Genomic DNA, 140,399 nt, shown 5'->3' on the forward strand with positions numbered 1-140,399 from the left:
TTTTATTGCACAACAAAATCATGTAAACATATTATGTAAATAACCCAATTTGTGTTCTGTGAAACTAAAAAGGATATAATATATTATTTTGAAGGACAGTTGACAGGAAGTTGTTGCTGTTATGGAAACAACATTACAGAGAAAACGTAATATTTTCTACATATAAAGACGGATAAAGTAAAGAACAAAGTCTGAAGATATCAGTACAGTATCATAGTACTGTAACATAATTGGTTTTGGTACTTTCATTGCAGTTGTATGTCTTAAATGTAATGTAAATGTTGCCTTCGTGTGTGGTTCGGGGCCATCTTCGTGCGAAATTCACAATTCCATATTCGTGTGTCCATCGGGTGTCAATTTCGGGACAGTGTGACAGGGGCTTTAAAGAAAACAACCCACTGACTTTTAAATAGACTTTACTGCTAAAATGCAAGGAACATATCCCCTCTTTTCAAGCAATGGATAAAAGACTTTCTACATCATTTGACATTAAAGAAAATAACTTTTCAACAAGAGGCTGTGCTCAGAAGTGTTATGCTATATGGCTAACAGCGCAGTATTTTGCATCTCTTCCATCTCTGCTCTCAGGGTAATTACATCTGTCTCTATTGCAAAATGGTGATGTATTTGTGTCAGGCCAACATCAAATCAAATCATTCACAGTCTTTGCTTCTTACCTCTATGCGGGACCATTTTCCTTTGTAGCGAGCCAGACATCCTTTCCCACAGAAGGGTCTGGATACCAGGAACTCTGATGTTACCTTGAACATCAAGCAGAAAATAACATTAGATTTGTGTTAAATCTTTTGGAACTCCCTTTTAGATTGATGAGGTGAGTATTTGTGACTGCTGCTTTACGACTTCAATGAGAATAATATTTTAAAAGCTCTCGCAAACATTTCACAGGTCCACCCAATCTACTGCAGGTGTACATTGCAATGACATCAAAGATTAGGACTTTAGATCTGTGCTCACCATCATGGAAAGAGGTTGTCTAGGTTTTAAGAAATTAAAGTGGAATAAATTAAGAAGTAGTTAATCATATCTTCATTTTATATATCCAAAGTTACCAATACATGGGGAGATATCCTAACAAATAAATAATATACATTTTCCCGGCCCAGTACCAAATATATGGTAAAAGATATTAAATTGTGAACGTTATTTTCTGAATTTCCTTCCAACTAGAAAATAACAACAACGTTTTCCACTTCAAAATAATTTGTATGTAACGAAACTGACATACAAAGATGACTTCCCTGCATGCTAAAAATATTTATGAAAAATGTCTAACCTTGTTAAAACACAATACCAGACTTCACACTGTGTTTACCTAAACACTGACGCAAAGCATTACCGAGTTGAACTTAAAGAGTTAGAGGACAACAGTAGCACATCTAGAACAAGCATCAGCTCCACCGTGCTGCTAACAGATTAAGTGGCTTGGCAAGATTATCAACCTAATCTCAATCTGTCCACAACGGAAGGAAGCAACACATCTACAAAATACTTTTAGGATGACCGAATCCTTGTCTCCTTGTCTCCTTGTGTTTACTTCCTGTGGATACGGCACCTTACCAAACATCTTGGAATGAAACATGAACAGTTCGACTTCCTTTTTAACAGACACATGAGCACATATAAAGCTAAATGAGCTAAATATGATAAATGTTATAGTAATTATAGATTGATAAATACATAAGGATTCACATTTCTTTAGACCCACGCAGTTAGGAATCTGAAAATAGTATTCAAACCATCGCTCAGTTTAGTACACATTATTAACATGAACTGCCTTCCTCCATTTTACTTAAAGTTGAGTTCAACTGGAGTTATTGTGCTTTGTATGGGACTACTTTTTGCGGTGTATTACTACATATTAGGTGCTCAAATTAACAGCAAGACAATAAATGTCTCATTAAGTCAAAATAAACAAACCTGCCCATGTTTACTGTATCACTGTAACAACCTACAACTTTTTTTATGCATATACTTTTACTACAGTCCTGTTTACATTTCAGTTAATTCAATGTTGAAACGGTCTTCAAAAATGTGTAGTATTTCATTTATAATAGCCCTGTATTGTAACTTGCACAATTGTATGTTTTACATTCTCATGTTGCTTAAAAAATGGTTTTCTTAGATGTAATGCTAGTGTAGTTATTGCATGCATAATAACAAAGAACTGAAAGCTGAATAGTGTTTTGGTGAACATTGCGAGTCTATGGCACATTTGCAACTGAACAAAGAATAAACATTTCAAACCAGACATTAAATGTTGTTCACCTGTGAGTGGAAGTATGTCTCTATGTTCTCCAGTATCTCATTCAGCTTAGCAAGGCCTCTGGAGGGCAGCTGACAGTAGACGGTCCCATCTGAGCAGACGCTTCTGACAGTCACGTTCATATAAGCGCTGTTCACCTGCGAAGAGCCAGAGATAAGTGTTTATTGCGCTGCACATCACACACTGACCCAACTACGTGCTAAAACAACCCCTCCTGTACCTGTAACGGGCTGGTGAGCGTCTTGTCGTGCAGGGCTTTCATGCAGGCAGCGTTGATGTTGACATCATCATCTTGCGATGTGTCATACAGGACTACAAGAGGAATCTGTCCTCTCTCCAGAATCTCAGCCAATAGGATTTTTCCACTTGCCATCGCCTCAAACTTCTTCAGCACAGAGGGCTCCTGACAGAATGGCTCTAGGCCTGGTCACACACAAACACACCGGATTTAACTAGAGCTCAATAATGAGTGTGAGAGACACGCACGATAAGGAAAAAAAGTGTTTCCAATTCAGACTCACCTGCCAGTTTACATTTGGTCGCCTGAAATGGCAGTTTGAAAAACTTTTCATTCAGCTCAAACACTTTGGTTTTAGTGATCACCTCCGAGAAGCCATGATCCACATAGTGAACCTACAGAGTCAAAGACAAAGACCACAGAAAGACAGTTGACATTTCCTCACAGCCCATCTGAAACCCTTACCGATGTCTTTAAGGAATAGTTAACCCACAAAAGGAACATTTCATTATAAATTAATCACTCAAGTGTAATTGATACCGAAAAATCCTCGACGAAAACTTTGTTTGCATGCCTCCATGGTGAACAGAAAACCAAAGAGCGAAGAAAGGCTAAAAGGTAAAACACATGCTGACGCAAGGTTTGTGTTGTTTTAAGCATACTTCGAAATAAATAAGACTTCACACGGGTTACGGAGAGTTTGGTAACAGATGTATTGATGTAGTAGTTTTGCAGCCAAAATGTACTTCCAGTCATCAAGTCTTTCTTTTCTTTTCTTATTTTTGGTTCAGCTGGGCGGCATGCCAGAAACATTTTTATTTTTATTTAGTTGACTTCTCACCTTGACCTTGTCAGCCATGACATCACAGACTTGCGCTCTCAGAATCTCATCCTCCTCCTCGGCTCTAACAGCAACAAGTTGTCCAGAGGATGGAGACGTCAAAGGAGTCGGACTGCTTTTGGTCAGGCGGTAAAACTCCCTCATTTCATCTTCCATGGACTCCTGGGCTTGGGAGTACCCCTCACCAATGTACCTGAGAGAGGAGGGGATAAAGACAGTGAGATGTATGAACGGTCAGGTCTTACAGGAACTTCATTTATCCTACCTACCTGAGAATGACTCCGTTGGTGTTGGTGGCCTCCACCACTAGTACAGAGGGGTACTCCTCTTTGGGGATGTGCAGAGAAGGCACTGCGTGGTTACTGAGCCTCCTCCCCAACTCCTGCCTCACCCTCAGCTCCTCCTCACTGGCCGAGGAGTTCCTCTTGTTGCAGTTCTCATCCTCTCCTCCTCCACCGCTGCACTCCTTGTACAAGATGGCCCTCTTTGGGTTGTCAGGCATCGGGTAGTCGATGGTGCAGATGTCAGAGAGGAGGTGAAGGTTGTCCAGGACATGTCCGGGCAGTTTGATCTAGTAAAGAAATAGAAAATATATATGTAAACTTAAATAAAATATGTAGGGATACTCAGGTCATGTACTTAAGTAAAAGTAGAAGTACCAGGGTGTAGGAATTAGGGCTGTCAGTCGATTAAAATATGTAATCGCATGATTGTCCATAGTTAATCGCGATTAATCGCAAATTAATCGCACATTTTATATCTGTTCTAAATGTACCTTAGAGGAATATCTTTCAAGTTTTTAATACTCTTATGAACATATGAGTGGACAAATATGCTTTATGCTAATGTTCATTATCATTTGAACAATGACAAATATTCTCATGAATATTAAACACAACAACCTCTGAACATTACAGATATTCGCCTCAATTCAACCTGGAACCTCTCATACAATAATACAATACAAATGGTGTGTGTGTGTGTGTGTGTGTGTGTGTGTGTGTGTGTGTGTGTGTGTGTGTGTGTGTGTGTGTGTGTGTGTGTGTGTGTGTGTGTGTGTGTGTGTGTGTGTGTGTGTGTGTGTGTGTGTGTGTGTGTGTGTGTGTCAGTAAAAATACTCTAAATTCAGAGTGCAGTGATCCGAACACTAGCACCTCAACACAATGTTGTTAAAGCATGACACCACATCTCTGGGAAGTGACATCACCATGTGTTGAGCACAACCCTTAGTCATCTCCACTCCCACGCCCCCTCATCTTTTTCAGTTCTTCCTCCTATTGTCTCTTTACTTTATCTTCATCTGTGTGTGATGGATCGTTGGAGCTATGTGCAACTCAAGGCATATGCTCGAACGGGAGCTGCCTGGACGCTGCAATCATGTTGCGCACTATCCGTGCTGAGTGTGCTGACTTTTCGTACAATGACCCACTGTCTGGCTTCCTGCATAAAGTAAAGTGCTCGGCGCAGTTGTGGCGAAATGTCGCTCCTCTGTTTTCATTGAAACAGCTCCTTATATCCGTTAGCGCAGCTAGCTAGCACCAGATGCTAACAACAACAATGCACCACACGTAAGGTCTCTCTCTCGCTCGCTCGGGCCACACATACACACACCCTCCCGGTCCTCCCGATGGCCAGTCGGTGCCTGCCGGTGAGTGTGGAAGTGTGGTCTGCCACAAGCGGGCGGCAGGAGCGGGGCTCTCAGCATCAGCTTGTGGATGGTATTATAAACTCGATGCGCTCTGAAACTACGGGGCGGCCGAGGAAAAAAAATACACATGCGTTAATCGCGTTAAAATAATTAGTGGCGTTAATCTTTTTTTGCGTTAACGCGTTATTAACTTGACAGCCCGAGTAAGAATACTTTGTTACAAGTAAAAGTCCTGCAGTCAAAATGTTACTCAAGTAAAAGTAGAAAAGTATTATCATCAAAATATAATTAAAGTACCAACAGTAAAAGTACTTATTATGCAGATTGGTCTATTTCAGTATAATATATATGATATGTTCTGATAATAAGGATTGATCATTAAAGTGTTATCAAAGCTGGTAAAGATGCAGCTAGTTTGAATGACTTTGTATACTGAGGGGTAGAAATGTACTCCAGGTTTAAACATTTTTTTACTTTAGTGTTAATTATATTTCATATCATTGATCCAAATCTGCAAAGTAACTAAATGTACTAAATAAATGTATTGAAGTAAAAGTATATAATTTAACTAATTTAAAATTACAAAGTTGCAAAAAATTGGTCCCTCAAAATTGTACATAATTACAGTCCTTGAGTAAATCTACTACAGTGTTACAAACGTTTACTGACTTTGTAGGTGTCCTGGAGGAGCTTGGGCAGAGCGTGGGCCCACAAGCCGTTGGGGTACTTCCCCAGCAGTTCCTCCAGTTTCAGCTTCAGATCGGGGCTGAGGGTGGCAGGGGAGGAGGGGGAGCTGGGGGACGAGGAGGACGATGGTGAGGTCTGAGGAGAGCGAGAACCCGAGCGAGTCAGATGGTTGCTGGGGGGTCTCCGCTGGGAGGGGGACTGCACCGGTTTGTCTGTAACGTTTGAAGTCCGGACAGGGGCTGAGGTAGAGTTTGGGTTAAGGATGGGTGGAGGGGAGGGTGTGGGGGTCTTGTCCTTGGCAGGGTAGAGTAGCAGCTCTGATGGGTTGCTGCTGCAGGTTTTCTCTACCTAGGAAAACAAATGGAAAGAATTTATTGAAAAAACATTTAGCAGGCAAGACAATTTTTTTTAGGATTGGTATTAACTTGACAAGAGTGAGTTTGAAGACCAAAATGTATCTTTGGAAAATATGTTTCTGTTACTGATGTAATGCTGCCTTGCATTCGCACTGTATTATCTGTTTTATCACAAAGTTATTGAATTTGAAAAGGGAATTGCTTCTTATAATATGAAATATTGCTGTAGTAACATAGGACTGCGTACAGTGCATATGTGTGTCCAGGTCTCCAGGTCTTTGATGGCCTCAGTGGGCATGTCCTGTTTATACAGCTCTGTGTAGATCTGAGGCAGCTTGGACACCCAGAAGCCGTTACTGTACTTCCCCAAGATCTCTCTGATGCGGCCCTGGACCTGCTGAGGGTTGTAGGGCTTTCCTTTCCCCGAGCCGAGGTTCTCATTTAGATTCAATGATGCTGCAAAAAAGACAATAAGAAAATACAGATAAACACGGATGCAATTACTCTATTGATCTTCCTACCTGTGATACATGTGGATGCATCGTATGCTTAGGTCTTGCATAATTTCTAATCAGGGTTGTTTCTTTACATACAGTAAGCACAGGCTCTTAAACCAGTCAGCGTCAACATGTTAAACACTCTTCTGGCAGGAGTGGTCAGAAGTAAACATTTGAAATGGCTGGAGCTTTCAAACATGTGTGCCTTGAAGGTGCAGATTATTACATTCCAGCGCGTTCCCCCGGGCTATGAAGAGCTTCTTCAAATGGGAAACATGACAACTAACACATTCTTAGTTAAGTAAAGAGTAGAGTGGCTGACAGATGACATAAACGTGGGAACTGAAATAACCTGAAATCTTTAAAGCTCCGAGAACTAAATAAAATACGGTTGTAGTTTGTTTTGCTTTAAATGATAGAGTTCCTAAATAGACCCGATTGATACCCAGATAAAGATAGCACAGCATGACACTGGTAAACTGTCCTTTACTTAGTCTCAAATGTACTTTGGTAATGCTTGGGAATAACTGGCCTGACACGGAATTGTCTGAAGTTCTACATCATTTTTTTATATTTAGAGCATTAAAAAGCAGCCTGTCCTACTTACGACCGGTCAGTTGGGGGTTTCTGGAAAGGTGAGCATGCACCTCCTTCTGAAACCGAGACGAGAGGGTCATCCTCTTCTCTGACCTGGACATAAGAGAACAGAACAAGGAGGAATGTTACCTAGGTGATTCTACTTTTTTGAACAATTAAAAGCTACAACATTTTCCATCCATCGTTGTTTATGGTTTTTAAAACTCACTTCTGACTTCAGTTTGAAGGCCTGACTATGTGCTGCACGTCGGATCATTATCTCATCAGACTAAGCATAGTTATCTTCTTCTATCCTCTGATAACATCTCAAAGTTTGACAAGATAACTAATAGTTAAAGAAAGAGTCTGTTTTGGCTTATCCTCAGTATCACAACAGCGAGTCGTGAGATACAGCAAAGTCGGCACTGCATTGAACTAGATGCTAGACCCAGCCAGTGACAAACTGAGAATGTACCGGAAGATTTCTACATTGTGTTAAATAGCCATCTGTTTATAAACACATGGCTGAACTGCTGAAGTTACTACATAACTAAACTACGGTCCAAAAGGCGTTTCATAAGTGAGAAATATTGTATGTTTTCGCCCCGAGTTCATCCTCTGTCCCTTCTACACTATTCCACCAGCTTTCATGCATGTTTTAATTTTAAGTAAAGTATTAAAACTGTAATTCTTCCTGACTTAAGCCTTGTACATGCATCCCATGGTTGACTTGCAGGGACACCCACATAGACACACATATAATGATAACGCTGGCCTGACAGCAAACTGTCAAACAGAAGCTCTGGAGGGACACAGAGAGATGTGCTGATTCACTCTGTGTCGGTTTAAAAGTGCTAATCTACTAGAGAATAGGGGATTATAAAGGGCTCACCCCCCCTGCACTGGTCTCGTGTGCCCTGCCAGCTCACCATGCTTCTCACCCTGCCGCCCCATTGTGCTGCGGAGGGTCAGCGGCATACTGTACACCCACGGTGACACTGACAGAGGACTGATGTCAGATGTTTTCACAGTGGTTAGATGAACAGAGCCGTGGATGGATGGAAGTGAGGGCCAGTCAGTGAGCTGCATTCATCTATCTGCATTGTTTAAGCAATGCATCTAGATCATATCTCGCAATGCTTCTGGCTTCTTCGATAGCATTGGATCAGGTTTTTCACTTTATCCAGGTTAATGACAGCAGGACTCTGAAGCCAAACGTATTGATTTTAGAAAAGGAAAATAGATTCAGGACATTAACCAGTAAAGGGGGATAAAAGAAATGATGAGCAATTTACCAATGACTTTACGGCAGAGAGTTTGAGAAAGAGAAGGAGGTGAACAAACTGTACCATGTGTAAACATAAAAATGGGGAAGCAAAGGGGAAAGATGTGTAAAGAGTCGGGGCAAGACAGAGAGAGGGGGAGAGAGAACCAGAACATATAAAGAAACCAGGAGGGGCAATGATAGAACAAGAGGGAAATAAAATATACAAACGCTGTGAATTTGACTGAATTGACTATTACTTAGAAATAGCCTCAAGTTACCACCAACAATCTAAGATTTTACAGGACATTTGTGGCAAGAGATGTTTTTTTTTTTTATTTCCTTCCTTAGTGAATCCGTTTACTTGAATTTCCAAAGCAATGTGAAAGCTTGGTTGGTGAATGAAACGTTTAAGTGTGCTGTGAAACCTATCTCTTTCCAAATGGTTACACATCTTCTAACCATCCCGCTCACTCACTTCTCTGCAGGTGGGTTCACCTTCTTGTTGGGTGTGTTCTGATTGGACATCTTGCTTGGATGTGCCCCAGTCTTCCCCTCTGATTGGCCATCTCTCATGTCTCTTGCCTGTCTGTCTCCATGTCCCGCCCCTCGACCTCCGCCTCGACCCCCGCCTCGCCCGCGATGGTTTGGTTGCCTCAGAGAGGTTTGAGGTTTCGCTGCATACAGAAAGACAAAGCAACAAGAGAAGTAAGGATTTCAAGCACACACACACTGACTCGGCGGAATCTGATCCTGAGACAGAGTGTGTGTGTGTGTGTGTGTGTGTGTGTGTGTGTGTGTGTGTGTGTGTGTGTGTGTGTGTGTGTGTGTGTGTGTGTGTGTGTGTGTGTGTGTGTGTGTGTGTGTGTGTGTGTGTGTGTGTGTGTGTGTGTGTGTGTGTGTGTTTTTAAGTAGGGCACAGAGTTATAGATACAAAGGTATGCTAAGGCCACAAAGACCTGATGAGCAACATCCTAACTCTAATCATTGAGCCTGCAATTAACAATAGCACAATAGCACGAATGTTCTTAAATGCGTCTGTGTATATGAAATATATTTGATAACAAATTTATATTTTCACACTGCTTGTGCACATATATTTGGGTATTTGGAGTGCCTACCAACCCATGAAATGTGAAATGTGTTGTGTTCAGTAAAATACTCTAAATTCAGAGTGCAGTGATCCGAACACTAGCACCTCAACACGATGTTGTTAAAGCATGACACATCTCTGGGAAGTGACATCACCATGGGTTGAGCATAACCCTTAGTCATCTCCACTCCCACGCCCCCTCATCTTTTTCAGTTCTTCCTCCTATTGTCTCTTTACTTTATCTTCATCTGTGTCTTCTATTCTGTCTGAGTGAATATGCTCATATATGATGTGCTATAGGAAGATAATCAATCAGCAAATGAAGGAGTCGTTCACGTTACAGAAACTGGACAGTCACACACGCAGATAAATCCACATGCAAACACAGGCAATGAAGAGCACACTCATTCAGAGCAGACGCGGCGTCACCTCACCAGCGTGGACACAGTCCCTGGTGTGTCTCTGCCTGAATATCAATATCCTGGTGAGGATGTGGAGGAGAGAATGAGAGACACAGAGGAAGAGGTTGATCTGTGAAGCAGATGCTCTTCGCTTGCAGCTGAGTCTCAGCAGCTATAGGCAGCGTTAGCCTCTAATCTCAACACCCGACTCTCTTTCTCTCTTCCCTTCTCTCTGACTCCCCCTCCCTTCTTCCTTTTTTTCTTCTCCAACATTCTCCTCTCCTCCCTCTCATCCCTGCTCTACCACCTCCCCAATTACTCTGACTCTCTAGGAATATTTTTCAGACTCACAATCTAGCAGATACATTGAAAAGACGTTTCTGTACATGCGTCTGTGTGTCTGTGAATGTGCTGAGGTTTTTTCTTGCATGTTTGCATATGACAGTTATGGTATATGAATGTGTCATTAACAAAGACAGTTGAAAAAAAGATGAATAAGGTTCAGTATTGTATGTGGTCATACAGCAATAGTGCATAGATATCTTTGTTCACATATTAACCGGATACATCTGCTTGGATGTGTGTGTTTAATATTCTTGGTGCCTGAAGAGCTGCATTTCCCCACAGAGCAACAGTTCAAATAGGCCAGGTATTCAAACTGTCGGGCTGCGCCACAGAAAGCATTTGTTAAAGTTGCATTGTCACAGTACTAATACAGACAGTAGACCCTTTCTAGTTTTCTCTTGCTACAACACTACTGCCCTGTAGCACCAGCCCCAAGAGGAGTCTGAAAATGGTTTAGAAAATGTCAAGAAAAGGAGTAGTTGGATTTAGAGGATGAAGCTTACTTGGCTGATTTTACTTGGTCAGTCTAATATTTTGCTGTACAAACACATACAAAGTATAAACAAATCTGCTCTTCCATCATCAATATGCAGGAAGGACTTTAAAGAGCAGATCTTTTGTATACAACAATCACTTATGGACTTAGGAAGTCATGAGGAATATTGTGTCACACAGCATATAAGCTTTGGCATGTTGTCAAACAGGTTTTTAATCATGCAGCCAGGCAGTTACTCATTTCAGAACATCTAAGAAGAAATTCTAAGGGTTTTGAAATAGTAGGGACAGACAACATTACTATATGAGTTTTCAGTGATTCTTAGAAAACCAAATGAAGTCCACATTTAGGTTCTAGTTTAAGATACACACTATACAGCAGACCTTGCATGTAAATTCAGCTACTGGAACAACCTTCAATCCAAACCAAAAGTGATTTAAAGGCACCTTGTGACAGGGTTAGGGTTAGGGTTAGATACTTACTAAGTAAGTATCTGTGTAATTGCAAAGAACTAAATGTGTGTTTTCCAGAAGAGGCTGTTAAAGGGCAAGGCCTATACGATTAAAGTGGTGTGTGAATCTTGTGAAACTGTATTCCTGTTGAGTACTGTAATGGTTAAGCCATTAGACACTAAACCATCACCTTGCCAATATGTTTTCTCTCCAACATCCACAAAGGGCAACTTGTAATGTGTTGAAAACCTTGCATAAGTTGATTTAACTTGGACTTAATGTGAGACGAGTGACTAGTCCAAAGCTTTCCATGCTAAAAAATGTTCAATAACAACAACAATATACATACATATTGGATTGATCATTATTTGTAAAAATCAGTTAAGTAAAATTGACTATGTAGCTATTTTATGCTTGCTAGTGCTCCAAAATCTTACCATTGAGTACGAGCGGGGCCGCCGGTTTGACCCTCATCTGGGTGTTGACCAGGTTGGGCCGGCCTGTCTTCTTCGAGCTGCGCTGACGAGCCACCAGTTTAGCGATGTGGGCCGTCTCTTTTGTTCCCGACGCAAAACATAAAATCTGCAGGAAAGAGAGGAGTAGATAGATATTAATTGGAGATACATCACAAGGTAGAAAAAGGAATAACCTCGTATTAACCCCCAGGTGTGTGCATCTTATCCAAATGATGCACACTGTATTTGGAGACATTGCGCAATGAAGAAATATGCTTATGTAAAAAATAATCAGAATAATCTTATTTTATTATTGCTAAGCATCTATCCTTAATCATCAACAATCCTGCAGCAGCCACACACACCTCTCCAGAGCGGCCGCGCTCTGTGCGGACCACGGAGGACATGCTAGATAGCAGTGCATCCAGGTGGTTGTGTCCCATCAATTTGTGCGGTATCTGCTCCCCGGTCAGCTCTTTGTACTCGGACTGCAGACGTGACAGTGACACTCCTCCTCTGTTGGCCTGGAGGACAGCCCGCAGCATCTTCTTCACCAGCTCCACGTCAGCCATCTGAAAAATAAATAAATACATTTGTAAGCAAATAAACAAAATGTTGTATATCATCTTCACACCTGGCATCTAAATAATTTAGTACAACAAATCAACTGCAATTTTGGGGAAAATCTATTTAACATCAACTGGATATTGTGCTTATTGATATGTAGTGCGTTTCATTTTGTATTAGTGGTTGTTATCAATTACCTGCTGGTAATCAGATTGGCTGCAGGCAAACCAAACAACCCAAAAGATGAATTAACAAAACCCTTTTGGGACAAACCTGAGTCAATTAAAGCTTTGAGAAAAGTGTAATAACAGCTACATCTCAATATCTTGATATGATAAAAGAAGCTTGAGGCTTGAGTTCTGAATGAAGAGACACACCCTCAACAAACAGCCTCATATTTATGCAAGGTGTAATAACAGCTACATCTCAATATCTTAACAGCCCAGTACAATATTGTAATGGCCAACCTTTTGACACCGTTTTAGTCGTCCAAAAATAATTTGGAATGGAAATTAATCACTTCAGGAGTAGTCTATCTCACCAACTTTGCATTAAGTGTTTAGAAAGACGCCCTTGTTTCAGTCGGGACCCTTTCTGTGTTAAAGCTATACCTTGAATTGAAGAATTCCGAAAACTAAGTTATTTTAATGGTAGGCATCTATGAACAAAAAAGTGTGTACTTGACTGGAAACAACTGAAATATACATGTCAGATTCGCGATAGTGGTTAAAAAGACATTTCCCAGCAATAGATTCGTTTCCGCCACTTGTTAATTTGTTTGCAGCGCAGGCAGCGGATGGGACAGGGAAACTACGAATGACGTAACTCGTCACACTTCTGTGCTCCACACCCTATGGGAACTGAAACTATTTGGATAAAGTTGCCCTGTCTTATTTATTTTCTGTACACACCTTTAATTAACATAGTCCTGATTCATTGAATGACACCGACAGAGAGTACCACCACCAGACATCATATGCAGTCAGTTCAGGGGACGATACTGAGCATAACATCGAGTTAAATCCTCCTGCCACCTCCGGGACAGCGGCTCGTTAAATTACCTGAGGGATGCTAGCACAACAACGGAACACATAAATGTTGCCTTCATAATAAAACTACAAAGACTCACCAAGTTTATTTTACCTCGCATGGTGGTCACACAAGTTTTAACTTTGAAAGTCACTACAGGAAGTACGGGCTTGTGTGCTAGGTCCTAGCTAGCTTGACAGTTTAGAGCCATCCAAGCCGGTAGTACAGAAAGAGGCTAAACAATTACCCGACAACTTTGCCTGTGTGTTATAAAAGTAATGTAAATTAGGATAAACGCTACATAAACCTCTACCTTGCTCTAAAGAGACGGAGAAGTGAAGTGCGGACCTGTTCCAGTCGCTGTCAGGGATGTCACCACCACAGGGCTGCGGCCGAAGAAGCACTCTCCCCGGGGTGTCTGCTCTCTGCCAGCCGGTCCAGGGACAGCCTCTCCTCCGCCTCCTGATTGGTCGGCTGTGCACGGGGTTCTGGCTAATTACACGTCGATATATTCTATGCAGCACAGCATAGAGGGTACATCTCCTGCACAACACGACCATCCAGCAGCAGAGAGAAGCACATCCTCACATCGGAGAAGCTGGAACTATAGAATGAAAACTGATAGAAATACAAATTTGAAAGGATTAATGCTTTATCAAAGTAGATAGGGATTTGTGTCAATACACACATACAACATTATTCTTAACCATTCTATATTTAATGTTTCAATCAAATAATGTATGCATTTTTTGTTTTCTTGTATTTAGTATTATATTTTTGACAACTACATTTATTTGTTTATTTATTTCTGTGATGCCCCTGTGGGTTCATCTGGAGAGGGTGTGGCTGTGCTGCATCCAGCCTCCTTGATTGCATTGATTGCAGTAACTCAGGGCACCTGGGTCTGGTGCCCTGCAGTTATTTAAAGCCTCTGCTCCTCACTGCTTCTACCTGCAGGCACCCCGGTTTTGTTGAGTATGCTATGAGTTTCTTCAGTTGCGTCACTTTGTGCACTTCAACACTCATAGATGTCCATAAATCCTCACCCTGCATTTACACTACTGATACCACTGACATCCACACCTCATACTTTACTTGTTTTGCACTTAATTAATTTGGTTGATTTGAATTTAATTTTGCTAACCGTTGACATGGTGTGTCTCCTCTTTGTTGTGGCCTTTTGAGCCAGGTCATAGAGGTTAGAGGTGGAAAAGATCCGACAAGTTGTCGTTTCGTGCTCGTTTCAAAATATATTTTGTTCTGCATCCAGCGCACGCATTAAGAGGTGAAATAACCACAGTATCAATCACGGATAAACTCCACATTTGTCTGCTTCTCCCACTTGACCCAACTTCTGAACTTTTGACGATACGCTCCAGGAAACAGTTCGTATGATTTTAACACCGCTGATTTTACTCTAGCATAGTCCAAAGCATTTTCCACACAAATATTGTTGCTTTTGACTTTATTATGGTCTTTCGCCACAAATGTGCACGGCCACTAGGGGCGCTAATTTACACTTCCCTGCTTAACTTTGGTCGTTCAGGCCACCGGAAGTGAGCTGTCAAAAACGGAAAAGACTACCGGATTTCCAAGGCAGGTAGCCGACAAAATAACAACAGAAGATCATTGTTGTCTGTATGAACACCCTAAGGATCCCCATTTAAAGAGAGGAATTTCTGTGTATGCCAGGTGAGTTACATTGTAGAATACATCAAGAGTTGACTTCTTTCTGATTTTAGCCTGTTAAGCCTAGTTGGAGTGTTTTAATGTTAGCCATGAAGCTAATCTGCTTAGCTGTTGACTTCATTTTAATATCCAACTAAACCTAGGCCTGTATTAAAGTAAAGCGTAAGTTAAATAACTAACTTAAGAGATTCAAACCATCCTTTGTATGGCTGTCAGAATAATTTGAGTGTATCTCAAGCTAATAATGCTACAACGTTAAAGCAGACTAGCTTGTTGTCTTTCATGACATTTGTCCACCCTTTTCTGTCGTAATACTTTTGCGTCCTTTTTGTGTTGTTCACTGAGCTCTTATATCGTTTAATGACCGAATAATAACCGATATTGAAATTAATCTAGCACCCAGCTCTCTCAATAACAGTACAAAGAAGTGACATGTTAGCTTAAGTTAACCACAGTGGTTCAACTGGTAACTGATTGTATAATTAAAACGAACTCATTGTTAACATCTTAGTTTGTTAAAGATGACTAACTATTGAATTACAAAAAAGAAGGGGAAAATGCAGCAATTTTTATTCACATTGCTACTTACTACCGAGTTGTAAATAATAATGGAGGCTAATCTAAATGAAGGCTGGTGTATCACATCCCTGCTGAATTGGCCCCATGTGTTCCATGTATGTTTCTGTGTGGATAAACAACAGCTAGATATCCCTCCCTTTTTTACTTCAAATCAGCTGTGACGTTTTGTGATGCACCACATAGGGTCCCTCCCTGAAATCACAGTCTTTGTCCTCTCCTCTCTCCTGAAAAGAGGAAGGGATGTGAAAGCAGAGAAAAAATAGCACTTTAGCCTTATCTTTGTATTGAAGGTGAAACCATCTTAACTTGCTATCATGGCTTTAAACAGGCGACATTCATATACTCCCCGGGTGAGTAACATGGACTCTCAATATTGAATAATGACTAATTTAGTAAATCGGATGCATCTTCTTTCATTCAAGTAATCAGTAGAATGTCATTTAAATATATCGGATGAAAATATCAAAAGCAAATTGTTGTGGCACTCACCATATAATGGATGCAGGATTCACTCGGTATATTGCATATTGGATCAGGAATAGCGACTAGGAATAAAACTCTTGATAACCTGTAGAGACGACTAAGTTACTTTACGTTAAACCCACAAGCATGCTTTGGTTTCCATTCATCTTAAAATGTTTTTAATCTGGAGGATTCTAAAGGTACCTCTCTCCTTCCGTCATATAGCTTTGATGAACTTTTTCTATCCAGTGTTCTGCCCTGTGGTTTAAAACCGAGGTAGCGTGAGTCCACATGTCTCTAGGGCACCATAAAAGGATTAGACTCTATTGCAGTCCCAGTTTGTCTTGAATGAGCATCTTTGTCTGAGCTAGGTAGGGATATGACTTTATCAGGAAGTCTATTCAGGTCCAGGACACATGACTGGGTGCATGAGTGTTTTTCTGTGTTTAGTGGCCTTGAGACTGTCCTGTCATTGAATATTTTTAATTCCAAAGACTGCTAGCGGGAGCAAGGAAAAATATGATGGCATTACTGTTACACATAAAACCATACTGGTTCTTGGGTGTTTTGTAGGACTTGTGTACATATTTAAAAAAGTGCCATACATAACCTTACTGAGCTATGTCTTTCACAAAGAATATGATATTGAAAGATATATTCTCTGTGAAAAGCAGAAATAAAGCAAATACGATTGTCTGTTATGTAATGATCTTACCTTCTTTCCTCTCTGTCTCCATTTCTCCCACCGTTCCCCCCCATTCCCATTGGTCAACAAACTTCCTATTCTTTCCCCTCTCCATAATTTCCTCATCTTTCTTCCTACTTCCTCCCATGTGTATTCCCCAAATCCACCAGCTGACCAGCGCACTGATCAGCAAAATGAGCAGCACAGGAACGGTGGAGAGTAGTAGGCCTCCAAAGGTAGGTCCCCTTTTAAAAACAGACAAAATAAAGAAATACATTGATAGGAAAACACAAACAAGTATCAAAATATGTGCATTGACTCACAATCTGTCCTCGTCCTCTTCTAGATTGGCTCTATAGTGGAGGTGACGGGGAAGGGTCAGCGTGGTACCGTTGCTTATATCGGAGCCACCCTCTTTGCCTCTGGGAAATGGGTGGGTGTCATACTGGATGAGGCCAAAGGCAAGAATGATGGCACTGTGCAGGGGAAACGCTACTTCACCTGTGAGGAAAACCACGGGATATTTGTCAGACAGTCCCAGGTTAGTGACATAAACTTGTTATGTTGTAAGGATGCATGCCTGTCACAATAATCACGCTATCAATAAGTTAAACTATTGATGTACTTATCTTGATGATTTTTTGCTGACCTCGATATTGCCTGTACTTCCGACATGATGCCAGAATCAACACACCTTTTGGTCCCCTGTCACTCTCACAGCTCCAGGTGATGGATGACGGCTCTGGGGCCACCTCACCAGAGACTCCTGAATCAGGCATTGCAAGGACACTGAGACAGAAAGGTAAGAGGGAATCGCAGCTGTGTTTGAAATCCATACTTTTGAAAGTACGAGTTAATATAAATACAAACAGAAATTCATAATTCTTATTTTGTTTCGTCCAGACATTCCAGAGACTCCCAGATCCAAGCAGGTAGGCAACCTTCACTTGCACATCACTGCTTCAAGTCCTTTTAACTTTAGTTTTGCGTTGTTTTCATGACTTTCCTTCGCACATGGATTGTCTTTATATTGAGTCTTTAATGTTAATCGCCGAAGCAAATTCCTGTCATTCCAGAGCAGCTTTCTAGGTTTTTTCTTTTTGACTTCAAAATGTGATCCCAAATATTCCTCTCTTTTTTGTACAATGTCAATGGGGTTCTGTTCGTGCCTCTCAGCCTTTGGGTTGACCTCTTTTTTGTTGTTTTCCCTGAATACCTTTTGCAGATACCTGTGAACATTAAGAAGGTAGAACAACATTAAATTACAACACGTTTGCTTTTTGCCTTGGTTCTTTTAATCACACTAACGTGGCTACTCATCTTTTATTTTTATTTGGACCTTTACATTTTGGCGTTTGCACGGAACATAAAGACATCTCTTGGCATTGATACAAGTCATTGTGTTTTCACTTTATTTTGTACATCAGATGTTGTCGTTTCGTGCTTGTTTCAAAATATCTTTTGTTCTGCATCCAGCCCACGCATTAAGAGGTGAAATAACCAGTCGTACAGCCGTATTGGTGGTGTCTTGGTTATTAATTTTAGTCTCACAATCCAGTCACATTTTGCAACTGTTTTAACACTGTTGCATGGGTTTACATTTTATTCAGCGTCCATGGCTCCAGTCATCAAGAATAACTATTACAAATGGTGCATGCAGCCGTCAAACTTATCATATGAACTAACAGTGGGTGTGATTCTGATGTGCTGATAATCTCTTATCTTGCTTCACCAATGAATGTGTGTTTGTATATCTGTGTGCGCTTGTGTGTATGCGTGTCCATCCCTCTTTTTTGCAACTCACCTCCTCTCCTCCAGTCCTCTTCCCGACGCTCTGCCAAGGTGAGCTTGACTATGCAGCAGACAGCAGACTGTGGAGGAAAACAGTTTGATTTAAAAACATCAGTCTCGTAAAAGTTGTTATTTTAATGTCAACGTTCTGTGGCTGCTTTGCAAGTTAAATCAAGGCCACAGCTTTAAATGTTTGAAAACTTTAAAAGGCCATGCATTTGTGTGTTTTCTGATAAGATTTCCTTCTGTTACAACAAGATAACTATGTAGTTGAATTTTACAAATAACTCTTGAGACCTAACGCAGTGTCTATGATCACACTGTGGCAGTGGAGCACCCCAGGCCGTCTAACCCCCGCCACCTCCCTCCCCTCCCTCTTGATCCGTCCCTCCATCCGCTCCAACCTGCCGCTCATGGTACGCCCTGTCATATCAGGGTACCTCACCCTTTACTTCACTGGGAGTGGTTATTTGTTATGTCACTGAAAACTGGTGGTGTTGGTGCACAGGTGCAGGGATCTACCAGATATATATATATATATATTAACTTAAAGTGGTATATGAAGGAACTTGAACTACATCTCCTGCGAGGGACACTGGGAAGTTTGGTCTGTGGGTTAACGGAATAAAGTCAGGAAGGTTATTGTTTTTTACATACGACAATCCAGCGGCACAGCATGTGAAGCCGGATGTTGACTCTTAGTTCAGTTGTGTGTGGGAGAAGCTCTTGTTTTGTTTATTGGCTTGAGTGATATTTAACACTTAAACACCACAACATCTTCCCCTTTCTATCTCTTTCATTTTTTTCCCACACTAACATACCTGCTCTGGTCACCAGGCGTCTCGTGAGAGCCTGTCCACCTCTCTGTCTGGAGATGTCAGTGAGGCGGCCCACCCCTCCCATCCGGCCGCCCTGGGGGCTCCTGTCATGCCTCAGCCCAGCGGGTCAACTGCAGCATCAGCAGCTGCGGGTCCAGCTACTCCAAGCAAGGTAATGCATGCAGAATCTACGTGTGGGTGTAAAGTGTATAACTATCATACAACATTTATTTAACAAAAGTTTAGTATGTTGCTGTTAGAATGGTATGGTTTAAAATGAAGGACCAGCAGCTATAAACGGTCAGAACATACAGAGGAAGTTACTTATTGCAATAATAGTAACTTCAAATCATTTGTATTATAAGTCAATGTGAGTAAATGTCTGTGATGCAAGTCAAATTTCAGACATGATCTGACAATACATTATTATTGTATTGTAAATACAATGGTGCCTTTGCCTAGGATAGAAAGAGACCTGTAACGAAAAGTATTAAGTCTCACATTTCCATATCAAATTAATGATAAACGGCACAGAAGATCAACATGAAAGATTTTCTTTTCAGTACTTAGCAGTTTGTCTCATCTCTATCATTTTGTTTTCTATTTTATCCGGCAGAGAATGTTGTCATTCTCTGACCAGGTGGAACCTGTCATTTCCAAGCAGGTAGAGTCTTCTAATGGCTTCATGCATGCTGGTGATATCTGGCATACTAACAAAATAACATCAAAGGGCAAAAAGACCCTCAGCACAGCTTGTCAATACTTGAGTTTGGTTTTAAAAAGTGCTCACGGTGAATTCTGCGGTGATGATGCATGGGGTACCTTTCTGAGACACTGAATACTAAATTCCACTTTTGTTTTCAAGGGATTTAATGAATCTGTCTTCCTTGCTAATATATGTAAAGTTACTTTTGAGGCAGTAAAATCAGAGGATGAATTGAATTACTTGGGGAAATTATTTGAACATTTATTTGGAACATTGATAATCTTGTTCTTTGTATTTTGGTGGTGGGACTTGATATACTGTTATATCTCTGCATTAAAATAAAGTCTTTGGCAATCGATGATGTCCAGTTAATCCTCTTAACTAAAAGCATTTAACTCCCCCCACCCATCCATCCCTCTCAGGAGGAGGAATCAATGCGTGCTCAGGTCAAGGACCTGGAGGAGAAGCTGGAAACCCTCAAGATGAAGCGGACGGAGGACAAAGCCAAGCTGAAGGAGCTCGAGAAACACAAGATCCAGCTGGAGCAGCTTCAGGAGTGGAAGAACAAAATGCAGGAGCAGCAGGCTGACCTGCAGAAACAGCTCAAAGAAGCTAAGAAGGTACACAGAACAATCAAGTACTTATCATTTGTTGTAAGAGCATTATTGGTATTTACTATATGTGGTTACAAAGAAATACTTATCCTTTTTAGGGTAGGAAATGATGGATAATTTCCAACTTTTAAGACTGAAAGTAGCAGACCTTCTAGAGTGTTCTCTCTCATGTTGTCCCTCCAGGATGCCCGGGAGGCACAGGAGTCCAAGGACCACTACATGGAGGAGATGTCAGACACGGCTGACGCCATAGAGATGGCAACACTGGACAAAGAGATGGCTGAAGAGCGGTCAGAGTCGCTGCAAGTGGAGGTGGACACGCTGAAGGAAAAGGTGGAGGAGCTCTCCATGGACCTGGAGATCCTTAGACATGAGATTTCAGAGAAAGGTTTGGACTCACTAGCCTACAAAGGCCTCTTTATTTCATATATGTGTCTCTCCTTCCTTCTATTAACTGTGGCGCTTTGTCTTTTCCTCCTGCAGGGTCAGATGGAGCTGCCTCGAGTTACCATGTCAAACAGCTGGAGGAGCAGAATAGCAGACTGAAGGAGGCATTGGTTCGGTCAGTGAAATGTCAAAAAAGCAGCTTTGATCAAAGTGAAAATATAAACAAAGCATTTGTTATTGGAAGTTCCTAAAACATATAAGGTTATAAGAAAACATTCAAATGTCCCTTTCTCCTCAGGATGCGGGACCTGTCTACTTCAGAGAAGCAAGAGCATCTGAAGCTGCAGAAGCAGATGGAGAAGAAGAACACTGAGCTGGAGACTCTTAGGACTCAGAAGGAAAAGCTGCAGGAAGATGTGAAGCAGGCGGAGGCTACAGTCGACGAATTGAAGGAGCAGGTAAAGACGGCGAGAAGCAAGGAAATGGAGGAATATGTCTTTGAAGCGGCTTTCTTCAGGTTAAAGTAGAGGGATTTAATAGTTATTTATAAATAAGATTAAGGCTGAGACACATTTATATTACAAAAATCAAACAGACTTTTCTGTAAATGTAACTACTCGTATGCTTGTGTGTGTTTGCTTGTACCAGGTGGATGCTGCTCTGGGGTCAGAGGAGATGGTGGAGACCCTGACGGAGAGGAACCTCGACCTGGAGGAGAAAGTCAGAGAGCTGAGAGAAACCGTCACTGATTTGGTGTGTACACCGGCACCATGATTCTTATCTTCAGTATTACAACCTATTTACTTTAGTTTTTTACAAATACGAAATAGGGGTGCAACAACTAATCGACTTAATCGATTAAAATCGATTACCAAATTAGTTGCCAACTAATTCAGTCGTCGATTCGTTGGTGACGTCATCACGTGTGTTTTACGCGCCGTTAAGCTCCAACGTTATTGGTCTTTTTATCGGTACTGGAGACATTTAAAAAATATATGTCATGTATTATTGCTACAAAAACATTATATTGCAGTTTTAGTGTCGCCAACTCGTTTCTAATATGCAAAAAGACAAATCAATGTTAATTTATATAGCCCAATATCACAAATGTTACATTTGTCTCAGTGGACTTCACAGTGTGTACAGAATATCAGTATGACAATACGATACCCTCTGTCCTTAGACCCTCTGTCCTTAGACCCTCACATCGTACAAGGAAAAACTTCCAGAGAAAACCCACAGTTTAAAGGGAAAAATAGGAGAAACCTCAGGGAGAGCAACAGAGGAGGGATCCCTCTCCCAGGACGGACAGACGTGCAATAGATGCCGTGTGTAAATTGAAAAGATAATACATTTGCAACATAGGTAGTCCAAATGTTTGGAAATGCATGTGTGTATAATAGGAAGATGAATCCACGAAGATAATGATATCCATCCAGGGGCCTCATTTATAACGCCATGCGTTGGATTCACGTGGGAAGGTTGCTTACGTAGTAGAAATCCAAAAAATAGGTACAGATATTTTCCGACATTTTCTGATTCACCAAACATTGCGTACCGGCAAAGAAAGTGCGTACAGCACTTCCTACGCCGGTTTCCCTTTTATAAATCACTATCGACTCGAAATGCGGTGCAGCGTTTGTGGGCTTCACGTAACGCCTATAAATAGTCAAAGAAACGCCCATTCATTCATTCTGACTGACTGCATGAAGAAGATCGCAGGAAATGACGACAGAACGGCTAAAAAAGACATCTCACACCGTGTCAGATTTTGGTTATTTTGGGGAGGTCGAGATAAATGATATTGTTTGGTGGATGCAGTTTGAACCAGAGTAGCAGCATGGAGGTCGGATCGTCACCAAAATAAATAAACAAGTGGTCCGAAAAAGGTTCATGACAAAAAAAATACACATAGCCTTCCTCAGGCAGTGTGTTTGTACCGGGGACAGGAGACCCCCCCCCTTGATGAGAGACTGTAAGAAATGATCGGGGAATCCCGGCATAAAACACGATTAAACGTGATGGTATATAAAACCATGCTCGTATCTACCTATAGAAATGCAACATGGTGTCAGTTTAAAGTAATTCTGTCCTTCTGCTTACCGCATCATTTATGAGAAAACATTTCATAACATTAACACATCATTTCGAGGTGGTTTTAAATAACATATCCGTATTTATTTATTTCTCCAAGTTATGTTTTTGTGTGCACTGAGGAGTCTCAAACAGGCGTTTGTTTAATCATTTTAAGATTGGCTTTAATCAATGTTTGAAAATGAATTCTTCATATGATAAATGAGAGGTAACATTTTATTTATGGTATTATTTCCACATATTTCTCTCCATTCTTCCTTCTGCCAACGGTGTCGCAGTTTCTCGTCTCTCCCATTGTTGTGCTTAGTGCGTACGCATGGGTTAGAGTTTGCGTGGAGGACCGCACATTTTCCCGTCAAGTTAGTATTTTATAAATCGCAAACATTGCGTAGAAACTGGCGTACGCCATTTTTTGAGCGTATATCCCTTTATAAATGAGGCCCCAGGACTTATGATCCAGGACCACAGCCACGACTCAAGATCCAGGGCTTGCGATCCAGGACTGCAGGATCATCCATGACTCCGGATCCCGGCGTATATAGACACCAAAAAGAAAGAAAAGTTAATCGGAACATGAGAGTACACAGGTATAGATGGAGAGAAGGAAGAAGTAAGATGTCCCCCAACAAACTAAGCCTATATCAGCAAAATTAGGGGCTGAATCTAATCAGCCCTAACTATAAGCTTTATCAAAAAGGAAGGTCTTAAGCGCACTCTTAAAAACGGATAGGGTGTCTGCCGCCCGAACACAAACTGGAAGCTGATTCCACAAATGTGGAGCTTGATAAGAAAAGGCTCTGGCTCCCATTGTACTTTTAGAGACTCTAGGAACAACCAACAACCCTGCATTCTTGGAACGCAATGCCCTAGTAGGACAGTAGGGTATCATGAGTTCTTCAAGGTAAGATGGCGCCTGCCCATTAAGGGCTTTGTAGGTGAGAAGAAGAATTTTAAATTCTATCCTGTGTTCTATAGGGAGCCAGTGTAAGGCAGCCAGAACAGGAGTAATGTGGTCCCTTTTCCTAACTCTAGTTAGTACACGAGCTGCAGCATTTTGAATCAGCTGAAGCGACTTGACTGACTTCTTGGTACACCCTGATAATAAGGAGTTACAATAATCCAGCCTTGAAGTAACAAATGCATGGACTAGTTTCTCTGCATCGTTTTGAGGCAAGATATGCCTGATTTTTGCAATGTTACGTAGATGGAAGTAGGCGGTCCTTGAAATTGATTTTATGTGGGCGTTAAAGGATAAATCCTGATCAAATATAACACCAAGATTCCTTACAGTCTCACTGGAGGCCAAATTAATGCCATCCATAGTTAGTATATCTTTAGATAATTTGTTTCGTAGATTCTTCGGGCCAAGTACAATAACTTCAGTTTTGGTCGTGGTTAACATCAAAAAGTTTAAGGTCATCCACGTTTTTAAGTCTTGAATTTTATTTAGATGATTAATTTCATCAGGCTTGATTGATAAATATAGTTCAGTATCATCCGCAAAACAATGAAAATGTACAGAATGATTCCTTATAATATTGCCTAACGGAAGCATATATAATGTGAACAAAATAGGTCCGAGCACTGAGCCCTGTGGCACTCCATGGCTAACTTTGGTTTGCGTGGAAGATTCATCGTTGATACGTACAAACTGAGAGCGTTCAGATAGATAGGACCTAAACCAGCCTAAAGCAGTTCCCTTTATGCCAACTAAGTGCTCTAGTCTTTGCAATAGGATATCATGGTCGATAGTATCAAATGCAGCACTGAGATCGAGCAAAACAAGAATAGAGACAAGTCCCTTGTCTGAGGCTATTAGAATGTCATTTGTGACTTTAACCAGAGCTGTCTCTGTGCTATGATGTGTTCTAAAGCCAGATTGAAAATCTTCAAATAAATCATTGTTTTTTAAGTAATCACACAACTGTTTTGCGACCGCTTTCTCAAGAATTTTTGAGAGGAACGGAAGATTAGAAATAGGTCTATAGTTGGCTAAAACCTCTGGATCGAGGTTGTGGTTTTATCACTGCTACTTTGAATGATTGTGGAACATAGCCTGATAATAAAGACATATTCATAATATTTAATAAAGAAGTGCTAATTAATGGAAAAACTTCCTTCAACAGCTTAGTTGGAATTGGGTCTAACATACACGTTGGTGGTTTAGAAGAGAGAATCATTTAATTTAATTGTTCAAGGTTTATGGCTGAAAAGCATTATAGCTTACTATCTAGTGTAATATTAGAACTTATGTTTCCGGGAGCTGTTGATAACACTATACTGGTCAAAGGCAAGAGGTCATTAATTTTGTTTCTAAGAGTAAAAATGTTATTGTTAAAAAAGCACATAAAATCATTACTACCGAGTGCTATGGGAATAGAAGGTTCAATCTCAGTCAGCCTGGCTACAGTGCTGAAAAGAAATCTTGCATTATTCTTATTCTCATCTATTAATGAAGAGTAGTAGGCTGCTCTCGCTTTACACAGTGCTTTCTTATATTCATTGAGAGTAATATGCCAAATTAAACGAGATTCTTCATGTTTAGTGGAACGCCATATCCTTTCAAGTTGTCTCGACTTTTGCTTTATTTTGCGGGTTTCGGCATTATGCCATGGAGCTAATCTATGTTGTTTTATTTTCTTCGTTTTCAAAGGAGCAACAGAGTCTAATTTTATTCGCAGGGCATCTGTAGCACTATCAACAACATGATCAATTTGGGGTGGTGTACATTTTGTATACGTTTTTAAATGCAGACATGCTATCGACATGCTCTTCCATCAATTTGGCTATAGCACTAACGGATAGGTTTCTGCTGCAGGAGCTTTTGACTAATGCTTTGTAGTCCAGTAACAGTACTTCAAAAGTTACTAAGAACTGGTTGGATAAAGCAGGATTATGCGGTTCGACTAATAGTTGCTCAATTTCAATACCATAAGTCAGAACAAGGTCGAGAGTGTGATTATAGCAGTGGGTTGGTTTATTTACACTCTGACAGAAACCAACAGAATCTAATGGAGTTAAATGCAACAGTGAGGCTATTTTTATCATCGTCAACATGAATATTAAAGTCACCTACGATAATTACTTTATCTGTTTTAAGAACCAAAGCTGATAACAACTCAGAGAATTCTGATAATATTTCTGAATAAGGACCTGGTGCACGGTACACTGTGGCCGTTTCTCAATCGCGAGGATGCTTGCTTGGTAGCACATGTCTTCCGAGTCACTTGCTTCAGAAGCTAGGCAAGAATCCTTCCTGGCATTCAGAAAACGAAGAGTGGAACAGGCTAGCAAGTGTGCAGGTGTGCGTCATATGAGAGGCCCCGCCTTACATTTTCCGCCACAGATTTGGGGAAATTGGTCCGTGCGCAAAGCATTGTGGGGATTTTAAGGACGCGAAGTCTACCCATGTGCAGCCTCGAAATTACCCCCAAACCAAGGACGCGGCCTCGGTGGAATTCCAAGTATGCTGGAGATTGGAACAGTCCTTCGGCGGCACTCGATGGCGTAGCATCCTTGAAATATTGGCTTGGAAGCCAGTTTCCGCGAGATTGAGAAACGGCCTATAACAAATAAGATTGGCTGCAAAGTTTTCCAGGTCGGATGCGTAAGACTAAAAACGAGACTTTCAAAGGAGGTATAATTTAATTTTGGTTTAGTATTGATAAGTAAACTTGAGTCAAAGATTGCTTCAACTCCACCTCCTCGGACTGTGCCTCGGGCAAACAAATGCGTCTATGATGATAACCCTATGACTCCCAATATTAATTGAAATGCTTTTATGGATTTAGAAAATGATTTTATTGATTTAAAAAATAGTTGTATTTATTTAAATTGACATGCATCCGCTAAGAAAAATAGTCCGTTGTTACTGTTTGAACTAACGTAAAGCAAAGCTGCTTTACTTGCTTTAAAAGTAGCACAATTCATTATGTCAAACCTTGGAAAGTATCTTGATATCCCTGCCCTAATGCCAAAGTAACTGGCAACTGAATATGTGTCGCTGTTTGATGTCTATGTCTGGACCGCTGCGTAAAAAGGAGGGTTGCTGCCCCGTTACTTATCTTCTTACTTCTATAAGAATAAAACACGGAGGACGGAGATCTCTTTTTCTCCCCGTCTTCTGAGAGCCCAGCAGCTGATCTCAAAGCACGCTCCCCTCTCCTGCAGGGGGGCGTGGTCAGCTGCCTGCAGCTCACAGAATCAGCCCCCTGCAAAAACAGCGCTGGAAAGAGCAAATGGAGCGAAATGAGGCATGGCTAAAATGCAGGATCTTTTTGGTATTTTGAAAAAAGAACTATATTTAAATACTTTTAAATATAGTTTTGAACAATATATTGTTCAAATATAGCATGAAAGGTCCACTTTAAGTAATACAAGACAGAATGATGATGATCTCCGCGCCACAGCTGCTCCGTGCATGCATGCAGGTGACATGTAATATCCAAGGATTAGAGACGGTTGGATGCTGGTGTTTTGAGCATTGCAATAAATGTATTTTCACTACGTTATTAGTGCGAATTATTAGTCCTAAAACCCGGATGTAAACTCCTTCCGGTTCCTTCGTCAAAAACGCAATGCAATTTCTCCATAGGATTTTGGAAAATAGCTCGAAATAAGGTCTGTGGTTGAGACACATTTAAGAGACGGATCACGTTTTGTTCAGCTGGATAATCTCCACATGTCTATCCTATTTTTATAATTTTCGAAGCATAAATCTAGTTGCAAGAAGCAAAATGCTAACGTTATGCTATAAAGGAACTACAGCAGGGTCGCTGCTTCAACGTCACGCCAGCTTAAGATCCATATTCACACATACAGATTGTAAATGGTACGAGTTGAAGTGTTTGTTTGAACAGTTTGCAGGAGGCAGGCACTTGCTTTCAAGCAGAACAGGGCAAACAAACTTAGCGGGAGTGTTTTACGTGCTCTGTGTAATGACGTTAAACGGCCTGGACAACTTCTGTAGTCCTATTCAGCCACTTGTTAACAACCATCGTTTTTCAGACACGTAAACTCTTCAAAAATCCCCAGCGGGGTCACTGCTGATGTATTTAATGTCGTAGAACAAAACGTGATCTGTCTCTTAAATTTGTGTCAAACACAGACCTTATTTGGAGCTATTTTCCAAAATCCTATGGAGAAATTGCATTGCTTTTAACGAAGGAACCGGACGTGGTAAAAGTGCTAACTTACTTCCGGGTTTTAGGACGCGTCACTGCGGTTCTCTATACTTTGGCTCTCCATAACTTCAGCTTATTTTCAGCTACAGAAACCATTCAAATATTAAACTATTCAGCCTTTTCAGCAATCAATGGCTAACTTTCAACTTTTTCAAAATATTTCATACTTTTTGAAATATTCAGCTTTTTAAACTCTTTTTTTTAACATTGAAGTCAATGGGAGATGCCTTCAAATCCACTTTTCCTACACTTTGCGCCAAATGCTTCTCCTTCCACATAATTTCAGCCAGACATTTCCAACTTTCAAATGATCACCATACCTTCAGCTATAAAACTTGTATAAAAGATTTGATATCTTTTACACTTTTTGAGATATTGAATTTAGTTTGGAGCTTGGTAGAGAGGCGTTTTCCAGATCTTAACATTAGAGTGGATGGAGCAGCTCGTTAGGTCTAGAGTGCTTTGATCTCAAAACAGAGTGCAGGAGAGCTTGAAATTCTCCCCCAAAAATGTTTTAAACTTGCCATAATTCCCAAACCCTACACTCCTCAGACATATCTTTTCATGAAAAACGTAGGAAAACCTCTCCTAGGTTGGAAAAAAAAAAAAAAAAAAAACTTTTAGATTTAGCTTGAGGCTGTTTTAGGCATGTGGAAATGAACAATGAAGACAATAAAGATGAATACTTGATTCAAAAATACATATTATTAAATTAACTAAACACATTTTGAACAAAATTAACATTGCTTTTTATTTAAATTAAATAAATAATATTTCACATCAAAAGAAACAACAGTGTTTTAACAAAACATATTAAATAATGTGATTACAGAACTGTAAACAGAATAGCTGAAACTTTTTAACTTTAACAAAATAAATAACTCAGTTACCTCTAATCATTAACCCATGTTTGTATAATCTATAACCTAAAACAACCTCAAGCTAAATCTAAAAGTTGATAGCTAAATAAGAGCGTTTGAGAAATTGTGCAAGGCATAATAGTCCGAATAGTCGATTAATCGTTTAATTAATCGATAGATTAATCGATTATCAAATTAGTCGTTTGTTGCAGCCCTAATACAAAATGTTCATACTATAGAAGTATTCACAATTGGATTTAAATGTACATTTGTGTAGAAAATATTTCACTTAATTACCAACATAATGGCATGAGTAGCCACAAAATAGTACAAAGACATCTCCTTTTTCTTTTTTAAATCAACCCGTTACTGACCTTTTACTGTTCCCCGTGACTATAGGAGGCCATCAACGAGATGAACGATGAGCTCCAGGAGAACGGCCGGGAGACGGAAATGGAGCTGAGGGAGCATGTGGATCTGAGCGGAGCAAAGGTCAGAGAGGCTGAAAAAAAGGTGGAGGCTGCCCAGGAGACTGTAGCTGATTACCAGCAGACCATCAACAAATACCGAGATCTGACCACCAGCCTACAGGTGGGTGGAGAGGAGGGGGAACATGAACACTCAAGGGAATAATCAGTTAGTTGAATGGGGAATGCCCTGACACTGTATTTCCCTTTGTTCCTCTCCAGGATGCCAACAGAGAGCTGATCAGCCAGCAGAATGCAAATGCTGAACAAGTTCAACAACCGCCTGCTGAACTGTTTGACTTCAAGATTAAGTTTGCAGAGACCAAGGCCTATGCTAAGGTAGGAAAGCGTCATGTTTTATGCTGCTGCTAGGAAGGTTGAGTTGACCAGTTTAACACATTTGACAACATCTGCCTATTGATCTGTGTTCCTAGGCCATTGAGATGGAGCTGAGGAAAATGGAGGTGGCTCAGTCAAACAGACAGGTGTCCCTCCTCACCTCCTTCATGCCAGACTCCTTCCTCCGTCATGGGGGAGATCACGACTGTATTCTTGTCCTTCTGCTCATCCCCCGGCTCATCTGCAAGGTCTGAAGCTGTGTCTGTTAGGAATGGGAGATGTACGATTTTATTGTGGATGATTATTGAAAAAAACTACTCTGGTGGATTTGATGTGCCTAGTTAGTTTCTATAATGAATGCTTCTGTATGTGTTTTACCTGGCAGGCTGAGCTGATCAGTAAACAGGCCCAGGAGAAGTTTGACCTGAACGGGAACTTGCCCCAGGGCCAGGGGCTCCGGGGGCCTCCAGGAGATCAGTGCAGCTTTGCCTCAGGACTGGTCTACTCCCTCAGCCTGCTGCAGGCCACTCTGCATAAATATGAACAGTAAGCTCAGCAACACATACATAATCACTTCTAATATGTTGCAGTGATAAGTTGGTAACACAATCTGGGTGTTCTGCTCTTTTCTCTGATTTGTAGGGCTCTGAATACCTGCAGCGTGGAGGTCTTTAAGCGCATGGGTACACTCTACTCTGAAATGAGCTTCCACGAGCGCTCTCTGGACTATTTCATCGACCTGCTGCATAAAGATCAGCTGGATGAGACCGTTCAGGTGGAACCTCTCACCAAGGCAATCAAGTACTACCAGGTAACAACAGGATGTGGTTATATAATTAACAACTTACTTAGTCTGTCTTCTAACAGGCTCAATCAAACTCAAGGCAAACCGTGCAATTGATTTTCTTATGCATAAAATGTCTCACTGTTGTTTTATCTTCCAGCAACTGTACAGCGTCCATCTGGCAGATCACACTGAAGACTGCACAGTGCAGCTGGCTGACCACATTAAGGTACTTCAAGTTTCTTCAGCAGCGTGTTTCCTTTAAGTTATAAAGATTGACATATTTTGACTCCCAGTACAGAGAACTTTTCCCTCTAAGAACATCTATTAGCCATGTCTAATGGAATTAATGTTTGGATCAGTCCCTAATCGCTTCCTCTCACCTCCAGTTTACCCAGAGTGTCCTGGACTGCATGGGGGTGGAGGTGGCTCGTCTGCGGGCGTTCCTGACTGCAGGTCAAGAGGGCTCCAACTTCGCTGTCCTTCTGAAGGACCTGGACACTTCCTGCTCTGATATCAAACAGTTCTGCAAGAAGATCCGCCGTCGCATGCCCGGGACAGATGTTGCTGGAGTACCTGTTGCTCTCAATTTTGGACCACAGGTATGGGATACAGTAACACACATAAAGACAAGAAGTTAAAACACACACATGGCTGTATGAAAGTAAAGCTCAATGTAGGTTTAAGAAGAGCAAGAAAGGTTCCTTTTTAGGATGTAATGATCATTGGAGCTCTAAAGCTGACACCAAAAGTACGATCCACAGTATATATTTGACTGACATGTCTTGTCTCCTCTCGGAGGTGTCGGAGTTGCTGACGGAGTGCAGGCGCCAGCACACCCGTGTGGTGGCTGTGCTGCAGGAGGTGGCTGCAGCTGGAGCTCAGATGGTGGCTCAGGTGGCAGAACAGGAGGGGCTCAGCGCTCTCAAACTGGAGGATATCGCCTGCAAGGCTCTGGAGCAGGTAGTTCAACTATAATCATGTACCAACAATGGGCCATTTGTCGCTGACAGATTGAGTTTCTTGGCATTTGTTTAAAAACACTGCCCTGTGTTCTGAGTATTAGTCGTTTTTGGGACAAATAGACGTGGGTGGTAGGTGTAAGGTTGCAGCTGTGTTATTGTTTTATTTAAATCTAACCTTTTTTTCCCCAGGTGTATGGCTCTCATGGCCTGAACGGCACAGAGTGTCTGCGTCAGTCCTGCAGCACCGTCATCACCTCCATGAACAAGATGGCTACGGCCATGCAGGAGGGGGAGTACGATGCTGACAAACCACAGGGCCAGGTATCTGTCACTTTTGCTCTTTGATGAATCACATCATCAGTTCTTCCCTGTCCCAGTTCTTACTGTTTGATCTTGTCCTCAGACTCTCCCAGTGGAAGCAAGAGCAGCCACTGTCAGGGCTGAGATGACTGACGCTGAAGGTCTAGGAGTGAAACTAGAAGACAGAGAGACGGTCATCAAGGAAGTCAAAAAGTCCCTCAAGATCAAGGTAACACCACCTAAAAAAACACTAAACATTTCCCTGCAAAGTGACTTCATACAGGTATGTCTGCGGTATGAAAAAGACTATCAGACTGATGTGTCTGTACCTCTCTCTCCCCCAGGGTGAGGAGCTGAGTGAGGCAAGTGTCCGTCTGAGCCTGCTGGAGAAGAAGCTGGATACCTCCACTAAAGACGCAGATGAACGGGTGGAGAAGATTCAGACCAAACTGGACGAGAACCTTGCCCTGCTGAAGAAGAAAGAAAAGTATGAACGATAAAGACAGAAGATATTTTCAGCTTAGTTGCGCTTCTTGCTTTCCTGCATGCTCACCATCATGAACCCTTGTCTTCAGGGAGTTTGAGGAAACCATGGATGCCCTGCAGGCTGACATCGACCAGCTGGAGGCGGAGAAGGCGGAGCTGAAGCAACGTATTACAAGCCAATCGAAGATGACCATCGAAGGCCTGAGAGCCCCAGCTGCCTCTGGAATTGCCAACATTGTTCAGGGATCTGCAGGAGGTACATTTCAAGACCGAAATGTCTTGTTTTTGATAAAGTGTTGGGATGTCCTTTAATTGAACCTTTTTAAAAAGCTTTTTCAACCAGCGGATGAGATGTTTTGCACTCATTAAGTACAAGTAATGTGTATTTCCTTCCAGACACTAATCACAAAAATAGTCTTTACACACAATCCAGTTAACGGAAAGAAAAGAAAGGACCTCCACTCAACTTAAGGAGAATAAACTAAATTAAAAAGAGAAAAAAAAAAGATAAGATAATTATATATAAGAGAAAAATCAAACTGAAGAATAAATGACAAAAAGTACCCATTCATTTTAATGAGCAAAAAGCTAACCTATAAGTGGACAATCCAAAAAATCCAATAAAAACAACATATTTGTAGGGATTAAATGTGTCTCCAATCTCTCTCTACAACAGGTCTGCCTCCATCCATGGCAGGATCGGTGCAGGTGGTGGACTCTCCTCTGCTCCGGCAGCAGGTGGAAGTTCAGAGGTTGGGAATCAGGCACCTCAAGAATGAAAACAACAGCCTCAAGGTAACTTGTGTTGAAGATAGTATTATTTGGTTGTATTATGCCAACTGTAACATTGACTGAGAGTATTTATTTCTCACATCACCGACGGGTGAAAAATAGTGTTTTGGTAACACGGGGTGTTCAGGTAACACTTAAAGACTTTGTTATGGAACGCAAAGCAGAGTAGGGGGCTAGTACACCCTCCTGAGGGTCCGATTGTGGATGTCATGCGAGCAAAACATGGTGAAAACCGTCTGTCTAAATTAAAAATCTGGATGGAAATGTTCGGATTTACAAAGGGAGGTTCTTTGAGTAAATTAAAAATCAAAAACCTAAAGAATAAATTAAAAATAAAGAAGGCTTTCAATGCTCGGTGAGATGTACAGTGTCTAAATTGTTTAAAGTTAAACGTAATTAAACTCTATGACATTTATGAGAGGAACTGCTCGAAAGTAGGATATTTGGGATATCCATCGTAGCCAGGGTTTATGATCAGTTTTTGGGTGATTTGTACTGAGGAACAAGTATCACATCACCGACGGGTGAAAAATAGTGTTTTGGTAGCACGGGGTGTTCAGGTAACACTTAAAGACTTTGTTATGGAACGCAAAGCAGAGTAGGGGGCTAGTACACCCTCCTGAGGGTCCGATTGTGGATGTCATGCGAGCATAACATGGTGAAAACAATCAGTCTAAATTAACAATCGGGACGGAAATGTTCGGATTTCCAAAGGGAGGTTCTGTGAATAAATAAAAAATCAAGAACCGAAATAATTGAACTATTCATATCTTAGACTGCACTGTAACTTTTATCTTTTAATGTTTATTTTATTAGCTTTTCTTTTTAATGACTGATTTTAAATGCCATTTTCTTAATGTCTTTCATTTTTTGTTTAATATTTCTTTTATTATCTTTTACTGTTTTTAAATGCCTTTGTCTGAATGTCTTTCATTTTTGTAAAGCACCTTGAATTGCCTGGTGCTGAAAGGGGCTATATAAATCAACTTGCCTTGCCTTACAGGCGGAGAAGATGAGAGCCCAGCTGGCCTCCCTGCCTCCCCTCTGCCCTGCCAAACTACCACAAGCTTCCAAAGATAGCTCCATGCCACCAGAGGGACTGAACACAGGTATCTACCGCAGGACCGACCAACTGCTGGCAACCCTTCTGAAGCTGAGTTCAGAGGTGAAGGTGGTGGACATCACCGGGAAGACAGCAGGTGTGTTTCAATCTCTACACTTTCCTCTCCTGTGTGGAGCGTCTGGTTCATGTTCCTTCTTTCCCTTCCAGTGAGTGCCGGTGCCCAGATGATGGAGCAGACGGCTCGACTGCAGAACCTCAGTAACGCTCTGGACAAACTCAAAGTGACAAAATCAGCATCAACTAATCTCCTCACAATGTCATTAAGCTGACAGGCGTTAATAAACATTGACACATTTCTTTTTCAGGGAGAAGTAGCTGAACATGTCATCTCCCATAACCCTGGAGCTAAGGCTTCCTCCGACTTTGCCACCTTCCCCGTCTCCTCCTTTGTGAAGGTAAACCTTGTATTACACACAATCAGTGATTGTTGTCCTAGTCAGGAGCTTTTAATATTTAAAGAAATAGCAGTTACACATGTCACATTTACTCACCTACATGTGTGTTGTTTCCTAGGCCAAGGAAGAGAAGCAGGGGGGAACAGTGTTTGTAGGGCGTGTTGCCATCCCATGCACCCGCGGACAGGAACAAGTGCACCGCCTCGTCCTGTCCCAGCAGCAGCTGCACAAAGTGCACCGCCTCCTCATGACCTAACACAACGTGCCACTGGCCCACAGCATATCGAAAAAGTGCTTTTCTTCTTTTTCTTCATTCCAACTTTCACTTTACTTCAACATTCACCTATTTATCCCCTTTTTGTTTTTCTTGATTCTCAGGAAATTATTTCCAATGTTAAGACTTTAGCACTAATAAAATTGAGGCACAGCAGTGACTTTAAAGTGACGTTTGTTTTGAATGGATTCGACTTCTGAATGTCACACAATGAAGGTGTTTTTATGCATGTTTCACTAACTTAGTGGGAAAAGCTGGCAACGTCATTTTTACTGTACTTGCCGCCATTGATAGTTTCCCTTTGTATTCATTCAGACAATAAAAGCAAGCAATTCACTTCAGAGCAAGAAACAGTTATTGTGTCAGTCAAATTTGTAAATGTATTTACATTTATGAAACAACTGTATGTCATCTGACGGCCATCTGCAGTCAGTTTACTAGATGTTTGTGTTGTGCTTGTGTGTTTGTGCATTATGATTATGCAACCAACACTCAAACAATTTTGATGGTGTGTCTCCAAAGGATCATGGAAAAGCACCATCAGAGATGCATTAAAAAAAATAAAGTAGTAACATCAGTAAACAAAGCATGGTATAATTAAGTCTAAGATCCAAAGATGTTGTACTAAAGTGAATACCTTTTTAAAAGCTGGCAGGATTATTTGTTAGTGGATTGGTCCAACTGATCCAAAGCAGTTTCCTGTGATTGCATATAATCACTTATTTCCAGATCAAAGTGTTTAAGGCCTAAAATACAGGGTTCTTACATCTTTTCCAAAGTCAAATTTGTGTATTTTCAAGCATCTTACAGCGGCTGTATCCACATACTTATACTCAAATGATTATTTCCCTACCTCACATTAAATCAGACGTTCTTTATGCTATAAACAACCAAATGTGTTTCGTAATTGCATTCTACATGAGGATGAAAAATGAAAGAACTAAGTTTAATATTTCAAAATGAGTGACCCACCTGTACGTAAACTGGGCATCCCATATAACCTGGCGAGCCAATAAACAATCAGCCAAATAACTTTTCAATACATTACTATTTTTGAGGTACTTTTAGGTTGGCAGTAAACATAAGTCAGAGGTACATGGTGTACTTTTACTCCACTACATGTATTTAATACCTTTAGTTACTTCACAGATGTGGATGAATGATGTGAAATATAATCAAGTGTTAAATCAGACTTTAGTTCCACCCGGAGTAAATCCACAAGCTACCCTGCAGTCTACAAAGTCATTCAGACTAGCTGCACCTTCACCAGCTTTGAGAACACTTTCATGATCAATTATAAAACATCTTATATTATTCTGAAATGGACCAATCTGCACAATGACTACTTTTACTGTCTCTACTTTCACGAAATAAATGTAATCTATTGATTCGTGTTCACCAACACGATTTCCCTCTTTTTTCATATCACAGAACGATTTTAAAAGCAATGTATTTCTATTGGTAGAATGTTTCGTGCCTGCAACACGTCTTTTTGTCCGTTCGGGTCTTGGAAGACCGGAAGCTGTGTTCATAAAAACATGTTCTTACTCATATCAAGCCACGATTATTGTTTTTATTTTAAAATCGTATAATGTCGGGCTTTTTTTGCAGTCTGAGGAAAAGAAATGGGGCTCAGAGCCTCAGAATACTGAAATCTGTATATCTTTTTTTTCCTTCTAAAAGTTATTATTTGTGACCCGCTCTAACGAAATCAGTCAAAAGTCGCAACGGCTCATTTAAAAAATAAACGTGGATTGGGGAAAAAAAAACTAGTTTTTCAGGTTTCGGCTTTGGGAATATGAAACTTCCAAAATCTCATGATAAATACATTTTTGAAGCTTATAAAGGGACGAAGAGGCACCTCTCATCCCGCATCCTGCTCTTCCGCAGCGCCGCTCCCCCTCCCTCCACTGAAAGTATGAAGTAAAGGCGTATAGTAATCATAGATCACACGACAGGGTCCGGGACAGTTTGTTTTCAAATAAACAAAGTATTGGCGGGAAGGCCGGAGCGGAGCTGTTTTATGTAAGCGAAGCAATTAAGCGCGCTCCGACTTCTTTAAATCTAAAAAGCGAAGTAAAGCATTTACAATTTCAAGCACTATATCCCAAATTGAAGCACTTTTCAAACCTTGAAAACACCTCGTACAATTTCAAGCATTTAAGGATTTCCAGCACCCGTACGAACCCTGAATATAAACTAAATAATTATGCGATACTGGATCCGAGTGGGAAATGGATAAGCAATATTGATAAAGACACTGTAATAAGTGATTAATTGTATTCAGAAACAGAGCTCTTGAAATCTTAGCATCAATTTTAATAGAACACAAGTATAAAAATCTCTTAAATGGAAAATATATATTTAAAATCTACATTTCGTGCCAGGGAACAAAAGACACAAACATGAAATTTGAACAGCTAAAATGTAACAAATGTACAATGCAAGATAAAGATCTGAATCTTAATCTTGGAAAATCTCCCTGCCTCAGTAGTAGTGACCACCCTGGCCTGCAGTGGGTCTGTGCTGGGTGTAGGGAGCGTAGATGTGCCTTGCGTGTCTGTTCCTCATCACGTATTGATGGTGCATCTCGTAGTAGGGATCAAGGTGGTGGGGAGGCCTGAATTGGTAACCTGCAGGACATATGAATGAGGGGGAATACTTTACATTTCTAGAACTAGATCTGAAAACCCTCAGATAACTTGGTCTTGAAAACAAACATGCAGGGTTTGGAAACACATACATGCGCTTGGTCCCTCCGCCACATTTACATCATTCGACAAACTTACCGCTTCTAAACTGTCCATGTCTGTTGTAGGACAGGTGTGGCGGCGGTGGTGGTGGTGGTGGGATGTTCTCGGTGTTCATGTAGCCAAAGGAGAAGGAATCGTTCCAGGACTCCTGCCTGTTGTCGTGGTAGTAGCCTCCCATTGGTTGTACTCGATCTATGGAAAAGACGATGGATATGGCAGAAAATATGAACACTTTGCCATATTGTTGTTGTCTTCTGACTGCAAAATAACCTGACATTTAATTGTTGATGCTTTAGAGCAGGGGTGGGGAACCTCCGGCCCCCGGGCCATATACGGCCCGCGAGACCATTTGGTACGGCCCTCGAGGTAATTTATAAACACGCAAAAAAGACAAAAATGTAAGAAATCTAGACCGCAAAAAAATTAAACAAGCGAGTGCCTGTTTTTCCTGTCCTTGAACACAACACGAGCCTAACGTGTCATCACGTGGTATATGTCTTGTCTGACAGGGGTGCAGTTCTGACGGAGAGCACCAGCACTCCAGAAATTGCAGTACCCATAAGGAGCCGTACACATGCCACAGGTTTTGCGTGGCTGTGTCTTTAGTTGAAAGCCCAGTGGCGATCTGCTCATCTGTCATACTGATCATACAGTCAATAACTTTGTTGTTATTAGCATCTGGTTAGCTAGCTATGCTAACGAATATAAGAAGCTTTTTCTACAACCAGTGAGGTAAAGGCACATCTTTATATGATCACTAGTTATAAAAAAACAAGAGAATAAAGTAAACGGGTATAAAATACTATATGACAGTAAAAAAAGTTATTAATAAACAAGAATACAGTTTAAAAGGGGAGTGATTTGTAAAATATCCATAAAGAAAAATAAATCTGCTTACAGTTGTGTTTCATATGGATGTTGAGACGTACCCACTTCATGTTGCTCTCAAAGTGCACCAGATTGATGCTTTTAACTTCAACATTTATAAAAAAATCTTCCACTTAAATCATGTTCACATGGATAGGAAACTAACTACATTTGCACACATCCATCTTGTGTCCATATCTTTCTGTTTTGGTGGTCATGCCACAACCGTGCACGTGCGAGTCATGGTAAGATATCTGGATTAAGAGGTTGCTTTTTCTTTGCACAGCATGAAAGAAAGGCCAAATTAATGGGCTGTGATTTTAGTTTTTTTAAGCAGAGGTCAATAATTTGTACGGCCCTCGGAGGATGTTGAAAAAATTGAAATGGCCCTTGAGAGGAAAAAGGTTCCCCACCCCTGCTGTAGAGGTTCTGCAAACTATCGATTCATTTTGTAAATCGATAAATCTGAAATATATTTCTGAAAAAGGTAAAAAATGTGGTGACTTTACCACCGCTTTCATTTTAAACAGTAATTATATCAGAAACAGGCAATAGTTAGAGATCAAGAATCTTACCCCAAACATTTGAGGTATTCTGGTAGTTGTACGAGGCCCGCTTTGCTCGTTTTGCTCGTTTTACCCCTGAAAAAGCAGCAGCGTTAGACACATCAGCAAACAGCATGCAGAACAACTGAAAACAATGATTCAGTTTACAAAATGAACATCAACATGGTGGTCATTTTCTGTGCAATCAGTGTTGCCATCATGTATTCAGGGTCTCTGCAATTTCAGAGAAGCATTATTTATGGACCACTGAATTTTCTTAACCGTTTTAAAATCATTCTACAAATTAGAAATATAAAAACAGAATTCAAAAATACTTTAATGCAGTACATTAAATACAATATATAAAATAAAAGTAAACTGAAATCCAAATTAATTAATCTTGGAAGATATTACTTATTTTACACACATTTTCTTGCTCTTTGTTAAATCAATGAATAGTAATACATCTGATCACACATCATTATCATTTGATATCTTACCTTCAGGTTTGGTAGCATTTTCATTGGTTGGCTGCTGAGCAGTAATCTCAGAAAGTTCTGAAAACAACAAACTCATGTCAAACTAATTCATTAAATAAGGAACTTAAATAAATAACAAAATTACTTTAAAGAAAAAAAAGGTCATAAAAGCATATTTTAGTGGAGCTGCTCAAAAGATGGCAATGATGTCTGTATTAATCTGAACTACCAGGTACAGCAAAACACCACATCCCATTATTGTAGCCTGTCTTGCCACATCCTGTCTGACAGTAATATTTGAGTGTGATATTCCTCCTCACCAACAGTTTTCAGTGGACAGGGCAGAAGGACACCCCATGCCTGTGCAACGTGCTGGAGCAGCAGAGAGGTGATTTTGCGGTGGGCTAGGGTGTTCCAGTGGACTCCGTCCTTTGTGCGATGCTGCAGGGAGAAGCGGAAATGGAAGTGGAGGTCCAACGCATCCATCCCATAGGCGTCAGCCAGAGTCCCGCTGAAGAAGTTGGCATCGATCACATCATAACGCAAGTGGGAGGCCTTGTGCTCAATCTGAGGTGAAGGATGGAGAGTTTTAAATTTGGAAAAACAAAATGAAGAGGAAACATGAGAAACATTTGTGTGAAGTCATATGTTCCTTGTCAGTTTTTGCCTATTAGACATGACGTTTCTGAATTCATTTAAATGCTGCATTAATTGGTACATTTCATTTTACTGCTGTATATATATATTAAAAGGTTGTTTATTTTACTTTTTATATTTACCGTTTGGTATTTTAATTTACAGCAATGCATTATATTCTATGAAATCATCATTTTCCCTGTGGTACTGCAGTAAAAACCCTAACTCTAGGATACAGTCATGTATTAAATTACTTAAAAAGGGGATAATACACAAGTACAGTACTTGTCTGTACTAGGTTACATTCCATCACTGGTGATAACCTACCTCCTGTACCAGGAAACCACCGTTGATCCTCTCTCCCAATGGCATGGTGATGTTCCAGATCACCAGCGTTTCCTCTGGCAGAATCCCACGCAGCTCACCAAAGAACGTGTGTAGGTTCTCCTTGTAGGTATCAAGCCAACTGGAATTATATCTACGTTATTTAAAACAGATAAAGACAAACCAATGAAGAACGAAGTCACTCTGAACCCTCTCATCATGACATTTAATGACATCTTACACCAGGGAACCGATTCAGATGTTTTTTTACACAAAGCATACCCTTTAGTCCAAATGGGAGAAAAACGTACTACGATTACTACAAACTCCTTCACCTACCCACCTTGAAATATCCCAAACGCAGGAGTTGACAATGAGTACATCTGGTTTCAATCCATTGCGGAAGTCCTCTAGGATGCTCTTCATGTAGGAAGAGTAGATGCGGGTCACGAAGTAGAAGCGGACCAGGTGGTGATCGGACTGATACTGCCGAACCTCCCTGTACCCCGTTCCATTGTGCATCAGACTCTTACAACCTCCTTCCACCAGGTAGTCCTCTTCAAAGCTCATCTCACCCTGAAGGACAATGATATAAGAGGACGAGTGTGACACACAAGCTTCCTACATGATGAAAAATAAAAATGTTTAAACTTTTAACATAGTTTGTCCTTAGAGCCATTAAAAATAATAATAATAATAATGGAAAAGATTCCATGTTTAAATGGAAAAATGTTGCTTCATTCAACTTTTGGAGATCTTATATTAATGACAGAAGTTAACCAAAAAAAAAATATGAATATGGAATTCTTCACATTATTTTTAGTATGTAGAAAAGAGTATGTGAACTTGCCTTGGTCTTCAGTTGTTTTAAAGACAGATATTTGTCCTTCTGCAACAGCAGGACAAGGTCCTTGTAAACAGCCCTCTGAACTGATGATAAGACAGAGAATTAAACGTGACAATTGGAAAAAGTTTTTACCTGACAGTCAACAAAACCACTTAAATATAGAGCTTCGAAATACATCATCTTGCTTTTTTTTTTTTAAATCCTACGATGTTTTGGAATTTAAGCAGCAAAAGACACCACTGAGTGCACTCTAATGTTCATTAAGTAATCCCGTTATCGCGATATTCAACAACGTGAGGCGAAGTCCGGTGGACCTCCATGGGACCTTATTTCGGAAAAATTATGTATTGAAGTCAATGGGGAGAGAAAAGTTATCTTTCGATTCCCGTTTGAATTGTGCCACGAATTACACATGATGTTTCTCAATTTAAAAGATAATTTTGCAAGTACAAAAAAACAAAACTGAAGTAAGACTTTTTTGTGTGAAACCGCTCAATGAACTACATCTCTGTTCTTGCACAACAACACACGATGGCCGTCACTACTGTTTTACCAAACAAGGGATTAACTACCCTCACTATCACCACAATGAAACACGTCCAGAAGAATGTCATGCAAAGCTGCCTGCCAGCCATTCTCCCTGAACTGCCTGATCTTTTTAATGTTCAATGTTAACCATTTGTGCAGATAGCATAAAAGATCGCCGATGCTAATGTAACGAGTTAGACCCATTGCTGGTATGATTACAGCATTGTACAAAGCAAACGGGCATATTGTTATCTTGGCTCTCTCTTATATTTAGTGGAGGGAAACATGACATCGCTTACGCGACTCTGGGATTTGTAGTCTTTCTAGTTGCGTATTTTTCATAGTCTTATATTTCAAAAGTTGTACGACAAACGCTGACTTTTTTGACATGGAAATTATTTTTTTAAGATTGACAAACATCATACGTGTAATTCATGGCACAATTCAAACGGGATCGAAAGATACGTTTTCTCTCCCCATTTACTTCAATCCATAATTTTTCCGAAATAAGCTCCCATGAGGCGAAAATACCCTAAATTACTTAAATGTACATTGACTTGCTGACCTGGTTTGTTCAAAAGCAATGACCTTTCATACCATTCTTCAACTTAAATGTGGTGCTTTGAAACCTTATAACAACATGCTAGTTTTCTTCCAACATTATTTAGAAAAGCGAGACATGTTGAATAAGAGACTACTCACTGGAGTCTCCCAGAACCACAATGAACTTGTTATGCAGCAGTTGGCTGGCCTGCTGGTGGCTCACACACTTCATAATCTCCTTCTGTTAATTACAAAGCCAAACAAGTTTGTTATTTTCATTAAAACACTGGAAGTGAGAGGTCCATTACAGCTGATCTACTCATGAAACAAAAGTCTTTACATTGGAGAACGTGAGGCCTTAAACGTGCAGTTCATGATTTGTTAGATATGCTAACTCGGGATTTCAAATTCAAACTTCTGTTAGCTAACATTGGCACATCAACAAACCCGCCCAAGGTTAATTGTCTGGCATTAACGTTGACGTAAATGAGCATTAGATAAAATATACTCACCATTGCTAAATGTAGGAGCAGGTTGTAGAATAATGTAGCAGTTGAAGCTAACTACCTCGCCGTTTTAGAAGTAACGAACGTTAGCGCTTAGTTGAGGTGGTTCAAGCTAGTGATGGCAGTTTAACACTGAAGCTTCGAACTTCAACCCTGGACTTCCTATTCCATAGAAGCAGTGCTTCGAAGCATGCTTCAAATCACGTGACATATGATGTCCGAAGCAGCAACTGCTTCAAATCACGTGACATGTGACGTCCGAAGCAGCAACTGCTTCATCGGTCCATTCCAAGCGGCAAACTCTGGGGAAGAGCCGGGGAGCCAATACGGAAGTGCCACACACTGCAGTTCATATATTGGCCGATAGGCGATGGCTGCAGAAAGGAGCAATTTCCATAGACCCCCATGTTAAAATGCCCAACTTTACAGCGGGAAAAAACATGTTTCTCTCCCTGGCTCCATACATTTTATTATCGATATAGTTAGATTCCACCTTCATGATTATGGATCTGTGAGTGAATTGTTTTCTAACGCGACCCTTTTATTTATATTAGGTCTTAAAGTTTGTGCATACATTAGGGCGTGGTCACTTTGATTGACAGATACGTGCCTCACTGTCAGCTAACAGCAACTTGTCCACTCTGCTAGGCTACAACCATAGAGGCTACAACGTTAGTTAGTCATAGTACTGTACTTGACCCTTTAGCTTTAGCCGTGTTCGTGGTGATATACCAGACAATTAAGATGTCGTGCTGTACGCTTGAATGTACTAACAGAACTTCCAAGAAGTCGACTCACAGCTTTTTTCGGTGAGTAAAATGATAATATTATACATGTTAACCCCGTTAGCAGGTGTTTGTGTGCTTGTTAGCTTAGCTTGTTATGTAGCTAGCTAAGGACGTACCCCTTTATGCATGTGTATATATATATATATATATACAGTTTAGTTTATGATTCAGCCTTGGGTAAGACTTTTATAGTCTATGGCTATGACGCCCATAATGCTAAATGGGAGCAAATGTTAAAAGGGGACCCAATTATCCCAGTGGTGGCCGCCGGAGTCCGCCGCCGAAGCTAACCGGAGCCGTAGCTAGCCCTTTGCGGCTCCGTTAGCTTCGGCCAGCGGCGGAGCCCGGCGTTATAACTGGAGATCAAGGAATGCAGCGAAACGCGGACTTGGTTCGCCTGCAGCCCGCTATAGTATTAGCTAAAGAAATGATGTTGAACAAGGCTTATTAAGCTGAACATCGCCACAATTGTTCTGCTATGTATCGGTACTTATTTTATTTTATTAACGTGTGAATGACAAGCATTAAGAATAACAACAAATAGCTATTTATCTTGCATATTATCTCGTTTGATTATGAATGTAACGTTTATATAGTGGAACTACACTGTTTTATCAAAACCAAAGTGCCACGCAGTAACTTGGTAGGCCCATGCATGTATTTCAGCAGGAAATGTGCAACCTAGATTACATTTACCAACACAGACTATATAGAAATATTTGTAAAAGTTGTTCATGCGTTACTAAGTGAATATGGCATTAACCCTCCTGTTGTCTTTGGGTCGGTTTTCATGTATTTTTGAATAAAGGTTTCCTTTCGGTGATCCAGACAGGCTGGACCAGTGGGTGCTGAACATCCGGAGGAATACATGGACCCCCAACGTTTCTTCTCGCCTGTGCAGTGCACACTTTGAGAGTCATCCCTTCAGCACGGACTCATGGGTACAGATCCTTTTTTAAAAACAAAATAACTTGGTTCCATTTGTGAGTGTAAATTGTTGTTACTAATTAAATACATGTTATACATTATACAATGCTAAATAATTGTTATGGCACAGCTTGCACATCAGTGATGAGTAATGTTCTTTTTATTAAAGGCCAAATTAAGATTTTGCCAGTTAAGTAAAGAAACATAGAAATCGATTTGTTTGCAAACCATCACATTTCTCTTCAATTTATGCAAAGACTCTTTATCATAGATAGAGAATTGCCATTTCCCCCCACATACTCTATGTTAAAAACAGATGAATTATATTACCTTTTTTTTACATTATTTTAATAGCAACATTCATTCATCTGTTGTCATCTTATAACTTATTTATCTTAACAGCTATCACTGTAAAAAAAAAAAGATTTAATTTAATTTGACTATACAATATTTATCTTTACATTCTGTTCTTGCATATGTCTTATTATATTTACGTGTATATAGATTTCTGCCTGCACTAATTTATTATTCTTAATTTAATTTTGAATTTCTTTTATTGTTTTATGTCTTATATAACTGTTGCATTGTTGGAGGAGCTCGGGACAGATGATTTTCATTGCCATTCCCACACTGTAGCCTATGTGCTATGACATAAATCCTTTGAATCTGAATCTTGGAAACACGTAATTGTTGAATGGATTAACTGCATAGTTAACATGTTGGCCCTCTATTGTCTTTTATAATGCACTCTTACATTTAAAACAACATTATTCAAAAGAAAGTTGAATATCTACAGACCTCAAAAAGTTATTTTATGTGTTTTTGTTTATTATTTTTATTAGGGAAGGAGATGCCTGAAAAACACTGCAGTGCCCACCATTTTCTATTTCACCAATGGCAAAGAACAACAGCCTGGAAGGAAAAGCAGGGTGAGTAACAATGACGAGGTAAGTGACACTCCTAGTTCGACTGTTAATAGCAATGTGGAGGTTGCAGATGTCGACCATGGTAGTGGTGAAAACAGTCTTGCTGCTGATCAGAGCAATATCATTATGATACAAGGCATGCCTGAAGAAGCCTTTGTTGTTCCACATGTGGAGCATAATGACATTCCAACAGTCAATGCTTGTGAGGAGGGTGTTGGTTTGGGCAGCAGCAGCCAACAAACAAAACAAATTGGAAAACAGGCAGACTCCGCCTCTGTTCACTCTTACACTTGGGCTTTAAACTAAGACGGGTCATACTGAATAGTTTGTGCACACATTTCTAACATGTGATCTTTCTTTCATGTAGGACGCTTGAGGGAAGTTGCAACGCCTCGGCCAATGGGATGTCTTCTCCACGTGAAAGAGATTGAAGGCATAATTTATAACTTGAGACAATTTTCCAAAAGTTATGACTTGTATTGGCTTAGATAGTAATGGATTACATCGAACACGAATCAAGATCGTATAGAAAAAAATGAAAGTGTAATCCTTAGTTACATAGGAAGAGATGTAATCGGATTAGTTTTACTTTTTTTAATAATAGGGAAACTCAGGATTACAATCTTATTCAAAACCTAAAAAGAGCAGATAGTGGTTGTTGTAAAATGATCAAATGGTATCTCTTCTCTGGAAGCCGTACTGTTCTGGAGGATAATACTTTAATTGTGAATCTCTACACCTACTGCCTGAATCTGCTTTATGGTATTATATTATACATTTTAAGTAAAAAAATCATATTCATATTTCTTCTCTCCTGTGTTTATTTGCATTACATTTGATATTGAAGTAATCCAAAACAAAAAGAAAGTTATCAGGTTACATTACTTTTATATCTTGATACTCACATGAAGTTACTGGTTGTGTTTTTGGCAAGTAGCCCTCCCAAGCCTGTGCATAAGTTATATCATTTTAATTACTGATACAGTTGTTGCACATCTTTAATTTATTTTGTAGTGTACTTAAAGGGATAGTGGAAATTGAACCCGAAATAGTTTCGTTTTAACTTATATACAAGCATAATTACGTACCAAAACAATCACACCTGATTAAAAAAATATAATAATTGCCTTACGCATGTTAGAAGCACTTTATTGCAGCTTCCCCGAACTTTTTTAGAAACGAAATGATCGAGTCAGCCAAACCGGAAGTGAGGAAAACTCAGGAAGACGAAACAATAACAAACCATGGCGTCTATGCAGAATGAACGTGGAAGGGCAAATATACCAGACAAAGAAGAAGGATTGTACGAGGTATCCAGTGATGATAGCGAGTCAGAAACATCCTCTCGGCTTTCCTGCGAAAATGTAGTTTTAGGAACTGAATCTGAATCCGGTTCAGTAAGCGACGATGGTGAGAATATTGAGCCAGACGATGGACCATTACGTCCTTATTTGTTCGAGCCCGAGGTGATGGAGTTAGTTCACGGCATGGGCAATGGCGAGGATGACCAGGACCAGGCGCCAGATGATGCACCCCTACGCACAAATAATCTTGACTGGTAGGTCCCTAAGCATAGCTCACGCTAGGCGCTATATTATATATTGCAAAAGTTGGCATGCATGCACTGTAGGCCTATGGCTATGCCCGAGGATGACTGCATGTAGGGTACATTTCATAACATACCAGGGTCAGGTTCACATAAATTATCTTGTCACATTTATTATTGTATATGTAACAGCCTTATGGGCATTAATTACATGAATAAATGTAAATGAATTGTATACTAGCATGATATACAGCTAGAGCCAATCGGTCTTTTGACGTAGTATGGTCCTAATCCTAGGCTAGCAAGGCTGCCTGTCAAGTGTAGGCTGTACTCACAGTACTGTTAGTCTATCATGTCTATATGATGACTGTAGTGTACACATTCGACACTGTGTACCGGATTATCGGATGACGAGGCCTCCGGTCGCCTAATCGACAGGCAATAAATGGCGTTGTACACAATGGTACAGGCTAATGATGCATTAAATCAGCCAGAAAACATAATAAAATACTCGTGCCTCGTCCAATGTTTGTGCCCGTCTTCCTTTGTTTTCGTCATCACCCGAAGATTCCCGAAGTATTTCGTTTCATTGAGAGGGCGTGGTCGGGAGCAGTAAAATTGAAAATAAAATGAAACTAGGCGCATGAAATTAAAAAAAATGGTTTATTATGCTTATTTTTAATAAAAATACATAAGTTAAACCCAAAATTCGCGGATTTCCACTATCCCTTTAAGTCATACAATGATTCGAAACCTTTACTTTTCATAAAATGCAAGATGTAACTTTCAATGTGGCTTGTGTATTTATCACATTTTCAATGTAAATAGATCTGATTAAATAAAGAGTAAAAGCACAATCTTAAATGTTGACAGTTATCATTTTCCTATGCTTATTGTTAATGTAGTGGTGTTGTGAACAAAATGTTGTCCTAAAGGAAATTAAGATGTTTTTTATTTGTTGACAAAAGATTTAAAGTAGATGCTCACAACATGTGGGAACATTTATAGAGAAAAAATGGTCTATTGTAAAACAAATATTTATCTGCATACTGAACAATTTAGAAACTCTCTAAAAGGTATTATCTTCTGTGACGGTACGACCCTGTAGGGATTGTGGGTATTGCACTTCATAATTACATTCTATGGTATGCTTATGACATTGATGCCAACATACATGGGACTAGGGGAGACCTTCCTGTTGTTTGCATTGTCACTGACAAATGACAGTGTAGTATTCATTGTCAAGATTTTGTGTTTTTATACTTGGGACTCTTTTCAGACTGCTCCGGCTTGGGAAAAGATTTGAGCCTTAATGTGTAATGTTTTCTGTATTGTATGGTAAGCTTATCCTTTCATTTGATAGTCCCATTTGGATGTGATAGCTAACATTTTCAGTAAGCAGTAGACAAAAGAAGTGAAAATATGAATGTAATTTATTTTCAATATTTACATAAATACATAATTATTTTAACAAATAAAATAACAAAAAACATCATAACAAATACAAAATAAAAGGTTTGACAGACAGCCATGCCCAGCATGGGCCTGGAGAGCTGCAGAGTCCATTGGGGGAAGAGGGGGGGGTGGGATGTGGGGAAGAGGAAGAGCAGCCATGTTAACAGTGTTATGGCTACAGATGTAATATCTAACTCAACATTAGCCATGACAGTCTGGGCTTAGCAAGGGCCTTAGAATACATACTCTAAAGGCCAAATCCAAAAACAGTGATACTGACATTTTAGCAGTTCACAGTCTTTGGAGGTGGTCTTTCAGGCAATTGGCTAGTGACTTTACAAAAAATATCATTTCCCCAAGGGGTGAAATTAACTCCATCTCGCAAAAACAGCCCAGGACTGTCATGTCTAATGTTGGAGTGGTCAACAATGGCACCATTTAGGCTATGAACAAAAGTAGCCATAACACTGTTAACAAACTTCCGGGCCTTGTCCATTTTGACAGGATTTGCACCAGCCCTCCACCGGCGCCTCTGGTTCATCTGGGAGAGCATGATCTTCATGCCAGGGTGCCGATGGTGAAGCTGGTGCAGGTCCTCCTTCATCTGGTTCAGCAACTGAACACTGGGCACATCCCCCAAGTCATTGCCGCCACAGTGGATGAGGAGGACATCCGGGACTGCTCTTCCTCGCAGGGAGTAGGAAAAGAAAGGGAGGACACCTCTCCAGCGCAGTCCACCCCAACCGAACTAGCACACCCTCAGGTCGAGGCCAAGGTTGCTGCCGATGGTCTCTGTAGCTCTCTGGGCTCCATGCCGGACATAGCTGTCTCCGATTATCCATACAGTCACTATGGGAGGAAAATAAATGAGAGCAACAAATGCTTCAGATCATGAGGAATATTAAATCAATTATAAAGGGTTTCTCATTTTGTTCCTTTGACAATAACATGCGAAATAACTATGAAATCACACATGTATGGTTAAAAGTAACAAGAGAGCAAAACCTCAAAAAACAGATTAACAGCACACAGTTTATATATATATATTTATATACTGTGTGCTGTTTATCTACAATTGTGCACACATGTATATGTATAGTATGTTTGTGTGTAATGTCAACCATCTGAAGTCATGTAAAGTAAGCCAGGACCATCAACTTACAGGTTGTGCAGTTTGGCGTGGAGGAGGTTGCCATCTTCATTTTTCTTAATGCTGAAATAAATAAAAATGGTTTAATCAATATAAAAGCACCTTTCGTTTTCTACAGTCATATTTCATTAATCACATTTAATTCACGCAACACTGGCCATATCTCTGCTAGTTTACAAAGTTTAGTTACAAATGACATTTATATTTGAAAAACGGTGAAGCACTTAAAAAACAATTGTATAGTGTAGGTTCAAGAACATTTAAATCAAAAGAACAAGTTTTGTAAAGTTACAGGGTATCTTACCTTCAGAATATGCCGGGAACGAGGAGCAGTGACCTCAAGCTGGGTTGTTAGCATAGGTTGTTAGCTTAATACTGAATAGAGCATGTTAGCTTAGCTTCTTAGCCTGAGCTAGGTCTGGAACGTCACGCTCGGTGGCAGCAGGTCCCGCCCTGTCCCACCTCGGCTCCGCCTCAGCACCGCCTCTTTGCCCTTATTTGGAGCAGGCGGGAGAAGGCGGGAGTTAGACTCTGACGTCGCTGTCGAGCCGTTAGTGGCCGACTCCGCCTACTAAGGGCTTCACGGCAACTCTGCAGAATCCTATGGGTGACGTCACGGACCCTACGTCCATTTATATATATACAGTCTATGGTCCATTCACGCGATTCAATGCACTGCCTCGTCTCGATTCTGACAGGTGACAGGTTGAAACCGTTTCAAATTTGAGCGCTTCAACACTTTATGACCGCTCTAAACAATGCGCGGGTTATTGTCGTAGTTTGCGTTGTTGCTGTTGAGTTGTTGTTGTTATTGCATTTGAATTGTAGTATCATTATAGAGCAAGCCAGGAAGAAAGATAGGTCGCTCTGGCTTGGGAAACACTTCGAAATGTGGAGAAGTTCTGAACAAAAAGACAATTATCAGTAATATAAAAACAGTTCAATATTTGAAAGAATAGATAGCCCAGTGGGTAGAGCCGGCGGCCCGAATGCAGCGATGTCCTCCGCGCAGCTGGTTCAAAGCATAGACTGTATATGGTTCAAAGCCCGGAATTGATGTACTTTTAATCATTGCTTTTCAACTTTAATACTTTCTGTTAAAAGGCCCTCTCCTCCCAAAAAAAATTCCAGCACTCTCTAGTCTCTTCTCAATAACCCAATACACACAATTATCCGCGGCGGTCGTAAGGATCGCGGCCACTCTAGTCAATGGGTGCTATTCCACCACACGCGCCGCGTGACGCGTGAGAGGCGTCCCAGAAGCGGCTCGGCGCAGCGCTTCTACAGGTAGGAGCAGGAAGCACTTGGGGGAGTAGTAGAAGAGAACAGAGCATTAACAGCAGGATACAATTGGGACACTCTGGATTAAACTCATCACTGCATCTGATTTGAAAACATCCAAATGGCAATTGTGATGGTTGCCAACAACCAGAGACATCATGTATTTTTTAGCTGCCCGGAATATACTAGGCAAAGACTCATTCTGAAAACTGCACTGGAACAACTCAACGTCAAGGACATGGATTTCAAGTCAATATATGAAAGTAAATCAAGAAATGAAGCAAACAAGCTGATCTTCAAATTCCTCAAAAGCACTGGTTTGAGGACAAGGATTTAATATGAACATTTAATAACTCAACAGTAGGTGGCGATATATGCTCCAAGTGGAAGCGATTCGCCATTAAATAGAAGAAGAAGAAGAAGAAGAAGAACTGCGAGGCTGCACACACGACGCTCCGCTTCCGCAACGTTTTGAAACGCGCCTGGCCCGTCCACACAGCGGCGTGCGTTGAAGCTTCCAACGCTTCTGCCCATTCACTTTGAATGGGGTGACGTCACTTTTAGCCGAACTGCATTTTGGGAAGCGACGTGGAGCGTAGCTGGCGTCAAAAGTTGAGCAATGTTCAACTTTTGAAACGCGCCTGGTCAAAAGTTGAGCAATGTTCAACTTTTGACGCCTCGACGGAGGCGCTCAGCCAATGAAATCCAGTTTATGCAAATCTGCCAGTACAGCGCTAGCCAATCAAACCGCGTGTATGCTGGGAGAGACTACGCAGGTCTTTTCCTCATATTCCAAAAAATGGAGGAGAAATTAATTATAGCGGTAGTGAATCACCCGGTGTTATATGATCAGTCTCTGTTCATTTACCGGGATACAAACCGGAGGTGCGAGGCATGGAGTGAGGTGGCAGAGACAGTGGGTGGAACTGGTAGGTTTTTGCCAGTTTGGGGAGTTTATATTATGATATTCTGAACAAACTGTGCTGTTGTATTAGCTGTAACGTGTCTCTGCTGTAGGCTAGTTTTATTATATGTACAGCACTTTGGCTCGACCAAAAATCGTTTATAAATGTTTATAAATGTGCTATATAAATAAAACTTGATTTGATATATCCAGTGTACTTAATTTTAACATTGAATGGACAGCTTGCAGACATAGATAGTATATTTAGCCAGCATGGAATGTAGCATAAAATAGCACCATAGACATTAATGTCATAAATGTTCATCATATAAAGTGTGAATGTAAAACCTTTTATGCAAATGACAGTGATAAAGGGATTTGCTTTTCATTAAAGGTGGGGTTAGGTAAGTTTGAGAAACCGGCTCGAGATCGCTAGAATTTGAAAATACACAACTGGAGAAAATCTGCCACTTCCTTATAGAGCCCCTCCTCCAACACACACAAACGCGCACATGACCAATGAGGGCACGAGATAAGTTTGTGCCCTGATGGAAGGCTGACAGGCAGGTAGGCCATCGGGCTAAACGGATTGGTTGTACTTTTTACAGTATTACGGCTTCTACAGATGACATTTTTTAATGGATTTTTTGTCAAAGCACTTAAGATATTCATTGCTATCGGGATGTTAAGAGCATTCCATGGAATATAACAAAAAGTGTATCTCGAGCCGGTTTCTGAAACTTACCTACCCCACCTTTAATGTAGGAATAATTTAGTCAATTCTTCAAGTAGTTCAACAAATTAACTTTATTATTTCATTTCATTAGAGGAATTGTGCAGGACAAGGTGGAAGTCTCTGAGGGACAGGTTCCGGAAGGAGAAAGCTAGGGAGAAGGAGGCAAAAAGAAGCGGGGCAGGGTCGTCAGGGGGATATAAGCCCTGGCGTTTCATGGCAGTGCTGGGTTTTTTAACCCCATTTCTCATTGACCGTGAGACGTCCAGCAATATCCCCCGGCAAACCCTGCCTCCACCCCCCTGTACTACTCCTGACCCCAGCCAGGTGCCAGAGGATGAGAGCCAAAGCCAGCTAGATAAAAGCCTTGGTGAGACTCAGCCAGCCAGCAATCTGAGGCAGGGCAAACAGGAGAGGAGGAGGATAATGTTGAGGGCCGGGGAAAAAGGAGAAGGGGAAGGGAGATGTCCGCCTTTGAGAAAGGGATGCTGTCAGCCATCGCTCCTGTTCTCTCCATGCCACTACCTCAACCTCGTCCAGTGGTGGAGGAGGACGAGGACGAGTTGTTTCTTCCGGGGCCTCTTTCCTTCATTGCGAAGGATGTCCATGGCAAAGAAGATAAGGCTGCATTTTTTTTTTGTTATTTACAGCCATACTGATCCACACTATATGTTTTACACTCATCACTGCACTCATCACTGTACACACTTCACTCACAATATTACATATACATTATTATAAATAAAAGTTATTTAAAGTATGTTATGGCTATACTGTGTCTTCACTTGTTCACGTCGTTTGTCAGTTACAACATACGGAAGATACAGAAGCTTCATGTATGTCGATGTATAATGTGCTGTCTTCTGTATAATTGTTCATGTGAAAACCTGTTGAAATCACGAGTGGTTTATCAGTAAAAACAGGGCTGAAGGAAAAAGGTTGTTAGCAATGCATAATATCAATTTAAGAAACATGTTTGTTAGGAATGTTTGTTTTTAAAATGGCTCATATGGAATATTTGCTTTTTAAAGAAAATATGGGTAGCTCTTAAAAGAGCTTTTGGTTTGGAGGCTCTTAAAAGAGCCATGGTGACCCTACACCACGTTATGCTGCCATGGCACTGCACCCTCCTCATTGAAATAGCTGCAGAAGGTGTCCCGCAGTTGGATGGATCTGCGTGTGGCATTGTTGGAGCCCATCCTCGGTGCATCACGCAGGGTTGGAGTAGCTGGAGCTTCATCCGTGGACTCTGCGATAGGTGTGCGTGATGTCCTTCCTATCGTCTTCCTGCGGAGGAAGTTGTGCAACACACAGATGGCCTTCACACACAACTCTGCTACCTCCGGGCAGGTGGTGATGACACGCCGGAACATTCTCCACTGGGATGAGAGGATGCCAAACGCACATTCAACCACCAACGTGGCCCGGCTGAGGCGGTAGTTTAACATCCTCTTTTCGCGTGTGAGGTGACGTCCAGGGAATGGACGCAGCAGGTTGTCCATCAGCGGAAAAGCCTCATCTCCAACAAACACATGGGGAAGAAGGCCGAGCCGCTCTGCTCCTGGGATGACGGTGGTAGCTGCAGACTGCCATCTCTGAGGCTCTCTCCAAATGCAGAATTCCGCAGGCTCCCACCGTCGCTGCTCCTTCCAAAGCCTCCGACATCCACTACCCTGAAGAGGTACTGGGCATCCACGACAGCCAGCAGTACCAAGGAGTGGGTGGACTTATAGTTGAAGTACAGGGACCCAGAATTTGCCGGAGCCTGGATCACCACGTGCTTCCCATCAATGGCACCAACGCAATTCGGAAAGTTCCAGCGCTCCTGGAACCCAGCAGTGATGGCTCTCCAGTCCTCGGTCTGTGGTACCGGCATGGTTTCCTCAACCAGGGCGGTCCAGATGGCACCCGCAACCTCCCTGACAATGACAGCCACGGTTGCATGTCGGACCCGATAGCTGAATGCTATGGTCCTGTATGAGTCACCTGACCAGACCACAGACACACACACACACACACACACACACACACACACACACACACACACACACACACACACACACACACACACACACACACACACACACACACACACACACACACAGAGACACACATACAGACACACAGACCCCCCCAGACCACCCCCAACACACACAGACCACAGAGACACACACACAGACCCCACACAGACCACAGACACACACACACACACACACACACACACACACACACACACACACACCCCAACACACACAGACCACAGAGACACACACACACACACACACACACACACACACACACACACACACACACACACACACACACACACACACACACACACACACACGCCATGTACACAGGGGAGCAATACTGTATTTACCTAGCTATCTTAATTAATGTCATCCATCTGAACTAAATCACAGACTTCATTCATCATTCATCCATGGCATGCATTCTCTCTCTCTTTATATACAGAGTCACTTATCTATTATCTATATAGATATATATTTATTTATATATATATTTGTATGTCATCCGGAGGAGAGCTCTCCTGAACCGGGGTAATGGGGAGATCTCATTAGGCGGCTGCCTTTCCGATGATCTCCGGGAGTTCCTGGAGAATACCGCCTATCGACGGCAGAGCCGTGATGGCAGATAGAGGGACCCGTGGACCCGGCGTCAGCTACCGTGCTGACCCAGAGCCCCCGCCCCGTCTCCCCCGCCGGCAACCCTGTCTCCTAAATACGTTCTCACAGAACTAAACTGCATTCTCAATTACGTTTAGCTAGAAACGTATTTTCTCCAACGTTACGTTAGTTATGAACATCTCTCAAATACGTTTATTTTCTACATATCTTCTAGAAACGTATTTTCTCCCACGTTACGTTTGTTATGAACGTATCTCAAATACGTTTATTTTCTACATATCTTCTAGAAGCATATTTTCTTCCACGTTACGTTAGTTATGAATGTAACTTAAATACGTTTATTTTCTACATATCTTTGCCATTTATTGTCTTGCTTATAATAATGATAATTCGTTATTTATAAATATCATTTTAGAGCACACCTTTGAAATCGACAATCGGGCTCGATATATAGTTAAATTAAAATCAGTAGGCGAGGCTGTAATTTCGCTAGCTGTTACTCTCATGAGCGAGGCAGAACATAATAGTTTTAACATGCCAAAAAGCTGCTGTGTCGTTTATTGCACCTCAAACATTAAAACAAATCCAGAGTTACGTGTTTCTGTACTTCCTCTAAGAAGAAAGGACAGTATCAGAAGAGCTCTGTGACTTCAGGCTTGATCGCCGTTCAAATGACAGCGCTGATTTCCCCAAAAGTGGGCGGGGCTGTAAAGTGAAGTAGATTTACTCTCATCTATTATTCAAAACCATTCTATTTATTCTAACGTAAATTACATGCCAGTGTTTTATCTTTTATTTATTTGTTTTTATTTTAAATCGTATAATGTCTGACTTTTTTTCCGTCTGTGAGGAAAAGAAATGGGGCTCAGAGCCTCAAAATACTGAAATCTGTATTTTTTTAAATCTTTTCCTTCTAATTTATTATTCTTTTCTAAATAACACACTGTTATTTACTCAACAATAACACACAATTATCCTTGTTTTTATTTATTCATTTAATTCTATAATCTTGGGCTTTTTAGCCGTAAATAAAGTCACCGGAAACAGACGGGACATTTTGAGCGATACACACCACAAACCCACTAAACTGATTACCCAAGATCCTCAGCTTGAAGCTTGTTGATTGGATGTTTTAGCCGCAATGCACGCTGGGATATGGTGTTGATATTATATGGAGATATGATATCCGACAACGAAAAATAAAATAATACCTAATTCAGAGTGTGCTTGCTTTTCTCTTTGGAAGTCATCACATAACGGCATTGTAATACACGGTTCGGCTGCATTAAATATTACACATCTGCCGTAATTCTTTATTTATAGAGAGAGAAAAACAGGAGAACTGCTGCCAAAACTGAATACTTGACGTGGATCATAAATATATCAACAATTAAACAACATCTTCAATTTCTTTTCACAAAATTCGTCTCCTTGCAGTATCAATAGTAATTCGGCTGACTTTTATATTTGATACAATTGGTATATTGGTTATATTTACACCATAACGGTGCACAGCTGATAAAAAAGGACTTGTAGTTTTTAAAGATATTACTGATTTTCTTTGAATATAAGAATCTAAATACTGAGTTGAGAGAATAGTCAGGGGATTTGGGTGATGGGAGACACATCTATGGAATCACAATTTCAATAGCTTACTATTAAATGAAGGATAGCCTATGCCTTTCTGTCTGTGATGTTTTACAAATCAGATATTAATGTGAAGAAGTAAAACAAGAGAAATAGTATAGCAATATCCTGTAAAATTATGTAAAAACATGAATAAAATTACACATCTTCAGATGTTATACATAAGTGTCTACACTAATAATACAAAGTTATTATTAGTATGCTGTGTGTACCTTGTGTGCACCGCCTAGTGGTTAAAGCATGTTATTGAATTATTTTTGTTGAATAATCTTATTTGATCAAAACAATATTAAGAGTACATACTTTCATAGGGGGAAAGTAGAAGGTCAATGATAGAAATATAGAATATAAAAAGTCAAGAAGATACTAAGTGATCTCTACAATAAAACAGTTTAGTGCTGGATGTTCAAAGATATTAATAGGAGGATGTGCAAAACAGAAAAACGAATTAACCTTTATTAACACATTAAAAAATACTTTAGGTTAAGGTCTTCTTTTAAACAAGAAAAAAGCTCTGGGGGTATCTATCTACAGATGAATATTAAGCCTGACAAAGTACTTAACGTCTAAAATATTGCTTTCCTGCAATGTTAACTATGTTGAAACACTTATTTTAAATGATATTATACACATTAATTATACTCTTATGTATGTAGATAGAATAAGAAATGTGCAGAATATGACAGTTTAATGGTGGAGGTATACAGTACACACATATTGATAGATGTCTGTTGAGGAACCTGCGACCCAAGTTGTGTATACTGTAAGATCAATACACCTTAGAAAACCTTGAAATCTTGAAAGGGATATGCAAAATAGCCATTATACAGTTTTTAATTAACTATTAGTAGAGAATAACGAGTAATGAATATACTTTATAAAGATCTGCAGATAAATGTTTAGTCTTCTCAAGCACCAACTATCAAATATCTCTCCTGATTGTTGGCACTTGACAATCACCTTCCCTGAATTGTATTCAGGTGTAACTAAAGTCTGCTTTAAGGGTTGTTTATATTCCACATCATTAATCAGAATCTGCAAAGTAACTAAACTAAATGTAGTGGAGTAAAAATACCAGGTTAACCTCTGAATTGTAGTGGAGTAGAATAACAAAGTAACAATGAGCTGTTGTGTGGGTATATATTAATGCTGCCCATTATGGATACAAGCGATTTTCACCCATTTACTAATTACATGTTTTAAATGTGTACACACCAATGTGTTTCCTATCGCCTAAACCTCCAGGGCTGTACACAGTTTAATACTGTCAACTTCTACATTTGGGAAAAAACGTCTTTTAAAACTACAATTCCCAGTAGAGACGTGCCATAGAGAACATGTTGCGAAACACAATAGCCAGCATGTGTAGTTCTGGGGGGGGGCGTTCGAGTCCAGTTTTGAATAGTCTGCCGTGGTTTCGTTCCATTTCAAAGAGCTTGACGCTCGGCGTAACCTTGGCGCAACATCACGGGGTTTGTCAACGGGACTGTAGTCCCAAACGATAGCTGGGGATTATGGGTAGTGTAGTGTCTTGGGCCATCCTAAATCTCGAAATGTCCCGTCTGTTTCTGGTGACTTTATTTACGGCTAAAAAGCATGCTAAAATGCCCAAGATTATAGAATTAAACGAATAAATAAAAACAAGGATAATTGTGTGCTATTGTTGAGTAAATAACAGTGTGTTATTTAGAAAAGAATAACAAATTAGAAGGAAGAGATTTTAAAAAATACAGATTTCAGTATTTTGAATCTCTAAACCCCATTTCTTTTCCTCAAAGACGACAAAAAAAGTCCGACATTATACGATTTAAAATAAAAACAAATAAATAAAAAGATAAAACACTGGCATGTAATACGTTAGAATAAATAGAATGGTTTTGAATAATAGATGACAGTAAAATCTACTTCACTTTACAGCCCCGCCCACTTTTTGGGAAACCAACGCTGTCATTTGAACGGCGATCAAGCCTGAAGCCACAGAGATCTTCTGTTACTGTCCTTTCTTCTTAGAGGAAGTACAGAAACACGTAACTCTGGATTTGTTTTAATGTTTGAGGTGCAATGAACGACACAGCAGCTTTTTGGCATGTTAAAACTATTATGTTCTGCCTCGCACATGACAGCTGGCGAAATTACAGCCTCGCCTACTGATTTTAATTTAACCATATATCGAGCCCGATTGTCGATTTCAAAGGTGTGCTCTAAAATGATATTTATAAATGACTATTATCATTATTATAAGCAAGACAATAAATGGCAAAGATATGTAGAAAATAAACGTATTTCAGATACGTTCATAAGGAACGTAACCTGGGAGAAAACATGTTTCTAGAAGATATGTAGAAAATAAACATATTTGAGATACGTTCATAACAAACGTAACGTGGGAGTAAATACGTTTCTAGCTAAACGTAATTGAGAATGCAGTTTAGTTCTGTGGGAACGTAATTTTTAGGAGACAGGGTTGCCGCCGGAGGAGAGGGAGACAGGGCGGGGGAACCACATGGTGATCCGTGAATGTAGGGGAAGGAGCCGCCTGACTGCTGCCCGCCACTCGGATCCAATAAATAGAGGGCTTGGTCCACAGAGTAAAACTCCTGAACTAGCCAATCATCCTCGGCCGCAGCAGCGAGAGCGTCCGCTCTCCACTGTCTGTGGGCCAGAGGGAGATGGACACAATGAGTGCACGACACCTGGGGAGTGAGAGCCGCGTTTGCGTGCTCTAATCCCCGGCAAGACTCACACCGTGAGCTCCGGTCGTAACTCATATGTCGGGTTGACACGGGGCCCCCACTCTGTTTCCCCCGTCCGGAGGAGAGGGAGGATGGGCCCAGGGGAACCAGGAATGTTTGCTTTTTAGTAAGTAGCTCTTAAAATAACTTGTTTTGCCTGTCAATGCTTCTGCAACGGAGTGCTGAAGAAAAGTAGGAGTGGATTGTAGGGCCTACTTCCTATTTATACGGAAGTGAGCCCGGAGGTGGGGCCCACGTCATAGGTGGGCGTGGAATAAATCTGTCAGTGCTGCACACGTGCAGTGGGGATTACCCAATAGCGATAGCCTTAGAGGGCGAAGCCTTATACAAAATTACATTACATTACATTACATTGCATTTAGCTGACGCTTTTATCCAAAGCGACTTACAATAAGTACATTCGACCAGGAAGACACAACCTTGAGGAAAACAGAATCATATAAGTACATCAGGTTTCATAGAGCCAATCATTCAAGTGCTACTCAACTGGCTTTAGATAAGCCAGTCCTTTATTAGTATATAAGTGCTCTGTTAGCAGTTCTTTGTTAGTCATTCTATCGCTCGAAGTGGAGTCGAAAGAGATGAGTTTTCAGTCTGCGCCGGAAGGTGTGTAAGCTTTCTGCCGTCCTGATGTCAATGGGGAGCTCATTCCACCATTTAGGAGCCAGGATAGCAAATCCACGTGTTTTTGCTGATGGGAACTTGGGTCCCCCTCGCAGTGAGGGTGCAGCGAGTCGTTTGGCTGATGCAGAGCGAAGTGCATGCGCTGGGGTGTACGGTTTAACCATGTCCTGGATGTAGGAAGGGCCAGATCCATTCGCAGCATGGTACGCAAGTACCAGTGTCTTGAAGTGAATTCTAGCAGTTACCGGAAGCCAGTGGAGGGAGCGGAGGAGCGGAGTGGTGTGGGAAAATTTAGGAAGGTTGAAGACCAGACGAGCCGCTGCATTCTGGATGAGCTGCAGAGGTCGGATGGCACATGCAGGTAGACCAGCCAGGAGGGAGTTGCAGTAGTCTAGGCGTGAGATGACGAGAGCCTGGACCAGAACCTGCGTCGCTTTCTGGGTCAGCTGGGGACGTATCTTCCTAATGTTGAAAAGCGTGTATCTGCAGCAGCGGGTAGTAGCAGCGATATTTGCAGTGAAGGACAGGTTGTTATCCAGGATCACACCCAGATTCCTTGCAGTCAGGGTCGGGGAGACAACAGAGGTGCCGATGTTGATGGTCAGGTCAAGAGTGGGACAATCTTTTCCCGGAAGGAAAAGCACTTCAGTTTTGTCAAGGTTGCGCTTGAGATGATGAGCGGACATCCACTGAGAGATATCAGCTAAACAAGCAGAGATGCGAGCGACCACCTGGGTCTCTGAGCGGGGAAAGGACAGAATTAGTTGGGTGTCGTCAGCGTAGCAGTGGTATGAAAAACCATGCGGGCTAATGACAGATCCGAGCGAGTTTGTGTACAGGGAGAAGAGGAGGGGACCAAGAACAGAGCCCTGAGGGACCCCTGTAGTTAATTGACAAGGGTCGGACTCGGACCCTCTCCAAGTTACCCTGTAGGTGCGGTCTTTGAGGTATGAGGTGAGGAGGGAAAGTGCAGAGCCTGAAACTCCAAGTTCTTGGAGAGTGCGAAGGAGGATCTGATGGTTCACCGTGTCGAATGCAGCAGACAGGTCCAACAGGATGATGACAGAGGAGAGGGAGGCTGCTTTAGCAGTGTGCAGTTCCTCAGTGACAGCAAGGAGGGCAGTTTCTGTGGAGTGACCTGCCTTGAAACCAGACTGGTGCGGATCCAGAAGGTTGTTCTGATGGAGATAGCAGGAGAGTTGTTTAAAGACAGCGCGTTCAAGTGTTTTAGACAGGAACGGGAGGAGAGAGACAGGCCTGTAGTTTATAACATCAGACGGGTTGAGAGTGGGTTTCTTTAGGAGAGGGTTTACTCTTGCCTCCTTGAGACTGTTTGGAAAGTGACCAGAAGTTAGAGAAGTGTTGATGAAATGGGTGAGAAACGGTAGAATATCAGGAGCGATAGTCTGAAGGAGGTTAGAAGGGATAGGGTCCAGAGGACAGGTGGAAATAGAACCACTTAAACACAGACAGTGGCAGAACTTCAGTGTTAGTATTATTATCTCAGTGCTGCGTTTGACACTGTTGACCACAACATATTACTCTACCGACTAGAAAACTGGGTGGGACTTTCGGAAACAGTTCTAAATTGGTTTGAATCCTACTTAAAGGACAGAAAAAACTTTGTTTCTATAGGTAAATACCATAGGTGGCGTGTGAGGCTCAGGTTTGGGAAGGCTACATAACTTTTTTTACCTGACGCTGCCCGCCTCTGGCGTCTATAGAAAAGAGATCAACTCAGTGAAAGCACCGCCTGCTGACCAATCAAAGCTCAGTGTGCGGAGTTTAAATATATCAAGTCATATTACAGGAAGGAAATAGCCTACAGTTTAAACTGCCGTATGCAGAGAAGACGCAGACGTGTCGCACTTATCATTCATATCACATTCAATCAGATCATCGATCATATAATATCATAATATATCATATATGTCCTTATCTGAGTCAGCTTCTACAGCCGTATCTGGCCGTGCAACACTTGGTTACATTGTCACATATAGATACTGTATGCAGACGTATTATTTTAAGCAACACATTAAGTTGACGAAACACTCAACTCAAATGTAATTAAAGTCAGATCCCCTCGTGTCTTAGATGGGGGAGTGATATCATAAAACTGTTACGCTTTCAAACATTCTGTAGTTTATTTATTTTTTAACCAGTTGTTGTGTATTCACCTTGCAGGTGCAACTATGTGGCTTGTATCCTGGATTATATGTGTAAATCATGGATGTTTAAAGTTCATATTTGTCTAATATTAGTTTACTTTTCATTAATTAAGTATGACACTGCGCTGTCAGTACACTGTTTGTGATTGGTCAAATGTTGCCAACCCCGCCCCTTTCCCGCCCCTGGTAAATACACATCTGAGTTGACAAATATGACGTGGGGTACCTCAAGGCTCCATCTTGGGGCCTCTTCTCTTTAACATCTACATGCCAGGGTTTCCGTTAGCCGGTAATTACCGGTTTTTAGCTGGTAACATTTATAAAAAAACGGTAAATTCAAAACCTGACGGTCAAAATGTCTGGTAATAATTAGGGAGGCTCCGATCGATCGGCCGCCGGTCATTATCGGCCGATATTCACTCTTAATAGTTTGATCGGTGCTCTCTATAAAGGCCGATCAGGAGAGCTGGATCTGAGCGATATGGACATAAACGCGAGTGAAGTGTAACCGGAGCGAGAGAGAGATCAGATCAGCTGCTGAGTCTGACCGAGACACGCAGCTCTGCAGGATCACCTGAAGCCCCGCCCTCTGTTTAGCGAGCTGCAGGAGAAACTGACGTGCTGTCAGGAGAGAGAGAGGGAGGGAGAGGATCCGTTTCTCCCGTGTTATTATTCAAAGTTGATGTAAACTTCTGAATAATGTACGTTATCTACTACAAGTAGTTTGTTTGAATGTAATAATTATGTTGTTTGTTGTTTGTGGAATCATTTATTGAAAAATGAATCTGAATTTTTCAATCTGTTACGATTATAAACTGAAGCAATATAAAAATGAGCCCGTGAACTGAGTTTTAAACTGAAGCATATCTGCTCATAGTCCGGTAATTACCTGCTAACGGAAACTCTGCTACACAACTATTATTATTATTGAAATATGACCGGTAAGTTTCAAATTAGTCCGGTAAAATAAATTCTGCCCGGACATTTGACCGGCGAGAAAAAATCCTAGCGGAAACCCTGCTACATGCTACCACTGGCTCAGATAATGAAAAACAATGATGACACACAAATGTACGTAACAATTTCACCAGGAGACTATGCTCCAATTCAAACACTGAGTAAGTGCATTGAACAAATCAATGACTGGATGTGTCAGAACTTTCTCCAATTAAACAAAGATAAAACTGAGGTAATGGTTTTTGGAGCCAAGGCAGAACGTATAAAAGTTAGCGCTGAGCTTCAGTGTGCAATGTTCAAAACAACAGATAAAGCCAGAAATCTAGGTGTAGTCATGGACTCTGACCTGAGTTTCAACAGTCACATTAAAACAGTTACTAAATCAGCCTACTATCACCTAAAGAATATATCTAGGATTAAAAGACTAATGTCACAGTAGGATTTGGAAAAACTTGTCCATGCCTTTATCTTCAGTAGACTCGACTACTGCAATGGTGTCTTCACAGGTCACACTAAAAAATCTATTAGAAAGCTGCAGATAATTCAGAACGCTGCTGCTCGAGTCCTCACTAACACTAAGAAAGTGGATCACATCACTCCTGTTCTGAGGTCTTTACACTGGCTTCCTGTGTGTCAAAGAATAGATTTCAAAATACTGCTGCTGGTTTATAAAGCTTTGAATGGTTTAGGCCCAAAATACATTTCTGACCTACTGCTAAATTATGAACCATCCAGATCTCTCAGGTCTTCAGGGACTGGTCAGCTTTCTGTCCCCAGAGTCAGAACTAAACATGGAAAAGCAGCGTTTAGTTATTATGCTCCAAATATCTGGAACAAACTCCCAGAAACCTGCAGGTCCGCTGCAACTCTGACTACTTTTAAATCCAGACTAAAGACTTTTCACATCTTAAACTGCACTGTAACTTTTATCCATGTATTTTTTCTTTTAATGTTTATTTTATTAGCTTTTCTTTTTAATGACTGATTTTAAATGCCATTTTTTTAATGTCTTTCATTTTTTGTAAAGCACTTTGAATTGCCTTGTGTTGAAAGGTGCTATATAAATAAACTTGCCTTGCCTTACAATGGATGTTCCTAAAACAACACATTTAACATCATCATCATGCTGCTGCTGCTGCTAGTGCTTTGACTCATTGTGCTGTCAGTTGACAATCATTGATAGGCACTTGTGGGTCTCCTGTCCTTTCTGAAAATCATAAAGATTACATTAGTACTTTAGATTATTTGTGTCCTCAATTACCATGGGATTACTGAAACCACCATGAATTAAAGAAATGGTAGAAATGTATCTAATCTGAATTTTTAAACCTTCCTTCCCATCCCCTCCCTCTAAATATATCAATACACTTTAGGATGTGATGCTCCTTACTACCATACAGGTTTAAGAAGATAATATTTGTTTTAAAGAATTCAAAGCATTAAACAACAGGCTCTTTAACCAAGGCAACGTTAGCCTAACATGTATATGTTAACTGGTAAAATAGCTGTTCACACTGTCTATTTTCTACTTTTTTAAATGCTATTTTATTTCTATTTAAGATGTTTACATTTTTGATTGTTTAATTCTAGTCTTTTAACTGTCTAATGTACAATGCCTTGTCTTTTGCTGCTGCAGCGTAAACATTTCCTCAGTTGGTATCAATAAAGTACTTCTTATTTTATCTTAATCCTCAAATATTAGCAAATGTTACTTTAAAAAAAAAAAAAAAAACATTGATGAAACTACATACACATATCAATATGTTGTACAAATATTGCAAATCAAAACCTTTATTGACCACTAATTACCAAAAATTGCATTTCTATCCTGGTATTATTGCATTCAAATCTTGATTCAAATGGCCCGCCACGAACTTCCGGGGAACTATTGAGTCTCCCTGAACCACGTGACGATCAAGCTTTTTTGGACTTCCGTTGTCGCAACTCTTCTATCTATATGGCGCTGGGTAATGTGTTTGTTCATTAACATTGAATCCGTATCTGGTAATAATCAAAATGTAGATAAAATAAATGTTTACTTTGATTTGTTCTTAGAAAAAAGTGTATAACATTCACAATTTAATTTTTTCGTCTGTATATGAATGAATGGATTTATCACAACATTTAAAAATGCCAACACATTTATTTTTATACATTTTTATAAATATTCTTACTGGCAGAAGCAGGACATACAAACTTTGACTGAAAGTTGAATTTGTATAAGTCTAAAATAATGTCACTGTTATGTTTACCAATGAGTGTAGATCTGATTAAGAATCCTAGTTGAATTATGAATAAGAAGGAAAAAAAAAGTTTTGGGAAGTGTTGAAGAACATGCTTAAAATAATTTAATAAAACACATTCATACAAAACACAACCTCGCTGTTAATCTCACTCTTTCAGAAGTCACTATCATCATCATACTCTATCAAAATGTCATATTTTTTCTTCTCTTCCTCCTGCTTCTCTTCATCATCAGTGTCATCTTCTTTCTCAGTTTCTATTTTCTGGTGAAACTCCTGGTATATCCCACTCAGAGCTTTCGCTGCTTCCAGAGACACTTTCAGATTTCCTATCATCTCTTTGTCTTCATCCAGACTCACAACTGCAGGAAAAAGAAGCACAGAGACAGACAGACTGTAAGAGAAGTGTATGCTCTGTTATTCTATACAATTCTATGCAGCCTGCTCTCAACACAATCGACTTGTTTTGAAGGTTTGAGTATCAAAATATAATACAAATACATTGCTTACCTTCAATTTCTTGTTCGTTTACATCATTTCCAGTAAGGAGCAGCTCCTTTAGGTCCAGGAAAGCATGTCCGACGTCCACACACTCGTCTTCATCATCCATCGGCTCACTGACTACTGTGAACTTTAACCTAGTCAAGACAGACAAACAAACTTACATGTTGGTCTTTGGATCGAGAAATTCCATAAAATAGAGACAAAAACATATGAATTTACTCTGAATTGAAGGTTCAAACGCAAACAAAAATGATGACACTACCTGCCCTGGTTGGGGTCAGTGCCCTCCAACATGGTGTAGAGATACTGCCTGAGTGGAGCTGACTGTGAACCATCCACATAAATCACTAAGAGAGAAAGAGAGAGATTTAAGGGTTATAAAATAATGAAATCATTCTAGAAACAAACACACAAAGCTTTCCTGCTCTGACCTCGTGTGAAGTTGTAGTGAACCTCCTCTCCCTTTCTGGGTTTGCGGAGGGACATGGGTGTTTCTGTCGTCTCCATGGGGACGCCCAGCAGGCGGTACTCCACATAAACGCGCTGCACTGACTTGTCCTTCACCACGTGTGAGGACGGCTCAAACGACAGGGACAGAATCTCCACTCTCAGCTTGTCTCCCTGAAGCAAAAAACACACAGTCAGCTATTTATATCCCAACATCTGAGCAGCATATTTAACTCATACTAGATCCAGGGATGTAGAAATGATAATAAGAGCACAGTGATGCTGAAATCTTCCTTCTCTTTTGTCCGTACCTTCCTAATGTGTCTTTGTGGTGGAATGATGATAATGTCGCTTGTTGAGGAGCTTGACTCCGAAGAATCTGGGGCTTCACTGTCTCCTTTAGCAGCTGTTCAGGCACACAAGATGAGAAAGAACTGAATTAATTTAATTGTTTTATGTATATGTTTTGAAGTAAAATGGGTTATATTATAATTATTCTTTTAATATTCAAACAGTGGCAGCGTGAGGCTCCAAATTATTAAAAAAAAGCACCTATTGTGTGAATTAGAATAGTTACCACTCTCACTCCTCTCCTCTTCCTTCTCCTCTTCATCCATGGACACATGATCCACAGAGAGAAGGTCCTGAAAGAAGACAATTCACATGATCCCATATTACTCTTGTGTCTCCTTAGATCTGTTTATTGTGAAAATGACTGCAGCATATGTTTTACGGACTTTTGGAGACAATTATCTCTTACCTGAGTCCTGGAATCACTGGCAGAGCTTTTCTTCGATGGTGTGGTGGGGGAAGATCTTAAGTAGGATTATAATACAATACAATTAGATCGGTTGAAATGCTTAGTTATAGTTGGCTTGACAATGCTCCCGTTTCCTTTTTGTCTTCCCGCACAAATCAAGCTTTACAATAACTAAATATTGGAGTGAATATTTTAGAAGAAACATACTTCCTTGTTGCCAAAAGGGAGGGCGTAGTCGGGCGTGGCTCAGGCGTCAGATGCGGTGTGTCGTGGTAAAGGTCAGGTGACCTCTTGGTGGATCTCTTTCTGCCTGTGTCCAGTGGTTTCACAGAGATTGGATGCTGTCGCCGTATACTCTGTGAGCTTTTCTGTTTCACGGGTGGAGGGCGAGCCTGTAAACAGACAAATACACCAGTAAGAATAATAGTTTATGCTTGAATTATCATGAAGACACACAGGTTTTTCTAGTGCATAAACCTTACCAAAGCTTTAGGCTCTTTTTGCACTGCTTTAGTGTCCCCTTCCTCGACTAGCTGATTCTGTGGGAAAGCCAGAGAAGAACATTAAGCTATAGGACAGGAATATGTCTTTTGAAACATCATTTATTTTATATTTGGGGCCACAATATATCAAAAATAAATAGTTACACAGCGATCCGATTCAAGATTATAGTAATACATTAACAAGAAAAATACTGGATATTCTTTGAGATAAAAGTGGTAAATCTATGAGCGGAGACTCACATATTCCTAAGGAAAGAATCATAACATTTGCATTGGTTTGATCAACATCATCACACCGTGGCCATATCATTCATTTGCTGTTTGTAAGATTTATTTTGAATAGGTCCAATGTTCAGTTTTGTCCTTTAAAGTGAAAATACTTAATGTAATATTAAGTTTTCTTGATCAAAACACGTGTTTCCTTATTTCCAAGTTGAATTTGATTGTGAGAATATAATTGGATCCACTGCAGGTATAATACACAACAAGTAGTTGAGGTTTTATGTGGTTAATAATTCCCCAAACGTTTGTCAAACTAGATGAAATCTCACCTTCACTCTGGGCTTGGCCACAGGCCTCTCTGATGCTTCAGCCTCCTCTCTGCCCCTCTCCTCCCTCTCAGTGCTCTCCATTGCTCTGTCCTGTCTGCTCAGCACAGTGTCTGCAGATGGTTGGTAGGGGAACTTCCATTTGATCAAGACCCTGACCATCCCCCGAGGTCCACCTGCTGGATCCCTCAGAACAAAGTCACCTGGAAAGACAAAAATAAAACATGTAAAAACATGTTTAAACTGCTGATTAGGTAGCTTTGGTTTTCAAATGTGATGTATGTGAAAATAACACGTTGGCTTCACCTGTTTCGAAATCAATGCAGATGAATAATGCATCTTTTTTTTTTAACTTATTCTCTCTCTCTTACCTCTGATCTCCCTGCCTGTACCGAGGGTTCGCAGTGGTATGGGGGTCTTGGCCAGGTAGGCAGGGGGTATCTGGTCATCGCTGTCATCAAACACATACAACCACAAACTGCTGGACCTGGAAAGAAGAGGAGTGAAGTTGTCAATCATTTGCAAAGATAAGTATTCTCTATAGCAGCATCTTGAAACGGATAGTAAATTGAGAAAATCTTTATTCAAGTTATTTAGGATATTATGAATTTGACACAAGACTAAAGATTTAACTTATTTGGTAACAATCAACAAATGAAAATAACCCCAACAGAGAAGGCTGAGTAATAACAAGTAATTGCCCTCTTTGATATTATTTGTCTGAATTCCCAGCATATTCATTATTCTATTTCCAGACCATCATACCTCAGGTAGTGCAGCACATCAGCTGATACTGCCAGTGGGTAGCTGGTGGAGTCGCTGAACACCGGGTCAGAGGAGGAGCGGACTGTTGGAGAGACGTGAGGCGGCAGGTCGTAGAACCTATACGTCAGGTAGGCATCAGGGAGGAGACCAGGCCAGCGGGAGTTAAGGCCCACACAGCGATCCACGACAACCACCAACTCATTGGGGATACCTCCACCGTAGTCATATAACTCCTGCAAACAGCATGGAAAGGACACTTAGTCCACAGAACTCACTGTGAATAGTTTTCTTTAAAAAAAAATTATTCACAGGTCTGGAGAAAGGTCCCCCTATTTTACCTGATGACCAGCATCCTGCCAGCCCAGAGAGACGAGCCCCGGACCCCTCTGTGCCGTGGTCCTCCTGTCAGAGGCTCTCTCAGGCTCTGCAGGATCAAACAGGCGCACCCAGAAATCCACAACACCAAAAAACGCACCATCGGAGTCTTGGAGGAAGACAGGCATACTTTTAGAAATGTAGCAGATCCAATTATCCAATTATTCGAAACACACATGGTGGATTATGTAATAAATATAACTTTACGACACAATTCCAGGTCATTTATCTATTAAGGTTCAGAATATCAATGCATGTTAACAAACTGTGTGCAGTGAATGCATCATATCCAGGATTATTGTTTATAATTACTCATTATTAATAACCTGGCCAGTTTGTCTGGTGTCATCTTTAGTTAGCATGATTAAAACCCCTTACTTAATTAACATGTTTTATGTATGGAAGAAGGCCAATCAGGATGCATGTATGAATTCATATGTATAAATGGATTTTCTTATTTATTTGAATCAATAGATGTATAAAATACACCTTGATATAAATAATTGCAAAGACAAGTTACATATATTACACCTTTATGGTTAACCTTTTTTTCTTTCTAAATAAAACTATGTGTTATACATATCAAAAACAGTATATTACTTTTTCTTCATACCACATTACTCACCTGTGATATTGACACGTCCAACAATGCACTCCCCTCTTCTTTCCATGGCAGCCATGAGGGACATCTGCCCGCTTCCATGTGTCACAAACCGGACACCTCCTAGCCCCTGGTGGAGCTCCACTCTGACCCTCGACCCCTGACCCCCCAGCCTGCCCAGATCTTGGGCTGTCAGAGCGTAGCGGGACGTGAAGCCGTACTCGGGCTGGCAGCCTGACACCAGAGGGGTGGAGTGCACCTCGAAGTCCAACAGGCTGTAGGTGCAGAAGGTCACGATGTCTTCCCCGCAGACGCTGCCGAGGGTACGAAGCCCTGCTGGGGTGAAGGTGGCGGCCTGGAGGAGCAAACAACAGATCTCAGCTTCTTGGGAAACTTGCACCGTATTATTTTGAAAAAACACAAATTAAATTGTATACAATGTCTGTTTTCTTTGTTACCTTCAGGTGTATCTCCAACAGTGACTCCCCAGGCATCATCTGAGAATGAGACAGGTCTTCATCAATGGGCTGTACCAACTCCTGGTTTCCGGCTGGCCAGGTGTACTGTAGTGGTACGGTCCGTTTGTAGTTTCTGGGGCTGTATGCTAACTCTTTCAACTGAGCTTTAATGTATAAAGAAAGAGAAAAGGTTTAGATTCTGATGTTAACTAAACACTTGTTCTGCTAACACCTTTGCCTGCCATCAATCAGTGATAGACAGCACAGAAGTAACTCATTAGGAAATAATTTGGGTCAATTAGCCACTGGTGTTACCACTGAAATAAGTGTTGTTGCTCACACCTTGTAAAGCGTTGATCTGAAGAGCTTTTTTGGATAAAAGCTTGTTTTTCTCTGTCATCCTCCTCCTCATCTCCTCCCTCTCATTCCCCAGCTTCTGGATAACTGTTTTCAGCTCTTCCTTGGGGAGGAAGCAACGTTTGATGAAAGAGAAGTTTAGTTTAAATTTGAAGAGAAAGAATGTTGAGAAAATTACAACATGCTACCATTTTCTTTTCAACATGTATGTGACAGTTGTGTTAGGTGTGTGTACCTGCAGGTCTTTACTGATGTGGTGCTCCAGCAGGAGAAGGTTCCGGGTTTTCTGTAACTCCAGCACAGTCTCAGCATGTACAGCCTGGATGTTCGCCAGCTCACGAGGCGAATCCTCCACCTGCCCATCAGCCCAGAGGAAATCTAGCCCCGCCCTGCTCTCCTGCTGCATCCTGAATGCCTGCAATTGGAAGGAAAGAATGCATCAAGGTTTAAAAGCGATTTATTTTGTCTTTTAAAGCAGAGGTAGAAAAGTGTGTCACACCTTGATCTGTAAAAGAGTGTCACTGAGATCCTCAACACTCATGTCAAACACCTGCAAGAGAGAAAGGAGATGAAAAGTGAGTCAGAGTACGCCACAGTGAGATGCACGTTTTTGTTAAAATACATTTAAAATGCTTTAGCTCAGTATTGTCATTGTATGCTACTCTATACTTTTTAAATCGATCAAATTGATTTGGCAGTTGTAGTTACTAGTTGATTTGCACAGCTAAATTATCCATACAAATGATAAAATAACTTATAAATTACAATATAATATTACATGCACGCCAACAAGATATAAAGTAATTCATATGAGTTACAATTGATAATGAGATTCAGAAATGTGTACGTTAAGCACATATCGATGTAAATACTAATGTACTTTTACTTTAGAATATTTGAATGCAGGACTTTTAATTGTAGTAGTCTACAAAATTATTACTTACTAATGATACTAATAATGATTTCAGTTACTTTTGAATTGTCTGAGTTCTTCTTCACTGAAGATATGAACTTAAAACAGGATACAACAGAAAAACAAGGGACTAATGTGGGGACAGTAATACTCAGGGGCGGTTCTAGGGGGGCCAGTGCCCCCTAACACTGACCTCTGACCCCCCTGTGGCCCCCCTAAAAATGAAAAGTGAAAAAAGTGAAAAAAATGAAAAATTTATGATTTATTACACGATTTATTGAATGACGGAATAGACGGAACTAACGTTATTCGTCATTCTAGTCCGACCCATTAGAGCGGTGCACTCAGGACCCATTAGAGCCGTGCACTCACTTTCACTGTCCGTCTGAAGCTGATTCAGACTGATTGAAACCTACGTTTCGAGAGACTACCACGATAATTGAAGGTGATTTAAACTATTGTATCCGTGTAATTGTAGATGTAAAGTAGAGATGTAACTGTTCATTGCCTTTATTTTTATATAAATATGATATGGTGTTAGTGCAAAAATTGTACTATAACTTAAGCTGAAGCTAACAGTAATAACTATAAGATATATCTGAAATAAATAAGTGTACTGAAACAAATACCAATAACTGTATTGCATTGTTTTCTTATGTGCAATTACTTCATACTGTCTAGTTCTCTTTTTCGTCCTGCATTTATTGTGCCCCCCTCAGAAAATAACTGGCCCCCCCAGTCAAATTGGTCTAGAACCGCCACTGGTAATTCTCCTCTCTTCTGACCTTGCTGACAGAGTCCAGTTTGTCCTGCAGAACAGAAATCTGCTCCCTGTACAGGAGAACCTCTTGTTCCAGAGGCTCATCTTTATCGCTCGTCCCAGAGGTCTCTAAATGAAACAACACAGGACACAAAAAACAAATCATTTAAATCAGATGAAAAGCTTCCTTCTTAACTCCAAACTCATTTCTTCTTGTAGTCAATCTGCAGCCGCTCTGTAATGCTCCCACCTCTCTCTCGCTCCCTCCTCTCCTCTAATATCTCCTTCTCTCGCCTCAGTTTGTCCTTCTCCAGCTCCAGCCTGCTTCTCTCCCCCCTCTCCTCCCGCAGCTGTTCCTCCAGTCTCTGGATGTCCATGCTCCCGATGTTTTCTCTCCGTTCCTCCCTCCTCTGGTTCACCTCTCTATGTTGTTCCACCGTACCATCGTGGTGGCTTTGCTCAGATAAAGTACTAGGATGGAAAAGGATAAAGATGAACACACAAGGAGAAAAAACAAATGACTTTCAGAAGTCATTGTTCTAAAAACTGAACAGCTTTTCAATTTTTTATTTTAGATTTTTCTTCATATGTTTTTCGATTTTTGGCTGATTTTGACTATGCTTATGTCGTGCACCAATACACCGAGAGCAAATCCCTTGTATGTAAACACCTGGTATTACCCTGTACAAATAACTAAGGTAAAGTAAATAAAATCAGGTCAAAGAAGACATATAGGTTATATAATTGATGTAAACCTTATCTCAAGTCAATTTGTTGCTAATCTTGAAACTGTCACATCTAAATTAATTTACATTACATCTTAATTACCATAAAGCCTCACACATCAACTCCCCTAGTATTTTTTTAAATATTGATTTTCAGGTCATATAACCTCTCACCTATCTAGTAGAGTGTCATAGTTTTCCTTTATTAGATCCCGCTCTCCCTCCAGGTCTGAAATCTGCTCCTGTAGCTGAAACACAAAGTAGAGAATATATTATTTGAAAGCTGATATTCCGTGACATTGTTTTTATTTATACATGCAGGTACAGATGCGGTACCTTGTCCACGGTATGAAGAGACAGGCTGGTGGTGCCGAGTTGTCCCTCCAGCTGCAGGACTCTCTGTCTCTCCTGCTTCAGCTGCTCAGTCAGCTGCTCCACCTTCACCAGCAGAGCGCCCTGACTCTCCCCCAGCGACCTCTGAGTCTGGGGGGAACACAGGGCAAAGTTCATATGAGAAGAATCAGACTATTGCTTTTATAAAACTATTTGTGTAAAGGAGCACTCACCTCCTCCAGCTGGCTCTCATATTCCTGGAAGGAAAGAAGAAATACATATTTACATGTTAGTCCTTTTGGCACCAATTTATACAGATTTTATAAGCCTGATCCAAATGGTTTTATGGTGGTCTAAAAGCATTTATATTTTCTTCCAGGTGTAATTTATAGAAAATAATGGGACCCTCTAACCTCTTGCAGGTCGTTGAACTTCTCCTGCGTGACTCTTAGGGCGGTGCTCTTGTCAGAAAGCTGCTTTTGTAGACGGATCTGATCCACATTATCTCTTATAGTTATTCTGAAAAAGAGATAACAATAGGACTTAATGGTTTAGTTGACATGGTTGTTGTACAAGCAGAACAAGTGGCTAGCGTTGTGAAGAGCAACTTGAACAGCAGTAGGATTCTAGTTGTATGTCTGCTGTTTCCACCTGTGTCTGTCAGCCTGTTTCTTCCTCATGTCCCTCACAGTGTCCTCTATCTCCCTCTCTTTGTCCCTCAGAGTGTCTCTGAGCGCCTGGGCAGTGAGCTCCAGCTCTGCCGCCCTCACCTGCTCCGTCACACTGCACCTGCTGGGAGGGTGGAGTCATGAGGGTGAGTAGAATGATAGGGGGACGATGACTTAATCAGAGGTTCGAAAACATCAGTACTCACAATCTCTCCATCTCTGCCCGGGTGTCTTCCAGCGAGGGGCCGTAGCGGGCCGGGGCGGTCTGTGCTGCCCTCCTGACTCCACCCTCTATCTCCATCAGTGTACATGACAACAAGAGGCAGAGAGGGATGAGGTTTAGAGATGTAAGAGGAAGCAGTACTCACCCTGGTCTACATTCACGTGCAACACACACACCTTTGCTGTACTTGTATGGCGTGCGTCCCCCGAGGTCCATGATGTGCTGCTTGGCCAGGCTCAGCTTGTTCTGCAGAACTCCTTTCTGGCTCTCCAGCATGGCCACTCGGGCCTCCAGCTCCTGTATGGTCTCCTCCATGTCCTTCTCCTTCACACCAGTGGACCCGGGACGGGCCTGACGGAGACGTGTCAGTCTGGTGGACATCCTGAGGGAGGATGTTTAATCAGCCATATTAGGGGACTTGTCTTATGTTCATTTGAATCACGTCCTAGGGCTGCAACACCACATTGATCAATTCTGCCAAAATGTCTGCTGCTCTGTACATTCATTATTATATATGTTCATTTTCCTTTCACCTGCGCAGCCTCTGCTCCTGTGTTCGGGTGTGTTGTCTGAGCACGCTGTTTTCCTCCTGCAGTCTGAGACACAGGTCCTCCAGGTGCTCTCTGGGAAACCGAAACAGGCGCTGAGGGTCGGCTGAAGAGAGAGGCAGCCACAAATATATTAAAACCATTTATTTTCTTGTGATGCCGCACTTATAAGATAAAATGAAGTGAAGGTATTTTGCATAAGTGTGGGGAAAATAGTTAAAATATTAATAAATAGTAATGCTGTATACAAGAAATGAAAACGTATCTTTCCTTTTGATTTACCCTTTCCAATTGTACTATAAAAGGAAAACAACATCTGAGAGGACGAGGTTTGTAAATTATTTGACCTTTTGTCTTCGTGACATGATGCTTCTTCCATGTCTTCACATCACGTAGTGTATCTGGGGGAAACATTTGGATTTTAACAAGACTGTATATACTTTTAAATTGACATTGGATGTTAGTTTATCATATTAACATAATAATATACAAACCTGGGACAGTTGGCATCAGTCCCCCCCTCATCAGTCCTACATCCCTGACTGGGAGATCCGTGGCTGTTTCATCCATCACTGTCGACATCACACCTCTCCACTCAGACACAAAGAAAGCTCCTGTCTTTGAAATGTCACAACAACAAACTTGTTATATTGATATCCAGGTGAATTAACAAACTGGGGTTGATTAAAACATATATATATATATATTGGGTTGTAACTGCAGCAAAACAGAGAAACCTATAGTGTAATTCAAGGTAGTGCCTTTAGAGCTTTAAAACCATTATTCCCTTGTTTACCTAGCACAGTGGGGCTAGACAAGATCCAGGCAAGAGCTTTACGATACACACAGAGATATCGTTTTAACCCAGTGAATGGAAAAAGGTAGGAATAGAAGGTCTCCCCAGAGAGGACTTCATCGCCAACAGTTATAGCATCACTTTCAATGTTATAAGCCAAATGAAGCGATTCCTTCATGCATTTGCTGTTTAAAGGTCTGCATTGCTCCACATTGAGATCTTACAGGTAGTTTGTATTCCCTCCTCCACACATCCACATTAAAAACTATAACAACAACATACTGGACTTACCCTCTTCTGCTGGTCATCAAAGAGGTGTTACATCTGGTGAAGAAACGTGTAGTGTTCCTGCTTTACTCTGGTGTTTGTGTAGGCTCTCTACATGTCTCCGCCCTGTGCTTGAATGATTTGAGTTTTAATCCATCTTCATCCCTTCCTCCTTACCCAACCCCCGTTTAGCTCTTTCTTCACAGATATACAGATTTCCTTACCTCTACATTCTTTCAGGAATTCACAAGGTTGAGACTAAGAACTTACAATCACTGAGTGTGCATGCATTTAGTTCAGTGACATACCTGTGAGTGTACAGTACTCTAAACGTGTATAATACCTCCACGCAACTCAAGGCTGAAGTGTGCCTCAGCGCACCATCTGCCTCCAGGCTAATCCCATCTCTGTGCTAATCTGATTAGCAACGGTCTTTCTTAAACGTGGTCTGAAGTCAGTTTGTGGTTAGCCCTAATTAACTGAGGAAGGTTATTATTGTAGTGAGGCAGGTCTAAGATCTGTGTGTGAGCTACTTATTAAAGGGAAAAGAAAAGGAAGGAAGGAGTGGTATAAATATGCACTTTATGGTATCGCCAACAAGATTGGTGTACAATTTACACAATTTCACAAACCATAAATAGATTTTTAAATGTTTAAATAGGTAGACAGAAATAAAAAAATTAAATACAGATAAAAAACTCTTTATCATGTTCGTTTGAATTAACATAAAGCCCATGTCTTTTTTTCAGTACAATACCATCCGTCTACACTTCAAATCCCCACCTGTAAATGTATCATATTTCTTGGGAAAAGTGCTCCGTCAAGTGTTCAAATCTAAATACATTAAAGACATTTTATAAACTCAATTTTAATCAAAACAATTGCTTCGTTTATCCCTTAGGGACGACTAGTTTCTAGGCATACATCAAGATGAAAACAAATAAAGTTTGGAAGATATGTTCCAAATGATGGACTACTCGTTACGCTACAATAAAAGCAAAATTACAACATCATAAATATCCTACAGAGGGGAAGCGTAGTCGAATAGGGCTGTTTAAATAAAATACCATAACACTTTCACATCATATTGTCATGACATCTAATTCCCCCGCTCCATTGAGTGCACTGACAGGGCGGATGATGAGTGGAGATTTGTTGCTGCCGCTGTCACACATGTCAGGGTTCAAAAAGGGAAACATGGCCTCTGTGAACTGGAACTGTGTGAAGGAATAGATGTGTGACTTGGCCTCTGCATCATAGAAGGACACAGTCCCCTCCTCGTGATCCAGAAACACCCCCACCACCTGCGGCCTCTGAGAGAGACTCAGCAGCTCCGCCTGTCCCGCACACGCCCGGTACTCACTGCCCTTCCTCAGACAGATGGTCCAGTACCCGTCCTCTGGGCTCAGGGTGACCAGCCCCTTCCTGCTGACCGACTGTCGGGCCACCCCCAAGTCCCACGCTGTCTTGTCGCCCACTTCTACCTCCCAGTAGTGCCTCCCTGTGGAGAAACCCTGCATAGAAACAGGCGCTCGGGTCACCAGGACAGTTCAGAATGAAGCAGAAACATCCCAGCACAACACACACATCTTTATTTACCCTGGTGGCGAGGACACATGGCGCCGTGTCGAAACGCTCTGGTGTGTCCTCCAGGTTCTGTTCAACATCTCCATCCCAGATCTGTCTCCCGTCCTCTGACAGAAGCAGCCACGGGTTGGCTGTCCTGGGATCCAGAAGAACATCAACTAGGAGACAGACAGAGTTTGTTAATATGGAGTTTTTACTTCCCCCTTATCATACGGCACGCATTATCATGATGCACAGGACCGTTTGACACATTTTTAGATGATTTAGAGTTGTATTATTCGTCTCATGAAATAAAACCAATTAAAGCAGAAGAAATTAGTCCATGAGAAAGTAGTTGACTGTGGGAAAATTAACTAGCTTTAGTTGTGTATCAGGCAAATGATTACCGAAACAAATCAGAAACTGTAGGACAAAATAAGCAACATGAGATGTCACCGTGACCTCTGGGAACTTGTGATAGATGTCACCGTGACCTCTGGGAACTTGTGATTGGAATTGTAGAAATAATGATTAAATGAATCCAGTGAAAATCTTCCTCATGATTGACTGTCCTTTTCTGTGGGATTTGGACATTATTCCCATTGATACAGAATGTAAGGAGTGCTTGAATGTGCATGGTAGTTTGACGGACAAAAGAGGGAGTGAGAACAGTGAAGACATTGTTTTACGGTCCAACTGTACCTGCATACTGCTGCATCTTCTCATGCTCTGTAAGTTAAAAGCAACGTATACATATTGTTTATACAACACATCTGTGATTATGAGATTCAATGTAAGTGGCTGTTATTTTGCATAATGTTGTGATGCTGACAACAAATTGTTATTTAAAAAGTATACCTTGAAAGGAAAGCTTTTTCAGAGCGGACTGAAGCTGCAGTTCAATGTCAGCCGCCGCTCTCCTCACAGTCCCCAAACATGTGTGTGAATGGACAACGATGTCAGAGCAGGCTTTAGAAGACGCAGGCGAACTCAGAGCTGGAAACCTCTGTCACAATGAAATCAGATAAGAGAGAAAAGCTCAAGATGGGAATAAAGATAGAAGAACAACATTCTACAAACTAGCATCTCTTATTTTTACTGTGGATATGTCCCGGTGTAACTCCTAACCTGCAGGATGTGCAGGTGGTCCTCACTGTGAGAAAGCTGCTCCACCTCGCTCCTCTTCCTCTCCAGCTGTGTGATCTCCAGCTGCAGCTCTGTGAGGAGCCTCTCCGCCCTCTGCTCCGCCGCTGCCTGCTTCCTCTGGAGCGTCTCCAGCAGCTCCGCCTGACCACGCTCCAGAGAACGGAGCAGGGTGGAGTAAACCTCCATGCTCAACAGAATGTCCCTCCTCAAGTTTTCCTGAAGATATTAAGCAATGAAAAAAGTAAAAAGTATAGAGCCCTCTTTAACGTTTGTTCTCCGATGGAACTCACTTAGAATGGTAAGCTCTCACTGCATTTTAAATAAGAAGTGAAATGCATTTTTTATTGGGCTTTCAATTTGGAAATATGTTTAAGTCTTGATTTATAGATATTAATTATTGTTTTTTATATTGTGTCCCCTATTGTTGTCATTTTCAGTTCTGCTAATTTGCAGCATTTCCTCTATTTCGTTTTATCTCGCTTTTGGAAGCACTTTGGGCCCTGTGTTTTTATGCAGCAAGTAATGTCCTAGTAAAAGTACATATTTTACATATATTATTTTGCATACTCTTTTCATATATTCTTAAAGTGTTTTAATTGCTGCTAAAATGGCCCATCTTTCCTACAGGACACATCCAAAAAGCCAGTTGTCTGCTCTTATGTGAACTTACTTTGCTGAGCTCCACAGAGTGTTTGATCTCCTCCACTTTCTGCACTCTCTCCTGGATCTTCTGCTGGACATCAGCTTCGATGCTTCTCATCTGAGCCTGAACAAAGAGGAACACAACCCAAAACTGAAGCAAAGTCCAAAGGCTGCTGAGGTATTTGATGGGATAGCACAGTGATGAGGACCTCACCTTCTTCCCCTGACTCTCCCGCTCCACTGGGACGGTGTCGTGACAGCGGTGATCCGTCTCGGTGCAGAGGACGCACACACACCTCTGGTCGCTCCTGCAGAACAGCTCCAGGAGCCTCTGGTGCTTCTTACACATCCGGTTCTCCAGCGTTGCCACGGGTTCAATCAGCTTGTGAGTCTTCAAGGTGGAAACTCTCCGGTGAGGCTCCAGGTGACTCTCACAATACGAGGTCAGACACACAAGGCAGGACTTCATGGCCTTTGTTTGCTTTCCCACACACACATCACAACATATGAATTTCTCTATCAGTGTCATCACGCCATTCTGCCTTCTGGCTCGGATCTGCTCGGACATCTCCTTAGCGAAGGAGTTTCCGCAGATCTCTGGGCGGCGCTCAAAGACTGCCTGACATTTGGGACAGCTGACTGCAGGACTGCGGTCCCAGTGCGATGTGATGCAGGTGAAGCAGAAGCTGTGCCCGCAGGGGATGGAGACGGGATCAGAGAAAACATCCTGACAGATCCAACACTGGAACTGCACCTCTGACAGGAGAACGCTGGGAGTGGCCATGACCTCAGCGGGAAAAAAGAAGATTGGTGTTCACTCACTCATTAACAAGTAATACATTAATAATTGACCTTCTAACTTACAGGGGAAATTGCTAGCATTGACAAAACAGAGACATTTACAAAACAAGCCACAGACCTGTTTTCTTAGTTGTGTTTAATGCAGACCTTAAGCACTTTTATTGCAGCTAGCTACACTTATCATTAACTTTAAACTATTAAAGATTGCCTCTAGCCAAAGTCCAGCTGCACGGTCACATGACTCACTCGCACTCTCGGGAAATCACTGTAAAGGCTAAGGTTTTCATTGATTGAAAACATTCATTAAAATCCAAACATTCATCACATTAGTTCCTCTAATATTCAATTTAACCGGCCTGGCACAAGACAACAACATGATTGAATCTATTGTATCTGTTTAATCAAAATACTAACGCATGCCCATCTGTGATTTTGTCTGGGACTTACCTCGTTGTTGAATGTGAAACATGACCTCTGAGGTAGTGAAGGCAAACACTGGCACTGCAGTGAAGCCAAAGTCCTCCCAGTTTCTGTTACCACTCCCTCTGGGAAACTCTCCCTCCACAGCTTTTCAACCACCATGTTGTTCCAGGGAGGAGGAGCATTGTGTAGAATCTCTCTGCTTTATATAACATAATAGTGGTGTATTTCTGTTGAACAGAGCAACAACAAGGAGGTAATTAAATACAGCTCATTCTGAGGCTCTTTGTTTCAAAATGACTGAAACATACTATGTCTATTCCCACACACTATCACACAAATGTAATGTCAAAAACTTTCCAAAAGCTAAAACAAATGTCTTAGCAGGGATAAAGTTACTATTGCAGTGATGATGCTGATTAAAGTTGGCTTGTTTTGCGATGAATCTCTGCTTCGGAGACAGCTGTACATGCAGTGCAGGAGGTGAAGCTGTAAAAGTGTCAGAATGTGTTTGATGCTGCCTCTGGTTGTACTCACCCTGTTTGTTTGGTTGCTGAAGCACTTCTCTGTAGTGAGGAACTGACGCATGATGACCAGGACCTTCTACTGTAATGTTCTTTAATTCCAGCGGTGGGTGCTCCATATCAGATTTATACAGCAGCCTAATAATTCTCAATTCACAAGAAACAAACGCAATATTTATAAACTCACATGTTCTAAAATTGAGAGATTGGTGGACTTTACAATTGTAAAAATAAGTGTGTTATGTATAAATAGAACATGCCTACAAAATTAACTAAACAAACACATATCTGTTATATTGTAATTGTGCTGCAGTGTGTACAAAATGTTACTTTAAATATAATCATGCAAAGACAGTGTGTTAGTATAAGAAATATCAATCCGACATCTTAAAATTCTACGAATTATTCAAATATATAAAACAAGGCTCTAAAAAATAGCCATGGAGTGGGATTATACATTAACTTGCACACTTTCATAGCATGAATGGTACACACCTGGGTCCTTTTACAGGAAGGCAGTGCGCATGTGCGGACTGGAGACTGGAAGCAAATGCTGCCTTCATGGCTACTCGAACAATCTGAATTACGAAAGAAAACACAGAGACAACTTGGAAATGGTATCCTACATAAAAGTAAGAAGGTCAGATGTTTTATGAAGTTTTGGTGGGAAAACAGCTGTAACAGTGAAGAAATTGTCAAAGAAGTAGCGTTATTTTGTTGAAAAAAACTTTGGTCAGAGAACCCAACCAGAGCTAGAAAAATGTATTTCATAAATATTTAGTTTCTGTATGTTTTAAACTAATTGGATGTATGTTGCACGTGTAACCTTATTTGAAATGCTGTTAGGGAATACCATGTGGGGTTTATCTGTCAAATGTATGCTGACAGCCTATTTTCCGCTTTTTATTTTGAATGCCATTTTTAAATGTGTTACAAATATGTAACCTTTAACTATATAATTTACCTATGTTGTATTGAGAAAAATAATTAACGAAATTAAATGTGTAATGGTTTACGTAACCTAGACAGTAGCCACACTACTTGAACCTTTTCTGTAGCTGATAGACATTTAGCACATATGCTACCAAGCGTTAGCTAACGTTTGGTAGTAGGAACGTGTTTTCAGAGTTCGTGAAGAGCAAGTTGAAAAGTAGACTTACATTTTGTCAGGTAGCGAGAAAAACATGTTCAACAGGAGGCTAATGTCGCTGTGCTGGACGTGTTTATAATTTACTTTAACCATGTAGGCTGCGGGTTTTGTCCTATGGTTTGGTTCAGTAGGCTAATTCTGCCCCTGCTGGCCAATTGAAAAGTAAAGGTGTAATCGGGTGTAATTAATTAATAAGAAAAGGGGACTTCTTATATATAAAATAAATAAATATAATGTAATATTCACAAAAATGTAATAATATAATGTTTAACAATAAATCAACAATCAATAAATACATTTAAACAATCTGCCACCTCAGCATAACGTATGGTAGTCTATTATAATTCTACTAAATACATACATGCACCAAAAACGATTTGTTTGCAAAAGGTTGCTTTTGTCATGTACTAGAAAGCAGGATCTTCCGCTGAGCACCTGAACGCAGCACGCGAACACCAGCGTTGTCGAGAGGAGGAGAGTGGAGAGGGGAGAGAGGGAGGCATATCAAGGAGAAGCATGAAGTATATCCCCGATATCTAAGCTCACAGAGGGGGAGAGCATCTCGTCCTCCCTCGCTCTTTAGGGGCCGACTGGAAGCGGAGGGAGCCAGCGAGGCGGAGGACAGCATGGAGGAGAAGAAGCAGTTTCTTTGTGGGGTGGTGGAAGGTAGGAGCGGCCGACTTCATCACTGACCTGTCAGATCATGTGATTATGTTTTATTACCTTGGGGACATGCATTTGAATAGACCACCGCTTGACCTACATTTCAGGCTTGTTTTGTCCTTTACTGAAGGAGAAGGGGGCGCAGCAGTTATAATAATATGTGGATGTAATGGTCGTTATGAGATGATGTGGTGGAGATCAGCCAGGCGCGAAGTGGAGATCAAAGAGCAGGCGGAGGGAAAAGGATTCAGTAATGTCTGGTTCCTGGGCTGCAGCCTGAGGAGAGAAATCACTCTGGATTAATGGCAGGTTCTAACGAAGATGAATGATGCAATAATAGTGAAGGTGAAGATGATCATTGAGATTATAATAATGACTGGGATGATTTTGTTGGGATGAAATGACATTAGTTGTGATGATGGAGATGGTGTGCCACGAACTTACAGTGGTGATGAGACAATGAAAGAAAACAATGAAGAAGAGCCCATTTCAGAGCATCAATCGAACAAATGCAAAGATATGGATTGGACATAATAATGTTAAGGAAGGAATAACAACAACACTGACCTTGTTGATGTTAATAACATTAATACAAATGGATCTGGAAAGTAAGAAATGAATGATTATTGCAAAAGAGACAGATGTTTCTGTAACACCTGCCCCTTCACACCTCACAACCACTGCACAACATGATGAATTTATGCTGCAAAAATGTATCTAATGATATGCTGCAAATATATACCCTGAAAATAAAACATGAACATTGCTTTTTGGCTAAAACATCTAAATGATAGTTATCCAGAATCCTGAAAAGGTGATACATTTGTGATACTTATCTGTTCATGATTTCTCTGTGTCATTAATGAGTCGTCATAAGAATGCACAATTATTAAAGGATAATCAAGGTTAAAATGTCTTACTATTTATAGGTGTGAACTGATACCATACTAAATTCAAGAAGGTGAAACCAGCAGTTGTTGGCATTTTTGTTTGTTTAACATGACTTAAACAATTATTGATGATTATATGTTTTATTCACACCGCTCTCCAAAGACTCAAATTGCTAACTCTACCAATCTCTGCTAATCCAGTTTCACACAGCCTGTTGGGATTTGTTTATTTGGAAATTCAAATTGCATTGATCAAGGACACGCTCAAGGAAACACACACACACACACACACACACACACACACACACACACACACACACACACACACACACACACACACACACACACACACACACACACACACACACACACACACACACACACACACACACACACACACACACACACACACACACACACACACACACACACACACACACACACACACACACACACACCTTATTACTTATTCCTGTAGTCCCGCACACCTTTGTTTCTCAGTCCCTCGCGGTGGCATCCAACAGAGTTAATTATCAGGTCTGCTGGCTTTTTGTATTAATGGGGAGCCGTCTGCAGGACACAGGAGACATGTCGGTGGATCGGATTTATTTCCTACTATGACCCACTTTCTGTGCACAGTTAAATACATGAAGTCTTATAAAACACAAAGCTGGGAGAGGGACACTGGAGACGCTCCCATTTCTAAAAATAGAAAGTGATGGAGAGTGTAGCTGGAGATGAATTATGCCTCTGCTAAACACAGAGAGGACGTGACCAAAGAAAGCACTGGAGGAACTTACTTGGTATATGTTCCATATGCAGGACTGAAGCGGTGCCAACCAGCTGATGACTGCTCACTGTGTGATTCAATGCAAAGAACTTGGAACAACATATGAAACTGCTCACAACAAGATCTTGAGTAACCCGGTCATGAGAGATTGCTATTGAGTTTTCAAATGTATTTTTTTCTTCTCATAAGCAAAGTAGAATCGAGCTCCATCCCCATATCTCTTCCATTCACACCATGGATTGGTAAGAGGAAAGACATGTGTTTTAGATTTTTAGCTGAGCTTGCTCTTTAATATTTGCAGCAAATATATATTGACATTCATGACCTCTATTTTGTCCTCTAGGTTTCTATGGGAGGCCTTGGACTATGGATCAGAGGAAGGTTCTCTTCCAATGGTGAGTCTCATTAAAGCAGCATGTCAACTGTAACGAACCCGCATGTTCTGTATTACTCAGAATCACAGTTAGTTATTCACCACGTCAGAGGGGTGAATACTGACCTGACGGCTGTGGGCTGAATCCAGCTGCACGCCTCTACATCGTGCCAGGCAGACCTGAGAGAAACCACTGACGCAGAATGACTGGGGGGGGGGGAAGAGGATCAAAGAGGGGATGCAGATCATTTGGTTGTATAGATATTATTCAGCTGAGCTAGCAGTGGAGCTGCAGGGACGGCACTCAGTCCCTCCACCACTTTGATTCAAACTGAAATATCTCAACTACTGAATGGACTTCAATTACATAATAGACACTCCCTGATGATGAGTCCTTAAGACATTTATGTTCCCCTAGCCTTTCCTCTAGTGACGACAACATGTTAGCATTCTCACACATTCATGTTCCCCTCAAGAGGAATCTCGTTGGTGATCCTTTACTGTAACACTGCCTCATGTCTAAAGGTTTATATCATTTATCGGGCAAAATTCTATATAGTCCAGCAAATTTGACAAATTCATCCATAATGTTGGAGTTAAATCGTGTTAAAGTTGGGCATGGGACAATAAAACCTACCGATTGACTGCTAAGGAAACTGCTGCGCTGTAAAGAAGGATGAATGAATGGTTAGACAATAGTTTTTCAGCATATTGTCATACATTGGAAAGATATAATGCTACTATAGAATGTTTATGTCCTTTACACAGGGAATATTTGTGGTGCCTGTGGCTCTATATTTAGCAACCACATATTGTTCCGTGCAGAGACCTTCACACCAGGGAGCCGCTCAGTCCAATCACTCTGTTTGTGTGGAGTGATACCAGTGAAGGGCCACGATAGGCTCTCCTCTGCAGGCAGCAGAACTACATAGAAATTACAAACAAAAGCAATTTAAAACAGATACAAACGGCATCCACGCAACATTTGTCGCTTTGAATCGTGACTGAACCAAACACAGGCAGCCCCTTATTGAGACTGCCACAGTTTCATCAAGTCACAAAGACTCACACACGCTTTCAGCATTAATCAGCTTGAGCTGCTGTAGAATACTACACTCAAAACAATCAAATTGCTATTCAAGGCATCGGTACAGCCTTCAAAGTCAAGTAGAACACACTGATAATGGGAGTGTTAAATATGGACTGATGAAGGATGTGTAGCTGCAACAATTGGATTTTTTAAAGACTTGGAACTATTCAAACAAATACACTGGGATGGACAAGTCTCAACATTGTATAGACAAAACATTTATTACAAAAATCTACTGTAGGAAATACTTTTGGATAAATTGTTTATGAAGAAAATGCTAATTGCACTCCAACAAGACTTGTGGTATTCCCATTTCATGTGCATTACATAAAGTACCCTCGTGCATACTTGTGAAGTAGGGAACCAATGAATTGTTGATGCCACACTGATCTGAAAAACAAGGTTAACAACATAAGTCCCTGCTGGGAACTGTAGTTCAACAGCCAATAGTGACAGCGGACTACATCCCCAGAGATAAGATGTTCCCTCTGCAAACCAAATCATTACAGCATGTAATGTTGTGATAAACTGAATAATACTGTAACAAAAATATAACATTATATTGGCTTTGTCATCAGGATGAATTGGACTTTCTGTCTTTCTGTGTGGGCTCCAAGTTTATTTATAGATCGGCTCTTTTTAGATTTAAGTGCGGGGTGCAGGCACAATTCAAACGGAGAGTGTTGCATAAGTTTGGCAGATTAAAGCTGGGCCCGTGTGTACAGTATGGAAGTGTGTGTATGCATGTGTGTTTGAAGGAGGTAGGTTGCAGCTTTGTGGAGGCGACTTACCGACCATCTGTCCAGGAAATGAAGCAGGGAGGCGTGAGAACATATTCCACCCACCAATGACGGGGATGATGATGATGATGATGATGATGATGATGATGATGATGATGATGATGATGATGATGATGATGATGATGATGATGGGAGCTGGTCCAGAGAAAAGAGAGAACTATTCATGTTGTGTGTGCGATGCAGCTTTTGTTTTCGATCCCAGTACGATGCTCTATCTATAATTCAGGAGATCATTTCCTGTAACAAAGGCAGCCCAAAGATCAATACAGCAGAGGCTTCAGACTGAGGAAATGATGGATACAAATATATAGGACAATTCCTATAAGTGGTTCAATGTCATTTTCAGAATGACTACACAATTCTTGAGAACATTTCACAGACAGGATGTTGGACTTCTGACTGTGAATGAAACGAAACACATTTTCAGTGGTCGAAGTGAAAAGATGTATAACCAGATGTATCAATGGAACGGCCACAGCTCACCCGTCAGTAACATGTTTCCTCCTTCCTTTGTTTCTGTGCCAGGATGCAGAGTTGGGGGTTGAACACCTACCTGTACGGCCCAAAGGATGACCTCAAACACAGACTACTGTGGAGGGAAGTCTACTCTCTCGAGGAGGAGGGTAAGAGCATCCCATTCTTTCTGCTATCGTCTGGAAAATGACATTTTGCAGCAGTCCATGTTGGATTTCGGATCTGGACCTGACTTATTCTCACCACATTTTCTTTGTTGCACGCTATTTTAAAAGTGATGCGCATGCACACAGATACACATATTTGGCGCCCTGGATCTGCACCAGAACTGCCTGAGGACATTATCTCTGCAAACAGGGCAGTACATCACTATGGATATATTTGTCATTGAAGTCCTAAAGGTATTAACAGCTTTAATGTTGCCGATTATATCATTTTCTTATTGTACTCTGGAAGACTGTGAGGCTTTAGTCTGGAACGTAGTACTTTAGAGTAAGCTGAATTCTCTTACAGATAACAAACATTACATTTGGCGTGAGGCTCTAGTTACTATTCTCAGATCCTGTTGTCAAAGTTAAAGCAAAGTTTAAACTGGTCACTGTGTCTTGATTCGTCTCAAATGTCCAATTCAAGATGTCTCCTCTGTCCCTCTCCTGCTCTCAGGTCAGTTGCGTATTCTCATAAAGGAGGCCCAGTCGAGAGGCGTAACGTTTGTTTACGCCCTCTCCCCTGGTCAGGACATCGTCTTCTCTTCTTCCTGTGACCTGACACTGCTTAAACGCAAGCTGAGACAGGTATGGAATGTGACAAATCCAGAGAAGACGGACTACTCTACGAAATGCAACTTTTATATGATTTGCCTGTTTCTTTCCCCCCCTCTCTGAAGGTATCGGACCTGGGTTGCCAGGCTTTTGCCGTCCTGTTTGATGACATCGACCATTCCTTGTGTCAGGCTGACAGCGAGGCCTTCTCTTCCTTTGCTCATGCTCAGGTCACGATAACCAATGAGATCTATCGCTTCCTGGGGGAACCACCCGTCTTCCTATTCTGCCCCACAGGTAGGAGCGATGCACGTGAGCTCAAGTTGAAAGTATGTACACAGAAACCTGTCAAACTGATCCTACCTCTGTTTCTTTGTCCCTGCAGAGTACTGCGGTTCTCTGTGTTCTCCCAGTGTCTCAAAGTCTCCCTACCTGCAGACTGTGGGAGAGGACCTGCTGCCGGACATAACGGTGATATGGACGGGTGAGACACAACATACATCGATAATAACTGGGTCTTTACGGTTTATTTGGTTTGTTATTTTATCTTTTATTGCCTCTTTTATGTATTTGTTTATTTATTTGTTGTTTTTATTTTATTTATTTATTTTTTAATAACAAATATATTTTGGATGGTGGATGGAAGAAGATAGTCTTTTATATTTGTCTTATCAAATATGACATACAACGTAAAATAATAATATATATATATATTGTAGTAATAATGATATAATCTATTTATAATTGTTAATGTATATTGTATGTAGACATACATTTAGATGTACATTTTGATTAAAGAAAAAAAGAAAATGTTAATAATTTAGTTTTTGGGAGAACGGGTGGGTTAAATAAGTGTTAACTTCTTCCCACCCCTTTTCGGATGTGTAATTAGGCAATTTGTTTATCAATTTGATACTGCTTAAGTTTGTATAGTATCATAATTCTCTTGTTTCATTTCATTATTATTATAATTGTTTGTATTATTGTTTAACACGTTCGAAATAAATCAAATCAAAAATAAGATTGTCTTCCACTTGTAAACATTTCCCTCTCACTCCCGGCCCCCCAGGCACTAAGGTCATCTCCAGGAAGCTGTCTGTAGACTGCCTGTCTGAGGTGGAGTCTGTCCTCCAGCGCCCCCCCCCTCATCTGGGACAACCTGCACGCGAATGACTACGACTCCAGACGTCTCTTCCTGGGGCCTTTTAAGGGCAGAGAGCCTCAGCTGAGGAGCAACCTGAGAGGCCTGCTTCTCAACCCCAACTGCGAGTTTGAAGCCAACTACATCCCTCTCCACTCGCTGGGCAGCTGGTACAGATCTGGAAAGGAGGAGAGGAAAGGTGAGGGGATGTGTGGAGGGAAGGATGGGGCAGAAAAGGATGAATGAGGAAGGGGCAGCGATGAGACAGGAGATGTCTCAAGTTAATAAACTAATATTGTCTCTGCCAGACCTGAGCCATGTGCAGTTAGTCGCATTGCTTAGCAACTAAAACAATTTAGCCTGATGTTACGTAACAAATAAATTAACTTATAGGAATTAAAGCTCCATCTGTTGCCTAATAAAGTTACAATGACTCAATAAGCTTTGTATCAGCAAGTGGATCTATTTACAGAAAAAGTTAATAGATAGCTCTAAGATGCATTTGTGTTTACCCAAAAAAGATATATTCCTTAGCGTATACTGTAAAACTGACATTTGTTTCTGATATATGGCTTTCACTTTACTGTGACAGTAAAAAGAGAAAACAAGTGAGCTGGAAGGAAAACATGTAGGAGAGAAAACTACTGTAGCGTGTCCTTGTTCTGAAGACAAGCGAAGAAAGGTGGAGGAACAATTGTGTGGTGTGACGAAGGAGAAAATAAGAAGAGAGAACGGTGGAGCAGAAACAAGGCGGCGGGGGGGCTGCAGGAGAAATGGGTTTCAAGGGGAGATGAAACACGAGATGACGGGCCGGCTGAAGCCCGAAGGATCGAGATTCAGAGTCAGGATCAGAGTTTAAATTGGACACGTAATTGTTGTGTTTTATGTCTTATTTCCAACAGATCAGTGACCAAATAGAGACATGACGTAACCCTGCAGTATCTCCAGCAGGAACAGTCGGGCATGTTGGCACACAAACGTGAAAATCCTCTTTTAGTGTTGGAAGAATCTCAAGTTAAAATATATCTCTGACAGTCGCTTCAACAGACGAGCAAACACAAGATAAGCTGTTCTCTGAGGAAGTGCATCTTCTTCTATTGTCACCGACAGATAAAGGAGAGCTATTTATGGGCAGCCTTGTCCAACCAAACATGTCCAACAGAAATGAATTGAACATCAGACTGTGCAAAGGAATGTAAGAGTTTTTTATAACTAACTAAGTATCCTCATATATATAGTAACACAGTGTTATTTATGTTTCAGATGAAGAGTGTGAATACTGTCCTGACAGAGCGCTGTCTGCTGCACTACATGATTGGATGGAGGAACTCAACCAACCCCTACAAGCAGGTAGATAACCATAATATGGGAATGTACCTGTACACAGTATGTGTCTGTGTGAGTTGACATTTGATTGGATTTGAACCAAATTGCATTAAATGAACTGCATTATTCTAACCACGAACGCTGCTTTTTTCTGAATGACTTCAGGTCGGCAGAGCAGCCGAGCAGACCAGCGTTCCTCTGCTCAAACACCTCGCTGTAAAACTCCAGACCGATCCGACTGCCCCCCCACCCTCGTGGACAGGCTTCCTGTTTTCCCTCTGAACTCCAGCTCGCCTCCGTCCTCACCCACTAAGGTCAAGGTGGAGACAGAGGGGGAGAAGAAGACATCAAACCAGCCCCAAGGACCCAGGCCCGGAGCACCCTCAGGGGGAGGCAGGGGGCAAAAGGCCCAGGGGTGGGGGGGGCTTGGTGGTGGGAAGGGCCTCCTGAGTGAGTCCCAGGTGCGGCTGCTGGTGGGTCTGTATTACCTGCCCCACGAGTACGGCCTGTCGGGACAGAAACTGCTGCAGGACCTGAGCTGGCTGAAAGCAAACTGCCACCTGGTCAGTGCCAACAGCAAGAAGACGGCGCCTCAGAAGGTCAGTGTGTGTTCTGTGCAAATATCCTGTTGACGTTTAAATTGGGCATGATTATTAAAGGTATTTTTGTCTTCAGATCGATGAGTGGCGTGGTCGGTCCTCTAGGGTCTTGTCCCTGTGTGAGGACATAGCACAGCTTCACTGCAGCGTGGTGGGGGGGGCCAACAGGGCGGTGCTCTATGACCTTTACCCCTACGTGTGGGACCTGAGGAACACAGCTCTGGTGGCTAAAGCCTTCATATGCTGGCTGGGTGAGTATCAAAAGAGGCAGGAAACTATGGGCATACATAATAACATGTTTGACTTTGTTTGACTTCTATATACTGTGCAACATTGTACTAGCTTTGCTTTTATCTTAAATGCCATATGCTTAATGTTAGCCCTTGGACCTATGTCAACCCTGTTAGTAGCATTAAGCATTAAGACTGACTTAACTGTACAATAACCAGTGCAATAATCAAACTATTTAATTCTTTAAATTGTGCATTTATATTTATTAGATTGTGTTTTATATTTTAGTATTTAGGTTTTTTGCTTTATGCTCTTCTATTTTTGTTTTAATAATGAATATGCCATACGATACTACTGTATAATCTAACCCCACCAACTCACCTCTCTCCCTCAGATGGGCGAGTGTTGAGTGACAGCTCCGCCTTGGGCACCTGGAAGAACTGCTTTCACTGTGAGTAGAGTAGATGACCATTAAAGCCATATCTGTCCACCATCTTTGCCTGAAAGAAATAGGTAAAGGTAGCATTTGATGCATAAATCATTATTTTCAACCCCGTATTTAATTATTATTTTTCAGCCATAGCAAATAATGGTGCAGTGATGAATAAGCAAACAGTTATGCTTCAAATATTAATGGCATGAGAATAAAAACGGGGAAAAACGGTTTATTCCAGCATCTCTTGAGGAGAAATAATTACATTTTTATGCTGGCATGAATATTTAAAGCTGAGTTAAGTGTGCCATGTTTCTCCGTACAAGTATTTCATTGGCACGTGATGTCACCTGACTATTATTTTGTGTCTGTGGTAGTGTGTGGGAAGACCCCAGGGGCGGACCTACTGGGAGTTGAATCAGAACCATGGGCGTTTAAAGGGGGCGTGTCTGGGGAGGTGCAGGTAGGGTGTGCTTGTATTATATTTCATTTTCCATATGTTTTTTGAATTAACCCTCTTGTGTACATTGCGCATGAGGCATGTTCATGTTTTAAATCATAAACGATATGTTTTAAGTATCTTATAACGGCCTGATATCTGTGTTTTTCTTTGTGTGCGTGTAGATGCTTCTCCCAATAGGCAGCAGCAATGAACTCTTCACTCATCCTCCTCCTCTCTTCCCCACCTCTCGTCTCTATAACATCAGGCCCTATCACAGCAAGGACAAGGTAGGAGAAGCTTCACACATAATGCCAGGATCATTTATAAAAAAGGTGTAAACAGTCGTGGAATATTTTGTTCAAAACCCAAGCTGAAAAAAGAATGAAAAGTAAAGCAGGGAGGAAAAAGATTTTACCTCATGCATACACTCTGACTAAGTCATGGAAGATTTATGGCATTTCTATCAGTTTCAAAGTAGGATCCTTTTATGGAGAATCATTGCAAATGAAAGGAGACTGATTATTCAACCACCTGTAGATAGTTGGGTCATTGTCAACACAAATGTCTGGGACAAGAACCACACCCATCTCCAAAATGATGTAATATTAAGTGATTTGTTTGTTGTTGTGTGTGTGTGTGTGTGTGTGTGTGTGTGTGTGTGTGTGTGTGTGTGTGTGTGTGTGTGTGTGTGTGTGTGTGTGTGTGTGTGTGTGTGTGTGTGTGTGTGTGTGTGTGTGTGTGTGTGTGTGTGTGTGTGTGTGTGTGTGTGTGTGTGTGTGTGTGTGTGTGTGTGTGTGTGTGTGTAGTTGGAGTTGTATCGGATGGTGCGCCAACTCCACCTGAGGACTCAGGGTGTCCAAGAGTCCAGTGCTCTTCACCCAGATGTGATAGGAGACAGGTGTGTGGTGAAGAGAAAGAAAGAGTCTGTATTGCTTTGCCCAAATAAGATTGACCATATGTGATACTCACATGTTTTCTGTCTCTTCGTTTCTCCAGATGTCTCGGGCCGTGCCTGGTGTTGTCCCCGGAGTACTGCTTCATCCTGGAGGATGAGCTGGGTGTGTGTGGCTGTGTGTTGGGCATCTTGGATGTCCGCATGTTTGCCAAGCGGTGCCAGGCCAGCTGGATGCCGGCCATGAGGGACAAATACCCAACTAAAGGGGGCAACACACACCCCAACCCACAGGTGAATATGTGGAAGAGGAGATTCCTTAAACACCCTTTTTTCAACCATTTTCTGTCAGTCTGAATGGCACAGGAGTGTTGCAGACACACACAGGTCACATTATGCACACACATGTTTAGACATACCTGCAGTTAGACCATGTGGATGATCACTCAGTAGGAACACACCCCACTGAGAAGAGGATGGCACACACAGGTCAACTAAACAAAATACATCAATACAGTACATACACACACAAACAGGACTCAACTTATTCATATGTTTGAGATACTAAGTCATTAATTTAAGACACTTAGTCAAATATGGACTAAGCAGCATGTTTGTTTAAATAAAAACATGCAAGTTGTTACATCCATTTTTATTTTTGCAAACGTTTGGACTATTTGCAGAGTGCACAATTGTGAAAATGTGGCACTTTAGTAGTTTCTTTGTCAAACATGGCAGGAGATTGGATTACAGCATTGCTGTTGTTTACTGTGAAAAACAGTTGAGTAATTTCGGCAACGAGCCAAACAGAGCCGGTGGTGACTCAGCCCGACATCTGTGGAAGACTTATCTGCCCACTTTGTGCGTCACCGCACACACTGACAGACACACTTTGGATGAATATGATTCATACTGCAGCCACAGGTGTCTGAAGGTCAACAGCATGGCCTGTCTTTTACACTTTTGAGATAAACAAATAAATAGATTGCACACAACAGGGTTCCAATATCCACTTATGTGCGAGTATACTGCTTTTATTTATGTAGATATATATACTGTCGTCTGATCAATCATTTTTTTGTTGAGGGATAATTTCCATCTCATTACTTATTAAAAGGTGCAATCATATTCAATATTGCACATTAGTACCATCTAGTGGCAGCTGTTGGAAACACATAGAAGTACTCTGGCCACTCCCCTCCTTCATCAAACAAGCACCAACAAGTAAAACAGGCCAAAGATTCTCGTTGGATCGGGCAATGTGAACTTCCATCAGCATCACATTGTGAGAACTGTGGTCCTGTTCTCCTCCGTGTAGGACTTGATCCAGCTGATGGAGGAGGACCAGGGGGAGTACCCCGAGTCCCTCCTCTTTCACTTCCCCTCTCAGCTGCGCCTGGACGCCCTGCCGGAGCTGGTGGACGTCAGCGTCAGCCGGACTCTGCTCACCGCCATGCTAACTGCTCTCAAGGCCAACGGTAAGACAGGACAGGGGGTCAGTCCTTCTATGTGTGTGTGTTTGCTTTAATCATAGAAATGACAGTTTTGCTTTACCTAAGATTTTTACTCTTGATACATCAAAATTCTACATTCTATGTTGATTAGAATAATGACACCTGAGTGTTTAGATTGGCTGCCTATAATGCACCCTTTCCCTTTCACGATAAAAGTCCCAGAGATATACACTGCATCGCTGCCTCCCAGAGCATTTCTGAGTGTTGCCTATTATGACTTTTAGTCATCTAATACCTATAATCCTTCCTCTATCATATCGCTAACATCGGGGTTTCTTCTTCTTTGGGATTCTAGCGGTAGATTGATGCTTTGGTCAGTAGATAGGCTTATAAGAATAGGCTCTCAAAGTGAGACAATAAAGGAGGAAATGATGCCTTTTATCCTCAGTCTTTACTGGTACGATGTTTTATATGTATCACGTGAGGTACGTTATGTTGAGGCTTGTCTTTGTGTGCAGATGTAGAGAAAGACCTTCATGTATCTGCCTGCTTCTTCTTCCTTCTGTGTGTGTGTAGGTTCTCAGGGTGTGTTCTGCGAGGTGCAGCCGACAGACCGGCAGAGGCTGGAGTTCTTGACCAAACTGGGCTTCCTGGAGATCCTCAGGGGAGAGGCCAGGAGCAGAGAGGGGGTGGTGCTGGGGAGGCTGCTCTGAACACACACACACACACACACACACACACACACACACACACACACACACACACACACACACACACACACACACACACACACACACACACACACACACACACACACACACACACACACACACACACACCGAGATCTGCAGACATACAGCTGATACACAGAGGCACTTACACACAATACAATGTTACAACACGGTACATGCAGTACAGCATAGAGAAGGAAGGGTGTGTATTTCAAAGTCAAGAGAAGAGAAAAAAGGGACACTCTTGGAGTCCGTGGCAGCGGTAATGGGGATGAATGGAGGTTTTTGAAGGATTTACAAACTATAAAAGAAGCTTTGAGTTTAAAACTTCAGCAGAGCATTGCTAATCTTCCACGTCCTGGCTACGGATTACAAGACTTAGTCAAGTTTGAAGGAAGTCAACGCCAGGATAGTGTGAGAACTCTGGGAGCAGAGCAGCAGCTCCAGCTCTGAGGCACACATCCTTAGCTCCTCCAGGATGTTGGCTCAGTGATTGGTCGGTTTCTTAGGTCTGTGTGTCTGTAAAACTACTGGCTCCATGTTCTTGAAAGTGAATGGAAACGCGTACCATTGGCTTAGACACCGCTCATTACATTGTAGGGCATGGGATGTCTGAAGGATTTAAACAATCACCTATCGACTCGGAACTTTGTTGGAAAACTTGTAAAAAGGCTATAACTGTCTTTGTTTGGCGCACGCAGCAATGCAGTTAACACATCTTCTTTGTTGCGCTGGTGTTTTCTCCACATCAGGTCTAAAGAACACCAGTAGTTGGTCACACCAGTTACTGTTTGTAACTCCCAGCAAGAAAGGTGATGGTGTTTGGAACTGCTTCTTCAAGATGATTTAGACTCCTCCCCTCTTGTAAAACCAAAGTTAGGCTGCTGCCGTGGATCTGGCGCTCCGCTCCCTTTGTTCATAAGAGATAGCGTTCTTCTGTAATAGTCAGGATGTTGTTTCCTAGCTGCTGTCCTGTTGGCTAAATAGAGTCTGCCAACAGACTGACCCAGGCACAGCGTCACTGTTGTTTACACTCGACTAGTATAGATGAATGTTTACATGCATGAACAAACTCAACATTGTGTGGCTGTAACGTAAGATTACGTGTATACTGACATCAACAATAACAGGCTTTAACAAGGCGCCATTAATGAAGATGTGTATTGAGCTTTTACAGCTAAAAAGCAAATGCATGCAGGCTCACATTCATCACAAAGACAACACAACAAGTTCAGATTGTGAATAAAATACACACACACACAAACCCTGAGGTTAATTGGATATATCATATACTTCCCTAACTTCAGAATGCATCACCAGTGAGTGGTGCATACAGTACATGTGTACTTTGTGCATGGTGAGTGTGTGTTAGTGATAGACTGCCTTTATTCTGACCCATAATGAACACAAGCGTACACACAAACACACAGTCATATTAAAGAAGCACAAAAGCACTCACAATCAAACCTTCAACTGAAAGTACACACAACTACGAATGTTCATATTTTGTAAAGCAGCTTCAAGGACACAAGTACTATTTGTGCACGTATTTATATTTCTACTTTTTTTTTTAATTAATATTATCATGCTTGATCAATCACAGACTGAGAGGCACTTTTATATGTTTCGTCTCATGACATCACCGTTGTCTGTGAGGTAGATCGTGATCACATAATGAAATCCTGAAAAGCACTGAGACAGACATGCATGATTCAAAGAACACTCTTAGTGGAAGTATGTCACTTCACTTGGGAATCTTTTTAATAAACTTTAGATATGATTTCGTTTTGTTGTTTCCATTAGGCTGGTGTGGATGCTTTGTGTGTTGATGGGGACTTGTGTGTGTTTGGGAATGTAGATGTTTTGGGGAAATAATCATCTACACTGTGAAAAGTCTCACAATTAACACCTTCACTTTTTCATTTAAGGAGATTTCAATGTATTAATAACATTACAAATAATAACTATAATGATAATAATAATGGCTTCTTCTTGGCCTAAACAGCTCACCACTCTTTCTGTTTCATAACAACATCACGTGTACTTGTCTCACCGTCTGCCTGCATTCAGATACATGTTTACGTCTAATTCTACATTGAGTCCCAGTGGAGTTCTATGTATGTCTATGCAGCGTAATGAAGGGGTGAAAAAACAATTACTGTTGATTTCAGTCTGTCTTTTTATTAACGCTTAAAAACGATTGATTTTATTGAACCGACTTGTTAATTTCATGCCTATTAAAAGATTTATTTCCCTTCAAATTGGCTGTTTCTTTGGCTTTGTATGCAATGTGGTGAGTTAAAACTGGCATAATGGAATAACACAAGTAGCAAAACTTGGAAAGAATTGTTATATATATTTTATAAAAATAGTTTAACTTCAATACAGAGGTTTATCTAACATTTTCAGAATCTAGTTGCTGAACAAACACTGCCACTTTGTGGACAAAATGTGTTACTATGATGAATGGCAATGTTTTCTAAGAACATATATACTGTATAAATATATATATTTGTAACATTTATAATAAAAATGCATATTCTTTGGTCCAACCCGTCCAAAAATCCATCCATCGTGTACTTAGTACTGATACAATACGTTACACATCAGTGCTCTCCCCTTCTGCGGTTTTCCCAGCTTTCCATTGTTTGCGGGAGCGCAGGTTGTGTTCAGGGGACATCACCTGACCCATGGGGATGCGGTACGTTGATAAACTGCCGGTGAGCAGCAACATCAGTGTGGCTGTCATAGTAGCTGCCCAACTGCATGCTGGGAGACCAACCTAGGGGATGAGAGAGGGAAAGTATTTGTAGTTGATACTAGAGTCAGACTTCCACTTGGACCTTCTTACTTAAAAATTATAAAACTATAATCACAGAATTTTGTATTTTAATATCAGGCAAATGCAGAACAAATACATTCAGAGACATGGTTTGAAAATTACAATAATATCAATTATTTGCTATTTGCAACTGCTGTTTAATGTATTCATCTTAATGAATCATTTGTTGAAACACTGGTGAGAAACTCAAATGTTCTTGAAGGAATGTAGCAATACATTATATTACAAATGGCCTTTTAGCCAAGAAAGAAAGAGCACTTGTAGTTTAATGCTGTTTTCATATGTAGTTCCCACCAATTGATATTGTTCTGCAACCATGCTATAGCTCAATGTGAGGCTACAAATAAGTTCTCCTAGGCTTTTTAAAAAAAGAATGAAATATCCAAGGTCTCTCAGTGTCAGTGCTTTATGCACACGTGGCTGGAACTGAGTGTACTCACCGTTCCCAAAAGATTACTCAGAGCGATGTCAGCATACGCAGAGAGGAAAGCTGCGTGCAGAGGAGAAGAAATTAGGCTAAATATATCTGTCTCACTCTCTGGCTCGCTGACGTCTGCTGCAGCAGGTACAGAGGTTGGCCCTGTCGATTCAAACTGAAAGCTCCAATTAAGAGCAAACGACCTGATGTGAGCAGATCACCTCCCTGCCAAACCCATCAGCACTAATGTCCACGGTGCTACAGCTGCCATTTCAGATGAGCTGTAAATGGGTTTGTCTGTATTCATGAATTCAGAGGGGCACAGGAAAGCCCGGTCTAAATAGCCCAATTAAATCAGGCTTTGTCGTGACACAATGATGAACCAGTTCCAACCATTTGAGACAGAGACAATTACCAAAGGACTTTAAGGCATAGCATGACAGTGAAGAGGACATATGTATGGGAACACAGTCCCTTTATGGTACAATGGGCAGGCTGGAAATCATGTGATCATTTTTAGTTTAAGAACATGTTTTGACTTTCTGTAGTTATTAATGGCTAGAACGCTTTACTTTCTTTAGAAGGCATGACTCAGCATCTTATTGATAAGCAGCAGAGCATTGAGGTCGTGATTTACTGAGAGGAGTCGCAATGCCATAAGTGATGACTCAGTCTAATTACATCAACTTGCAAAAACATACCATTCACACATGCGTCACATGTAAACTGTATGTATTCTACAATTAGGAACTCAGGTACATTTGTCTTGTTTGATTGGATGAACAATGTTGAGATTTTAAAAAAAAAAGGATGAAGGTGAATGTTTTAGTATGCAATTCTCTAGTTTCACAGACAGTGCCATCGCAATGTGGCTGCATTAAGTACCATTATTAATTCTCGAAAGATGTGAAATATACATACAGCTCTGGAAAAGGTTAAGAGACCCCTCTTTGGTAGCTATTTCATTGCAGTGTTTGTTGAATTCCCACACCGAAAAATGTTGTCATTAGTTTATAGAACAAAATCAATTTTATTTGTATTTTACTCGAACACGTACCTATAAAACCAGAGGAACTGATAATGCTCTTAATTTATAAATTCGTCAAAATTACTTATTGAAAACATTTAAATTAGATTAAAAAAAATAGTGTTACTTTGAGCAATCCTGTCCTATTGTCGTGTATTTAATATGCAGTGTATTGCATTTGTGTTTTCTCAGCACCATGGACAGAGACTAATCAGATTATATCATCATGTTGGTGTCTGTCGCCCTCCTGTGGCAGAATACTGTTATGACAAGACAACTAAAGCAAAAAGATAAAGTCATACATATTGTTTAAATATTCCTGAAACCACAAGAAAGGTTTGACGCATCTGAAGTAGCTATGATTAGAAAATATATCTAGTGGATATATGTATTTCTACTAGTTTTCCTGTAAAAAACTGTTTTTCAAAAAAAGCTGTTGCCTATGCTACACATTGAAACGTTGGACAAAAGATAGCAACAGTGTGTGTGTGTGTGTGTGTGTGTGTGTGTGTGTGTGTGTGTGTGTGTGTGTGTGTGTGTGTGTGTGTGTGTGTGTGTGTGTGTGTGTGTGTGTGTGTGTGTGTGCTTGTGTGTCACCGCTGGCGATGGCATAGAGATGCGTCCTCCAGTTGAAGGTGAAGAAGAGTCCTCCAACAGCCATGCAGCCCAGAGCTCCATTAAAGCCCGACAGACCCGAGTAGAGAGACTCATGACGCACGGCCATGGATAACCCTGTCTCACACACACACACACACACACACACACACACACACACACACACACACACACACGCACGCACGCACGCACGCACAGACAGAGAATTAAACCTCTACATATATAATCACAGAAACAGCGAGTCACTTATCTGTTGAATCTGCTGGCCTAGAATCATCCACTTGGTGGCGCTCGACACATACAGTTGTATGGTTGCCCTTCCATTACCTCATAACTACAAATAAGGAATATTAATATCTGGTCCGACGGAAACATCTCTGCTTGATGAAAAGCCTGCTAATAGATATTAGTTTGAAGTCTTAGTGTAATCGTGTTTCCAGGATATGATGCACCACTAGGGAGGAGCTGAAATATGATTTGTCTGGTTCGTCTCTTGTATTTCTATTTTTATTCCATTTTGGAAAAGGCCGTGTTAAGCCAGAAGTCATGTGATGTTGGTGAGTCAGCTGGACAGGGGAAGTCCTAACAAGCCCTTCTGTCTCCTCTGTAGGAGCCTGAGTTGACCTACAGGAAACCATCTAAGTCTGGAACTGTAGATGACATGAGAGAAAGACAAAGCTTTGGTGGAGATCACACAGAATAACAAAACATATATGGAGACCTTTAAGTTGCATATTTATTTTCACATTTCCTTAATTTTTAGTAAACTACTTATGTGTATTTGTATTGCTCATGTATTTTTCATTTATTCTAGTACAAACCTTCAAAAGTGGAGTGCATTTAACTTGCCAGACAAGACACATAAACAAACTACAAACCCATCCTCACTTATACTAACTCCTATTTCAGAGTAGACTAGGTCAGAATAAGGTCCCTCGTGTCTTCACCAAATTCCTGCTCCCAACTCTACTTCAGGTGGGCTGTTGGGTTAGGGTTGAGGGAATCAATAAAGCCAGAAATATGAGGCGGAAGACCAGCAGGTGACCAAGAGGAGGAACATTTGTAGCAACAGGGTCATTACATGAAGTGGTAGTAAGCACCCTGAAGTATGCGACACCTTCAAAGACAACACTGATATCACGTTTGTGTACATTTGACTTGAACCTGGAGAAATTGCGAAATAAAATAAAATAGTCTTGTGACAAGTGGGAGGGAATGAACCAGAAGAACATTTTAAAAAGCCTTTAAAATGACAAATAAAGTATTGATGCTCGTTTGATGTATTACATGTTTCAGTCCTGATTCATTCATCCAGTGTGGCGAGGACTGCTGCAGAATATTGATGTGTTTGGTGGGTGAGCAGCAGGTCAATGTCTCATGTTCGTACAAAACAAACGCTGTGAAGCTGAAGATATATGCACCCTCTGCACAGAGAGGCGTGCTGGACCAAATACATCTGAGTTAGCCCCAAAGCATTGACCTTTTCCCTGCTGGCCTTCAGCAGCAGCGGCGGCAGCAGCAGCAGCTGTCTCTAAATCCACACGAGGGGCCATAGCGATGTCATCAGAACGAGTGAGGCCACTGAGATCAGCTGCAAAGGCCAGGAAGCAGCATAATGCAACAATAGATACATTCGCCCTCTCTGGTTAATGCTTGGAAGATTGTTTCACCTGACAACACCCAGCGTCGCAGAGGCCATATGTCCTGAACCCCCACCAGAAAGAAATCAACTGCTTACCAACTGTTTAACAATATGAACAGTACTCACGTTGGTGGGGCTTGAACCCTACAGCAGGAATGTTTTTTTTTTTGTGACAAATATGAGTAATAAAAACATGTTTGCTAAGCTGAATGTGCTCCTCGGAAATAGGAACTAATAATCCTTGCTCAGTAGCCTGGTTGCAACTTACATTTCTCATTAGCGTTTATGCTAATTCTAACATTTTGTTTGAGTAAGCCCTTCCGAACTCATTTCAAACGCTTGAATGCATAGCAGTTAAACTACGATGCGTTACCATTGGTGCCTAACATAAGATACAATGACTTAAATCAGGGGTGCCCAATACGTCGATTTAAGTCATTGTATGGAGGGTAGTGTGGGTAGATCGCATGGCATTGAAAAAAGAAAAAAAAGAAAGTTAGCCTATCCATCCTTACTATGGCATTTGCCACTTGATTGACGTACAGGTAAGCCAGTCTGAGTTGTATTGTGCCATACGGGCTCACGACACAGATTGGGCTGTGGGTAGATCATTTGGGCGTGGTCATTTTAAAAGTAGCTCCCAAGCTGAAAAAGTGTGGGCACCCCTGACTTAAATGAACAAATGTAAGTTATCATAAATGTAGTTAGCCATTGCTGCTGTATTCATACTGCGGGGATTGCCAAAGATTTCTTCTGCAGAAGCAGGCCATTTTGAAATCTCTTCTGCAGATAAACGGCCCTGTGGCTGTGCTCTGATTGGTCTCCTTATTACACCAGGCACTGTGTGCAGCAGATTAGCATTCTGGTCCTGAAGCAGACTGACCACACCCGTCCTGCCTCCTCACTCTGGGTTAATGTGCCATCCTCTTCCTCTTCCCCCTCTCAGCTATCCTCTTTGCCTTTAAACGTTCCCTCTGCGCTCATCCCGTCTTTTCCTCATTCCACACTTCATTATCTTCCTGTCTATCTTCCTGTTCATTATAACCATCCCCCTCTTTATTTATCATTCCCTCTCTTCCTTCCTTGCTTCCTTCATCCCACCGTCTCACTCTGCTCCTCACATAAAGGGTGTCGTCAAAGACTAATGGCTATGTGGGAGGGAGGGCTCAGAGGATAATACATGTTGTTACAGTTGTTTTAATATGTGCGTATGTTAATGTATGTGTATGTGCGTGAGTCCCACTGTGAAATTGTCTATGGTAATAGAATGAGCCAGAGAGCTCTCATCAGACTCAGACTCAGAATGTCTTCACTAGCAAATCTTTTATCACAACTAGACTACAAGGAAATAGTGCTACTTGGAGATTTTAACTGGGACTGGTTAACTGCAGTGTCAGAGGATTTAAAAACCTTTGTATCTCTTTAAATGTTACTCAGATTGTTGACAGTCCTACTCGCCCTAACATTAAGTCCCCTAATAAATCCTCTCTAATTAATCTCATTTTAACTAATGTTCCCCATAAATACTCATCTATGGGAGTATTTGCAAATGATCTGAGCGATCACTGTGTTGTAGCCACAATTAGGGACACTAAGGTCCAAAAGGTTAAACCTCGTATTATCATCAAGAGAGACATAAAACATTTTGTGGAGCAGGGTTTTGTGCATGATCTGTTTGGGTTTGATTGGGGTAAAATCGATCTGTGTGCTGATGTGGAAACCGCATGGTCTTATTTTTATCTTGGTTTTATGGAGATCATTGATAGACATGCACCCCTGTGTACATTTAGAGTAAAGGGACGAGACAATCCTTGGTTCTCTGCTGAGCTGTCCAGTCTCCTTCATGAGAGAAACAAGGCCTGGGCAAAGGCTAGGAAATCAGGCTCAGAGGTAGAATGGCTGCGTTTTAGGCAGCTAAGAAATAGCTTCACTTCAAATGTAAAAAGTGCAAAGTCGAAGTACTATTTGTCAGTTACCACAGAAAACCTAAATAATCCTAGGACATTTTGGAAAGCAATAAAATCGATATCCACCGGTGAGATCCGTAATGAGCTACCTCCGTGCATTACCACAGCATCTGGCTCTATATCGGACAGGGCTACTATGCTCAATTGCTTTAATGAGCATTTTGTGTCCTGCGGTTCTCTATTTGATTCTGTCACTAACTCTGCTTCTGTGAACACTACAGTATGTGACTCTGAACAATGTGGTCTTGAAAACCCTTTCAGTTTTACCCCTTTTACTGTTAATGTTGTTCATGAAGCCTTATCTAAGCTAGATCCTAGGAAACCGGCTGGCCCGGACAACTTAGAACCTTTCTTTTTAAAGATAGCTGCAGATTTTATTGCTCCACCTCTTACTACTCTCAGCACGAATACAATTCCAAAAGTATGGAAGTCAGCTTATGTCTTGCCTTTACTGAAAGGAGGGGAGGCAACTATTTTAAATAACTATAGGCCAATCTCTAAATTGTCAGTTCTGGCTAAGGTTCTTGAACGCTTAGTGAGTGAACAAGTAAAGGAGTTTTTATGTAAAAATGATATCCTGTCTAAACATCAGTCAGGATTCAGAAAGCAACACAGCACCATCACTGCGACAATGAAAGTGGTAAATGACATTACTAGTATTTTAGATAATAAGCAGAGTTGTGCAGCTCTGTTTATTGACCTTTCCAAAGCGTTTGACACCGTTGATCATCGCATTTTAAAGCAGAGGCTACTCAGTATTGGCCTATCCAGCCTTGCAGTGGGTGGTTTGTGAACTACCTCTCTGAAAGGTCCCAATGTGTTCACTTTGATGGACTGTCTTCTGAATGGTTAAACATCACTAATGGTGTACCACAAGGTTCTGTTTTAGGACCACTTTTATTCTCCATATATATTAATAGTGTAGGTGAAAATGTGGATGAAGCTACTTTACATTTTTATGCGGATGATACTGTGATGTATTGTGCCGGTCCCTCCATTCAGGAGGCTGTTGTTAAATTACAGGCTGTTTTTAACATTAGTCAGACTCAGCTCTCTGAATTAAAGCTTCTTTTAAATGTGGATAAAACCAAGGTCATGCTCTTTTCAAAAGCAAAAAAGACACCAGAGCCTGTTTTAGATATTGTACTACGCAAGGAACAAAACTTGAAGTTGTTGCCTGTTACAAATACCTTGGTATCTGGCTTGATGATTGTCTCACTTTTAAACTTCATGTCAATAACCTGCTTAAAAAGCTGAGGGTTAGGCTAGGTTTCTTTTTCAGAAACAAGTCCTGTTTCTCGCTTGAGGCCAGGAAAAGGCTAGTCACTGTGACCTTTTTACCTGTGCTGGACTCTGGGGATCTGGTCTATATGAATGCACCTGCCAATTGCCTGGTCAAGTTAGATGCTGCGTATCACAGTGCTCTGAGATTTGTGACAAACTGTAAAGCATTAACCCATCACTGTACCCTGTATGCAAGGGCTGGTTTGCTTTCACTAACTGTACGGAGGCTCAGTCACTGGTACATTTTTATATACAAAGCCATGTTGGGGAAACTTCCATCTTATATCTGCTCCCTGATCTCACGGAAAATTGTAAGTGGCTCCTGCCTGAGATCGAATGCTGTGGTTTTATTAAATGTTCCAACTGCTAGGACAGTCTTAGGGAAGACAGCTTTTAGATGTGCAGCTCCTCTGTCTTGGAATAGTCTGCAAATTAAATGGAAACTGAACAATCTGGTGCCACTAAATGTTTTTAAAGCTCGGTTGGATGCTAGTCAATCAGAAGCTATTGGTACCTGTTTATGTGGATAATTATGTAAATGATGCTGTATGATGTCCTTTTGTTGTTCTATTTATGTTTTAAACTTTTTATGTTTCATGTGGAACTACTTGAGCAGGTCTCCCTTGGAAAAGAGATCAATGATCTCAATGGGATTTTATCTGTATAAATAAAGGTTTGAAATGAAATGAAATGAAAATCATATCAAACCCAATATCCTTCTCCTCTTTTCCAGATGCTTCCTGCATCCAACCACAGAGACTAGCTGCAGACTGGAGGACAGGGCATCCAACCACAGAGACTAGCTGCCGACTGGAGGACAGAGCATCCAACCACAGAGACTAGCTGCAGACTGGAGGACAGGGCATCCAACCACAGAGACTAGCTGCAGACTGGAGGACAGGGCATCCAACCACAGAGACTAGCTGCAGACTGGAGGACAGGGCATCCAACCACAGAGACTAGCTGCAGACTGGAGGACAGGGCTAAAGGTTGGGATGAACAACTGAAATGAAATGCATATGAGGCCGTGTGGGTTTCCAGTGTTCGTGTTTAATGGGTTGCTGTACGATACCAGTCACCTCTGTATAACTGTCTTTTTTTAATTTATATTTGAGTGTTGTATGTTTTGTAATAATGGAGCAAGAGTCTCTTTAAATAAAGATGATGATGATGATGATGAATGGCTAACTTTGCATCTTAGACATCCGTCTTTATTCAGCTGGTGAATCAATCATTCTGTCCTTTGAGGAGGCCTTGGGGGGGGGGGGGGGGGGAAACGGTGTGTGGAGGCAGCTGAATGGATTGCTCTGGATGTGGGCTCATTTTTCAGCACTGGCCAGATCTCAGATGTTGTTATTGGCCTTTTTCTACATGGTAGTTTCTTTGTCTCCTTTATGTTTGTCCTTTTTTATATTTCTTTCTCCTAGACATTAAATCCTACTCTATGCAATGTCTATTTAACTGTACAGGGTTGAGTTGATGTTGAGATGACTAACAGTCTACAGCCATGCTTTATGAGGCTGTATTAAAGCAAGGTGGTGCCTAAGCTAAATGCTAATATCAGCATGCTTACATGGTCACAGTCACAATGACAACATCTTGATGAATTGGTTAAGGTTTGCCATGGTAACTGACTTATATTAGCATTCTTACATTTGCCATTGAGTACTAAGCAGAGTAGATCTGAGGCAGTCCGTCTACATCTAGAAATACACAATGTGATATATAGACCCGATGATGGCAATAGATAGATCGTTTGGGAGATTTGCAATTATTTGACCAAAAGTACAGCTTAATTCACGAACTTTGCAGATATTTAAACATAAATCACAATCAATCTTTGCATTTTCAAGTTTTCCAAGGGTTGATATTATGAAGCACGGCAGACAAATCCTACTTGTTGTGCCTTTAAGGCCTGTTATGTATAATTAAGATGATATGGTTTGTTGTATTACAACTTTGCCATGTAATACAGGTCATAAATAAACACCAATGTGCACGTAGAATACTTTTTGCACAAACAAAATCATCATCGCAAGAATAAATCAAACCCGAGAGGCAGATGTGAGCATCTCACTGGAAAAGTTCCCTTTATGTCACACATCGGACTCCACAGCCTCACTCTCTCTCCTCTCCTGTATTTGATCCCACTATAAAGCATTTCTAGAATTATTCTCCAATAAATGGAGAGGTGGAGGCTGTGGCCTACACACAGCCCCTGTTCTCCTCCTCTGGAAACCCCTTGTGGTTATCGTTTACACCACACTGCTGTGAATGACAGCTCTAAACATGGCCTATCTATAATAATGTATCCCTCTGTTATTCTCACAGTTGAAGTAGGCAGCATTAAGAGGTGATGAGGCCGATTACTCATAGAGAGCCATGGTGATTATCGTCAGGGGGCCACACATCTCTAAAACATCCTCCGTCTGTCTTACCACAGCTTTATCCTTCAAAGAGATGATTAATCTGACGAGAACAGGACCAAAGGTGGAGATGAATGAGACGCTGACGAAAGCAATGATACTTGGAATGCTATTCTAAAAGCGCAGAGCATCAATAAAGACGCTAATGCAAAAATAATCAATAATACAAATAATTGTTAGTCGCAGACCTGGTATAGAATATTGTAAGCCTTATTCTTCCGACATATAAAGAGCTAAATCAACACAGGCAACCAGAACAATGGAGCCAGACTTCATTTCATATGCCCTGTGTTCTTCGGTATTCGATGAAAAGCAAACAGCAGCATGAATTACCCCGAATTACAAGTGTCCAAATGAAAAACATTAAACTATGGTGGAGCTTTTTCAAGATCAATAAAGGCTTTCTCACTGGAGAAAACATGGAAAAACATGAAAATAAAGGGAAATATAGAGAATAAACAAATGGCAGCAGTAAACACCGTGTTTGCTACGTTACTCGTTTCCCGTTCACGTTGTTGTTGCCGACACATTCTCATTACAGTCCCATCTCTCTGATCACATCTCCGCTGTTGTTGTTATTGCAGCAGTGTGCATGCTCACCCCCACTCCGCCTTTTACAGTATGACTCATAGCTACAATCACACACATAGACACACACACACACAACAAAGTGTTTTAGGACACTGTGTTGTACTCTAAGCAGCAGACGGAAGCAGGGGGCTGAAGTCTTCAAAGTCTTTCTCTCTAATAGAGTCACAGTGATGTACATGTAAGGAGCACACAGCCACAGACTGGTGTGTTTGCCTATCAGTGCCCGGCCTCTTTTCAATGTGCCCACAGGCTGCTGTCTGTCCTAAAGCCTTACTGGGTCTAATACATCCTTACCTGCATTTAAGCTTGTTGAAACACACAGTAATTCAACATTTGCCATGCAGGCACCTGAGCCTGCAATCTACTTGAGGTCCTGACTGATTGTTTAATAAATGCTAAGTACACACTGCTACCAAAGACAACAAGTTAATGATATTGCTTTGTGCTTTGGGCAAAGGTATGGCTTAAGCAACCTCACTAGCAGAATGAGGTGTCAGCAACCAAGTACAGGTAGTCTGTATATATATATTTATAGTTATATTACTTATATTTTGTTTACTATTAGTTAAACATACCATAGAAAATGGTGAGGGTGCAATGAAAAATCATGAAGTAATTGTGTTTAACTTTCAAACTAAGTTTGGATTTGAATTGTTGGGTTGTTCAGCCATTATGATATGATGTTGCCCTAATGTTTTGAGCCTTCATGTTCCACAGCCTGGTGCTCTACTTTTCTTTGTGTGAGACGAAACTGGCTCTGTTGAAGGTGTACTCTTCTCAGCCAAAGTCAGCTGTGGGATTTTTCAAGTTGGGGAACTCACAAGGGACAGATTAAAGGACACAATGAGGGCGCCCCTGCGGTTTAGGGGTTGAGCTGCCGACAAACCGAAATGTCAACACTGTGTGAGTCCGTTTGCAACTCTCTCCATTAGGGATGCTCCGATCGATCTTAATAGTGTGATCGGTGCTCTCTAGAAAGGCTGATCAGGAGAGCCGATCAGATGACGCAAAAATACTAGAGATGTCCCGATCCGATCACGTGATCGGGGATCGGAGCCGATCACGTGATTTTCAAAAAATCGGGGATCGGGAGAAAAAAATCGGGGATCCGGATTTTTTTATTTTTTATCATTTTTTTTTTTATTATTTAATGTTACAAAACAAAAATGACCATGTTCACGTCTTAAAGTCATCCTGAGGACTTAGTTTTGGTTTCAAATACACAACATCATGTATGTGTTGCTTTCTTTGGGCTTGTTTTCAGACCTGGTTGCTTATTCCTCTGAAAGCTGGCAACAGAGTGGGCGCAGTGTCTAATAGTAGCAGCAAGCTAACGAGAGGCTACGTTCAGCTGGTGACTCGGGAGTCGGGACAGAGAAAATGTCAGGAGTTTGGAAGTATTATAAAATTGAAAGCGAAGGCAGTGTAACAGCCAGATGCAATGTTTGCAAGGCGGAGGTTCCGCGTGGTGGAAAGAACAGAGCTACGTTCAACACGACCAATCTAATACGCTACCTGAGAAACAAACACCAACAACAACACGGCGAGTACACAGCGGCCACTCAGGTAACGGCACTGAAACAACCGACACTTTCAAAGACTTTCAAAAAGGAAAGACAAACTGCCCCAGAACAGTGAAAAGGCCAACACAATAAGAGCCAAGATAGCTGAATTCATCGCGTTGGATGACCAGCCGTTATCTGTTACCTTTTTTTTCTCTTAATGCATTGCATAAAGATCGGATCGGGAAAAATCGGTATCGGCAGATTGTCAAAATCAAATGATCGGAATCGGATCGGGAGCAAAAAAAGGTGATCGGGTCTTCCCTACAAAATACATGAGACTTTTCTCTGTCAAAGCTCGCCGAATGGCTTCACCAGTCTAATAGCGGTATGCAACGTGTGTGAAGCAGAAAGGGAGAGGGATCAGGATCAGCTGCAGCTCTACCGGATCACGGAGCAAAACACACACTAAGAGTTAGACCTAACACACGTAGCTATTTTATCTACCTCTGGATCAAACTAGTTATACATGTGTTTATTCTTCACTGTCGGGTCACTCATCACTGGATCAGTGAGCTGCATGAAATACTGACAGGCTGTCAGGGGAGGAAGAGAGGGAGAGAGGGAGAGAGGAAGAGAGGAAGAGAGGGAGAGAGGGAGAGAGGGAGAGAGGAAGAGAGGGAAGAGAGGAGAGAGGGAGAGAGGAAGAGAGGGAGAGAGGGAGAGAGGAAGAGGGAGGGAGGAAGGAGACGGATGAGAGAGAGAGGGAGGAGAGGGAGGAGAGGAAGAGAGGAAGAGATGGGATTGACAGGTAGAGAGGGCGAGTAGAGAGGGAAGAGAGAGAGAGAGGATGACGTGCAGAGAGAGGGACGGATGAGGGAGAGAGGGACCGAGGAGGACTGGAAAGAGAGGCCAAGAGAGGGAGGGAGGAAGAGAGGGAGAAAGGGAGAGAGGGAGAGAGGGAGAGAGGGAGAGAGGAAGAAAGAGAGGATAGAAGAGGGAGGGAGGAAGGAGAGGGCGAGAGGAAGAGAGGGAGGGAGGGAGAGAGGAGAGAGGGAGAGAGGAAGAGAGGGAGGGAGGAAGAGAGGAGAGAGAGAGGAAGAGGGAGAGAGGAAGAGAGGAAGAGAGGAAGAGAAAGAGAGGGAGAGAGGAAGAGAGGGAGGGAGGAAGAGACGGAGAGAGAGAGAGGGAGAGAGGGAGAGGGAGAGAGGAAGAGAGGGAGACAGGGAGAGAGGGAGACAGGGAGAGAGGGAGAGAGGGAGAAGAGGAGGGAAGCAGAGTATGAGAGGAAGAAGAGGATGAGAGGGAGAGAGAGACGTGAGAGAGACGCGAGAGAGAGAGAGGGAGAGAGAGAGGGAGAGAGGGGAGAGAGAGAGAGAGAGAGAGAGAGAGGGAGAGAGCTTCTGCTCATTTCTCCCGTGTTATTATCCAAAATTAATGTAAACTTGAATAATGTACTTAATTTGAATGCAATAATTTTGTTGTTTGTTGTTTGTTGTTTGTTGTTTGTGGAAGCGCGTTATTTATTGAAAAATGAATCTGAACTTTTCAATCTGTCACGATTATAAACTGAAGCAATATAACAATGAGCCCCATTGACTGAGTTTTAAACATCACTGAATGGAAGATCCCCCCAGCCCCCCCCACCCTATGATCGGATCGGTGTCGGCCGATTCTGATTCCGGTGATCTGCCCCAAAACCCCTGATCGGAGCATCCCTACTCTCCATGTTGTGTTCTGTCTGCACTCTGCACTCTAAGGCCCTTCTATTCCCAACATGTTGTTATATCAATATGACATGATCAAAGGTGATCATCAGTACGGCGACGCCCCTCCTCCAACAGAGCAGGCGCTAGTATCACTGTAGTACCTTTATGTGACATAACGCAATATGTTGTCACATCCTTCCTGTGTGCATACACAAACAACTAAGGCTTTTTGTTATAAATGTTGTCTTTGTGCCCAAGCTGACATATAACTGATTATATCATCAGGGGTTCTTTTCTCAAAATAATCTCCTCCAGAGCCACACAGGACATTATTACAACTGTGTTCACAGAGTAACTCCCTATGACTAGTACAAAGACATTTATGTGTGAAATGTTGGAGCTTTCCCTGTCAGCAAAGAACCAAGAAGGAAGAGTGTGATACAAGAGGTATGGCACTGAAAAGGCCCATCCTGAGACCTTGACAAGTAAATCGATATAAGATAAAAGTACCAACTATAGTAGGAATTCAGGGTTAAACCAGAAGAAAGAATTGAAGCTTTTCTGCTTGTAATGTCACATTATCATGCACAGTATGACCTACACAACAATAATATACTGTTCCCATGTTGCTAATGCTCCCACTACTCCCACACACACACATGCAAACACACAGATGGAGACTCACCAGCCAACATTCCGACTGCTGATCCCAGCAGAGCGTGGGCGGCCAGCAGGGGGGAGTAGAGTAGGACGGCCCCCAGGATGAGGAGCGAGGGCCCCAGTGCCCCACAGGCAAAGATCTGACCCACACCCAGAGGGATGCCACGCAGTACCTGCACCAGGGACACAAGTCAAAGGGAGACTTTGAGATGAGTTGAAGCATATTGGAAATCCTTTTAAAACACTTTTTATTTACAAGTATTAAATCCCAAGAGCACACGCCTCTCTTCTCTACACCCAGTAAACACACACACGCTGCATTCCCAACAGCCAGTAAAGTGTGAAGAGTTTCCATGGCGACAGGATGGCTGCACCTGCCAGTCGCTGATATTTACAAGTCATAAATGCAGTTTAATTATATCTCTTCGACACAAGTCTTTGTGCATACCCTCTGTGTGTACACCCGTGTGTGTAGGTTGGTGCGTGTTTGTGTGGGGAAGGATTAAATGCGCTGTTGTGGTAGCGCAGCCAGAGCCTCAGCAGAGAGAGCTGGAGACATTAAATATAAATAGGATCCACGTCATCCACATCCCCAGAGAGACAGAGGAAGGAGGAGAGGAGCAGAGAAGGAAGGAGGAAACAGAGACGGTGGAAGTAAAGGAGGGAGAGCAATAGAAAAGAAAACAGGAAATAAAAGACGATTGTTTCACGTCAAGGACTGAAACAAAAAAAAATGACTTTATGTGCTGTCCTTGGAAATGTGGTTACACACACATTAGTTTTTTATTGTAAAGTGAATTGAGGATCAAAGAAGGATTCCAAAAAACAAAGGCTATTGAAAGTGATGATGAAAGATGTAGCAAGTTAGAGAAGAATGAGATTTGAAATGCAGAGCAGGGACATGGATAGAGACTGGGGAGATGGGGAGGAGAGGGGCGGAGAGATTTCAGATCTCCCAAGAAGCAAACCAAAGGGAATTTCTGAAATGAAAATGGAGCATTTAAAAAGGGGAGGGACAGACGAATGAGTGAAGAAGACGAAACGAGGGAGAGACTGTGTTAGATAGGAGGAAACAGAGAGAACACATCTCTCCTGGCCTGGAAAACGGTGAAAAAGTAATCATCTAGTGTCAGGGACATACTGTGCCACGGGGCGCGATGCTTGTTAATAGAACTTGGTGTAAATCTTGACTCCAGGAACCGTAACAGCACCGAGGGGATTTTGTCAGCATATCTAATCTAGTTTAGACAACTTCACTTTGTGTGCAAAGATACACATCCCATCCTTCAGCTCTCCTGGCAATTACCGTGCCTCGATTCAGAAACACAAACAACCACCAAACCTCCTTACGTGTCTAGTTAGGTATTCCATCCATTATTTCCATCTACAATATCGTGGAGGGGATCTATTATATATTTGGTATTTTCTTAACGATTGATTAATTCCTCCATCCGATTTAGTTTTTTAAAGATTGGTGTTGCGTCCAATGGATACTTATCCTACATCTAAGTTAAGGTTGTGTCATTTGGAGACAAATCACACAAAATACCAGTATTAGATATAACTGTTACTCGTTAAACTCTAAAGGTCAAATGTCTCTTGTTGTGCTAGTTTAGCATTAACAAATGATACATTTTCTCCCAAGTTTGCCTTTGTGTGATTACAGTATTGCAATCAGTTCACTTATACAAACACTTTACGCTTTCATGCTATCATTTCCCACACCAAGCACAGGGAACTGAGTCGAAAATCGAGTTTGAATCATATTGTGGCCCGATCACTATCGATCTGTATGAGATACAGACGGAATCACACCCATAACCTTATCCTTTACACTTATATGTTTGAGAAAGTACAACATGTGTTGCATCTGCATTTGGTTTTGTTGTCCACATCAAATACTATTGAACTGTAAGTAGTCATACACAATACATATACACAAATGCAATCCTTATGAAAAATAGTGTTTTGGTAGCACAGGGTGTTCAGGTAACACTTAAAGACTTTGTTATGGAACGCAAAGCAGAGTAGGGGGCTAGTACACCCTCCTGAGGGTCCGATTGTGGATGTCATGCGAGCATAACATGGTGAAAACAATCAGTCTAAATTAACAATCGGGACGGAAATGTTCAGATTTCCAAAGGGAGGTTCTGTGAATAAATTAAAAATCAAGAACCGAAAGAATTGAACTATTCATATCTTAGACTGCATTGTAACTTTTATCTTTTAATGTTTATTTTATTAGCTTTTCTTTTTAATGACTGATTTTAAATGCCTTTGTCTGAATGTCTTTCATTTTTTTGTTTTTCTTTTAATGTTTCAGTTATTATCTTTTACTGTTTTTAAATGCCTTTGTCTGAATGTCTTTCATTTTTGTAAAGCACCTTGAATTGCCTGGTGCTGAAAGGTGCCTTGCCTTGCCTTGCCTTGCCTTGCCTTGCACTCGATACATTTGTAAGAAGATGGCACTTTTCCGATTCGTATGACTTAATCAGGTGCCTGTTTCCAAACAGAAGCATGAAGATTGCATTTCAGTTGCTCCTGGAGCATTGAGATGCCAGCTGGCTCACAGAGATCTAAAGCAGCAGCTGCTTAGAGTCTCGGTTTGTTGCCAAAGTCTCGTGAGAAGCAGTTCAAGGCGACTGCATTTCATTGTACTTTGGTGGTCTAAGCAAACTGTTTCTTTGCTTTACAGGGTATTTATCTCAGTCCACAGAAACCGGAAAAAATGACTTCCTGAAACAGCCTAACCTCCACTGTGAGTTTTTAATCATCATGAATTGCTAATTAAAACAGTTTGGGCTTATTACAATTTCCGAACAGGAACTTCATCAGTAACTGTTGCTAGGTAACTGGTGAGTCATTGCTGGCTGATCCTTTGCATATTGTGCTCCTAACTTGTTCACTGCAACATATCAGACACACCGAAAAGTTTTACAATCATCCATATTTACATGTCACTGCTATCAGTTCCCTTTAAAACTTCTAATCTAAGTTTTTTATGAACTTTGTTTATTGGTTTTTAAACACAAATTGAGAAGAATAAAAAATTGGTTGTGGTTGACTGTCCCATTAGCAAAACAAAATACAACACATTACAACTACAACAACACAAACTGTTGGCTTGGTTATATAACACACCACATCTAACACATAATAACCTCAGATATATTTGACTTCCTGGAAGAGCCTTTCAATGTGTAACCGATTCTTTCCAGCTGTAAATTATTGAACAATTCTTAAGACCGAGGGAAAGTGGTGATGGTGGTGATTTCCATCTGTTTAGTATGTGTTGCCAATAATGTTACAAAGGTTATCAGATTCGCTCTGAGCCTATAGGCAGAGGCAGCTGAGGGTTGCCAGCAGTAATGGCATTAGGCTCGATACCTGTGACAGATTATTGAACCCTGCAGCCCAGTAGTTGGGCAGAGATGTGCAAGCCACCAATTATAATATAAAAAAGATTTAGAAGAAATATTTATTTCACTATACAAATGGGAGAGACTTACAATTGTATACACCTGTATTTCTTGGGGGAAGTTTCAAAATCAAAACATAAGAAAAAAATGATCTCATGGGTTACATAAATTATAATGTTGGTGTGCTTGACTGTGGGCCTCTGCACAGAGTGACTTCAGTATCAACAGGACCCCACCGAGGACAGCTGGACAGCTCTGAGGCTCTGGAGGCGGGCCGTGGTGAACATCACTGTTCAAAGCTCTGCAAACTCACTTGTCACAGTGAAAACTTGCACGATGGTCATACCCTTTAGTTTTTTCTCATGTGGTCAGGCTTTCTTGGGGGCTCCCCAGACGCTTCAGGTCTGCTGGGATGGTATACTTGTGTTGTTGTGAAGGTCAATGATCTGGCTGACTGTGAAGTTGCAAGCTTTTCAAATGTCTACAGTTGGTTACATATGTGTGTATGCCGTGTTCCTACATTTCACTGAGATTACGGAACAACAGGTGATTTCAAGTACGACGTCTGGGTTCCGTTTTTCAGTGTTTTTGTTAAACCCCCTCAAAAAACGTGTGTTTTTAAGACTTGACATTGTAATACAAAACTAATCCTTCTTTTTGCCATTGATAAAGTTAACCCAGCACAAAGAAAACAAATCGAGATTGTAGACTTTGCTTTTAAACAGCAACCTCTATTCTTCTGTGTAAGAAGCCTTTAAACAACTATTTAATCAAACTAACATCGGATCGCCTCACCTCCACTGCCATGAGCTCAGTGGCGTTGATCTCCATCGGCCCTGCAGGTGTAGCCGGGTGGTGCGGGAAGTAGGGGTTGTACGGGCCGGTACAAAGGAGGTAGAGAACGATGACGATGTTGAAGGGAAACACAGCGACAGGCAAGTCCCAGCGGTCCAACAGCGGGGCGAGACCGCTGAACAGAAACACACTGGAGATGGGGACGGGGGGTGAGAGGGTGGAGGTCAGTTTTAATGAAATGACCTCGTTTGGGTGGTTTTTGTAGACTTGTATGGTGTTCATATTGACAATAAATAGAGAGGCCTGCCAACATAGATTCCCTGTTGGTGTCCATTTCTCACATACTGTTTCTTACTGTGTCTCACAACTGCTCTGGCAGAACAAATTGGCAAAAATCTTCATAAATAAGATTAATATATAATTAAATATGAGGACTACATTTAAATAAAAACACCCTACCTACAGTACCACTAATAATTATGTAAATGTAATTTGTCTTCCCCATATTGTCTCAAAAATAATGAAAAGGAAAATATCCATTATATTTTAGGAAATGTTATTACAAATTATTTTTCTGATCCTTCACAGCATTAGATATTTAGTTTACTGTCATATGTGAAAGAAAGTAATAACAAATCATGCCACTTCTTTCTTTCACAAGAAGTGATATGTGGAGCTAAGATGTTCTGATCGCTTGTCTTTTAATCTTGGTCTGCACTTAGTGTAAAGACTTTAAAGAGGCGCTTCCGAGAGCAGCTCTAAGTGAACACTTCTGGAGACCGTTTTTTTATGCTCATTCTCTTGTGGCATACTCTATACCCAGATTGTCGTCTGGTGACGGTCACTTGCTTAAAACAATTTGTGTCTCACCATGTAGCTGAGCCCAAGCAGGCGGGCAGCAGCAGCCACCAGTACCAGTCTCCAGCCGAGCTGAACACCCCCATCAGCATGGACACCAGCATGCCGTTAAACCCATGGAGACCTCCTGACACCTCAGCACTACAGACACACACACACACACACACACACACACACACACACCGTGTATACATCACTTCAGGGGACATTACATTGACTTACATGCATTTCCTGGAGACTTATCCTAACCTTAACCATAACCAACACATGCCTAACCCTAACCCTTAAACCTAACCTAACCAAGTCTTCACCCTAAAATTAATGATTCCCTTATGGGGACCTCCATTTTGTCCCCATAAGGGAGGCGAGTCCCCACACGTGACTGTGTAAACAGATTTAGGTTCCCACAAGTATAGTAATGGTAGGCCACACACACACACACACACACACACACACACACACACACACACACACACACACACACACACACACACACACACACACACACACACACACACACACACACACACACACACACACACACACACACACACACACACACACACACACACACACACACACACACACACACACACACACACACACACACACACACACAAAAGGAGGAATCACTTATTATTTCCTACTTTGTGTAACACAGTGGCAGTAAGTTAGTTACTGTCAGTAAAACTGATTGTTTAAACATGCTCAACTGGAGGTTCATGTCACATTAGGTAATGAATAGGTAACTGTTACTACAATTAATAATCTTTAGCAATAACTAGTAGTGCTATAATTGGTTGGCACACATAACATTTTATATACTATATTGAATATGTGTTAATGATTACCAAATCCTTTGTAAATCATCTTAAACATTAATGATGCAGGAGATATAAGTTGTTAATGGTTCATTGACCGTCCCTAAACATTATGAAGAGTTTGAGGAATGATTATCCTTGTTAGATGGTTAATTAATCATTTGAAAAGCATCCAAAACAAATATTTATATAGTAAGATTGTTAATCTTATTCGGTCCATCTAACTGTAGTTTGAAAGATGTTTTGCAATTATTTGCTTATCATTATTTAAAGCTACGATGGTAATGCAGAGACACCAACCGATTCTGTGTAAACATACATACACGTAAATGTAAATACACACGTCTTTCTCATACATCCTGCTAGCTGCTGGCACAGAGCACATGATAGCACTTCAGAAATATCTGTGGCAATAACTGACAGTCACGATGCAGCTGCTATCAACATTTATTAATTATACTTATAAAAAACGGTTATCAGATTGTTTTCATGATTAAAAACCCACATTAGCGTTTTTATGGTCCCCATGAGAAAAGAAAGAACAAGTTGTAATGAGCTGAGGCCCCTGGGGGAAACTGAATAAATTCAACATGTCACATTTTAAAACATTAGGAGCCCCAGCTTAACTGAGATACTTTAAAAACCTTATATAATGTAGTATATTGGCATATTGTTCGCGGCTTATTGTACATATTAGGACATTTATGAAATAAGAACAGGCAGGCAGTGGGTGCGGGGGAACAGAGGGCTCTCAGTCATGGAGCTGTTCTCATGAATTTAAAGCAGAACTCTCAATCAACTTTTGTCGGAAGGTCGAGCAAATGATAGGCTTGTGTTACAGGGTCGGCTACCGGGCAACAGACAGGTTTATAACGAGGGCTTGGTTTTTTAAAAGGGCCATTTTAATGTCGTGTAGCTCTAAGATACACAGCTCATTACATTTGCAAACAATACACTTTTACAAGCTTCTATGTTTTTTTCTTGTGTTTACATTTACCCGTCTTGGCCTATGATAACAGCTGTTAGCGTGGAGGTCAGTACACCCAGAGTCCCCAGCAGGGCCTGCCAGGGGGAGGCCCAGCACAGAGCAGCCAGGATGAGAGCTCCACTCAGCGGGTTGTTGGCTAGGATCACCCTGGACACCCCTCTCAGGCCCCACACCGCCAGCAGCAGCCCAAACACTTTGTCTGTAGACTCAGAAAGAAAACAGATTCACATTTGTTTCCCTCTGAGACAACATAGTACAAAAACAAACAAATCCATGTTCCCCCGTTGGATTTGTTGATGGCAATACAGGGTTTAATACAAGAACCAAGATGAGAGTTTAATGATGATTATAGAGGAAGAGTGCAGCAGCGCTCACCGTGGGAGTTGTGGGATGATTACATCTGCATATTTTAATGTCAACATCAGCATTTCACAGCATGTCCATGTATTTATGACACATTCCTAGTGTTTGGCAACTTGCTCTTTTTAAAAAGTTATGCAATTAATCCTAGAAGACTCAGACTTGATGAATTATGCAATTTTCTGAACACATTTTCTTAAAAGGTCAGACAAGTTTAAACCTGTGTTCAAGATGTTTCCTACCTTGCATGTACCTATTTAAGTGCTCCATATCCCCAGTAAAGAACAGCAGACCGCTCAACACACGTTGGCCAAGGCTGGCACGACTCCTGCTGGCCTCCTTCTCCTCTGCTTTGGTATCCATCCACATCCCTGCAGCTGCTGCACCACACCGCTGAAAACGTTTTTAAAAATATGTTGTTGCAATGTTGGAAGGTCCCAGTTTCACTTTACTTAGTTCTGCTTGTTCTTGCTCCTCTGGTTTTTCTCCTGTTGCCGTTTCCTCCTCTTCTTTCCAAGTCATCCCTTTTACCTTCTCCTCCTCTCCCTCTCTCCTCCCCGGTGAGGCTTAAAGGGATGACTTATAAACAAGCTAGTTGGGTAACGTATTCACTCGGCTTTGCACCCATTCCACAGAAGCACAAAGTCCATTGACTGCAGCACTGAAGCAAATGAAGATGAGTGAGATCCTGCTCCGTTTATCCCATTTCATAATCACCTGTCTCCCAGCACCACTGTGACATCCCTTCACCCACTGTTTGTCTATTTTAGCTACTCATCCACCTTTTATGGCAGCGTACGCCCACATGTTTGTTTTTCCTTTATTTGTAAACCATTAGCACATGTTCTGTTATCCCAAGCCTTTCCAAAAGGTGCAATATATCACCGTGCTATCTCTACTGCTTTTTGTTCTAGAACATGTATGCAGGGGAGGAAAGTGTAGTGGACAGCAGATCTTTCTGAGAGGACATTATGATTTGTTTCTTTTAACACGCTTGTCACACTGCTAATGCCTTTCAAATATTTTAAGATGTTGTTATGCATGCATTCCTGCAACCTGGTGTTGTCACAAGACTTGTTGAATGACATGAATGACCGAGAAATGCCTTTGAAACACAACATTGCTGGGGGTTCATGCATCCTTGTGTGTATGCATGTCTATTTACAGACTCAGCTCAGTAAGTGAAGGCAATAACAGCAAGTCGGATACCATCACAGAGGGAACTCTTCCCCCTGTGTGAGCCGGTGCAGCGGGGATTCAAAGGCCTTGTTTTTGCAGGTGGAAATTGTTTTGCCATTCAGAACCCCTGACAGCTCATCTCTCTCTCTCGCTTCCTCCGTCCATCTCACACTATCCATCTTTTACGTGCTTCAATAGATACATCCGCCTCCCTCTGTCTGTCTCTGCTCCTTGAATCATTCCATCACTCACAGACTGTGAAGGGAAAAGAGATATAGATTGACATTAACGCACGTCAGAGAGAGCTGTAATACAGTAAGTGGAAGACACGCAGCTAAATGTCGGAAGATTAAACTTTGACCTGTGCCATGTGATGGTTTCATTAGTGTGATCCACACAACAACAAAACACTTAGGCACGCTATTATACTGTTTACAGTCAATGTTCATGTTCAATCTACATGTTGTGTGTCTGTTCTATTCAAGACTTATATTCCAGCAGAGGTGACTGAGTGCATCATAAAGCACTCTCAGGGGACTATATAGTGATACATTGCTGTCTGCACTAATGTGTTACCAGTGTGCAGTGTATGCATACTGAACCCAGTGACATGACTTCTCCACATGGTCTTTGCTCTACATTTCAACACAGTCACTTCACTTTCCCACATTCTTCACAGAGCACACGCACATTTCTTTGAATACTATAATTTCCCTACCCCTCACAATTGTAATATTTTAGAAAACTTCAGGATCTCCACTTTGAACAATTTGCCAGGACAGCATAAGGTTGACATGCCCTGGTGCCCTTGATGCTATAATGTTGTATAAATAATAATATTCGGTAACCCTTACATGTCAAAAGATAGTAGATCAGTGTAGTTGCGATATCCTCACTCCGGTAGATGACCAATCACAAGGTGCTACAGTATGTGACCACATAATGGGTGACCATTGATCTGATCATGGGTCTATAGTCCTTTGACAGGGTCATGGATCATTTATCTCTTGACCAAGCCTGAATTCATAGAAACTGTATAAAAAGCAGACTCTTCAGTTTGAGTAGTTGCTGTACAGACATTGCTTTCTATATGCTATGTGCTTCTTTTGCAATAGATGATCGAAGGACAACTTTTTGATCAGTTCAAGTAAAACAAACAGATGCCATTCAAGTACACTTGAATATCCATGCCATAGCACACTGCTTACTGCATGGCTATTGAGACCACACAAAGGTTCGCAACAGGCTCACAAATGTGAGAGTGGAAAAACTGGTTGGCATTCGGGCAAACCTAGGCTCTCTGCACCGGACACAGAGCCATCCTCAACAAGGCTGGACAGTGACACTGAAGAAGAAGCCTCAGAATTGGATGTTGATGAGGCCCAGGAAGAGCCCGTTGACTGAAAGGGTTTAGCCAAAATGCAGAGGATCGCTTGCAGGAAGATTTGCATGTTTAATGGGACTTTGTGGAGGGAGAGGGGCTCTTTTCATTTAACATTTTGAATGGGACTTTGTGGGGATTTTTGGATGGGGGTGCATTTTTTAATGAGTGGGGTTGGGGGGGGATGAGTAACATTTAACTCAACATTCCTGTTTTCGTTCTTCAATGAAACAAATACATTAAAAAAAATCTGTTGAAATGTCATGTTTTTTGTTTAATTTTGCATCGAATATTTCCAAAATTCCCCAACTTAACTTCCCATGGAAACTTTCCGGAAATGTTCCGCCCATTTGCAACCCTATCTACCACTGAACTACTTTCACAGTTACATTCACATTGTGTGAGCCCAATCAAAGCATTTCTACAGGGAAATGTCTCATCAAAATCCACGAGAACAGGACAACACAAAAGCACGAGCCACATCCAATCAATTTGCAAGTATTATTTGATCAACCTCGGGCAGATTTATAATAACACAACAAGATTACAATCAAACAAATGTGAGTGTTTGGATCAAATCACAGAAACTCCCCAAAGTCACTGAAAAGTGTAATTACTGAAATGGCTGAAATAATCCAATCTCTGCAGCAAATGAAGCATGAGGCCCTGATAACGACTGGAAATTACAACCCATCTGGTCCTCAAGATGCTTCTTTTTTTTACACTGTTCATCCTGGTACCTAGCTTCGGAGTTATCACTAAAAGGTTACTCATTTTAAACATTTCCTAGCTGTGCAAACACACTGATAAGAGACGACATGGGATTACACTGTTATCTAGAAGAGAGAGGGAGGGGAAATTAGCCAACATATCTTTAAAGGACATTTCTGTCAGATGCACAGATTTTATCTTTTTGTTTATTGATTTCATTGTACATTCTCCTGGCCATAAATACTTCGAGCTTATTTTAAGATCGTAAAAATCATCACTTCAGTTTTTTGGCTGAGGGCAAAATGTTTGAAGTTTCTTTCTCTTGCTTAGACACACAAACACACACTTCCCTTCACTCAACTAAAATGCTCAAACAACAGCCATATCCTAACTTTCCTTTACACACACAGATAACACTTCCTCCTTAAGCATGAGTATCATTGCACTCGGCTCTCCTTGTTCTTCACAGTCTATTAGGGAAAGCATTGGAGAGTAAAAGACAGAGGAGGTAAGAGACTGATGGAGGATCATTTCTGCTGCTCCAGTGGAGAGCCCTGTGGGTGATGATTGGAGCTACATCCTCCTTCATGACCTTCCCACATCCCCCAAATCACTTCCTGTTCAGTCCTTGTTGCCACCGGTTACACTGCATCTTTTCACAATTATGCTTCTTACTCTCTCACTATACAGCCAGGTGGATTGAGTAGAAGAATCTCTTACTCAAGTAAAAGAAAGTCAACATTTAGTCTAAAGAAATGTGGCCCAAGTAACAGTTCAAGTGTAGAAATGTACTTAATAAAAGTAGTTAAGTTAAAATGTATTTTTTTTAAGGTGGAGGGCATGATGAACAACATGAGCAATATGAGAACTAATGTCCAAACAAACAATCCCATTTCCATAGACAGCACTTTGCTGCCTTAGAGTAAACCTGAATATCAATTATGAATACACTAGAATTAAGCAGTAATGGACACAACTCAGCGAATTAAACAGAGGCTACCCATACAAAATAAAACAGGCAACCCATGTTATCATGCCACAATAATTATTGAACCACATCATAAGTAATAGCCTAATAGCACACTTCTTGAAACAACCGCACAGGCTTAAACAAATGTTAATGCAAAAGATAAATGAGACAAGAGAGGTTTCTCAATACTCAAATTTCCCCTCCTCGACTCCTCGGTCCTCTGGTAGTGACCCGGAAATGAATTTCTGCGCGCCATTTTGAAGGACATCTCATTTCTCTAAATGCACTTCGAGGACCGAGCATCGAGCATCAAATCAAATCAAATCAAGTTTTGTTTATATAGCACATTTATAAACGATTTTTGGTCGAGCCAAAGTGCTGTACATATAATAAAAATAGCCTACAGTAGAGACACTTTACATCAAATACAACAGCACAGATTGTTCAGAATATCAGTATGAGAAAAACGACACCCTCTATCCTTAGACCCTCACATCGTACAAGGAAACACTTCCAGAGAAAACCCACAGTTTAAAGGGGAACATGGGAGAAACTTCAGGGAGAGCAACAGAGGAGGGATCCCTCTCCCAGGACGGACAGACGTGCAATAGATGCCGTGTGTAAATTGAAGAGATAATACATTTGACAGCATATAGACCGAATGTTAGGAAATGCATGTGTCTGTAATAAGAAGATGAATCCACGAGGATGTCAGCTACAATCCGGTGGAAGCCATCAGGGAAGCAGCATGACGAGACCCAAGGCAGGACCGCAGAGACAGGTTCAGCCACGACCCGAAGTCCACGACTTAATCCAGAACTCAGGATAGAGGATCCAAGACACAGGACTACAGCAAGAGGATCAGCCTCGACTCCGGATCCCGGCGTAGATATAGATACAAAACAAGAAAAAAGATTTGGCTGGGTTAATCGGAACAAGAGAATACACAGACACAGACAGAGAGGGGAAAGGTCATTGGATAAAAGTTATTCTTGATAACCCTCTAGATACCCTCTGGTTTTAAGCCTGGTCTTAGGCACTATCTACAACAGCTGATCAGCCGACCTTAAGGCCCTGCCTGGAATGTAGCGATGGAGGAGTTCGGCTATATAGGCAGGAGCCAGCCCATTTAGGGCTTTAAAAACAAATAAAAGGAGTTTAAAATATATTATGAACCGAACTGGAAGCCAGTGCAATGAAGCCAGAATTGGGGTGATATGGTCGCGCTTTTTATGGCCAGTCAGAAGACGTGCAGCTGCATTCTGAACTAGCTGGAGGCGTCTAATTGAGGCCTGGTCCATACCCACATACAAAGCATTGCAGTAATCCAGTCTCGAGGTAACAAAGGAGTTAATAACCCTTTCTAGGTCTTTAAAAGATAAAAACGACTTGGTCTTAGCCAATGGTCGTATTTTGAAAAAGAAGGTCTTGACTACAGTGCTAACCTGCTTATCAAATGTAAAGGCGCTGTTAAAGGTCACTGCAAGGTTCTTAACAGAGGGGAGGATATTTTTACTGAGGGAGCCCAGAATATCAACCGGGGAGACTGTTGGTTGGGGTCCAAGTGGCTTAACCAGTAGTGGCTTAACCACGGCATGTTTGAAGGCAACTGGGACACATCCTAAGCTAAGAGAGGTGTTCACAAGCAATAAAACACTTGCTCCAACTGATTCAAAAACATCTCTAAGGAAGTGACTACTTCCGAGAGAGAAGAGAGGGATACAGGCTCAAAATGGTCGAGGACAGCAGGGCACAGAAAGGGAGCAGGATCTGGGGTAGCACTAGTATAGGCTAGCCTAAGAGCAGATAAAAATAAGAAATGTATCGCAGAGAGTAGTTGATGGCACAATTGGAGAAGCATCACAAGGATTAATGATGGAATTGAGGACATTAAAAAGAACTTGAGGTTTATGGCTGTTTTGGAGATTAACAGAGAAATATACTCTGTTTTGACTGCCGTCTGATAATCGGAAAGGCAAGCACGAAGAATTTCTAAGGGGACATGACGTTTATCCTTTTTCCATTTTCTCACTGCACGCCTACAAGCGCGTCTAAAAGCGCGAGTACAATCATTGAGCCACGGCTCTGAAAGAACTTTGTTGCGTCGAAGCGTAAAAGGAGCAACGGAATCCAGTATTAGTGTGCATGTCGAATCAAACAAAGAGATAAGCTCATCCGCACTAAAAGCACTGTTCACCTCTAATTTACAAATCGGATAAGTATTAAAAGCATCTGAAAACTGTGAGGCCGTCAAGGGGTTAATTGAACGCAGATGTAATAAACCCAATAACATTTACTTTTAAGTTTAAGTACTGCTAGGGATTTCGTTTTCTCTCAGTCTAAACTGTTTATATACTGTAAGCTCTATTACAAATATCTCGCCATTTTCTATGGCATTTCAAGACTTCATTCCTCAAAATGAAGTTGTTTTTTCTTTCGAGCTTGTGTCAGCTGTTTGATCAGGCTGTGGAAACAGCAGTTTTCTGTAAAAGCTTGACAGGGAGTTTGGGATGCTTTGCCCCAAAAAGCCCTGCATTAAATCAGCATTTTATCTTCCTTCCTCTGAGCTGATACTAAAAAATATATAGCTGAATGGTAATAAATATATTGTCTGAAGCCTTGCTGGAAAGAAAACAAGACTCATTTGGGATTTCACTTTATGTTTTCCTGTATTTTCAACTTGTTTAGTCATTTCACAAGCAATTTGAATCCTAAGACAGATCTGTACAGTGTTCTTGCCTCAATAAAAATAAGATCTCTCCTTTACTTCTAAACCCATTTAGGAAGTAAACAAGGGAAGGTTAAGGGAGTCATTTTGGAGAGTATTACAACTGAAGTTTGTGCCAGTGGAAGATTGGACACACACAGTAGACATTTAGGGGATGCTGTATAACAAGACATAAAGCACACTCAATTGTTTCCCAGCAAATAATACAGTGCTACTTCCTTGAGAATTTTTTTCCCCTCCCTTACTGATCTTAGTTCGATTGACCCGATCTTCTGTTAGACCCGATTGACCCGATCTTCTGTTAGACTATCCAATCCAATCCAACTTTATTTATATAGCACTTTAAAACCTTCAGACCAAAGTGCTGTACAGAGAGATAAGTTCACACAACATAATATAAATACATTTAAAATACAAGACCAATACAATAGACCACTGAAAGCAAATAAAAGCAACAATCTACTTGTTTCTGAATGCTAAGGAGAAGAGGTGGGTTTTAAAACGGGATTTAAAAGCAGTCAGTGTGGGAGCCTGTCTGATGAGCAAGGGCAGGTCGTTCCACAGTTTAGGGGCGGCAGCAGAGAAAGCACGGTCCCCTCTGCGCTTACATTTTGTTTTTGGCACCCTCAGGAGCAACTGATCAGCTGACCTGAGAGTGCGAGTGGGCATGTAGCTGTGTAACAGCTCAGAGAGGTAGGGCGGGGCCAGGCCATTGAGGGCTTTAAAAGTAAATAAGAGAGTTTTAAAATGAATCCTCAAATGAACGGGCAGCCAGTGGAGTGAAGAAAAAATGGGTGAAATGTGCTCGTATTTGCGTGTTCCAGTTAGTAGCCGTGTTGCTGCATTTTGCACCATCTGCAGGCGAGCAAGGGAGGATGCATTTATCCCCATAGTGCATTACAGTAATCCAAGCGGGAGGTGACGAAGGCATGGATTACCGTTTCAAAGAGGTCACTTAAAAAAGGCTTTATTTTGGCTAGCTGCCTGAGGTGGAAGAAGCTGTTTTTAACAACTGCCTTGATCTGGCTGTCAAGCTTGAGTTCAGGGTCCATCTTTATCCCAAGATTTGTGATGGTAGGCCTGGTGGAGTGGCCCAGGGATCCTAGGTCTATATGAGTGGTCCGAGGGTCCGAGTGGTCCCCAACATGCTCTCAGAATGTATTGAATTTTCTTCATGGCCTGGATTCACTACGCTAAAAATATAATTTGCTCACTTACCAGATATGAAGAAATGTTTAATGTTGCAGTGGCCCAACCCTTTTTGTCTCTGAGAGAGTCATGCGTTTGTGCCAAACTGGTCGATAACCAGCGGCTGAGCAATTAACCAGCAGCAGCAGATGAAGACAAGGGATCATTACGGGGGCTAAGCCCTAACGATCCACTTTGCAAGGGTGTGTGTGTGTGTGTGTGTGTGTGTGTGTGTGTGTGTGTGTGTGTGTGTGTGTGTGTGTGTGTGTGTGTGTGTGTGTGTGTGTGTGTGTGTGTGTGTGTGTGTGTTTGTCTGCTTGCTGTCTGTGTTTGTGTATCTCTCCTCTTGTCAGTTAACATGTAAGTGGTGCTGCCATTGACCCAGAAAAAAATCATCAGACCCCGCTCTGCTTCTTTAACTCCATCGACCCCCATCTGCACTCCCTCTTCATGCAATGCAAAGTCAAGGTGGAAATTCATTTAAAGTGGCATATCACATCCATTGCATTTTAAAATAGCAGGTAATGCAGATTTCTGTCTTTTCAACACCTCTGGGAGCTGGACCAACCAGCACCGAGCCTCCACTAAGCCCACAACAGCTTCCTGTCTCTGGGGCTCCCGGCCCAGACTTACTCTCTTAAATCAAGGTTGGCTTTGCTAAATCTGGAGAACAAGAAGTGGGGGATGATGAATTAGTGGTGTCAGAGAGTCTTCGTACCTCAACAGAACTATCAATTTTAGCCTCCATTTAAATCGAGACAGAGGATTTTGGTTCTGTAAAATATAGAGTGGTTGAATTGATTAGATTCCCAATATGTTGCCCTATATCTTAGATGCTTGAGCTACAAGTGAATGATTTTGTTCCCTTTGACTTTTATGTAAATGAATAGCCTTAAATCCTCAAACACAAATGCTTCAGCTGCTAATCTAGCGAGCCGGGCACCGGTGAACTCCAAAGAGCCTTTTATAGCAGAAGTGTTCTGTGATCGGATCTGAGTTTCACAATGTCCGTCTTCCCATCAGTCACTTTGATGGCTGTGCATTGTGCTGCATGTGAAACACAGGAAGGGTGATGTCAAAGCAACACGTAAAAAGAGACTTATGTCCAAGTGTTTGTTTCAGGCGGGCTCCCCTGCTGAGGCACTACAACATAAACGCAAACAAACATGGAAATAGTGAATGTGAACCCCGAAATTGGATATAATATAACTTCCTCTTTGCCTATTTTAAATATATCTATCTGGGCCTATGCAAAAGTGAACTTCTAATTATAGAAGTCATATTTTGAAAATAATACATTCAAATGGTCATCACTGTAAGCGAGAATATTACTTTCTCTGTAATGTGTAAAAGAAGACGTGAGGTTATTAAAGATTCAACCTGAAAATTGGACACACGCATGCACACACACACGCGCGCACACACACGCGCGCACACACACACACACACACTCACACACACACACACACACACACACACACACACACACACACTCACACACACACACACACACACACACACACACACACACACACACACACACACACACACGTGTGTGAGTCAGTAAAAGGTTAAGCAAGTAATTACGCTGAGCTTAGTCTTAAACATGGGCTGAATTGAATATGTGCAGAGCACTGTGTGTGTGTGTGTGTGTGCGTGCGTGCGTGTGTGTGTGTGTGTGTGTGTGTGTGTGCGTGTGTGTGTGTGTGTGTGTGTGTGTGTGTGTGTGTGTGTGTGTGTGTGTGTGTGTGTGTGTGTGTGTGTGTGTGTGTGTGTGTGTGTGTGTGTGTGTGTGTGTGTGTGTGTGTGTGTGCGTGTGTGTGTGTGAGAGTGAGAGTGAGAGTGAAAGAGGCTGGCAGAGAGAGCAGAGTGGTAACAAGAGCTGCATCTGAAAGATGATGCGGTGAGGAAGAAGAGAGGGAATTCTGAGAAGTGCACAGGGAGAGAAACTGAGGAGAGTGGCATGGGCGTCGCAGCCATTATATGAGGGTGGGACAAGTCCCCCCCCACTTTTTCAAATGATTAGTTTAGACCCCCCCACTTTTACCATGTGGAAAGTCCGTGAATCGGTCTATCCACTCGCCGCACTTTGTAGAGCGCTGTGTCAGTGCTTCACTATCAAATCCATTCCACTTGCTTATTGTGAGAATGCCCAAATCAATGAAACTCCGTACCATGTTTTCACTGCTACTTTGTACCAAGGCAGATTCTCACATAGCGCGCGCATGTTCAAGGACTGTTGCCATAGTTGGACGGCTCAGATCTGTTGTATGAAGCGATGCCGGTAGCGGAGGTAAGGCACACACACTAAATGTTCAGGACATTGTTAATACAGCGACACTATACCCAACACATACAGCTGACAATCTCTTGGTTTGATATGTTTTCTCCCCCAGACAACATTGATTTTTTTTTAAAGAAGAGGAAAGTAAGTCATCAGCTGGTAGCAGTTAATCAGTTAACAGTGATGGCGGCGCGGCAAAAGCGTCTCACTTCTGGAGAGGAGTTTCGTCTTTATGTCATGATAGAGAGATACAAATACTGAATCATTTAGATGAGAAAAGGCATCGAAATGCCAGGTTACTAGTATTTATCATGTAAACAGGGAACATGAATAACCCGATCTCTCTGTGCTCATGTAAACACCATGATGTCCATGTAGAGATGCAGTCAGTGTGTTTTACTGGAGCCTCAGTTCGATAAGAGATTATTTTCTGAGTTCTTTAACTTCGGTACTCTCTCTCAAAATGGTAATATGCATTATGTTTTAATTATACTTCTTATCATTCAGAAGCTTTTTGTGTGTGTTTATGTTTTACTGAGTGCTTATAGGCAATTTCCATCCCAGTAAACTGTTTATTTTCTGTGCACATTACAGGTAATATTCTACCTACTGCTTTGAGTCTTCAAAATGTCCAATGTCACAGACTGGGACTTACTTTAGAGTCAGTTGTATTTACATTCAGTATGACTTGTTATGGTTCAATGTGAAAGAGTATACTGCTCAATAAATAATGATCACTTCACCACCTCTCTTGACATCTAGGCGCTTGAGAGTGAGTCAGAGGCAGAACACAGGGACAGTGGAGAGAGGTCCGTTGCTGAGGTGAGTGATGAAAGGGAAATGACTGTTTAGAGTAAATTGTGATGTGGACTCTCATCCCAGAATTTTAAGGAAATCAGTGGGGATATTGAACAGCAAACATTTCAGTCAAGGGGCATCATATGACCAATATAGACAGAAGAGCAACATTTATTTGAACATTTAAGTCAATGATACCATTCCTAGGTGAACTTAACAACCGTATGGAGTCAGATCAGTCTCAATATTAATAAATGCTCACAGAAGGATTCACAAATGTATTTTGCGATTTATATATAAATGACTCTCCACAACAATATCTCTCAATGCACTCACACATATTTATTGTTGTATATAAATGTACAAAAAATGGGCATTTAAACTGCTTTTTATTAATTCAATGACGGCTCTGAATTAATAATCAAATATGTTTCCTTTCTTTACTACTGGATGAAATTACAAAATGCACCCATCATTTTCCTCATGCTGGTATATCCACATAAAAGTATCAAACCACCTGTTGAAATGCACCAGAATACAGGAAATCTATTTTTTTTCGTGGTGGGGGACCCCCACACCCCCCGTTAAAAGTTCCCCCCCACATTCAGGATGCTTCCTACACCCATGGGTTTGGGAGAGATCAAAAGGAAGTGTTTCAATCACTTCGTCGCCTCGGGCTGTATAACATCTGTTAATGACTCGCACCAATCTCACACTCTCTCACAGTCATCTGTGCTCTGATTTGGTCGCCCCTTTGATCTTCCCCTGCCCTCCTCTCTGCAGACCATTAGCCACACCTTTCCTCCGTCTCTGCACCAGCTGTGGAAATATAAGGCGATAAAGATGATGGCGGTCTGTCTGGGTGATTCAATCTAAAAGGCTAATTTCGCAATGAATTTTTCAATGCCAAATGATTCTGAAGAATTAAATTGTCTTTTTGTTGTTTGATGATGCTGGACTTTGAATATTGCAGTATAGTGTAATTGATGCTGCAGAAAAGATTTGACACACACAATTAGACAGGATTCTAACCAGGCTTTGCAAATACCAATAGATTGGCCTATAATGTATTAGTATTGTATTCCAAACATTCCTCTAGAGTGCTGACACGGCACTTATAAAAAAGCATTTAACCAAATACAGCATAAAGCCCTGCATGTTAATCAGTCCCATGTTGTGACTGCTGCATTTCATGTCCTTAATAGCCAATACATCAAATGAGTGTATGTTCTAAAAGCCATTATACAAAATAAAGTGGTCGACTGTTGGGTTGATCACTCCTGCGCCCTGCAATTCATTTTACAAAATCCAATCCCTCCAGTATATACAAAAACGGTTATCGTCACATGGTTCATGTAGACGAGGATCGTTCCCCGGAAGTTCATGGCGGGCAATGTGAATGCATTGATAACAGGAGATAGAACTACGATTTTTGGTAATTATTAGTGAATAAAGGTTTTGATTTGCAATATTTATACAACAAATCGATATGTGTATGTATTTACATCAATATGTTTTAAAAAATAAAATAGAATTTGCTAATATTAAGTGATAATATTAGGATTAGTGTGAACAACTATTACATGTTAGGCTAACAGTGCCTTGCTTAAAGAGCCTGTTGCTGTTTATTTATAGCTTTGAATTCTTTCAAACCAATATTATCTTCTCAAACTTCTATGGTAGTCAGGAGCATCAATTTCTAATGTTTATTGATATATTTAGAGGGAGGGGATCTAAAGTAATGCTTTAAAATTCAGATTAGATTAATTTATACCATTTTCTTAAATTCATGGTAGTTTCAGTAATCCCCTGGTAATTGAGGACACAAGTCTAATCTAAATGACTAATGTCGTCTTTATGGCTTTCAGAAAGGACAGGAGACCGACAGGTGACTATCAAAGGACTAGCAGCAGCAGCAGCATGATGATGATGATGATGATGATGATGATGATGATGATGATGATGATGATGATGATGATGTTAAATGTGTTGTTTTAGGAACATCCATTGCAAATACATGGAATTCAATAAACATTGAATAGCATATCATGCAGTTTGTCGGTGCCTTTTCCTCCGTGTTGTCCTGGTTTGCTGTGCTGCCTCCTAGTCGCCACCATGGTTTGCTGTGCTGCCTCCTAGTCGCCACCATGGTTTGATGTGCTGCCTGGGGATGCTCAAATCGCACTGACACAGAGCGGAGGAAAAAATGGCTGGCTCAAGTCAGCAGGAGCAATTTCACGACCAACAGCAAAAAAATATGTGAGGTAATTATATACAAACACTGCATTTGCACTTTTTCACAAAACGAAAACCACACCATTGGGAAAGCTTAATGTTTTGTTTAATACAAAAAACAGGGAAAGGCTTGAAAAACACTGAGAGTTGAGACTCAGGGTGCAGGGTGAGGGTCTCAGTGCAGGTATTCAGGCTCCATTGAATCCCCCTCTGGTTCTTGTGCTGAAAGAGGGAGTAACAGACAGGAGAAAGGGTTATACACACACAGCACACCTATTGGATGGGAAATGCCTTGGGGAGATAAGGTGTTTACTTATATAAAACAGTATTAAACTTACCTTGTGTTTTCACTCTCACTTAAGTCCCTCTCCCTTTGCCATCAATCCAAAATCAGCTGAGCTTCAACATTATACAGACAGGTAATAATCAACAGAATCACAAGGACACAATATGGCTCTGCTAAAACACTCACTCTTACACGCACAAAAGTTATATTTATCTAATATTTAACTGCCTCCACCCCCGCATACAATCCCGTTTAGAAGCCCCTCTTCCCTAATTCAACATGTTGGACGAAATGACATTAAGAGAACGGAATTTACAATTAAAAGGCTGTTCAACGTGTGTTGCTAACTTGCTTCGGTATGCTAGCTTAATCTGTTATCTGTAAACGTTCCCTAAATCTACTAATTTAGGGATAATCCACTGACATCCTTTAATACACATGTTCATTTGAATCAGATGTACTGATAATATCCGCAATATAAATCTTTAAACTTCTTCTTACCTTTAAAAGTCTGTCACAAACGGTCTATTATGCTGCAACTCTATAGCTCTGCTAGCCTTGGCGCTAACTTCCGGGGAACGATTGAGAGGCTCCACGATCCGCCATTGCTGTAAAAAAGTGGTCCATTGGAGTGAACGGAGATGACGTAACTCTCAGTCTATATGGCGCTGATCTTTACTATATTGCTCTGTAAGGAACAACCTATCAGCACCGTGAATAGGCAACATAATTGTCCTTCTGCTGCCCATTATCGGGCTGCCTCCTGTCCATTTCTTCTGCCACTTCCCCAGACTGTGAGCCCCCCCCCACACACCTGCTCTCCTGCTCCCAAGTCTCCAGCACTACATTCTTTCTCCTCCAACTTTTCCTCCTCCGGTATTTATCCCCTCTCTGCGTCTCTCAGGCTCTCCACCACCCTCCTACCACAGTTGCCATGACAGCAAAGGTAATGTCAAGGCAAGAGACCAGCGAACCTGATTTTAACCTTTAGTGTGTGTGTGTGTGTGTGTGTGTGTGTGTGTGTGTGTGTGTGTGTGTGTGTGTGTGTGTGTGTGTGTGTGTGTGTGTGTGTGTGTGTGTGTGTGTGTGTGTGTGTGTGTGTGTGTGTGTGTGTGTGTGTGTGTGTGTGTGTGTGTGTGTGTGTGTGTGTGTGTGTGTGTGTGTGTGTGTGTGTGTGTGTGTGTGCCTAACACAGACCCACATGCTCCGGCCCCCAGGTGGCTGCAGCTTTTACAGGCTCTGTGTCGTAAACCCAACAGGGTTTTGTTGTCAATCTCTTTTGCCGCCTTTCTCAAGGATAGGAACTGTGGCGGTTACCTTGGTAACCCATCTGGATCCTTTGCTTCGTTGGTTGAAAAGTCGCAGGTTGTCAATATCCATTCATATTTTAAATTCAGGTTGAAAATAGATCATTTTTACCCTTAAATGTTGTAAATAAACGGTTTTAACATGCAAACATGACTTACTGTAACATTGCCTTACTTGGTGGTGGCCTGTTCTATTTCGTCCCTACTGACCGCCAGAGGCGGTGCTTTAGCACTGGATATGTCCATCGCGCGCATGCGCAGCTCGAGTACCAATAACAACAAAGTCACCTGTGACCCACGTGACACCGGCTACATCAGCCGGTGTCGACAGAGGATCTGTTCCTTTTCATCTTCTCGCTGCGCGAGAGTACCTTGGCTACATTTTTTGTAGCCTACAGCGTTCGTTCGTTCGGAACATTTGTTAAGGATTCTCTGCAAACAGCTGGCTGCGTGTAGCTTCGCGACTCATCCAGTCGGGGCCGCGGGATTACCCGTCCTCTAGGAGCTGCGGCTGGCTGCGCAGAGACTTCGTTCGGACAGGTTGGTGTCGGCTTGGTTGGCGACGGCAGTGTTTCTACTCCCTCTCCCAGCCTAGTTGTCCTGATTTCTGTCTGTTTGCTGAGTCTTTTGGTGACGGAGGTGTTTTCGCTCCCTCTCCCAGGAGTATTGCTGTGCTTTTGTACTGTTTTGGCCGCAGCGCTGAGCCAAACGTCATTAGCATTGAGCTAAACCTCATTAGCATTGAGCTAAACTTCATTAGCATTGAGCTAAACTTCATTAGCATTGAGCTAAACTTCATTGGCATTGAGCTGTACTGGCTAGTTAGCAGTAGCGGCTGCAGCCACTCGGCTGACGCCGGGTTGAGCACCGGAGTTTCCCGTGCCGTTCTTTTTTCTTTAGCTACAGCTGGCATTCGCCTTTGATTTAACGCTAAAGTTGCCGTGTTTATCCTGTTAAACAAGTAGCTGGTGAAGTCTGTGTTCCCACACCCGCTCCCGGTTACGCTGCATCTGGCGTTCGTCTTCAGTTTAACCAGTGAAGGCAGTGTTTGCGCCCCCGCTCCTGGTAGGCGCTAAACGGCCTGGTTTTTTCCGTTAAGCAGGTAGCTGGTGAAGGCTGTGCTCCCGCACCCGCTCCCGGTTACGCTGCGTCTGGCATTCGTCTGTAAATTAATCAGTGAAGGCAGTGTTCTCGCCCCCGCTCCTGGTAGACGCTAAACTGCCTGGTGTTTTCTGTTAAGCAGGTAGCTGGTGAAGGCTGTGTTCCCGCACCCGCTCCCGGTTACGCTGCATCTGGCATTTGTCTGTAAATTAACCAGTGAAGGCAGTGTTCTCGCCCCCGCTCCTGGTAGACGCTAAACTGCCTTGTGTTTTCTGTTTAGCAGGTAGCTGGTGAAGGCTGTGTTCCCGCACCCGCTCCCGGTTACGCTGCATCAGGCATTCGTCTGTAAATTAACCAGTGAAGGCAGTGTTCTCGCCCCCGCTCCTGGTAGACGCTAACTGCCTTGTGTTTTGGTTTAAGCAGGTAGCTGGTGAAGGCTGCGTTCCCGCACCCGCTCCCGGTTACGCTGCATCTGGCACTCGCCTCGGCTCAGCCAGTGAAGGGCAGGTAGCTGGTGAAGGCTGTGTTCCCGCATCCGCTCCCGGCTTCTCTGCATCTGGCTACCTACAGAATGGCTCATTCATGTAGCGCCTGTATGGCTTCTCTCGAGCCCGAGGACGGCCACGACCGTTGCCCCTCTTGCCTCGGCCTCGAGCATCTAAGGGAAGCTCTCACAGTAGGGGCCTGCATGAACTGTAGCTGCATGCCCCGGGCACTCAGAGTGGCTAGAATCACTGAGGTGGAACGTCTGGCGGCAGCCAACGGACACCTCTCTTGGTCACATCCTCCCCCAGATCAGTTCGACCGTCCCTGGCGACTTGAGGGAGCGATGGCCATGGGTGCACCCCCCAATAAGAGGACTAGGAACAGGCTGTCCTCTAAAGTGGATCAGCTAGCTACCGACATGGACACGATGAAGTCGCTCCTCGTGGCCCTTCAGCCGGGGCCCGGTATAGGGGCTGCTAGCGGGCCGCCTGCCCCTCCTTCGGTTGCTGCCCCTCCTTCGGTTGCCGCCCCTCCTTCGGTTGCCTAAAGCACCGCCTCTGGCGGTCAGTAGGGACGAAATAGAACGATAGTTACGGCTGTAACTACGGTTCTATGAGTCCCGGATGACCGCCAGAGTTTCCTGTCACTCAGAATTCTTGTGTGCTCGCGAGAAGATTCTGGGAACAGATCCTCTGTCGACACCGGCTGATGTAGCCGGTGTCACGTGGGTCACAGGTGACTTTGTTGTTATTGGTACTCGAGCTGCGCATGCGCGCGATGGACATATCCAGTGCTAAAGCACCGCCTCTGGCGGTCATCCGGGACTCATAGAACCGTAGTTACAGCCGTAACTATCGTTTTATAACTTTTCATGTACTGTTATTGTTTTTTCAATATTCACATATGCACTACATTCATAAACATTTCAGTCTTTTGCCATTTCACATATGATATGGTAATGCCGGAACAGATTGCACTTTAAAACAGTTGTAGCCAAGGGGGACTGTGGTGTCAGAATTGAAATCCTCTGGGGTTTATAGTGGAATATGTAATATGGAAGTTAAAGCAGACTATGCATGTAATGAATCCTTCAGATTTTAATTTGAACTGAAGACAAAAGCAGCTGATTGGTTCCTCCCTGCAGGGCTGTTAATCAGTGCTTTGAAAGCTTGCAGACGTTCAGCCTCCCACTAGCTGCCGACATAGGATATTCAAATGAAGCAGTTCCAGTCACATTGAGTGACTGTAGAGTTAAAAGAATAGCTAAAGAAAATATGTAAATATTTCACAGTATAGGCTACACTGACACGTTATTTGTCCCATGTTGAGCAGCTACAGAATCTCTCCAAGCGATGGTGTTGCTCTCATTAACCAATGCCAGCCTTTTCTCCTCTAATGCCTCCAGCTGTTAACTAATCTGTTTATATGTGTTCTCACAAACCTGACTAATGGGCAGCCTTCAATCCCCACCAAACAGGTCATTAGTGTGTGTGGGTTTTGTGTGGAGCATCGAGGCGGTTGGTAGATGTTATTGTCACTTTAGAGTCAATGATGGTGGTTGCTTGGAATATGCACTTCAAAGTGTACAATAATTAATGTAAATAAGTAATGTTATGGGTGTGTGTGTGTGTGTGTGTGTGTGTGTGTGTGTGTGTGTGTGTGTGTGTGTGTGTGTGTGTGTGTGTGTGTGTGTGTGTGTGTGTGTGTGTGTGTGTGTGTGTGTGTGTGTGTGTGTGTGTGTGTGTGTGTGTGTGTGTAAAGGCATACATTAATAGGAGCTGAATCTGCCAGTGTGTTTGTTTGCTTAACAAAAAGGACTCAATACACTGTCAGTTAATTACCATGATGACTCATCCCTCTGTACCACAGTGCATTAGACAGAAAGACAGGCAGACAGAAAGACAGGCAGACAGACAGGCAGACAGACAGACAGACAGATCTGTGTTTTTGTACACTGATAACAGGTTATATAAATACCTCTCTTTTCTGCTGTTTCCTCAAGGGCAGCCTTGAGGGTTACATAAAGTGATGTATTAGATTTCTGAGAAATACTGTACATACACAAACAAACCATAGCTTCCAGTACATCTTACACAACTTGGTCAGTAAGTTAAAAGACCCTTTACAGACTCAATATGTACGAAGCAAAGCGAAAAACAGATGGGATTGTATTTTACTAACATATGTTTGTTGGAAATCATGTAACATAAGGAAGTGTTGCTTGAAGCTAATATAAGTATTTGATTATGATGGTATAATGATGTAATGGCGCAAATAAAGATGAACTGATAGTTATTACAATGAAGATTAGATTACAATTAATGATAATGAAGATAAATTATGTTTTGCACACGGTTCAAATTATATGAAATCACCCATCTGACACCCTCTGGTGTCATTAGTAATTATTTTGGGAGCAAGGCAGAAATGTATGTGATGTAGTGCAGTGATTCTCAACTGGTGGGTCGCGACCCAAAAGTGGGTCGCGGATCCGTTTCGAGTGGGATGTGAGTTTTTTTATTTTTTTATTTATTTTGAAGGCCTGTGAAAAACAAACAATGGCAGAAAATATTATTAATATGTCGAGTAGTAATAGATGTATTTATTTTCTTCTCAGAGTGTCCCAGAATGCGAAGTTTATATGTTAGTATTTCTAAAAATATCCTGGGGGAGAATCCCCCCTGACCCCCCTTCTGGGGTTAGGTTTTCAGCATGTGTGCCTTTTTATGTTATATAGTTCAGCTTTGATTCCATCATCTCATTAAACCTTTTTAAAAGCATACTTTGGTTCTGTGAAGGGATATAAGGGATATATGCATTGTACTTCACTTTAATTTAATATTGTATGCTGAAAAGTGTATATATATATTACAGCACTATTTTTTGTTGAATAGATTTGAGTGGTTCAAAATGGTGGGTCGCGATTTATTGACAAAGTAAAAAGTGGGTCCCGAGGCCTAATCAGTTGAGAACCACTGATGTAGTGTACAGTACATGCCGATGGAATCCGCACAGGCTGACACGAAGGACTCACACAGACTCAGATGCACGATTCTTTCTTGATTTAAAAAAATACCTTTTAATATACAAAAAGGTTTTAGGATCAACTAGGACACTCAAAAGTTCGCTAGATTCAACTAATAATACGAAAAGACTTTACAAAGAAAAAGGTTTTAGGATCAACTAGGACACTCAATAGTTCACTATGTTCGACTTATGCTCAATGTTTACACGAGGGAGTACAGACATGGACTTGGTATAGAGACGAACCGACAAAAGACAACAGGAGAACAGGGCTACATATAAACAACAGTTAATGAGGCACAGGTGCAAACAATCCAGAACAGGAGATCACAATCAAGCTGGCAAGTGACACACCACGACAGGAAGTGATGACACCTGAAACGAGAGGACAGAGCCAACATCAAAATAAACTGCAAGGCCACCAGAATAAACACAAAACAATAAGCTCACAGACTCTAACGCTGAAACCTTACACAGGCTGAACAGGAGGGTAAGATTGACAGGCCAAACTAAAATAGTTGAGTTATTTTAATTTTTTTACAACACATCACGGATGTTATCTCCTTATCTCAAGTAACACACTTATCTTAAGGCAACACGAACCAAACATGAGCACATTCTGGTGGGTGTAGTTTGCCCCCTGTGAAGTATTGCAGTAATATACAATAACAGCCTCGTCATTACATTCCTGTCATTTCATTATCTGAAACGACCCTCAGAAATCTTCCTACACCTGCCTGCTAACCCACTCATCATCGCCGACTCATCTCACTTTCCCCCTTGCTCCTCTTCCTCATATCTCAACTCAACCTTATTTCATCCCTCTCCCCACCACCTTCCTTCCTTCCTTCATTCCTGTCTGACTCTTGTCTCACCTCTTCTTCCCATCTATCCATCCAGCCATCTATCTTACCCTCCTGCGGTGTCACTTTGAAAACTTTCATCTGCTCATTCCATCTCCTCCCTCTGCAGATTGATCTTTAGTCGGCTCACAATCTAATTTGTGGATCAGAGACCGGGAGCCATAAAACTGGTGCTAAGAATGATTATTATTCATATATCGACATATTTGATATGACATTCAATCAGAATGCTGTTGAATAATGA

At 41.5% G+C, this 140,399-nt stretch overlaps 8 protein-coding genes across 18 annotated transcripts in view; 3 read left to right on the forward strand and 5 right to left on the reverse strand.

Moving 5' to 3' along the window:
* The window catches only part of tdrd7b (tudor domain containing 7 b), an 18,301-nt gene extending 4,624 nt beyond the window's left edge, over window positions 1-13,677 (reverse strand). Inside the window, exons 1-14 of one of the 5 annotated variants that reach the window (XM_034106348.2) lie at window positions 13,543-13,677; window positions 13,112-13,271; window positions 11,999-12,205; window positions 11,616-11,760; window positions 8,870-9,068; window positions 7,159-7,241; window positions 6,302-6,510; window positions 5,681-6,046; window positions 3,633-3,934; window positions 3,364-3,556; window positions 2,806-2,917; window positions 2,505-2,707; window positions 2,287-2,421; window positions 678-761 (exon numbers count right to left, since the gene is read on the reverse strand). In XM_034106348.2, the coding sequence (XP_033962239.1) occupies window positions 678-761; window positions 2,287-2,421; window positions 2,505-2,707; window positions 2,806-2,917; window positions 3,364-3,556; window positions 3,633-3,934; window positions 5,681-6,046; window positions 6,302-6,510; window positions 7,159-7,241; window positions 8,870-9,068; window positions 11,616-11,760; window positions 11,999-12,205 (2,238 nt within the window). In that variant the 5' untranslated portion in view covers window positions 13,112-13,271; window positions 13,543-13,677. Of the gene's footprint in view, window positions 1-677; window positions 762-2,286; window positions 2,422-2,504; window positions 2,708-2,805; window positions 2,918-3,363; window positions 3,557-3,632; window positions 3,935-5,680; window positions 6,047-6,301; window positions 6,511-7,158; window positions 7,242-8,869; window positions 9,069-11,615; window positions 11,761-11,998; window positions 12,227-13,111; window positions 13,272-13,542 lie in introns of those variants that run through there. The other 4 variants (XM_034106350.2, XM_034106349.2, XM_034106351.2 and 1 more) reach the window with 4 other exon arrangements.
* A 1,113-nt stretch (window positions 13,678-14,790) lies between these two features.
* LOC117463606 (dynactin subunit 1-like) lies at window positions 14,791-35,358 on the forward strand. Of its 6 annotated transcripts, XM_034105928.2 has the most exons (32): window positions 14,791-14,921; window positions 16,815-16,880; window positions 16,991-17,185; window positions 17,365-17,446; window positions 17,548-17,576; window positions 17,870-17,890; window positions 18,463-18,486; window positions 18,765-18,851; window positions 19,273-19,425; window positions 19,870-19,917; window positions 20,382-20,579; window positions 20,757-20,961; window positions 21,057-21,135; window positions 21,259-21,418; window positions 21,609-21,713; window positions 29,497-29,688; window positions 29,787-29,903; window positions 29,999-30,151; window positions 30,289-30,449; window positions 30,546-30,714; window positions 30,848-30,916; window positions 31,077-31,289; window positions 31,489-31,650; window positions 31,842-31,973; window positions 32,056-32,181; window positions 32,297-32,439; window positions 32,528-32,694; window positions 33,115-33,233; window positions 34,234-34,429; window positions 34,501-34,574; window positions 34,659-34,748; window positions 34,867-35,358. In XM_034105928.2, exons 2-32 carry the CDS (start codon window positions 16,839-16,841, stop codon window positions 35,002-35,004), a joined length of 3,849 nt encoding a protein of 1,282 aa, XP_033961819.1. In that variant the 5' UTR covers window positions 14,791-14,921; window positions 16,815-16,838; the 3' UTR covers window positions 35,005-35,358. The 6 variants fall into 6 exon arrangements, with proteins under 6 accessions (XP_033961819.1, XP_033961821.1, XP_033961822.1 ...); XM_034105930.2 differs by lacking the exon at window positions 19,870-19,917; XM_034105931.2 differs by lacking the exon at window positions 18,765-18,851.
* A 1,960-nt stretch (window positions 35,359-37,318) lies between these two features.
* On the reverse strand, window positions 37,319-43,213 carry LOC117463896 (PC-esterase domain-containing protein 1A-like). Its single transcript, XM_034106396.1, has 10 exons — window positions 43,057-43,213; window positions 42,704-42,785; window positions 41,477-41,556; window positions 40,970-41,202; window positions 40,630-40,780; window positions 39,987-40,233; window positions 39,688-39,744; window positions 39,218-39,283; window positions 37,812-37,967; window positions 37,319-37,655 (listed from the first exon to the last, which is right to left on the reverse strand). The coding sequence occupies exons 1-10, from the start codon at window positions 43,057-43,059 to the stop codon at window positions 37,510-37,512; spliced, it is 1,221 nt and encodes a 406-aa protein (XP_033962287.1). The 5' UTR covers window positions 43,060-43,213; the 3' UTR covers window positions 37,319-37,509.
* A 514-nt stretch (window positions 43,214-43,727) lies between these two features.
* On the forward strand, window positions 43,728-46,494 carry LOC139435717 (THAP domain-containing protein 3-like). Of its 2 annotated transcripts, none has more exons than XM_071206555.1 (4): window positions 43,728-43,859; window positions 44,647-44,779; window positions 45,608-45,712; window positions 46,059-46,494. In XM_071206555.1, the coding sequence occupies exons 1-4, from the start codon at window positions 43,795-43,797 to the stop codon at window positions 46,065-46,067; spliced, it is 312 nt and encodes a 103-aa protein (XP_071062656.1). In that variant the 5' UTR covers window positions 43,728-43,794; the 3' UTR covers window positions 46,068-46,494. The 2 variants fall into 2 exon arrangements, with proteins under 2 accessions (XP_071062656.1, XP_071062657.1); XM_071206556.1 differs by having other exon boundaries at window positions 45,608-45,694.
* Window positions 46,495-65,755: 19,261 nt separating this feature from the next.
* On the reverse strand, window positions 65,756-75,870 carry rpgrip1 (RPGR interacting protein 1). The gene is made up of 30 exons (XM_034106372.1): window positions 75,783-75,870; window positions 75,636-75,689; window positions 75,274-75,394; window positions 74,917-75,122; window positions 74,724-74,826; window positions 74,501-74,641; window positions 74,263-74,368; window positions 74,083-74,106; window positions 73,853-73,999; window positions 73,691-73,764; window positions 73,023-73,262; window positions 72,817-72,904; window positions 71,618-71,668; window positions 71,354-71,533; window positions 71,104-71,221; window positions 70,762-70,925; window positions 70,328-70,658; window positions 69,666-69,811; window positions 69,328-69,560; window positions 68,934-69,049; window positions 68,572-68,765; window positions 67,994-68,050; window positions 67,719-67,903; window positions 67,512-67,566; window positions 67,329-67,395; window positions 67,063-67,157; window positions 66,736-66,925; window positions 66,567-66,651; window positions 66,311-66,438; window positions 65,756-66,162 (listed from the first exon to the last, which is right to left on the reverse strand). Exons 1-30 carry the CDS (start codon window positions 75,868-75,870, stop codon window positions 65,957-65,959), a joined length of 3,993 nt encoding a protein of 1,330 aa, XP_033962263.1. The 3' UTR covers window positions 65,756-65,956.
* A 1,329-nt stretch (window positions 75,871-77,199) lies between these two features.
* Window positions 77,200-81,547, reverse strand: LOC117463404 (E3 ubiquitin-protein ligase TRIM39-like). Its single transcript, XM_034105638.2, has 9 exons — window positions 81,464-81,547; window positions 80,954-81,156; window positions 79,920-80,492; window positions 79,734-79,829; window positions 79,046-79,279; window positions 78,776-78,923; window positions 78,620-78,646; window positions 77,951-78,096; window positions 77,200-77,865 (listed from the first exon to the last, which is right to left on the reverse strand). Exons 2-9 carry the CDS (start codon window positions 81,086-81,088, stop codon window positions 77,434-77,436), a joined length of 1,791 nt encoding a protein of 596 aa, XP_033961529.1. The 5' UTR covers window positions 81,089-81,156; window positions 81,464-81,547; the 3' UTR covers window positions 77,200-77,433.
* Window positions 81,548-83,055: 1,508 nt separating this feature from the next.
* Window positions 83,056-97,951, forward strand: LOC117463660 (protein O-GlcNAcase). The gene is given in 18 exon segments (XM_034106019.2): window positions 83,056-83,266; window positions 85,287-85,338; window positions 87,732-87,829; window positions 88,344-88,474; window positions 88,567-88,738; window positions 88,827-88,925; window positions 89,511-89,578; window positions 89,580-89,781; window positions 90,846-90,932; window positions 91,074-91,507; window positions 91,584-91,758; window positions 92,133-92,189; window positions 92,549-92,634; window positions 92,796-92,900; window positions 93,420-93,511; window positions 93,610-93,799; window positions 94,824-94,983; window positions 95,536-97,951. Coding segments are annotated over 18 exon segments (2,385 nt in total). The 5' UTR covers window positions 83,056-83,226; the 3' UTR covers window positions 95,673-97,951.
* LOC117463661 (urea transporter 1) lies at window positions 97,846-120,335 on the reverse strand. The gene is made up of 8 exons (XM_034106020.2): window positions 119,857-120,335; window positions 119,264-119,453; window positions 117,458-117,586; window positions 116,588-116,777; window positions 112,399-112,546; window positions 100,575-100,709; window positions 98,973-99,022; window positions 97,846-98,472 (listed from the first exon to the last, which is right to left on the reverse strand). The coding sequence occupies exons 1-8, from the start codon at window positions 119,981-119,983 to the stop codon at window positions 98,290-98,292; spliced, it is 1,152 nt and encodes a 383-aa protein (XP_033961911.1). The 5' UTR covers window positions 119,984-120,335; the 3' UTR covers window positions 97,846-98,289.
* Window positions 120,336-140,399: the final 20,064 nt, after the last annotated feature.

The sequence above is a fragment of the Pseudochaenichthys georgianus genome, chromosome 18, assembly GCF_902827115.2.
Source record: "Pseudochaenichthys georgianus chromosome 18, fPseGeo1.2, whole genome shotgun sequence".
NCBI classification, from domain to species: domain Eukaryota; kingdom Metazoa; phylum Chordata; class Actinopteri; order Perciformes; family Channichthyidae; genus Pseudochaenichthys; species Pseudochaenichthys georgianus.

Excerpts from the sequence above, each read along its gene's own strand:
- LOC117463606 (XM_034105928.2), top strand. The coding sequence starts at position 16,839 with ATGAGCAGCACAGGAACGGTGGAGAGTAGTAGGCCTCCAAAG. Across the intron at positions 17,891-18,462 it reads TACCTGTGAACATTAAGAAG|TCCTCTTCCCGACGCTCTGC; the intron begins GTAGAACAACAT and ends CCTCTCCTCCAG. Across the intron at positions 18,487-18,764 it reads CTTCCCGACGCTCTGCCAAG|TGGAGCACCCCAGGCCGTCT; the intron begins GTGAGCTTGACT and ends ACACTGTGGCAG.
- LOC117463896 (XM_034106396.1), bottom strand. Across the intron at positions 41,557-42,703 it reads TGTGGTTCTGGGAGACTCCA|TTCAGAGGGCTGTTTACAAG; the intron begins GTGAGTAGTCTC and ends TCTTATCATCAG. Across the intron at positions 40,781-40,969 it reads TGCGTTTGGGATATTTCAAG|ATATAATTCCAGTTGGCTTG; the intron begins GTGGGTAGGTGA and ends TAAATAACGTAG.
- LOC139435717 (XM_071206555.1), top strand. The coding sequence starts at position 43,795 with ATGTCGTGCTGTACGCTTGAATGTACTAACAGAACTTCCAAGAAGTCG. Across the intron at positions 43,860-44,646 it reads TCGACTCACAGCTTTTTTCG|GTTTCCTTTCGGTGATCCAG; the intron begins GTGAGTAAAATG and ends TTTTGAATAAAG. Across the intron at positions 44,780-45,607 it reads CCTTCAGCACGGACTCATGG|GGAAGGAGATGCCTGAAAAA; the intron begins GTACAGATCCTT and ends TATTTTTATTAG.
- rpgrip1 (XM_034106372.1), bottom strand. The coding sequence starts at position 75,870 with ATGTCGACAGTGATGGATGAAACAGCCACGGATCTCCCAGTCAGGGAT. Across the intron at positions 74,642-74,723 it reads CGGGCAGAGATGGAGAGATT|CAGGTGCAGTGTGACGGAGC; the intron begins GTGAGTACTGAT and ends CCACCCTCCCAG. Across the intron at positions 68,766-68,933 it reads TACAGGCAGGGAGATCAGAG|GTGACTTTGTTCTGAGGGAT; the intron begins GTAAGAGAGAGA and ends TTGTCTTTCCAG.
- LOC117463404 (XM_034105638.2), bottom strand. The coding sequence starts at position 81,088 with ATGGTGGTTGAAAAGCTGTGGAGGGAGAGTTTCCCAGAGGGAGTGGTA. Across the intron at positions 78,647-78,775 it reads GAAAAAGCTTTCCTTTCAAG|AGCATGAGAAGATGCAGCAG; the intron begins GTATACTTTTTA and ends TTTAACTTACAG. Across the intron at positions 77,866-77,950 it reads CATGTGTCCTCGCCACCAGG|GGTTTCTCCACAGGGAGGCA; the intron begins GTAAATAAAGAT and ends GTTTCTATGCAG.
- LOC117463661 (XM_034106020.2), bottom strand. The coding sequence starts at position 119,983 with ATGTGGATGGATACCAAAGCAGAGGAGAAGGAGGCCAGCAGGAGTCGT. Across the intron at positions 119,454-119,856 it reads CTTAAATAGGTACATGCAAG|ACAAAGTGTTTGGGCTGCTG; the intron begins GTAGGAAACATC and ends CTGAGTCTACAG. Across the intron at positions 100,710-112,398 it reads AGCAGTCGGAATGTTGGCTG|GGTTATCCATGGCCGTGCGT; the intron begins GTGAGTCTCCAT and ends TGTGTGAGACAG.